The sequence below is a fragment of the Aythya fuligula genome, chromosome 3, assembly GCF_009819795.1.
Source record: "Aythya fuligula isolate bAytFul2 chromosome 3, bAytFul2.pri, whole genome shotgun sequence".
Classification (NCBI taxonomy): domain Eukaryota; kingdom Metazoa; phylum Chordata; class Aves; order Anseriformes; family Anatidae; genus Aythya; species Aythya fuligula.
The window spans coordinates 56,111,971-56,245,071 of NC_045561.1; the positions used below are offsets into that span (position 1 = coordinate 56,111,971).

Genomic DNA, 133,101 nt, shown 5'->3' on the forward strand with positions numbered 1-133,101 from the left:
TATGTGAACAAAACCTGGAGAATGACTGCTGCACTGAAAGGACATCCATGTTAGAAAACAGTGATACTGGGAGATTATTCAGGCTTAATCTGGGGAGAGAAAGAAAGAGGGCTGCATTCAGCCTGAGTGAGGCTGATGCTCCTCATCCTCCTTCCCAACAGTGTGGTTTAATAAATAAATCACAAGTGTGTGGCAAAAGAGCTAAAGCAGACTAGTCATTTTAGCTGATATAAAGAAAATTATTTCTGAAAGAGCTGCCCAAACTGGAGAAAAGAAATTGTGCAAGACAAACCAAACCTTTGTTTTCTGAACTCAGGCACTTAGTCATCAGTAATTATTTAGATTGGGTAAATGAGCCAAAACACTTCATAAAGCAATATTTTTTATTTTATTTTATTTTATTTTATTTTATTTTATTTTATTTTATTTTATTTTATTTTATTTTATTTTATTTTATTTTATTTTATTTTATTTTATTTTATTTTATTTTATTTTATTTTATTTTATTTTATTTTGTTCCTCAGCTATTGCATCTGCTGTTTTTCCACAACCACCTCAATATTAAAATGCTTCTGTTGGCGTTGTGCCAGCCATGGGAGAAACAAGCTGGCTGAACGTAGCCATATGCCAATCACAATCATAGGACTGCTCTACACACACCAAAATGTCTCCTTTACGGGAATAAGTCACCGCATCTCCTATCATCAGGCAGCCAAAACTTTGTGATTTGTATGCACCAAGACAATTTAAGGTTTGTGCACATGGAAACTCTGTTAGGCAGAGATTGAGATCTAAGGAGGAAGAACTGTCTGCCAAAGGCAGAACTTTTTTCCTGTGGTATGAAAAATAACAAAAACTGAGCCATTTAATTCAATGCCTAAATGTGGAACTGAGTTGATCTGTTTAATTGCAAATATCCTGGAAAACTATCTGTTAGTTTCAGCATCCTGGATGTCAGGACAATATTAGCTAGTGCTTTGCTTTTACACTGGATTGTCTGTGCAGTTTGAAAAAAAAAAAAGAAACACACGGCTTGATTTTCAGACCTGTCTGGGATTTGTGTATGTGTGTTGGGATATTCCTTATTCACATGTGGTACCAATACTCATTGTTACTAAAAATCCTTCCTATCCCACTGACTCCTACCTGCTGAAATGGCTGCTCAAACTGGGAGCACCACAGAAACCTCTGTGACTGCACTCCCAAGTCACCAGAGCTAATCCTAACCATCCCTGGCAAATGTCAACACTCTGAGTCAAACTTCTTCACATTAACTTTGTCCCTGAAGCTTCTTTCTCATCTTCTTTTTTCAGCCTCACTGAAAGAAAGCACTGAAATGTCTTTTGCAGCATCCTCAGTAATGGATGGATTTCCTTTAAGTGGGAGATAAAGGGCCTGTCACTTTTTGCTGGCAGATTCAGTAAAGGAGCAGGCCAGCATGCTCACAGTAGCAGCTCACACAACTGCATGAACTTAGAACAAAAGCTAAGGAGCAAAACAAATACATGAACCTCCAGCACAGTTTTGACCTAGTACTTAAAGGTGCCGGTCACAAGCCCTGGTGTCCAGCATACACAGCCCTGACGAGACTACTAGAGATGGTAACACTCTTAAAAGTGTGTTAATATGAGTAGAATAATAGTGAAAAATGAAAATGGAACCAGAAGTGTTCTCAGGAAGTCATTTAATTCTCTTCCCCACTTTTAGGCAAACTTAACAATATCAAAATCAGCCCTGCAATATGCATGTCTAACACAGATGCTTGCAGTCCACCAGGACTGAAAGGTGATGGTGGCAATGGCACCTGTGACTGACTCCTCCAGACCTAGGAGGGGCTTTATACCCCATCTCTGCATTAAATCAACAGCAGAGGCTTAGATAAGTTAAATGGGGGCTGTTGCCTCTGTGAGGGGGGGCTGGTGGCTGGGGTGATCAGTAGTGGCATGCAAGATGCTGAGTGTAGGGTTCTGGCTTGGGAGAGTGAAGCTATGCTGTGGATAAGGCAGTTGTGGACAAAGGGCTAGCAGCTGAGAGATTAGGAAGGAGAAGAAGATAAGCTGTGGAGATAGGGCACTGATATTAATTTGTTGTAGGAACACCTTCCTCCTCATGCTGTTTAGTGTGTTAGTAAAAATAGTTACATGAAATTAAAGAGGATCACAGAGCAGGAGACTGTGTTACCTGATACTGCTGTCTGAGCTGCTGATGGCATCCACATGAGTGGGTTTAGAAAGCCCATGTTCAGCCTGTTCTGAGACCCTTCCAGTGATGGAGGGTCCCCTCTGTCCTGGAAGTCCTCTGGTCCTTTACTAAGACCTTTTTGTTCTCTTGTCAATGCCCAGCCTGATCGTAATCAGAGGATCTCTTTGCTTGAATGTAGATAACATTATATACATTACTTGGTAGGATAAAATAGTCACAGGATTGCTTATTTGCTGAACCATAGTACATCAGTCTGAGTGAAAACAACAAGCTAAGTGAGAAAGACCCATAGGAGGCATTAAAAATAAAGAAGAATAAAAGAATGGGATGAGTTAAAGTTATCCGTTACCCAGCAACAGTATCCAACAGTCATACTCACAGGGACAGGTTCTTTTGCCTGTGTTAATCTTTTTTGAGTTGATCTTTTCTGCAAAGAAGTATGTGTTCAGATATTCTCTCCCTTCTGCTCAGCCACCTCAGAAGCACCACAACAAAGACTCATTTCACCATGCCTTTATCTGAGGCTGGTTGGTGCAAAAACCCTGAGGTACATGGTATGGGGCTTTCACAGACTCACCTTTTATTTGAAAATGCAGTGAAGTTCCTCCAGAAGGTAGTCCTTAGAGTCACCTACTAGGAACTGGCAGCCTTGACCCCAGCCCCTCTTTAGTGTAATGTAGCTAAAATTAGTGTAAGTTCCTCTTCTTCATCAAGAGCTGCCACCTAACCAGAGCAGGGTGCGGGGTCTGGTTTGGATCACTATTTTGAGGTCTAGCCTGCCTAAATCCTATTTTAGTTCTGGCTCCATACATCCCATCAGCTTGCAAGAGGTGTTGGCCTGACTGCTTCAATTCTTGCCTCACATTTACCACCATCTCTAGGTTGCACCAACAGTGAAGAAGCAATACATGGGTCAAAGTCCAGCTAGGCTGCTGGAGCTGCATCACCCCTGAGCTGCCCTCCCTGGAGAGCGCAACCTGTGTCCATCCTATACTAAGTTGCTGCAAATTTGCACAAAAGTCCCTTGAGAGCTCCTTTAGTTGGTGACTCTGAATGTGTGCAACACAGATAAAACATGTTTTGGAGCAGTGATGGTGTCATAACATCCATCATACTAGTCTTATGGCCCTTTCTTTACAAGTCTTGGTTGTTCCTGGATCTCCAATGCCACCATTCCTTCTTCCAGCAATCAAGGCTGCCATCCCTATGGTGTTTCTCTGAAAATTAGGAGAGGCTATAACTGGGCATGTACTTGTCCTGCTGTACCTCCCTGAGACCAGCCCCCTTCTCTTATCTGGGTGGCAGAGAAGAGCTGGTGCATGTGTGGGGAGAGGGATGTGCCAGACCAGAGAGTCTCCTGGGACAAGCATGGATGGGGTGATTCAAACTGTTTCATATTTTTTTCCCTTGAAGTTCTTGCCAGAATTGCTGATGAGACATTTTAATTTCAACATGGTGTCATTTGCCAGTGAAGCAGCTTTCTGGTCAATCCTGCCCTAGGAGAGAGCAGTTCTGGGGGCTCTCATATATAGCTGCACTCACTTGAGCTGAGCTGCTCACATGTGACACAGGGAAAAAGTACGTGGAGCAGAGGGACCAGCTGGGTGCAGCTCTGTCCTGATGTTGTTGAGGGGAAAATGTGGGAGGGAGGTATGGGTAGGTATGCCACCATCAACAGAGCTCTGCTGTTTTTTTTTCCTCCCTAGACAATTATACATACAGTGAATTTCTGAGTCACAGGATGCCAGCCCAGCAGATCAAATCACTTGCCCAGTGCTGGAACAAGCTAACGTGCAAGTCTGAAATGGAGAGCTGACTGTTTGCTCAGCTGACAGCAGTGCAATATTTGCTAATTCCATTACATCTTCTCAGAGCAAAAAAGGAGAAAATGTAGCAACCAGCAAGAGAAAATACAGAGACATTCTGTATGATTCTTTCCAGTAAATATGCCCAAATGCAGGCAGACAGCTTTCTCCCCTCACTTCCTCGAGTTGCAGAGTGTTTGCTCTATCCGCTGATGTAACAGATTACTAAATAATAGACAAACCTGATATGAACTCTCCTACTTATCTCTGTGCTGGTGCTTACATATGGAAGAATCTTGTTGCATTTTTCACTTGATTTTAACAGCTTTATGTCTACTAATATGCTACTGCCCTCTGCTGGAAAATCACAAGCAATTGTGCCAGGCAAGTGGAAAGGAAAACGACTGGAATTTTGAAAATGTTACAACATTGCCTAAATGTTATATTACATTGCAGCTGAAATACAGAGGACAAAAAGACACAACAAGGACAACAAGAGCCCTCTGCCCACAGTGCAGAGCATGATTCACTGCTCTGCCATTGCCCTCTTCTTCCCCTGTTTCTGTGGGCTCCTAAAAGGGAAAAGACCTGGCAGTGGAAGGAAATATCTGAACAGAGTTATCAGCACTCGCTCTTTTTCCTACACTTCACATACGGAACACAGTTGGGATTTTTCAGAACGATTTTCTGTCTAAAACTATGTTTTTTGAGAACTCTTACTAGCATAGACTGGGTGCAAAGTGCCCAGACTTATAGAGCAGCCTGAGTCCTTGGCTGGCTGCTCTGTGCTGAAGATTTGAGCTGGCATTTATTTTGTAGGGTAGGTCATCCATCTCTCCTTATGAAAACCATATCATTAAAAGTGCCATTAGGTGGTGCTGGTTATACACCCCATATGGACAGCACCACAAAGCGAATCTCTTGATTACCAAATCTGAGATTAATGGCAGCAGTGCATTTGAGCAAGCAGATGTATCTGAGGAAGAGCTACCTTTCCAGAAAAAAGCCTCAGAGAGATTTATTTAATTATTTCTGATATGGTGCTTGAAGCTTGTCAGGATGATTTCTCATCATGGGTGGCATAAGTATCTTCCTGAACTTCAGAGATATTATTGTTGGGTCACCCTCCAAACATGGAAATACTGGAGCTGCTACCTTGAAGAACCATGATAGATCTTCAGCTTAAATCTGGGGAGTAAAAAAAATATTAGTTTTCATTGATAGGTGCACATATAGCCATTGTAGTATGTTCTGCCTACTCCAGTGGCCTGCCTCCATCACTGGTCAGGCTGCATATCCTAGAGAATGGACAAGAAATCACATGGAAAGTGTAAGAAGATGTAGAGCAGGCCTTGACAACATCTCTTCCCTTTCCCTTTCCCTTTCCCTTTCCCTTTCCCTTTCCCTTTCCCTTTCCCTTTCCCTTTCCCTTTCCCTTTCCCTTTCCCTTTCCCTTTCCCTTTCCCTTTCCCTTTCCCTTTCCCTTTCCCTTTCCCTTTCCCTTTCCCTTTCCCAGCACTGCAGGAAATAATTGTCCTGAGGATGGGAGTGTGAAGATGAAGCCAGGAACACTCCAAATTACATAGATCAAGTAGCCAAAGACCAACTAAAAGGAGGACAAAGGGGAAAGTTTCCTTAGCATAGCAGTATCTGTAGCACTGGGAATGAAATGGCTGTTCCACAGACTGGTTTGCCTGACCTTAACTTCTAAGCCTTTTGCCTGATTTGCTGAGCCATATTGGTTAGATATCTCTATATATACTAAACATATAAAAAATCTTTGAAACCACTCCAAGAATGACAGACTGATGCCCTGTAACTTGGTAGATATCCTTGTAGTTACATAGATGTGTCTGATTATAGATCAGCCTTTCAAAAAGAACAAAACGAAGTGGCATTTTATGTAACTCAATGGGTTACATTAGGAAGCTGTTAATGGTAGAGGATTAAAATAAAATTTTTCTTGATATTTAAAAAGTGATGAAATGAGGAGAAAAAGAAATCCACCCCCAAATGCTGCAAATCACTCCTTACAGGTTTGGCATCTGCCAAGATCCCACTTGAAAAAGCCTGGGCTCAGAGGGTCCTCCTACACCGTTCAAGGTACAAAGCCCAAGAGCAGTGTTCACCGTCCACACACACGAGAACATATTGCCCACAGGCATGACCAGCATCCTCATTGACATTATGTGTTTTGTTTTCATTGCTTTCTATAAATATTACTGCCCAATCTTCATATACTATGCATTTTCTTAGATGAGCCTTAAGAACAGGGGAGCAGATCTGACACATTTCAGCAGGTTTCCATGTTCTTCAAGGGTAAACATTCAAAAGTAGGCCATTAGTGTGTTACATTTAATGTTTATATATTGGTGTGAATATTTAATTGATTGGCTGACTACAATATTATAACAGTGATCAGTCAAAGTATGATTACAAGTTAAATCAGTTATTGATAATGAAGGACTAAATTCAGCTGGAAAGAAACATATAAATAGAAATAACTCCTGAGTTTTCAATTATTCATTTGTATTACTTCTAAAATATTAACCCAGCATATTGTCTGTTGCCTTGATTTTCCTTTCTTGCTATGACATAACTTTCACCATAAATAAATTAACTTGCATAACTTTCTGATCATTCACTGGCTCTCGCATCAATTTAATCACAAAAAGGAAAAGTATATTCTGCAAAATGAATTCCTCTGATAAAATGAAGTTAGTCTTGCACATTTATTTCCAACATTTTGGCTAGGCATGTACCTGCCTCACATACTTAATAAACAGAAGATTATTTTCCAGAATTCCACAGAGTAATTTTTGCCATTAAACACTAAAAAAGAAAAAGAAAAAACAACGATTCACTATTAAAAGACTTTAATTGTTTGGAACACTAACATCAAGAAAGTTTACTTGAAAATGTTTCTTTCCATTTTAGTCCCTCTTCAAAACACTTACACTATATTCCACTGACTAGTATTACAAATTAAGTTGACATGTTTCCTCATACAGAACTACAGTAAATTGTTTCACAAGGTGTTTGGAAAAAGAAAAAAAAAGAATTCCCTCTTCTTTTATGATGAAACAGAAGCTTACCTTTAAAGTAACAAGAACAATCATTATAGAGCTAAATATATTTGACATATTTAACCTCATAAATAAATAAGTATATACAAGAGAGGTTACAGCATGTCAACTACAAAGTAGAAGCTTTACATGGTAGAACTGAGAGTATTCAAGAGCATTTAACTGACACAGACAGTTTAAGATTACTACATGGTAGTAAAAAAAAAAGAGAAAAATCTTAATTCAGCAACAATATAGGTAGCTGTACATTAAACTGACAGGTTACAGCTCTGCTTCAGTCAGGATACTGTGTTTTTATTTATTTACTTATTTATTTATATTTTACTAATCTATTATGTTTTATTATTCCTCATTTTTTCAGGAATGTTTGGTTTTCCTTTTCTTCACTTCTGAACACCTTAATCAGGTAGAAATCTCACAGTAAGCTGCTATGACAACACTATTATCTACAGTAGTTAAGCAAGTGGAATGATATATAAATCCAATAAATGCTTGTACATAATCTCTCCCTACATTATTTCCCTCTGTAAAGATATCAGACAACATTCATCACTATTAATAATTACATTTTAAGTGAAAAAGTTTGACTTTCATTCATACCACCATGTAAGTACTTGCAGTTAGGAGAGTGAGGTTTCATTAAGGTACATGTAAAAACAACAGTGTTTCTGGACAGAATACAGTTAGGAAATACTCCTCCTGTGAGGTGTTTGCAGCCAGGGAATATACTCCATTTGTGCGGTCACAGCATTAAATGATCTCTGCACACAAAAGTGTGTGCAAAGAGCAGAGAGAGGCACAAATCCACATCCCTAATCATTGAGCATCCACCTGCTTGGCAACTGAAAATCTCACAGCATAACTTTCTGATCACCTTCTGAATAAAGCTAATTAAATATTTGGCTAAAAGTACTTGGTAAAAAAAAAAAAAAAGAAGTATTTTTCTTTCAAAAAAAAAAAATTCCTTTAGGAGACATTCTCCTCTGAACACATTATTTGATAACACCATTGATGTTTTGGCCCATGCTTTCATAGACATGTGTAGTAAAAGTTTTTAGAAGAGCTGGCAAGGATCTTCACATACTTTTGGCAGACATGGTCACAAGCTAACATATCACAGATTTATAGAGCTTAAAACAAGTAAGCATTGTATGCTCTTGTCTGTTGTATGTACACACAGAACTCAGTGTAGGGATGCACACAGTATAGCTATGTGAAATTCCTTCATGTTGCCTGAACACTGTTTAAACTATGTGCCTCCAACAACCTCAGTCAAGTCAACCAATGGGGGGCAGAAGAAGGAAACTGATACTGATAATGTTATGTGCCCAGAAAGATGTTATTTATTTATTATTGGTAAATGTAGTTCGGGTTATGCTAACGTTGGAGGTGTCTATACATACACCATATCTGAAATACAGAAACTGATGAATGAATATGTGGGCTTACAAAATATTAATCTTGTATTTGAGTTTTAGCACCACTCATCGTTCTTAGATTGTCTGTAGTAGACAGTATTTCCTCTGTAATATTGATTGTGTGCATTATTATAAAAGTATGTGTGGAGAGAGATCTAGGTATATATCTATATATAGTTGAATGTCTTTTGTTTGTTTAGCAAAAAATAACATTAAACATGACTGCACACACTGGTGCGGACATTCTAAAACAAGTGTTGCAATGGGAGATGCCTCTTTTCATACATACTGTTCAATAAACTTTGAAACGTAACTTTGTGTAAACTTTGGATTTACCTATGTACTTGTTCTGCACCAGTGCAAATGATACCCAACACTGTATGTTTCCATACATATCAACAGGCTTAAAATTTGCAAAAGTTACTAGCAACCTGCAGGTTCTTCTAAGTCTAGGTAATAAAAATTTTTCTATGTACTTTGTTACAAAATAGCCTAAATTTACAGCACATACAGTTTTGGTAAGCAAGATTTGCACGATTAGGTCTATTCAGTCAAAAATGGTTTTAAAAAACCATTTAACACTGGTGTTAGGGCTTTATTCATTTACAAAAACAAACCACCACCACCACCACCAACAACAAAAACCAGGCAGCACTGGACAGTCAAGAAGCAAGAATCTAACAGGTATTATAGGGAAAATCCATATTCTTCAAAAGAAATAGAACACCAGTAGACTGTTTGGTAAGGCCTTGTCTGTGCTGCATGACGTTTGCTATTTTCTCCAGGAGTCAAGACTTGCTTCTGTCCAGACTATATAATTTAGAGTTATACTTGTGGCTCTTCTTCTGTCTTAAAAAAATATTTACACAGGATTACAATTAGCTGTCCAGGTATCATGTTGGCTGGCATATATTTTAAAACAGCTCTGTGTATTGGTGGAAAATTGTCTTTTTCTACAACAATAAAAAGGTAGAAAAATTGTTCCACAAATGGACGCTGTTAATGGGATAACATTATAAACTGAGAAAAAATACTAGGCAGGTCACATTGTAAAACATCCAGTATTCTCAATTCCAGACAGATTTTTGGCTTCATTTGGTTCAAAAAATTCAGAAGTCCAGCTAAAACTTTGTGCTATGACTAAATGTGTCAGACATGATGATATTTTTATAGAAGTTGTCAGAGTGAGGATTGCAGTATCCCTTGACCTTGTCGATAACTTGATGGACTGGGATGATGGATGTCTGTTCTCCATCCTCTTGGGCAAATTTTGAAGACGGTTTGTCAATAAAAATATTCTCTAGGAAGAGGAAAAAGCAACAAGATGAAGTTAGGGCTTCTTAAACAAACCCATAGTTTAAGAAGTGTGTCACTCCCACATAGGTATGCCTTCAATTGCCACTACTGCTGAATGAAATTACTGCCCTGAAAGTCAGCAAGCAACTTTTTTTGTTTTGTTTTGTTTCGTTTTGGTTTGGTTTGTTTGGCATTGCTTTGTCTAAATTCTTTTCCAATACCTGGTTTTGTGGGCAGGCCTCTCAGTTCTCTCTCAAAATTACCCCAATGTTGCTTTGCCTAAAGTGCTGCTGACTTCTGTTCTTTAATATATTAATTTAGTATTGATGCTTTGAATCTGACAAAAAACTGTAAAGGAGGTGACCTCCATAACATCTGGTAAATAGCATCACATAATAAAGTAGTGGAAAATGACAGTGAATGGATTTAATCATTTCAGAAGTTATAAGCACAGGAATAGTCATGGAATGTAACATATGACCTGCATTTTAAATCAGATAACCAGAACCCAAGTTGGCCTAAACTTTGCACTTGCATAGCATAATTTTGTCTTTACCATAAGAGAGGAGAGTACAGACTGAACAACTCTGATTGTTGGATAAAAAGATGCAGAAAAAAAAAAAAAAAAGCATTCTTTTATAATTCATGTGCTGTATGCCAAGGCTGGATTTAAGAGAAAGGAGTAAGGCAATTCCCAGTACATCTGGAAAAGTCTGCTTCAGAGGCTAACAGAATTGCTGTTCAGAGAACAGTCAGTAGGTAGAGCTCATGTAGTGAGCAATGAGAAACAGAGAGCCTATATCTTATTTTGTCAAGAACATTGTCTTAATGAGCTTTCTTATCTCTTCCACTGTAGTGAGTACAGCTGGAGTTAACTCTTGACCCAGGCAAGGCTTGGATCATCGCAAGCTGATAGTAAGATGGAGGATCCTGTGCAGCAATGTGTCATTTTTGATGGCTGTTTACTACAGCTTAGTAAAATCACCCTCAAAAATTCCTTTGTAAAGGATTGTTTAAAAATAACATATGATTTAAAATATGATCTCATACAAAACTTGTTTCTTGTAGAAATAAATTATTAATAAATAATAATCAGAAAAGTAACCCACCCTTGCAGAAGTCATGATATAAAGCCATAAAAGAGACTTACAATAAAATGTGTTGCATGAAGGAGAAATGGATTGCAGAGAAAGAAATCAAAACATTTTCACTTGTGAAAAAAGAATCAGGCATGTTCAGGCATATCAGAATGATTTTTTCAAAGCACGCAAGAATGTCCATGAATTGCAGCAAATAAATAACTCCATGTCCCACAGCAAAATTCTGGGTTCTGTATGCCTTTCAAATGCATGTATTTACTAGCCAATAGTATTACATTTTGAAGTGTTTCTACATATTGAATATCTTATTAAAAAGATGAAAAGTTATTTCTTAGTCTTTAGGGAAAGGTTAGGGAAAATTCCTTGCAAATAAGCACTTTTTTTTTTTTTTTTTTTTTTTTTTTCCCACAAGACATCACTACATTGTTAAGCACTTGCTACATCCTCATGAAATTTGCTTGCATGGGAATTATGTAAATACTTTGAAACCTTTTTTTTTTTTTTTATTCTGAATGGGCTTCAAATCAAAGTACAGGGTTAAAGTCCTGTCTCACTGAAGTACACAGGAGTTGTATCACCAAATTTTGTGCAGAACTAATCAAAACTTCTAATCCATTGAAATATTATATATGGTATTTAAGTACTATCTACAACAAGTTTGCATAAGTTACACAGACAGCAGTGCAACAAGATGCTGAAGTGGTTTCTTTTGTTCACCACAAGTGTTCTAACAGGTGCTTTCCAAATTCAAATATCTGTTTGCAGCACAGCTTTCAGACACCTATAGTTTGTCATTTACATTCGTTTTGGGTGACTGGGTATGAAAAAACAATGGCTTCTAGTCATTCTAAATTCTATAATGGCCATAGACCAGAAATATTTTAGTTTATAATTCCTCCAATAGCTTGTTTAATTATTCTTTTTATTATCTTTTTTTTTTTTTTTTTTCTAGGACTATACTATATTGTTTTTGTTTTTTAACATATGATTTACATACAATTCTTCAGTGCTTAACCACCTTTCCCTGACTACAGTACACAGGCATTAATGTTAGGACATGGTCTGTTTTCTAAAATGGCATTTTCCAAACACTTCATGCCCCATGCAGAGTGCAGACACCCAGAGTTTGAAGCACGCTTACCCTTTGATTCAGCATCAATGACGCAAGATGCAATAGTGAGAAACAAGCAGCATTTCTGATTAGCAAAGTCCTTTGTGCCAATTAGGACATCATGCAAATGGTATCCCTCCACCCTGTTTGAACCATGCATTTGACAAAAGCAATTCTCACTTTACCTGTAATGCTCCACCACTGATGAGGAAAGGGCCTTAGAAGACATTATCTAACAAACACATGAATGCCTGTGTCAATTCCAGGGAGCACATTGTAACCATATTAAAAAGAGCTGCCAAGACATGTAGCTATTATAATCTTTACCTGTAAATTAGCTAAGACATCAAACTCAGAGGTTTAGCTGTATTAAAAATGAGAACAGTGTACTTTTTTTTTTCTGTTACTGCAAAACTGTGAGAAGATATGTCAGTATTTAAAAGCCTACCTATAGTAAAAATTCTTTTGGAGTATCACAATAAAATGATTATTTTAAGAGTTCAGAGTAGAATGTAATAAAATTAAACAAATATTGAGAAAGTGAGAAAACTGGTATTCCCTTAATGTCCACTAAACGATCATATTACAAGCCATGATTACATTACCAACTATAATCCCCTTTAGGAAATAATTTTTGCATGAGATTAAGCTCACCACTTTTGAAGAAAGTAAATGAACATGTTCCTAACTGTAAGCTTCTTTTAACTTAATTCTTCTTAACTGGAACTGCTTCCTTGTTTTGCTTCAAAACTGCTTTGCAAAAACTCCAGCATGAAGTTGCTTCAGTCATCAGACTGATTAAAACATCTGAGTCCAATAAAAACATTTAAGCATATTTTTATCTTTAGCCATAATGCCAAAGGCCAGATTGACCTGCCATGAATACCAATGAGAAAGAACTCTGTTGGTAGAACTGTGAATGCTCTGCAGTGGCAAGAGCATGATGCTCACCTCCACTGTAATACCAGACAGATCTACAGGAATGGCCAAGGTAAGGAATGTGACCTGCTGCTACTAAATTAATAGTAGGGGATTCTAGAGAAAAAATGTTTTTTGCCTAACTGGAACAGGAAATGACCATCAATAAAAGTAGGAAGGTATTTCCTGGAAAGTATCCTACACAACAAGAAACAGGACTGCAACATGCGAAATGAGACTTTGGGGCCTTCCAGTAAATTCATAAAATTCATATTCCAAAGAGAGCTTCCAACAAGTATTTTAAAACAAGCAAAACCATCTCTTTGGGTTAAATATGTATATAGATTTTATTCCTGCTATAATTTAGAAGAAGATTCTGTGATAATGTTATGAGACTTTATACGATATGAAAACATGAGTTAACAAAAACTCGCTAACAAAAAAATCTGAACAATACTTCATAAGCTATTTAAGTGGCTTTCTGAAATATTAACCGATACATAAGCAAACAGTTTTGCAAAATGTTCCATCTCCTCTCTTTTCGAATTTGTTTAAACTGTTCTTAAAATAAGCACATTTTTACAGCATGAGTGGAATACTGATGATGTCTTTTATTACATACACCACTAACATCTAAATAGATACACAGTAAATGCAGAATACTATTTGTAGAAGGAAAAAAACAATACATACTCTGGGACCACAGTATCAATTTCCAAGCAATTCCTGTTTGTCTCTCTAGCCATAAATGTGTTAGAGTGAAATGGAAGCAGTTTTGCTGAGTCAATCAACTGTGAGGACTTAGATTTGGAAGACCAATTCCTGTGATTCCTATTTCCAACTCTGCTGCTAGCTTGCACGTTACCTTGGGCAACAAATATCATGGCTCTGTGCTTTGGTCACTATATGTTTACAAAGGGAAAATAAAACTTACCTTCCTTTATTTGAAAAGGTGAAAGTGCTATTGAAAAAACTTTCATCACACCTAGTTGTTTTGTATGGGAACATACCCACATCAGAACTATACATTGGATATTAGGTTAAGATTATTAAACGGTAACATGTATATTAAAAACCCTGTACCTATATTTTTTTTAAATTTTTAATTTTATTTTTTTCCCCACTTTAACCTTTGGGTAGAAGTGTATAGTGTACCTTAACACAAAAGTACATATTCACAGATGTACTGGGTTACAGTACAAGAACTCACCTGTATGGCTGCTTCGTTTGCAATAAGTGTTTGTTGTAGATTTTGATTTGGATGTTAAGTAGGTTGAATTGGAGCCAATGGAACTAGAGGATAGGGATTTCCCAAGATTATCAGAACTCTTCTTTATAATATTGGTTGCTGTCTTGCTCCAATCTAAAAAAGATTGAAAAAAAAAAAATCACATTAAAAATTACTATTGGCAATTGTACTAAGGAACTAATTTATTCAGTTATGAACATTTCAAGTATCAGATGTGTTGCTTGATGCTGCTTACCACAAATGGCCTATCCTTTTTCTGTCAACCTCTTTGGTTCTTAAGAAACAAACTAAATACAACTTGATTAACTTGGCTGTTTACTCCAGTTACTATCTATGATCAGTAGTTAAAATTGGCAGCCCTGCTTTTAACACTCCAACAATAATTTGTTGGATGGCAGAACTGTAAGACTCATATTTCCAGGAAGCATAAGAGAAGTGAAGATATGTAGCACCATAAGGATGCCAAAGGTTCATCACCTGAACAAAGAAATCCAAAGGGATTTCCAATAGGAAAAGTTAGGAACAGAAGCATTTACAAAATCTGTTCATTTGAGGATTTGATCTACTGATGTAGATAACACATACAGGCAGATTTTCACTTGTTGTTTAGCGTTTTGTTGCACTATTAATAACAATGAATGATAAAGGTTATTCAGTAGTTCATATTTGAATAATTTTGTCAGAATCATTAATACAATAGGCTTTTATATTGGAATAACTTCTAAAACTAAATTAAATAATTAAGACCAATAAACTTACTGAGGAAAACTGACATTGAAAATCTCATCACATGTTTACCAATACCAGTATCGTGCAGAACAAATCTATTTAACTATTGTATCATATACTTGTGGGTAGGCACAGTTAGTTTCACACAGTGGTCTTACTGCTGTTACCATTCAAATTCACTGTATTACAGTGAAAAACACAAAATGGATGAGACATCCCAACCAAAGATATGCTGCTTTAGCCTTGTCTTAAATCAAGACAAAGATTTTACCCTAAATCATTGATATAGGTTACTGTTGTTCTGATCTAGATATGACAGTGTTGCAAGGCTTTGGTTTGTTTCTTGCTTTGCTTGATCATAACATGCCCTAAAGTTCACTTCAATCAGATAAATATGCAATATTACATTTGGCTTATACTTCACTGTTCTGCCTGCAGACTGTGTCAGGTTCACAGAGTATAAAACCAGCCAGTGGTGAGTGGTTGGTTAACACTTGCTGTAATGACATCACATTATCACTGACATATTTGAATCCTTTAAGTTTTTGTTTCTATCATTCCCACAGGCTGACCAACAGCACCATAAAATATGGAAATAATTTGATTCATCTGTGTTTTCCAGTTCAGGAGTTAGAGCATGAGCCACATGGAAACTGAACATATGAAATAATTTGGATGCCCATTCAGGATGAATATGTTTTTCCTAATTTGTTTTAACTCTGAAATCATGAGTCAGATTTCCTTACTGTAAAGTGAAAGCATAAATATTTCATAGCTTACAATGAGAATAAATCTCCTAAACAAAACAGAACAAGACAAAGCAAAGTTCTTGATTGCAAAGCAGTTGCTTACAACCTTGAAGCAATCCTTGGATGCCAAGACAGAAAGCACAAAAAAGCATTTGGAGCACAGCTATAATCCAGGATAGGCTGTTTTACCTCAGTAAGCAACGAGCTTATGCCACTTTACATCATCTGTGGAGATGAACCCCAGCCATTGTGCAGGAATCATACAAACAAGAATTACATGATCCAGAACCAATATATATATAGCAAAGCACAATCAAGTTGCTTAAGCACAGGAGTCTAATGCCATCTGAGATGTCCAAAGTTAGAGGAGTTTATATACAGTGACCCACTTTGAGGTGTCCAAACCAATTGTAGAAGTACTCTACAGCCATACAGATAAAGATGAACATCACTTCTGGAACCTAATCAGGCTTCTGCTAAAGGAAGACTAAGGCAAAAGACCTCCTAATCAATCCTACATTAACCTAATAGTGAAGAATTTAGTCAACATAATTTAGTCAGCAGAAGAAAAAGCATAAGATTGGCTTTTGAATGACAGATTTTTTTTTTTTTTTTAATTAATTACTTTATTTATTTATTTTTAAGGCTCCAAGTGGCCTTCCAAAACCATGTGTGTCACCAAACCACTACAAAATTTACCAGCTGCCTTCAGGAGAAAACTGAGAGAAGATCTGAGTCTTTTTATGAAGTGATATCTGAAAATTCCCTTGGCAATTGCTATTGCTAAAGTGAAGTGATAGCCTATGATTAATCAATTTTTCCACATCTCTGGCTTATATTTTATTACATTAAAAATAGTGTAGCAGGCTGATCACCTGGACTTTCCAGCCTATTGCGGCAAATAAGGAGGGGAGCTGTGACTTGTTTTTACCTGAATTGTCTGCCAGTCGAAATCTGCCACAACAGAGATGTCTCCTCCATTGTTTCTGCACATTTTCTTTCATGGCACAATGGAATACAAATATAAATAAACCTATGACAAAAGCAAATAAAACATATATTTTAAATACAAAAGTCTAGTAACAAAAGACTATGAAGTACAAGCAACGAAAAATCATGTCTGAGTTTTCCTATTGTCATCTATCCATATGCCTCATTTAAAAGATAAGAAAATTAATTATAGTTTTCCCATCCTGTATCTGCTGTACATATGTCTGGGATATCAGAAGAGAGAGAAGAGAGCCCTTTTATTGACATTGCTGCTTCACCTCCAGCTCAGTGTGGTTATTCTACTTTTTTAGCTTAGATGGAAATCATTAAAAGGTTTTGATTTCGAACCAAATGGAAATTTTGCACCCAATAGGACATTGCAGCCAGACTGCAGGGTAAGCACAGACAATATTTTGTTAGCCGGAAGATATTTTATCTCCTGTCCTATACCCACAGATTTATAGGCTGTGTTCTTTCAAAACCTGAAGATTTTAAATTGACACTAAAGGGTGCCAAACAAACAAACAAACAAAAAACACTTGGATTTATGATCATCACATGCACGAACTTGAAATGATCACGGTATACTTGAAAATGGTAAAAATATGCCCATAAGTACTAATTAGGTGTCCAAATACTTCTTTTCTTCAAAGAAAATTGCCTGGTTTGTGCATGTAATTACAATAAAGCATTTAAGAATGTTTTTGTAGATTTCACTTTCTTTATGCAATTGTATAATCTCTATTTTCAGTACAGAAGATGGGCATCTAATATCTGATAACAAAGGCTTTGGTGGGGTGTACGGTACAATTTCATCATCCTACAGAGATACTTTGGAGCTAAATATAGCAGTTGGACATTTCATGTTTTCTTGGCACTTCCCAGGCAGGCACCAGCTGTGGAATCTTCCATTCTTCCCGGGCCTGGCCTATTCTTGTTCTACTCTTATTCCCTGGGAGACAGCCAACCCAGGGCTGAACACCTGATGGCAAATGTTACCACCAAATCCCTCATGATTATATCTTAAATGTGAATAAATATTACATAATGTGGGCAAATGTGGTTAAGTGACGTCCTCTAAGACTGTACAAGATGATCATGAATAGCTCCATACGCCAATGCCTACTGTGTTTCAACTGGTAGAATGCAATGGCAGGGTATAGCTTGGAAAAATTGATTTAGAGCATAAAATTATCCTCTCTTCTCCAAAGCACTGAGGTACAATTTTACATTATGCAAGTCAAGTCCCATGAATGGGACTTGTATTTGCTTATGGCCCTCAATCCAGGCTGAGACTACTGAGGTCAGAGAAACAAAACAGTTAACTTCATTAACTTTAGAAGGTTGTGTAAAGGTTATGTAATGAAACACTTTTTTTTTTTTTTTTTTTTTTTTTTTTTTTTTTTTTTTTTTTTTTTTCCCAACAGCTGATGGGAACAAAAAAAGAGAAAGAGAAGCACTATTTAAGGAAGGCAAACATACCTTAATGCATACCATATGCAAGCTCTGTTCAATCCTGGTTACTGTGTTTGCACTTAGTAAAATAGTTCAGTTTGTGCTTCACTTTTAACACAGAGTAATTCCAGTGCAATCACTAGTGGCTTTTACTTACTGAGAGGTATGCAATTGTTTGTGCTCTAAGTACCTCCTAGGACTTCTGTGCTTCTACAAACTTACTAAATTGATACTTAATTAAATTGAGGTGAATGTTTGGAACATTTTGAATGGTTAAAAAAGAAAATGTCTATGTCTAATGTATTACAAAATGAATGCATAGCGTTAAATACTTTGCCCTGTTTGGGCTTGGTTTCTGTGTTTGTTTTTTTTTTTTTTTTTTCCTCTGTATTTCATTATTCATTAAGTTCACAATGTGCTTTAGTAACACAACTTTGGTTTTGTTTACCATAGCCAAATCAGACCCTAGGCTTGGCTCTAGCTTGGCTCTGACTTGAAAGTATTTGGCTTGCCCAGGCGTATATATGAAATGAACAGCCAAAAAAGAAATGTTCCCAGATTTTTTACTCTGAGTGTCAAAGAGAAAAAATCATTTCCTTTGTAGATGTAATAGCAAAGTATAGTAATACCAGTAGTTGCTGCAATTTACTTTTTTCATTGCCAATGTGTAGAAAAATAGCTTTACAGAGGCTGCTGGTGTAGCTTAAAACAACAGTGCAGCTTTCACAAACTCAAGAGAGAAAACAGACAAGTTTATGGACAGGTCAGTAACTAAACTCATGGTAATACCAGTGCTAATACCTGCTGATAGAAAATACTACCTGAAGCAAACTCTTCTTTTTCCCTTGCACTATTTCATCTTGTTACTGCCAGGTCCGTGCTACACCAGATATAGGTGATTTAAAATGCCCTTTTCCTAGTTCCTTTAGCTTTGCCCAGCTCTTTCTGACACAGCAATATGCATTTTTCCAGGATTGTTATCTTCCTGTGCTTGATATGACCTGCCTGAACATATACTATCATGTCATCTTTGCTACCACAACCCATGAGAAGATCATCATTCATCTTCTTCCTGCATTTACTCCTCAGAGTTTTTGGTTTCATCTTCTGACTTAACTGCCTTCCAAATACTCATTTTCCATTGAACAGTTCTATCACCCCACAGAGAATTAAACAGTGGTGGTCAACCTTGTGTGCACTCTGCACATACAAGCTTAATTGATTGTGCTGGGAATTCTGCTTAAAGAAAACTTGGTGAATTTGATCCTTGGCATGCTTTTCAGAATGTGAATATTTTCATGTTCTTCCCATAATTTAATCTCTCTAGGCCCTTCTAAATTTCTAACACGGACACATTACAGCAAATACTTCATTTTGCTCCTAAGGGAGTAGCAGAGTCTGCTCATTGGAAAAAAAGCCGCTAGTAAGAACACCACATACAAACATTATTTTGCCATTTTGACTAACATTTCAGGTTGAAACTGAACCAAACCAAAAACCACAACATTATTCTCTTTCCACGAAAGCTCAATAAATCTTTTAGCTCAGTAAATATGTCTCAAATGTAACAGATAAAATCCACACAGTTTTATATTAAGTAATTTTTCCATTAAGGGCAGATATTTTGCTGACCCTAGGAATTTATTTATTATTTTATCTAAATATTTGTGTGGCAAAACACACACCCCCCCAATGACATCCTTGTGTTTAGTTCTGGTATGTTGTTTTTTGTTTGTTTCTGGGCATTATTATTATTTTAATCTCAGTATGTATGTGGTATAATACATACTCCTCCAATGACCTTCTCATTTTTTTCTTATTTTTACTTGTTCTTTATTGGTGATACACACGGGGTGGAGATCCTTATGTCATTTGGTACATATGCAAATCAGCTCCAAGCCAAAATTCTTTTAAACGACATCTATATAATTCTGTAATTTATAACAATTAGATTACAATTTATAGCATTTTTCAGAAGGACAAACTATGTAGAAAAAGTAAAATATTCAAACTTTCAGAAAAGAAAACAAAAAGAAGCTACCTACAATAGTTACTCTATTTTAATTAAAGAATCAAAGAATATCACTTATCTCTGAGCTCTCTTTCCACCTGGAAACAGGACTGGATTTTGTTTTATGAACATTCAATTTCTTAATAAAATAGTTATGAGCTTTACAAATTCCCTACAGGAATAAATTAAAGAAAAAGGCTTCCTATATTTGTTATAATCAGTAAAAGGAAATGTTGAAGGTCATACAGCATCTATCAGCAGGGATCACTGCAGACTGTTAGCTAGGAACAGCACTATTTATAATACAGTGCATTTTATTAAAAAGACCTTGAAATGTTAATTGATTTAACAAAGACCTTCAACCCATGTAAATTTATTCCACAGAATGCAAAACTGATGATGTTTTAGTATCAGGGAAAGATCCAGAGAACTTGGATCACAGTTCTCTAGTCAGACCTAAGATCTCCCAGAAGAGTAACAACTCAGATATTTTTTGTTCACAGAAAAGAAATTCAGCTTACCTTGCAATGAGTTGAAAATGGAGAAGAGGTACTGGAAGGGCAAAGTTAAGGGACCCCAAGCAAAAAAAGCAAAGCCCCATGTCATGCCCAAGAGGAAAGTCAGGCTGACCACGCTACGGAGGTTCCTCAGGATCTCTTCCTTTAGAGTCCTATTAGTTCTTTTCCCATTCCTCCCACATATTTGCACCATCACCACCACAAACATGGCAACATTTAAGAGAAACATGATTCCAAAGTATCCAGCACAAGTCACATAAAAGACAACTTCATTCTTGATCCAGCAGCTGATAAAAAAAAAAAAAAAAGGAAACTATGACCATTTAGGTAATGCAAAATATGCTCCAATTATTTATGTGACTGCAAGGAAAAGTAGCCTGTGGTAAAATTTCAAGTGAAGCCTTTGTCCATTTTCTGTTTTTAAATAGGATGACGTTCAGTGGCTTCTTAATACACTACAGTACATACTAGCATCTTGTCAGAAATCTGAGTGTTGCACTTCGTTTTAGGTAAAACTAATTAAAAAGAAAATCTGATCACAGATTCAAGCAATGGGAATTGCCATGCAACTCAGTGCAAGTAGCTTCACCACCTTTATCAGTGTGAAGCACAGGATGCTTTAATAACAGAATACTCAAGCTTGGATCTTCAGTGCCAAAAGTTTCTGCCACTTCAGCAAAAGGAGAACTCATGGCTCTAAAGAAGAAGCAGTATGGGTAGTCCTTTGAGATGGCCATTTGATAGTCAGTCTTTTTAGAGATCTAGCTTATACCTCTGTCATCAAATGGCTACAATGATTAACATTATACCTTAATAAAAACCCAGAATGATATTTTATTTATCATGACAAAGCTTTGCCAGTCAAGGAACAGAAAATGTGGTAACAGTCATATAAAAATGTTGGTATTTGGAGTTTATTTTGGGACATTGAGAAAAAAATGTAGGAAGCTAATGATCTACATTGACAAAGGGCTACTTTATTTACAAAGGAGACTATTTTTATTTTACTTCTTTCTTGCTCATGACTAGAATATGCAGCTTTCATTTTAAATAAACCAAAACAGGTATTTTTATTTTTGTGAAACAAAATTTATAATTACTCTTTTGTCAGAAGTGTGTTTGCACCTCACACTAGATAATGTAGATTTCTCTCCGATTTTTCTTATGTTCTTCTTTTCCTTCAGATTCAAATAATTTAGAAGACAATTTTGTCCACTTTCCTTGTTTTATCCACCTATGACTTTCCAAAGTAATCTGACCAATGCTTTTTTGTTGCTGTTGGTGGTGGTTGTTTTTTTTAGATTGTAAATGCTAAATTTTAAGAGATTAAAAGTACTCACAAGTTGTTTCCTAGTTGCCCGCTAGCATCTTTGCCATACAATTGTTTGCCATAAATCTGACTTGCATTAGTATTTGTGCTTGATAAAATAATTGCTATCACTAGAGCTGGCAAACCTGTAACATGAGATAATTGTAGTTAGCTTTCAAATCCCTTAAACTTTCAAAATCACCATGCAAAGCAGAATTATGGACGTTTCCATCACTATTGCTTTAGTATAGAGTACACTGAGGTAGTTCTAGGTCATAAAACTGCACAGAGAAATAGAGGAAAATAATCATTTTTTTCAAACTGTACCCATGATTAAAGCTTTCAAAGTACTTAATAACCATTAATGAATTAGCCTCATAATGTTCTTTAAGTTAGGAAATGTTATTTTAGTATGTGATAAGTATGTGATAATTCTCTCAAAGCACTTGAACAATAATAAAGTTCTCATAATAAAGTGAGAAAAAGACTAACAAACTACTAAAAATGAGATATAGTGAAGGGATGGAATTGGGGTTTGTTTTTGGAGGGATTTTTTTCCAGAGATGCTGATGTCATTTAATTAGACTGGGAAACCAAGAAAAATGATCTTCATTTCTCCTCTGCTTCTTTCAGCTGTAAATGTCTTCTCTTTTTCTAAAACAATATATATCCTTTACTTAAATGTGTCCAAAAAATGAAGTAAACTGTAAATTTTTTATTAATATAGTAAAGGGAATATTTGGTGAAACTAACAGACAACTATGTGGATGAGGACTATGTGCAGAGAGGTTCAGCTCACAACAAATGCACATTTCCTGACATGCCTTATTTTACATGCCTTATCCCTGCAATGACAAAACAGTTTCAAAGGGGAAGAGGTTAATTTGCTTTTCCTACCACTCAGTCCTTGTCTGCTTCTGAGGTTGCCAAAAAGGATGCTAGTTGCCAATGGAAAGACATCAATTATCAGCTGGACTGAGGTCAGTGCTCTAGGCATGAGGTTAATGGTTTTGTATTGTATTGTATTATTTCAAACACAATATGTGCATTCAGGAAGAAGGCACAGATTCCTGATATTAAAAAAAAAAAAAAGGAAGAATAAAAGCCGTGCTGCTTGAACCTCACAGTTGTTTTTCAGCATGACATTTTCCAATTCAGTCCTATATTGTACACTATACAGGGCAGGCAAGATCTCTCTGTGGTTTAAACACTGCTGAAGCATAGGAAATTTCTGTTTCCACCATAGGGTTTGTATTTTTCAGCAAGGAATTTCAGCATCAGATTAGAGCTTTTTGAAAGTCAATGCAAAGATCCCCATGGGCTTTGTAGTAACAGCAAGGGTTTCTCAATTCATTGTGTGCCATGGTTCTCCATCTCTTACATGTCTGCAACATGTTGGCCTCTGGAAAAAACAGCGTATCCAGTCTGCTGCTCCTTCTCAAGCAGAGATTGGTAGTTCTGGTGTGTTTGCATGGAGTTATCCACAGGAACTCTGGTCTTAGTGACACAGAGCACTGCCTCTATGCCAGCACCTTGGTGGGGAGGGAGAGGCAGGGGAAGAAACTATGCTGATTTTGATTCTGCTTTGCATCTGTGATAATGGTCTTTTATATACTGTCATTTCAAATAACACACTATGTAAAAACTGTGTGTACTGAACTCACCCCAGCCAATGATGCAAAACTTCAGTATATAACGCCGTATATAGGTGTTAAACACTTTAACTAGAGCAATGTACATATGAACCGCTTCTAGTCCCATCCATGTAAAGGTGGCAAGAAGAAAAAAGTGCAAAAGTACAGCAACAGCTATGCAGAGGCCATCTATGTCAAACGATGCAATCCAACCATCAAGCAAGAAGATCAAGTTGAGAAAGAGCAGAGCTGTGCTCAAATTCATCAGAATTTTGGAGGGATAATCTCTTCGCAGCTTCCTAGTGAGAGAAATACAGATGTTTATGATTAATTGGTTTCAACTACCCAAGTTGCTTACAGCAGTTAGGTTTATCAGTTTACAAAATAAATAAAAGTATAGTTATCTCCTCTTAGCCATAAGTTATTGTGGTAATAAGGCATAGAGACTTGTCCTTCTCTGTGATATTGCTGAAGCCTTCTGCTGTATGTTCTAGGGGAAAGCCATCGCTTGTTTGGCTTCTTAATGAACTACTTTACTGCCACAATATTTTAGCAATTGATTTATTATTTATTATTATTAAACTTTCAAATTAAATATAATACAATGCAGTTTGTACCTGAAACAAGAACTTAAGAGACTTAAAAAAGATCTTTCAAAATTTAACTGTCCAGAAGATCATGTTTGATCAATTTACATATTAATCTTTGGTTAGTTTTCGGAAGATATTGTTCAGTCCGTCTGTCCGTCTGTCCGTCCTTCATTCCTTCCTTCCTTCCTTCCTCCCTCTCTCTCTCTCTCTCTCTCTCTCTCAGGAAGACTGAAGATCAACTCAATTTTATTTTTTAATTGATACACATTGAAATCTATGAACTGAGGGGCAACTTCTGCCATCTTGGACCAAAATATTATACCATAGGTAATGCAACAGGAATGCAATAATTAGAGATACCTAGAACTATTTTTGAAGATCTCAGAAGCCTCCCTTTTCTCCCCCCCCTGTGAAAATATCCTTCTTTAGTAGCTACTCTGTTTTGTCCTGCTCCAGACAGAATTGTTCCTCTGTGTTGATGTGATTCTTTTCTCTGTTCACAGAACTGTATCATTTCAAAACTTTTTAATTCCTTTGAGTCCCTTGCTGAAATTGTTGTAAAACTTCACAAATTAGCTTCATTTTATTTCTCTTCTCCATTTCCTTCTGAAGGGCTTCAGAATGTAATTTTTCAAATCAGAAATTTTTCTTTTTTATTCAGACCTACTATGCTCACACAAGCAGGTTTGGTTTGGTTTTGTTCTTACAAAAAGCCCGGCTGTGGATTTTATAACACATATCTGATACGGTAGGATGTCATACACACCAAAGAGAAAATTTTGGGATATATTAGCCTTGTTGCCTGGTCTCAGCAGCACAACATATTAAAAACAGGAGGAGAGAGTCTAAATTTATATGTCCCTTGAAAAAAAAAGTTTCTACTTATACCATTGTGCCCAGGATTATGTAGTGTATTTTTTTTTAAAACATACATTTCCCTTCCAAGACAAATAAAACACACCAACCATTTTGTTCATCACAGAGAGGTACTTCCTTTGTGACTTTTTCTGACAGAACCAATACTTACTCAAATGCAATATATGTCAGAAGAGTTGCAGCTGAAAATATAGCAGATATCCCACAGCCTATGTAAGTGATGAAAGTGAGGATCTTGTTATTCCGTGGGTCTGTTTCTGTAGTGGTTCGCTGAAGGTCCTATGTGAGACAGGAGGAAGATGTAACAGTTACAGCAAACTTCTTTTTTTCATGAGCACAACATTTTTGGTTGGTTATTAGACAAATAAAACTCAAAAACACTGGCAATAACACTATAACCCTGACATTAGGGTTCACGTTTATCAAGTATATTTAGTTTATAGTTGTTACACCTCTTACTTCCTTCCCATAGCTCTTGAAAACATTGTGCTGTGAGTATTATAACTGCTGGGTTAAGCAGATAGACAGAGCCTGATGCTGATCCTTATAATTCAGTACTAGGAATTCAAATGAACTCCTGTGGAAAAAAAATTCCCTCTTCAAACTTTTTAGTTCAGTTGCTTATAGACACCTATTTTAAAGAAGATATTTATGTTGAATGTGTATTAAAAATGTAATTTAAAAATATTCATAATGAAATATACAGAATTCTGGGGAGTTTCTGACATCACTTCTTGCAATTAAAATTTCATTAGTTAATGCAGCTAATCATCTATGGGTGAAAGCAAGGACAAGATATTGCTCTTCAGTTTTATAGTCTGTTTTGACATGCAAACTACAGTTATAAATGTTGGTCAGAAAAGTAGTGACAAAGACAACATTTCAAAACAACAACAACAACAAAAAATAACAACAACAACAACAAAACTGGAAATGAAGCAGGAACATCTGGAGGATTTTTTTTCCAGTTTTCTGTCCAAATGTAATTGCCACATAGTATTGTCTGAGAATAAATGCCAGTGTTATTTCCTTCTTTAAGGAAAAGAAATAATGAGGATGTTTGGATCTATATCACCGTGGAGTAAATGTGAGCAAATACTAGCATATAATGGTGTCTATTCTACAGTCAGTGTAACTATTATCCCAAGCAAAATCATCTAGCAAAAAGATACCAACAAAAGACTACAAAACATGCCATTCTTCATAGAAAAATAAAGGAGCTGTATGCAGTTTTTTACACCCTGTCCCAATCTTATATATATAAAGAGAGTGTTATCTGAAAGCAATTTAATATCTAAATGAAAGTCAGAAAAGATTATTGAAATAGAAAAGCAATTAAAAAAGTCAAAAATGTGTACAAAATCTATTGGAACATAGCCCAAATTCAAAGAACTTCTGCCTTATTTCCTAAAGCCACAAAAGCATTTAGGGAGGAGAAGGGACTCATTGAGTATATCCTAAAGAAAGCCTTTTTTTTTTTTTTTTTTTTTTTTTTCCCCATGCAAGGATGAAAAGTGAAACAAAACTGCAATTTAGCTTGCAAAAGGACAAAAAGCTTATGACTATTTCACATTGACATCTGAACATGATGTGAAGAGAGCAATTCTGTTAGGAAAGCTCTGGAAGGCCAAAGCTGAAAAATCAATGTCTGTAGCTTCCTTGTGCAGTTAATTCCTATGTGCTACTGCAAAAAGGTAAATCAAAAAAATAATAAAAATGATTAGGGGTATAACTCTGATAAGAAGCTAACATCTTTCCTGTAGGCTTTATTTACAGGCCAAAGAATATTAATTTCTCACCAAAAGAAATTTCAACCTACTTTTGAAGTTTAAAAAATCACCAAATTTTAAGATCAGATTGCAATAATCCATCTTTTTCATGTTGAGATTTTTTTCTTTCAAAAACACATCACACAGGAAAATTGCTGGAGACACCTGAATACCTGAAGGAGTCATACTGCTGAGGCTGAAGGTACCTTTGTCCATCTTGATATACTAAGCTCTACCAGCCATTTAAAAGTGAACAGCAAATACGGTTTTACAGATTGCAAAAGAAGTTATTACTTTATATTTTTTGACATCAAAATGATATAAATCTTGTTGGATTTGCAAGCAAAATTTCCAAGGTGCAATTTAGCCCCTTGAATCTCAGTATGAAGGGGAATTACTGTGCTCTTGTCTTTTCATTGTCATTAACAATTTTGCTGACTGCAGGACATTTCCTGAAAATACAATGCTCTACTTTTTGTTCTGAAACAATGTCTAAACTTGTTCTCTAAAAAATTCTTTTCTCTTACTCCCCCTCTCCCCCGTAAATATTCTCTGACTTTTTGATTTCTCTAGTGAAGGGGTTAGTAATGGGCCTTGGTGTTACCATCCCTTATTCTGGCTTTGTTTTTCACCTATGTCCTGGTTTTGAAGTTGGATTTTATAATATATTATTTGCATTTTGGTATCACTCTGAAGTCTGATCCAACTCTTTTTATGGGCATTTTTTTTTTTTTTTTTTTTTTTTTTCATTTTATAATAATTGTCCACTTCTTTCATTTTCTTTATTGATTACCTTATCCTTGAATACTTATCATTAGGTACTTTGTTATAAAACAACAACAACAACAAAAACTATATGATAATAATGATCAATAACAGAGAAAATATTTTAAGGTTAAAATCATTTGCAAAAGGAATAACATATAAAACAAGAATCAAGAAAGTTGTCTTGGCCCATGAGAAATACTACATTGCGGTTCCTAGGAAAGATAACTTAGTGAACAATGAGAGTTTGCTTACCATTAAGACCCCAAAGTGTGTGAGGTGGTTACACAAGCAAACTGTCTCATTTTCATTGGATTCTGCTTGCACTTTGCAACCTGTAGGGTTCCAGCCACCATTGCCACCTATGGAAAGGAAACAAGAGAAACTATACTTTCCAACAAACTTGTATTGTTCTTTCATTGGATTCCTCGCTTCATCTTGTGCAAATGCAGAAATGCATATATAATAAATATATAATATCACTGAATATTAAGAAGTCAGTAAAGAAGAAACTGTTATATTTCATAGTTTTTTAGAGAATTCCACCAGACATGTGTCTCAATAATGGCCTACTGAGCAGAAGCAATAGTTGGAGATTTATAATAAAAGTAGGGAGATTTTTGGTTATTGATGGATGAATAAGACCTATGTGTATCATGCATTACGACACACCTTAGTTTTACCCAATAACACCATGGTTTTACTCCCTTTTACCACCATGATGTGATGTCTGCACATACTGCCCTCCTATTCACATATCCCCAGGCACAAGAAAGCAGAGGCCTAGGAACAGAGGGTTGTTGCTCTCTGCAATATGTAATGCAAGTCAGCATGGATAGAGAGAATCTTTATCTTTACCTCCATCTTTATAAAAATCTTTATATACAGTTTTTTTTAATTACATTTATTAATATATAAATAAATACTATATACAATACATAAATACATATAATATATATTATGTAGATATATATGTTAATATATAATATATTAAATAATAGTATTTATATCACATTTATAATGTATATATATATTTATATAATTGCATATATTAATTAATAAATACAGATTTAAAATATTAACCAAATTTACATTAAAATATTTTAGTAAGAATATTTAACATCTTTTGTTACTAGTGACCTTACTAAACAGAAGAAATTATACAGTTTAAAGATTTAACTAACTCTGCAAAGACTAATAGAGAAGCAAAAAGGGTCAAGACTGAGACTGATTATACAACTTTGACACCTTTTTTCCCAATGTAAAAGAAATGACAGTATATTTAAACTTACCATTTTTATTCATATCCCAGAAGACACAGGTAGGCTTAGGATCTTCCTAAGAACACATGCAAAAGTAAACCTTTTATACCTCTTCAGATATAAATCTCATCAACATGTATGCATTTTCAGCAGATGTTTTACTACATATCATTTCATTTGATGAGCAGTAGAAAAAATATTATTTTGGAGTGTTGAAATTTTGTCTAGTGTTAAACCAGACCTTATTCTCCTTAGGAAGACATTTACCCTAATTATAAATCACAGAGCACTGCTCATCTTCACTCTTCCTTTTCCACATCCTCAGAATGAGAAGTTTTATTGTCTCACTAAAGTTATCCATGAGTATGATGTCTTTACAGAGCTTAAATATTTTTAACTGTTTACTTCCTGATTTCTCAGTGAATCCTTAATGTAAATGGCCTCATAACTCTGCAAAAGCCTGCTGAACCTAAGTGGAGGTTGTTGTGCCTCACCTTAAAATAATCATTATAATGAAATGTAAGGTGAAGTTATGTGAAAATTATGAACCAGGTTCTCATTCCATGAACAACCTTCTTAGATATTGCATACCAACTTCTTCTTTCTTAATTTCTCTAGTGCTATTGTCTCTTTTGCAGTAGCTACTGACAACTGTTTGAAACATCACAAACCAAAAGGTTGTATTTTGACCTTATTTCTGTAAATTAATACTAGTCATCTTTTTAAAATGTGGTTCTGCCCATTCTTCATTTGCAGGAAACCATATGACAACAAAACCTTGGGGAACTATTAAAAAAACCAATTTCATTATGGTCAAAGAATTTAAGTCTTTTTAAAGTTCCAGTGTAAAATGTAGTGTCCCTGGTCATGAACATGGTCACAAACTGGTTGTGAACAATGGTTTTACTTGGAATTATTTGCATAAATTGCTTGTGAGTAGCAGAATCAATAGTCTTTCAGATAAATACTAAAACATGAATGGATTGGGAATGTGTGAGGATGGAGAAGTGATTTATTTTTACTTTTTTTCTTACTTATTTTTTTTTTTCAGAGATTTTATTTCCATTTGGGTTTACATTCAATATATATACTCAAAATCACCCAAAGCAATGAAGCTGTATGCACAGCCTTTACTATATATAATCTACGTTCCTGTTCCTCTGAATAATCAGTCTCTTCTTACTTGAGTTTTGGTATGTTTAATTGTAATCTTCACATAATCCTGAAGATCCCGAATAGTTATGTTTCCAATACTGCATGCCACAACAAAACTGGTCAAGTTGGCAGGAGTTTCTGCATCCTTTAAAAGATTCAGAAAAATATAAAAAATGCTTACAAGGCACATAACATAAAAGCCAGAGTACAGTTTTATTTTTGCAGCATGCCAGAATAAATAAACTGTCAGCATTTCTACAATTTCAATCATGTAATATAAGGACATTTTGTTTATAAAACTAAATTCTGGATTTGCCTCATGGAAGTTTCCTTATTTTCATTATAGTCATAACTATATTAGGACATTATTATAAAGAAAGGTTAAAAGGTATACTTTCCCCTTTTAATCTTTTTGTGTGATGACACTAACTCAAACAATGTGGCAGAAATGATTAACATACATGTATTTCTCTTAACACAATGAAATAGCTTTCTTATCTTATTGTTGCTATCCTTTTTACTAGGTGTAAAGCTTTAGGAGAATAACCTCTTTTCTGTATATAGTTGCTAAGTCATCCTCCATCTTAAAATGAAAGACCAAGAAGTAGTAAACAAATCCAAAGCAATGCTAGATAGACACTGTAAGGTCTTATTTTATCATCAGGAGACTGATGATATCAATACCATTTATAACCTGCAGTGAAAAAGTATCAAGTGGAGAATTTTCCAAAAGAGATCTTTTCATTGGAATCTGATGATTTATTAAAATGGAAGTGTTTTGCAAGTAGAATTTTCCTTTGAAGAATTTCCATTAAAGTCTGAATAGCTAGAAGCCTGTTTGACCTTATGGGAAACAAGGAAGTTAGGACTTCTAATACACTACCTGCTGCAGTTGCCTAAAAGTATGTGCTCACTTTAGAGGCTTTAAGGTATCCTCCCTCGTCTCCAGTAAGTCTGTTATAGGTTCATTGCCACATCTGTCAGGCAGTACTTGGGGTGATGCAAATGGCACTGTTCTCTTTTGTTTGGGGAACCAATGCCTACTCCTGCACTAGGATGAGCTGTGTCACACCTTGTCTGTGTCCATTCCTTTCCATTGACTGGCACTGAGGGCAGCTTATGGACAACAGTTTAGGTGTAAGTATCTCCTCTGAACACACCTACCATATGTGAAATGAGTCTCACCCTGAATAGCTTAACCATCAGATTTCAATGAATGACAGGATAAAGCTTGAGAGCACTTTATCAGTTGCAACTAAAAAAAAACAAACAAAACACACACACAAAAAACTCCAGTGCTGTAAAGTATGATGTTTCATTCTTACAGTGAATGTTTATAGAAAATACAGCTAATAACAGTGGAATGCTATTGAAATTGGAATAAATATATTCGTGGAATAATTTTATACTAATGCATAAAGTCATGGGGATTGAGACAGCGTGACAATATTTATTTTTTTTTGAGACTGTCATTAGTCTTTTTTTTTTTGACTTTATTTTTACACTTACTAGAATGTGATTTTCACACATTTTAATTAATCTTATTGAACATCACACATGAACAATTTAAAAACCACACAAAATACTGTAGGGAATTTTAGTTGTAATCTTCCTTCCTTCCTTCCTGGACACATTTTGACTTTGTATGATTTTATGCCATTATGACAATCATGTATCTATATTCTCCCAGTTTCTTTATTAAATATATTCATCCTGTTTTTCTTAAAAGTGGCCTTAAAAAGAATACTATTTTAAATAGTTAAAGATACTTTAGGGTGTATTTTAGAAGGCAACTGAGGGCCATGAGTATTTTCTTACCTAGATTATCTTAGGAATCTGGATACACTGCCAATAGAAATGATAATGTAGGGACAATACAATACTACAGAGTTCTCCGGATATACAAGAGCCAAAGGTCATTTAAAATACTAATGGGAAAACAAATTGAAGCCTTCTGAGGCTTAGCCTACAGTTCACTATGAAACAGTGTTTCCCTATAAATGAACTTTTTTTTTTTTTTTCAAGCTGTGAAACTCTTCCTCTTTTTTTTTTTTTTTTTTTTTTGACATTAACCATGCAGGAAGTATTTATAATTACCATGTGATGGGACCCAAAGGAGAAAAATAGCAAATCCACCTGTATCCCTTCTGTTTTCAGACACAAATATTGCTGTCCTTATTCTATAACCAGGATAACCAGGTTGTCTTTAAATACATCTGGGTAACACTAAAAAATGGTGTGCTTATGAGAACACGTGAAAAGAACAGTATGTATAGAAAAAAAATGTTCTCTGTACAGTGACCAGCAGCCCAGAGTTTCAAACTGGATATAAGTAGGCCATTGGACATGACTGTCAATAAACTCTTTCAATTAAAAGAGAAAGAAAGAATATTTAGCTGTATTACACACCAAATTCCCAGCTGATATAAAAGAACCCATCTCCACTGAACATCAAGCACCTATATCAATGCATTGCTATGGAAGATGTGCCCTTTAAAAGGTTTTGCTACTTTACACTGATTATAATCAGCTTGGATATAGCTTGCTGTTGATTACTTTTAAAAAAAGTTTATCTCACATGTGACTAGAATGTGCACTCAAATTGCTCACTCTAATTCAATGTCGATGCTATGGTTATTTTGTCACTATGATATCCCTAATGCCCTAATGCCTACATTTGCTATCACCAGCTCGTTCCTGTAACACATGAAATGCTGTGAAATTACATTACAGGAAACATTTGGCAGCTGCCTTTGACTCATCGTAGCTGAAACTACTTCAAACTCATTAAAGTTTACCTGAAAAAGGCCATTCTTATTGAAGAAAGTAAATTGAGCCCTCGATATAATTTCAAAGTCATCTTGACTTAAATTCTTCAATAAACTTGGTGGCAGAACAACAGAAGCAAAGGCATTTGTCTGGTCCTTGTCAAAGTCTATCTGTTAAATAAAAACAGCACAAGAAAAGAACATATTCAAACAAAAAGTAAGCCATCTACTGTGAACAGCTGGGTTCAAACCCTTCTTGACAATATCTAAACCATTGGACTAGAACTGTTAACATTAATTTTACCCATACCTATGCAAGAACTAATTCAATCAAAAAAAAAAAAAAAAAGGCTTAAGATTTTTTTATTTTCTACTCTCACAGTATGAGATTAATATTCTGCTGCACAAAATTTGTAAATAAAACAAACAAAAAAACCTCCTCCACTGCTATAAAGATGATTTGGAAATACTGATATGGCAATAATGGCAGACATAAATAATTTTCAGTAACTGTCAGAATACATTCCTTATACCAAACAATGTTGAGAAAAGGAAAATATGCTCTGAATCCTTCTTTCTCCTTCTTTCTTGAGTTGGTTTGTTTTTTTTTTTTTTTTTTTTTTTTTTTTTTGTTTGTTTTTTTTTTTTTGTTTTTTTTTTTTTTTTTTGCTTGATTTGAACATCTTAATTAATTTTCCTATTAACTTTTCTAGTTTCTCTGTTAAAAGAGGGAGACTTTCAAGTAATTAGTGTCACCTCTCTACATCTATGCAAACTCATATTTCATTAGCTTTCACAAAGCAATTCTCTGACTGCATACACTTACACCATGGCAAACTCAAGGTGTGCCACCCTATTCATCAAAGGTAGAAGAGTAAGCCACCTAATACTGGCTCTATTATAAAAGTGTTCAATAAATTTACTGCAAGATAGGAAATTCACACTCCTTACTTCTTCTGAGGCAACTGTTATTTATGCCTCTCACATTAGCAAAGAGGAAGTTACAAGTTATAGGCTAGTGATTTATTTAAATTCTAAATATAAATTTTTCACCGACTTACTGTGATGAACAGGCACCACTGGAAATTAAGTTCATAAGTATCTCCTAACAAAGCTAAAAGCACTTGAATAAAAGGTTTTCAAGGTATAATTCTGCCACATTAAACAGAAAGTGCGCATGTGATAAAGATGTCCCAATAGGTACTGTCTGCAAATGAAGTGGAAGAGGCTTCTATGAAGAAGTGTGGATGTATTACAGGAACGATTTAATAATATGAATCACTAAAAGCTAACTCAGCCAAAGTTTTGGCAAGAAACATAAAGACACAAGGGACTAAAATAGAATCTTTCCAAATTGCCATGGATACATTTGCTTGTTATCTATGAAAGAAAATCTGGAAACACTCTGACATACAGTTTGAAGAGCTTAATGATCTTAAAGAGCTTAATGTGATGAGCCTGGTCATCACATCACTGGTGAAAAGACTGGGCTTTCACAAGGGAATCTCCCTACAGCAAGGATAGCAAGTGTCTTTCCTGATATGCATGGAAAATATAATTTGTGACCAGAGCTGCTGCTGACTTTACTAGTAGAAAAGTCAGCTAAGATGCTAAGAGTTCTCAATCAGTTGCTGGAAATGTAAAAGTCTGAGAACAAACTCATATTCCAATAGGAACATTATAAATAATTTGATGGAGTTTGGATTTTATGATTATTTAGACAGTGTTGTAATAAATGATTCCAGGGCAAGAAAATTCCTGGATGTCCTCAAGACACAAATGGTAATTCTTATTATATGTGCAAACATCCCAAACCTCGTTTCAGAATTTTTCCTTCCCTCTTTCCATAAATACAGAATGAAATCTAGAGGAGAATTGTTCCTTTGATAACAATCAAAGAACAATCACTTATTGAGCTTCATTAATATGAGAACTAAACAAAAGTAGATTTAAAATCAGCAAGCAATTCAAATAAAATTGATTCAAAGAAAGTTTAGCCTAAACTTCTATGAATATAAATAAGAGAAAACTCATACATGTACATTAAATCCATTTGCATCTATTTAAACCAGCAATTGACTTTAATTCCAAAGTCTACATAGCAAATAAAAGGCTAGTAGTACTACTACTGTTAAACAATGTCTTTATTAATTAATTAATTAATTTATTTATTTTTATAGTAAAACGTACTTTATAAAATTATGATAGGATTGTTGTTTTGCCAATTTGCTACAGGAATAAATTTGGTCTATTAGATACTTATACTCTAGCGATTATTCTTTTACCAATATCATAAAGCTATGTTTTCTCTCAATTCAGATTTGGGCCCTCTGGCCCTAATTATAGGTGTTTTTGTTTGTTTGTTTGTTTTTTCGCCATTTAGTATTTTCTGTATTTTTCACAAAAAGGGAGTTTGTGATGACATTACCTCTATCATTGACTTATATAACTATGAAAAATACATTGGACTAAATTTTTTAAAGTACTTATGTTCTTTAGATGCAAACAGGCATGTCCTGAAATTGTTTTAAAAAGTCCAGGCAGCTCATTACTACAGATTTCCACAGAACCTTTAGAAAAATCCCAGCAGATGCTCATGTATATCTTGAATGTTATTTCATAGCTGTTAGATGTTTGTGCATTTTCATTTGTGAATAAAGATGAAAAAATATATTGAGGTCATGGCAAATATCTAACTTAATGTCTAGATAACGTAGCACTGAAGACCTGTCCTTTGATTTTTGGAGCTGATTGGTCAAGCTCCATGTGAGTGTCTTGAACACCCTTGGACTTCCCAAATGGCACAAGTCATGTGTGTCAACCTACATGTGGATGTCAAACCTACATGTGGATGAAGGATTGTCTTTAGGCCTTTGAAGTAGGTGTTTACACTATACTGTTGAACACGTGTTGTACCTGCAGAAAGCTACATGTAGATATCTACATTTATCTGTATTATTCTAAACATGAAAGTCATCAATGGTGTTTTCACTGTACAATGGGTAATACATTAGACTGTTAAAGATTATTTTCCCTTTTAATTGGAAAAGATAAAATCTATTCTGGATTTGTAAGCAAATTATTTTTCATCTCTATGGATTGTGTACATTCACCTGTGTTTCCTGCCACTCCAAGATATACTGCATTAATCTGCTTGGATGATTGTAGGAAAATGGAAATAGAAAGTAGGAGCAGAATAGGAGGTTGTAAATAGTTTTATATTAATCACAGTAAACATCCTTGGCACATTTCATATTCAAACTGCTCATACCATACCTGGAAATCAGATGCATTATTCTGTGAACTGACACTGAAAGTAGAACCTTTGAATGAAGTTGAGTTTATAGCAGACACTCCAAGTGCGAGGTTTCGTGTTGAAATACTCATGGATGGTCCGGTGAACTGAATTTTTAAAGCTAAGGCATCAATAGTTTTTAGAGCTCTAAAAACAGAAATAAAATTATTTTTAAAATTGAATAAAAAATGATAATAAAACAATGGTCACGTGTGCTCTTTATGTATGCTCTCCACCTTAAGGCTGTCCTCTGTGTATCTGTCACCCACCTTTATATTTGCAAGGAGACTGTTGAGCTGTAAATTTATGTCTGTTGAACACAAAAGGTTTTGATTGACAGAAAGTATCCAACTACATATCACTGGTCCTGAAATAATCTTCCAACAATACGTAAATCTGTGCTGTGTCATTCATCAGCAGACTTCTTTTCCATATTTTTGTTATGCACGTTAATTTTAGCACAAGAAGAAATATCTGTTTTTATCATTTGGATTTCTTTTTTTTTTTTTCATAGAAATAAAAAAAGTTTTCTTTACTGCAATTATTTCTATATATATGGAAAGAAGTTGCTCTTGAAAACTTCTCTGAAACACAGAAATACTTACTCTGATGATGATGCTGCCAATACACTGTCTGAACTATTTAGAATATTGGAAAAAATTGTCACCACAGTAGAACCCAGAGATTCATCAATTTCTTCATCATTCACAATTTTTTTGAGCTTCTGGACAACATCATTTACTTTGTCTGAGGTTAACTGCTGCCCTTCACCAGTGAGATTCAGAAGCTGATTGGCAATATCAGCTGCATTTTCTGTAAGTGTACACATAACATGAATCAAAATGAGAAAAAAAGGAAAGCAAGGAATATATTATTTTTTTTTTTCTCTCCTTATTCTCTATCCTCTTTTTTTTTTTTTTTTTAATGAGAAAAACTACTTTTGTTCCCCTATTGAAGAGGAACAAATGTATCCCAAAGTCACTATTACTTACAAAATATTCACTCTTTTAAACATAAGGGAGAAAGTCTGACCCCATTATGAATGTTACTGGTTCCTTCATATGTCTGAACTCTTAATCAGAGAGCTGGCAAGCACAATACACAAGCAAAGCAGAAGAACCTTCCTGATCAGGATAGTTTGAAATTGTGTCCTGTGGCAAATCATTAGTGTAAACCACTTTTTAAACTATGTTTGGTGACACTAGAAAAATAATGTAAGTAGTAATATTGTGCAACTTCAAAATATTTATGCGATAATCACAAATAAGATTTGGAAAGACCATCAGCCTTCTGTCTGCCTCTGTGTTTTTGTTGTTGTTGCTTTTAATGTTGTATTTTATAATGTGGCTTTAGCTACATTTACCGTAGAATGTTCATTCTACAATAAAAAATGTTTTCATATAGCCTGACTGTAAGTACTCATCACAATCAACTAAACTAGGTAGCCAGGCTTCCCACAAATCTCTACCAGTGGAGAAGGAAAAAGAGTCTTCTCCGAGAAAGCAATGCAGAACAGCAGCTTATTTGAGCTTTGAATTACCTTTGAGAGTATCTCTCTCCTCTCTAACTCTGGCACTAAAATAGGGGGCCATCGGTCAATAGGGTTCTCTGTTTATTTTATTATTCCTTTAAGTGCCAGAATGACATCAAAGGGTATTTTTCAAATGGAGAAAAAATTTGAAAATGTCTGATCATAAGTTCACAGAAAAGAATGAGTCTATGAAAAAGACGTCCCATTGGAATGTCGTTCCATATGGGCATTGGAATTTTTTAAAAGAATTTCTGAATCTAAATATCAAATCAGGGCAACCATCCGTTTTGCTTAAATTACCTGAAGAGTTTGATTTATTTCATTAATTGATATCCAGAGCTTTGCATTGATGGGCTGGAATCAATTTGGTGCACTTCCCTAGAGTTTAAACACTTTGCACTGATTTTTTAAAAAGATTTAGCATAAATGGGGAAGGTAGTCCTTCGTGTAACTTCCTTATGCTAGGTAGAAAACAAAGAACACAAAACTAGTATTTTATCCAAAGACTAATATGCGTACACTTACCTGTGCAATTTCTAAGATCTGGTTGGCCCCAGTATGATGTATAATTCTGCAGACCCAAATAGCTAAAGAAGAAAAATGACAATAGCAACATTATGTAAATGTTTTGTAATTGTTTTGTAGGTGTCATTGTGGTACAATACTCTCTATTCACAAATTTCCTAGCAACACAGCCCCAGCTGAAATGAAATATATATGCTAGACAGTGGAAATATGTGACTTGTTAAGTGACAGTGCTGAGAAGAAAAAAAAAACATACACATATAACAGTTCTTTTGGACAGATTCCCATCTGATTCCTATGCTGCCTATGCTGACTTGGTAAACTGACTGCATCATTCTGGTCTTCTATTTCAGAAAAGACCCAAACAAACTATTATGTCCCTATTGTGGCCTAATCAGATGTTGTGTCTATATTTTTTCTTTGATATAAATAGCTTTGATAAGGTCAACAACAAGTGGTAATAGCTCAGAAGAACATGAACAGGAGCTATGAGCAGATAGAAACTTATGTTACCTGTGAAAACCAGAGAAGGTCATTACCGGGTTCAGGTCCAAAGTGAGTGGCAGACATAAAGAGACAACATATTTTTTTTCAGAATGCTTTTTCTATAAAACTTTACCATAGAAAACTACCCAGATATGGCTCCAAAATTAAACATTTTCCCCTAGGTTTTCTTTTTGGACAATCACGCCACCTATGCCTATGGCAAAGGTAGGATGGAGAAAGGAAAAAAGTTATCCTTGATAACACATAAGAGAATAAAGATATTCCTTGGTTGATCACCTTTATTGTAATAGCATACTATCTACTCAGGGAAGCACAGGGCTAGAAGACACCATTGGTACAGCTTCCTTTTTTTTTTTTTTTTTTTTTCTCAGAAAAAAACACACCATACCTGTGCTCCATATTGGCAAAAGCTAGTGGAGGCAGAGGCATGGAAAGCATATCACAGCGCAGAGCACAGTAGTTTTCTTTTTAAAAAAGTGCTGCACACAGACTATCAATGGTATTGTTTATACCACAAATGAACAATAAAGATAAGCAACAGTGGGGCAGCAAAGGCCAGAAGCCTTAATTTTTAATGTTTCTGAGGCTCTGACATAAAAACAGTTTGACCCCTACACTACTTACTTTACAGCAAACTTCGGTCAATCAGACTCTAGCAGCTCTTGTGTAAGATTAAGAAACTGAGGAAGTGAGTTAGTTAAATGTAATTGCTAGTTGCTTTCCTGTTTGGCACAGAACCTCAAAGCCGATTCATATCCATGTTGCCATATTGTTTGCAAAAAGTAAAAAATCTAGTCTTCTCAGAACATGTTCCAGATGTAATGTGGGTGGATGAGACTACTGTGTTGCATTTAATTGTGATCATCCTAAATACTGAAGAGATTAATTAATATTGCATCATTGCCATGTTCAAGGCACTCAAAGGAAATCAAAGTTGTATTGTTTTAGTAATATATCAAAGGAAGTAATAATATTCCCATTTTACAAATGGGAAGTGGAGATACAGCATTTAAATCATTTGTAGATGCTCACAAAGAAAGCTTACATTAGGAGAAAATTATCCTAAACCTAAAACTAAAGATGTTTTATCCTAAGCCTAAACATGTACAAACCAATCGTTTGTAGATGTTCACAATGAAAGCTTACATTAGGAGAAAATTATCCTAAACTTTAAACCTTAAAAACACAAGTCCAAATCTTTAAGTGTTAGACTAACACCACCTTCAGTTATGACTAACTACTAATAAAATTCTTATGTCAAAGGATTTCTTTTTCTTTCTTGTATCTGGAAGAGAAGTTCTTGTTTAAACTAAATGCATGCCTCATCTACATAGAGTTTTGTTGAAAATTTCTTATACAAGTCAGACAGTAGTAGTGGAGTGGTAGCAGATGTTTGATTTTGGCAACATAAACATCATGTCTTGAAGAAGGCAGCTCTGTAAGAAATTACTACTTTTATAGTCACTTTGATCATATATTAATCATGACTCTCAATATACCCTACAGAAGTGGTAGATGAGCTTTATTTATTTATTTTTTTTTCACTAATGACGTACATGTCCTTACTGTACACACATGATACCTCACAACATGAAAATTCTTCTCCTGAAATATGATACCAGTTACTGGCATCCATTACAGAGGATGTAGTTTAACATAACCAGGAAGCTGCAGCTGAAGCTCTCAGTTTCTGTGGTGTTTGACCACCTACCAGGTTCTTGATGCAATCTGAACTGAGCTCCCATGGCAAAATGTAAAGTTAGTCACAGTTGGTCTAGTATCTGGCCAAAAATAGTTTGGAGGGTTTTCTTCAGCTAAACATTTTTCTGTAAAATAAAAATATATCTGGGTTAATTACAAATTTCCTCATATCACATCTTCCATTTCTTGTTCTCAGCTGTTCTGCAGCACACACATCTTCAAATGAAATGTTTTGATGTTATCTATAAAGTGGTGGTAAGGGAAGGGTTCACAACTGGGGACAAAATATACTGCTGCTGCTGAAGGAAAAGCCCAGAATGAGCATGCTGCATCCATTTTCATTCCACCAGCCTCACCCTCCTCCCTCCCAAAAGAAGGGCAATCTCTGACTGGAAAATTAATGGGAAAAGATGGGTGATACACAAGAGCTAGAAGGAAATTTATAAATTTTGATTAAGGACAGCAGTTGGCAGAAGCACAAACAAACAGGGTTGAGGAGTGGGCATGAGGGGCCTTGGAGGTCCAGAATATCTCTGGCTGTATATCACACTTCTTTATCACCAAACTACCAAAGCAACTGGCAGAAATTGTCCCAACCAGATGGCAAAACACTGACTGAAGCAATCTGGACAAATAGTAAATCTATACTTGTTTCAAAATGAGATATCTTGAGGATGGTTCTCTGAGATGAGTGGTTCAATGAGGCTTAAAGGGACAATTCCAAATCTGATATAGCCATACCATTTGGGAATACGTTATTATTTTGACACAGAATATACTTATTTTTGGACAAGCAAATGAAATCTGTTGTGTAACAAAGCTGACAACTACTTACCCACTGGATCAACTTCCACGGTCTGAAGTTTATATTCCCCTGGTATGGAATTATTATTACTTATGAGCTTCTGTCGGATCTCTTCTTCTTCTAAGTTAATGTTGTTGGTAGAATTATAAACCAGAAGAGCCAAAACCTCAAAACTGCAGGGAAAATTGTCCAAATGTTTGAGTCAGAACAGAAGAGCCCAAAGGTGGGGAAGTAAAAACATCTGACAGACTCTGGTTTTCTCAGTATGTAACAATGTCACCAAGACAATGTTGTTCATTATCTGTAAATCATTATTTTTGTATGTACAGGGACACAAATAGAATTTATGGCTGGGAAATGCAATCCTCCAGTTACCATTAAAGAAGCAGCTCATCAAAAGAGCTAAGAAATATTTTCAGAAGATTTAGATTACTGTAAAATTTATTAAAAGATGAAAGCAAAACATATTCTTAATTGTCAGTGTCCAATGCCCAGTTATAAATGGCTCCTTATTAAATTAAAAAAATTTAGGTTGCTTAGGAACTTAAAAGCTGATTCTTCCCAGTTCAGAAAACTTGTCAGGATGGGACAAGTCATCCTCTGGAGGGACTATCTCTCTAATGTCTACAGAAGAAGGCTAGAAGACTAACAAAGAACAGATGCTTAATATTTAGATGCCCAAATTTTGATAGCATGAAAAACACCCTAACACACTTCTGAAACTTTTAGTTCTAATTAGAAAAGTCTAGTTACTCAGATGACTAATTCGAGGTTGAGCAGTAATAGTTGTTTTGTACTGTAGCCCACTGCTACTTTCTTGGGCATAAGAAGTAGTTCAAAGTGCCCAAGTCTCTTTCCTGTGAGAGAAATAAAACAGTCTCCACCCTTGTCCAAAAACATAGTTTCTCTGGAAGGGAAATAATGAACAAGAAAAGCAGTTCTAACAGGACACAGGAAAGAAGCTGAGAGTGGAAGGCTGAAAAATTTCCTCTGGGGACACAGAAAACACATGTTGGAGAACAGCATATGTCGGTACCCAAGAGGATTGCTTGGCTCTGTCTAGTAGGAGGTGACGCCACTGAAGCATGGAACATTGGATCTCCACGGGAGCAAAAATGTGGAAAAAAGGAAAAAGTAAGCCTTCTTTAGGCTGTCTTCATCTTAGCCTGTGGATGCCCAGCAGCCTGAATGAAGACAGACCTTCCTGGTGTACGAGCAGTTCCTGGCAGCTTGGGAAGTGTCAGTACTGCCAGCACACATGCAGTGAGCAGGGCACACACCAAACAAAGCTGCTTTCAGTGGGGACCCCCCATTGCAAGGAAGCAGCAGTGAGCAAAAGGGTCTGGTGGCCTGCTTGAAGAAGGATAGGAAACAAAATCTTCAGGGGTGCTGTATGGACGTGGACTGGTAGGGATTTCAGGAGCCCCCTCCTATAGAGACTGGTGCTTCATTTCTGAAAATCTTCCAGAGAGCCACCCCCAAGATGACAGCCCAGATTTGCATTTTCTGGAGGTGCCTAGTGTGGTGCAGTATAAAACTACAGCTTTTCATACAGGTGTTGCTGTTAGATGATGGATTAAACCCTCTTGCTGTCAGACAGTGTTGAAAAGTACATACCTTCGACCAGTAATTCTGAAGCATTCTTACTAGTGAAACAGCATTAAAAGAACTGATATTAGAAAACAAGCTCCCAGTCTAGGGAAAAACAAAAGCAACAACAAAAAAACAAGCTTCATAAAGCCTTCATAAATCATGAATGTGAACTAAATACTCCACACATTTCACTGTTGCAGATGTGACCCATAAGTAAAGAAATGTACATGTCATTGTTTGGCAGTTTTGTTTTCTTTTGAGCATCAGTACCCTTTCCTTCTTTCTTGTCATAGCTGTTTGATTTTTAACTTGTTGCTGAAGGAGAAGATAAAAATGTGACTATAAGTTACCTGCTGTCTTGGCTTGGGTTTTTTCCCTAGGGATGTATTTTAGCAGGGAAATTCCAGCTATCCCTGGCCAGGTTGCTTCTGACCTGCTCTCAGATACATGAAGTTCCTTCTAACATTCCTTTAGTCTCAGTGGAGTGGTTAACACACAGCAATAACAACAGCAGGGTGGATGTGCATTAGCAGGCTCTTGCTGTATACCTCAGATATATTATGAGGCTCCAGTTTATTATAACATTTATTTTTAGCAGAAGTATGGAAATTGCCTAGAGATTTGCCAGCACTTTCAGCCCTCCAGTACTTTAGCCCCAGAGTCTCCTGGCACTTAATCATCTTTCCTAAAAGATTCTGGCTTCAAACGCCACCACTGAGTGCTGCAGTGCCGGACATGCTGGAACTTCAGTACGAACTTGAATCGAAGGCAGCCAAGTGGTACGCCACAATTGATATCGCTAATGCATTTTTCTCCATCCCTCTAGCAGCAGAGTGCAGGCCACAGTTTGCTTTCACTTGGAGGGGAGTCCAATATACTTGGAATCGACTGCCCCAGGGGTGGAAACACAGCCCTACCATTTGCCATGGGCTGATCCAGTCTGCACTGGAGCAGGGGGAAGCTCCTGAACACCTGCAGTACATCGATGACATTATTGTGTGGGGTGACACAGCAGAGGAAGTTTTCGAGAAAGGGAAGAAAATAGTCCAAATCCTTCTGAAAGCTGGTTTTGCCATAAAACAAAACAAAGTCAAAGGACCTGCACGAGAGATCCAGTTTTTAGGAATAAAATGGCAAGATGGACGTCGTCAAATCCCAATGGATGTGATCAACAAAATAACAGCTATGTCTCCACCAACTAACAAAAAAGAAACACAGACTTTCCTAGGTGTTGTGGGGTTTTGGAGAATGCACATCCCAAATTACAGTCTGATTGTAAACCCGCTCTACCAAGTAACCCGTAAGAAGAATGAGTTTGAATGGGGCCCTGAACAACGACAAGCCTTTGAACAAATTAAGCAGGAAATAGTCCATGCAGTAGCCCTTGGGCCAGTTCGAACAGGACCAGATGTAAAGAATGTGCTCTACACTGCAGCCGGGGAGAACGGCCCCACCTGGAGCCTCTGGCAGAAAGAACCTGGGGAAACTCGAGGTCGGCCCCTGGGGTTTTGGAGCCGGGGATACAGAGGGTCTGAGGCCCGCTACACTCCAACTGAAAAGGAGATACTGGCAGCATATGAAGGAGTTCGATCTGCTTCAGAGGTGGTCGGTACTGAAGCGCAGCTCCTCCTAGCACCCCGATTGCCGGTACTAGGCTGGATGTTCAAGGGAAGGGTCTCTTCTACGCATCATGCAACTGATGCTACATGGAGCAAGTGGATTGCACTAATTACTCAGCGGGCTCGAATAGGAAACCCCAGTCGCCCAGGAATATTGGAAGTGATTATGGACTGGCCAGAAGGTAAATACTTTGGGATATCATCAGAGGAGGAGGTGGGTCGTGCTGAAGAAGCCCCACTGTACAACCAGTTACCAGAAAATGAAAAGAAATATGCCCTGTTCACTGATGGGTCCTGTCGTATTGTGGGGAAGCATCGAAGATGGAAGGCTGCTGTATGGAGTCCTACGCGACGAGTTGCAGAAGCTGCTGAGGGAGAAGGTGAATCGAGTCAGTTTGCAGAAGTGAAGGCCATTCAGCTGGCTTTAGACATTGCTGAACGAGAAAAATGGCCAGTTCTCTATCTCTACACCGATTCATGGATGGTAGCAAATGCCCTGTGGGGATGGTTACAGCAATGGAAGCAAAACAACTGGCAGCGTAGGGGCAAACCCATCTGGGCTGCTGCATTGTGGCAAGATATTGCTGCTCGGGTAGAGAACCTGGCTGTGAAAGTGCGTCACGTAGATGCTCATGTGCCCAAGAATCGGGCTACTGAAGAACATCAGAACAACCAGCAGGTGGATCAGGCTGCTAAGATTGAAGTAGCTCAGGTGGATCTGGATTGGCAGCATAAAGGTGAATTATTTATAGCCCGATGGGCCCATGACACCTCAGGCCATCAAGGTAGAGATGCAACATACAGATGGGCTCGTGACCGAGGGGTGGACCTGACCATGGACGCTATAGCACAGGTTATTCATGACTGTGAAACATGTGCTGCAATCAAGCAAGCCAAACGGTCAAAGCCTCTTTGGTATGGAGGACGATGGCTGAAATATAAATATGGAGAGGCCTGGCAGATTGATTACATCACACTCCCTCAAACTCGCAATGGCAAGCGCCACGTACTTACAATGGTGGAGGCAACCACCGGATGGCTGGAAACATACCCTGTGCCTCATGCCACCGCCCGGAACACTATCCTGGGCCTTGAAAAGCAAGTCCTATGGCGACATGGTACCCCAGAAAGAATAGAGTCAGACAATGGAACTCATTTCCGAAACAACCTTATAGACACTTGGGCCAAAGAACATGGTATTGAGTGGGTGTATCACATCCCCTATCATGCACCAGCCTCCGGGAAAGTTGAACGATACAATGGACTGTTAAAGACTACATTGAAAGCAATGGGCGCTGGGACATTCAAAAACTGGGATACGCATTTGGCAAAGGCCACCTGGCTAGTCAATACTAGGGGATCTGCCAACCGAGCTGGACCTGCCCAATCAAACCTGTTACGTACTGTAGATGGGGATAAAGTTCCTGTAGTGCATGTAAAAAATATGCTGGGTAAAACAGTCTGGGCTACTCCTGCCTCAGGAAAAGGCAAACCCATTCGTGGAATTGTTTTCGCTCAGGGACCTGGATACACTTGGTGGGTGATGCAAAAGAACGGAGAGGTCCGGTGTGTACCTCAAGGAGATTTAATACTGGGTGAGAATAGCCCATGAACTGAATTGTACCATGTTAATTGCTATATAATACTGTATGTTATCACTACTATGACTACTATAGGTGACTAATTAGAATGTATGGAAAAGAGTGTAACCTGAGCATGACATAAATGGTATGGAATAAGGGGTGGATAGATGTCCTGGTTTCAGTTAGAACAGAATTAATTTTCTTCCTAGTAGCTGGTGGAATGCTGTGTTTTGGCTTAGAATGAGAAGAGTGCTGATAACACCCCGATGTTTTCATTGTTGCAGAGCAGTGCTTATACCAAGCCAAGGACACCTCAGACTTTTGCTCTGTCCTGCCAACAGGCAGGCTGGGGGTGCAGTAAGAGCTGGGAGGGGACAGACCCAGGACAGGTGACCCGAACTAGCCAAAGGGGTATTCCATACCATCTGACGTCATGCTAAACAATATATAGGGGTGGCTAGCCGGGGGGAGGGGGCCGGGCTGCTTGGGGTTAAGCTGGGCATCGGTCAGCGGGTGGTGAGCAATTGCATTGTGCATCACTTGTTTGTACATATTATTATTAGTAGTACTATTATCATCATTGTATTATTATTATTATTATTATTATTTTCCTGTCTTATTAAACTGTCTTTATCTCAACTCACGGGCTTCACTTTCCATTTCTCTCCCCCGTCCCAGAGAGGGAGGGGGGAGGGTGAGCGAACGGCTGCGTGGTGTTTGGCTGCCAGCCGGGTTAAACCACGACATCCCTTTACTTCAGAAGAGGAAAACTTAATATACTGATGCCACTCCCTACCTCAGCACTTTGGCTGCAAAGCAGAAGTCATAAGTGAGCAGTCACTGCTACTACGATGCTGCTTATTGCAGTACTCACAGCAAACTAAGATGATATTTAGTACCCGTAACTGCTCAGAGGGAGAAAGGCAACAAAACAGAAGGGATAATGATAGATGTGGTAGGACTGGTTACCTTTATCTTGAACAATTATAGGGATAATGATAGATGAGGTAGGACTGGTTACAGTTATCTTGAATGATTACGGGGAAAAACATTGATTATGAAGAACTCATAAACATAATCTGTTAAACCATTCTGTTATTTTTTGTTGTTGTTTGTTATTGTTTTTTTTTTTGTTGTTGTTGTTGTTTTTTGAGAAACTTGTAGAGCACAAGTCAAGTATACCATGTAATAAAAACCTGTTCCATCTTATGATGAAAACAATTTCTATAAACTTTTCAGAATGACTCACGCTAGCTTCCCAAAGTAAATAAATACCTTTTAACTTGACAGCTGATGCAATATGGAGCTGAGCACTTCCTTCCACTTTTGTCACACTCAGATCCCCAAAAGAAAACATTTTAATGGTGAAGAACAAAATTCTCAATTTGTGAAACAAGCCCACGCTTAAATAAATGGTAATATAGGCAATAGTGGCATGCTGTGCTTCTGCCATGGGATTTTATATAGCCAACCATACATCCCATATTATGTGCCATATGAAAGCAGATGGATTCTCACAGCAGCAATCAATTACAAATTACATCACCCACAGTAACTTGTACTGTCAGTATTGCTGCTGTCAATACAAAAAAAAAAAAAAAAAAAAAAGGACTGCTGTGTGGGTAAACAAAATGGGCTACTCATTTATGCCTCTCTTCTCTTTTAGTGAAATGGTGACAGCTGGAGCAAGGAAAGCCAGGAAGACCAGTGTCTGTCTTGCTTTGCCTTGGCCCACTGAGCTATGCTGGCTTGGAGAGAGAAGGCTGCTGTTGCTGCACCCAGACCGGGGGCACGGGGGATGGTGGGGATGCCTGCACTGCCGTGGCGCCTGCCACAAAGGCAGCTTTCTTCTCGGGCAGTGTGACTCAGAGCTATTCCAGGACAGTGTGCCTACACATGGGTTGTGCTCTTGCTGCTACACAGTGCAAGGAGCTTGGAGAAAGGATTAGCAATGAACCAGGCGAGCTGCACAGCACAGACTCATACCTGCAGATACCTGGCTGATAATTAGCAGTGCATGTTTCTGCTCTTATTTTGGTTCTGCTAGATGAGCTGAACTAATTGTGGTGGTCAAATTGTTCAAGCAAATCACTACTAATTTGTTTCATTGTTAATGTTATTCGATTTAAAGTACAAAAAATAATTTTTAAAGCACCTAAATTCTCAGGGACTCTGAATTAAAGTGGAAATTTGCCTAATGACACAGGCATATTTAAAAAAAAAAAAAGTCGTTATTATATTCTTTACAAATCTTGCTGTTATTTTGGCTTTGAAGATAAGAAGAGATCACAGAATCACAGAATTTCTAGGTTGGAAGAGACCTCAAGATCATTGAGTCCAACCTCTGACCTAACACTAATAGTCCTCCACTAAACCATATCCCTAAGCTCTACATCTAAACGTCTTTTAAAGACTTCCAGGGATGGGTGGATATAATTCAAGATCATCAGCACAGGTAGGCCTACACAGCTGGTTACTTGTAAACACTGCTGACTTCTGAACACTAACAGGACAGCCAGAAAAACAGCTGACTCTTGCATAAGTTACTCAGTGAGGATGTAAAACAAGCAGCAGAGATGTTAGATAATATGCAGAATGACACAGAAAGAAATATGAAAAGTCTGCTACTGAAATCCATAATGGAATCTGGAAAAGCATTCCTGTCAGGAATATTGGGCTCATTTCTGGCAACAAAATAACCTACAGCACAAATATAGAAAAGTTAAAAGCATTCTGCAAAAGCATCTATGTTGTGGATAATTTTTTGACATGATACCATTTTCAGAATAGAGAGTGAAAAAAAAAATACTGGGCATAAGAGACACTTTCAAAACAATGCCAAGGATGAAGATGTTTGTTTCTCAGAAGCTGATGCTATAGAAAAGATACACAATCTGAGACCTTAGGACAGAAAACAAAAAATTACAGCTATTTTGGGGACTATTAAGAATAAAAGTATCTTAAGTTTTCCTTTTAACAGCAGAACACCGCTGCAAGCAACATGATCACAGGAGTCTCTGCTTCTGTCCCTGTGACTCTGGGCCACGCTTCTCCTTGAAGAACTGGTACAGGAATACTAACTACAGCTTTTCAACAGAAGGCATTTAAAATATGTCAAGGTTTGGTATGAAGACTGTTCTTTATAAGGGAATGTAGCAAGAAGGCAAAGAGAAGGCTAGAATAGAACCCCTCATGGTTCTACAGCTGGTCATGGCAGAAGAAAGTTTTTGTTTATGTTCCAAAATAACAAAGGAAATCCCTTTCCCCCCCAGAAAAAGTCAATCCATTACTTTCTTAAAAATGGCATCTGACAATGTCAGTCCAATACTAAACCCAGTTAAAGTCAGTGGAAACTGAATCAAGATAAGTCGGCTTCAGCAGAATTCTAAGGAGAAATCATTCTTCAGTCACTCAGGTTGAATTCCAGAACTCTTCTGTCTATGACAAAGGCTTTCTTTACATGTCACTGATACAAGATGCCAGCAGGGAACTGTGGAGAAAGCTGCCCGTTCAGTTGGTAACACTGAAGTTAAAGCCAGGGGTAGAAGAGGTGGGCCAGTTCCAAGTTGTTCCTAAAACCTCACCAGTAGAAACCAAGAGGACTTTTAAAAATAGGAATAGGAATCACAGATGTTTTCATTTATAATAACAGTAGCATTATTCTGTCATAATGCAAAATATGAAGTGGTTACAAAAAATGCTAAAGCCTAACACTTTGTCCATTTAACTTTACTCAATAAAAAGACTTTAGACTAGAACAGCAAATGCTGCTCTGATGTTGCTAACTCTTGTCTAAAACTTTTACACAATCTAATTAGCTTAAGTTTTATCCAAGTGCATTGAACTTTCCATTAAGCAACATGGCAGCTGAGAACACAGCATGCAGGAGCCTGAGTCTGCCTTACTGACCCTTTTTCCAAAACTCCCACGGACTTCAAAAAGGAGGACTATGTGTACCTCAGATTTCCTGCTTTCCTCTTTATTTTCATTTCTAAGAGAATAGATTTCTTTTTAAGTTTAGTGAGTGGTCTTTAAACTGATTGCTAACACTGTGATTTTTAATTTGGATTAATTGTTTTACAGTAGTAACATTAGTGTTTTTCACATAAAGGAAACAGCTAAACATGGGAAATTATGGCCAAAAATATGACAATTGAATAGTGGAAGCTACGGAAAACATAAACTTATTTGTATATTAAGAGGAGTAAAGATTATAAATGAAATGGGACTTGAATTCTCAAAACTGTTTGCAAAATAAAAGAAGGAGAAGCAGGGGAGCTGAGCTGCTTAATAAAGACCAATTCTTCTACTGAGGCAGCCCAATTATTAGTCATCTGACAACACCCAGGATCAGTAGGACCCTTCTGAGAAAAGCAGCAGCAGTCACAGAAGGATATGACAGACAGCACTGCAGTGTCATAAAAGTGTCAATTAATGAAATAAACAAACACATTTATAATTTATCTACATAAAAATCACAAATTGGTGTCACTTTCAAAGGTTTGTGCTAAATCATGGGGGACAAACAAACAGGAATGCACATATCCTACTCAGACCTACTTTCTACTTTATATTGAAGAGGTGTTCTCTCATTAAGAGACAGAAACAGCATGACCAGAGGAAGAAAATAAACACAAACACAAATTAAAGTATAGCTGTGACAAAATTCTGTCTATTAATATAGTTAATGATCTATCAAAATATTAACTTGAGACACTGATGTCACCCAGAGATCTTATGGTGTTAAAGATGATGATAATAGTGTGCACATTTGGACTTGGCACTCTGTTTGTCTCTCATCACCAGATACATTAATGCATACTAAGCTCACTGTACTTTGGATTTCTGCAGTGCATAACTCAGCAATGAAAGAATAACAATCTGTTTCCATATTATTATTTTGTTTTGGTCTTCTCTAGAATGCAGTACAATTTAAAATTTCATTTGGAAAACACCTATTTTTACCATGAAAAAAAGAAAAAGCTTCCTACCTCCCACTTTCAGCTTCTATTTCTCCTCTGAATCATTCTCTCTAATGACTTCCTCTTTCACTAGGTGTGGTTACTGATAACAGAATTTCCTTGACAAGACAGCAGTGTAGCAAATAAGGGTTGAAGCTGATTAAAATTGAAAGAAAACTTGGGAAAAATTTTGTGGAGTTGTTTTCTTAAACTGTTGTATTGAATGCTAATCCAAAAGGTAAGGTAAAAAGATGAGATCTGAACAACAAGAATTTGAATTAATGTAAAGAGAGGGAAAATTTCTCTAAGAGCTATTTAAAGAATTGTGCTACTACCCTAGAAAGATGAAGACTATGATCTTGTGCAAAATTCAGAGATGATGAGAGAGAAGGTTTAGTGAGTTAATCTAATATGATTACTGCTGTAAAATATAAAAAATAAGTTAAGGCTATGATGCTTAGGGGTTATGTTTGAAGTTTTGACTGTGGAGTGAAATTCTGTTCAGATGAATATGATGAAAAATGGTCTAAGATATGAAGGGAAAAATGAATGGAAATAGTGGAGTGTCTAATACTGTGAGTTTTATTCTTGACTATCCATAACAGAGAAATAACAAAAACATTGCACAACTATTCATAGAAATAATTTATAGGAATATTTAATAAAAACTGTTTGAAATCGCACTGTAAGCAAGTTATATGAAAGAACTCAGCCATCGCATTTCAGTGGATCATCTGACTAGTAAGAAAGAAACATTATTTCCATTAGGTATTAAAAACTTCCAACTTGCAATCGGCTAACTTTTTATTCCCCAAAATGTTGCTTTGGCATGTTGTAGGATTTCCTTAGGATCTTACCCAGGACAAACCCAAGAAAGTGGAAAACTTAACAAAGCATCATGAAAGCAATGATCTGGTGGAAGTAGAAGAAAAGAGTTCACTTGAACTGAATTACTAGTTTGGGCAGAATCTTAACTTTTCTACTTTTCTTTCTCTTGCTCTCTCTCTCTCTCTCTCTCTCTCTCTCTCTCTCTCTCTCTCTCTCTCTCTTTTTTTAATTTTATTTTCCAATAAAATATGCACAGCACAATGACCATGATTATTTGTAGAACAGTACTATCTTGTGTGGCATGATTAGTATTTATACTAAATTATTCAGAATGATGACAGAGCACTATCTGGCCTTGACACAAATTGCACTAGAGCCCATGAAAAGACTAGTATTTGACTTTCTCATTAGCCCAGGCCTTCTCTGAAAAAAAAAAAAATTATGACCTATTAAGAACACGTAACTCCTTTGCCTCTGAAACTACATATGGTGAATGATATAGTAGAATGTGATTACTGTTATGTTACATATGTACAACAGACATGGTCAGATATGGAACTGACATACTTTGTGTGTTTTAATGTGCTACATATTTCTCTCTTCACCACCTTTTTTAATACACCAGGAAGAAGAAACAAAATGCACAAGATGGAGTGACAGAAGTGTGACATAAGAGGAGAGCACATGTGCAGTCTGGGGGAGATCAGATGCTGACAAGCTGGGCTGCTAGTCTTGTACAAGACTCAGAAATAAGAATGGGAAAAAATTTCCATTCCCCAGCAGCCTTGGATTGTTAGTAAGACCTAAAGCATGGTATGAACTTCAAAGGTTTTGCTGGCGTAACTGTATCATTTGGTAATATGAAAAAAAAAAATCACAGCCACATTACTACACCCTACTGTAAATGTAGCTCAAGCAGCAAAATAGCCCTTTTAGAGACTGGGTTTACATTATACCAGCTAAATGTTTTTTCGCCAATAAAAGCCGTCTTTCTGGTTTCAGTATGTGGGAAGGAGACAGTACCATTCACAAATCCTTTAATGTTTAGGTAAACTCTGTAGAAAACTGGGTTACTTCCTCATGGTAAACTGGGAATCCTAGTCTATCTATGAAATTAAAAAGCTCAACTGGCAAATCTCAAGAGTGAGCAGTTGAAGTCCTTGCCTGCAGGACTTTTGCCTACACTGCAAACAGATATGTCCTATACCCACTTGTTCCCCCTCCCTCACAAGACTAATTATGTTTTGGTTTCCTCTCTTTAATTTGGTGCTAAGAGTCACTCCCTGCCCATCTGTCCCTGAGTAGTCTGCTGCTTTCAAAGAAATCCCCTGAGGCTCAATTTTCAGGGGGTGTGACCCATCTTTCTCTGGCTGCCTTTGAGACTGTCCCAATGCTGGTGCCTCCAAGCCCAGCAGAAGTCAGGAAATGAGAGCATATGGTAAATAGTTTAACTCACACTAGTTTGGCTTTCAATTCTAGCATGATTTTTCAGTGTTTTGCATCTAGTAGGATGTCTATTAGCTCAAAAGGCTCTGGTTCAAGAGAATAAATGCAGTGCCAGTGTACCAGAACCTGCTGCTGAAGAAAGCTGAATGTGACTTAACACACATAAGTATATTCAGTTTTGTGGCAGATGAAACCTGAGCTCTGAAAAATGATCTGTTAAGGTTCAAAGAAGCTCAGTAGGTTTAAACCAAAACAAACATGATAACCAGTATGAGGCTTGTGAGCACACCCAGAGCACTCAACTTCCCAGCAGTCATATACTTAGACTAGCAACATATAATAATAGGCAATAAAACTATACCACTTGTAATACCAGCTGTTGACTCTATCAATAAAAATTCTTTGAAGATGTTACCTTTTGTTACCAATGCTTCTTTTTTCTCTTACTCCCTCTTTTACGGAGCCAGGTTGGATGCTATCAAGGACATAAACATTAATTAGGGTGGGTTAATTCACAGAAAGAAATGTGGTATAAACATCTTTCTCCTTCATTTACCTGATATTGACCACATACACAGTGTAATTCCAGTTCTGGAAAGTATGGTTTAGCTGAAAAACAGGAAAACATTGATCACAGGAGTGGTATGATGTTAATAGGGGCTCTTTGTTGTTTAAAACAGTTAGAATTTCACCTCTCTTTCCCTTGAGAAATTCCCTGCGATTTTTCAAAGCAAAGTGAACATGCTCCCATGACAGTGAGGTGATTGTTATATTGGATGTACAATTGGTAGTGAAAGATTTATTAGGTGTGTTGATTTATTAGTTTGTTGTTGTTGTTGTTGTTGTTTTTTGAGACAAGGATATCTCTAAATCTCTGCAAGGTCATTACAGTGAATAGGTGAGTGCACAGGATGTGGAACTTTTCCTTTTCTTCCTCTACATCTTAAATTGTCATTTAAAAAATGGATTAGAAAACAAATCCTGACAAGAATTCAGGGTCAATTTTCACCTAAAAGTCTACATCCTTTGATGACCTTTATTTCAGACTTTTCTTCTTATTTGGAGTTGGCAATGAGTGCTCAGATTTCCCCTCTGAAGAAACTGTGGCATGCCCTGCCAGGGCCAAATGACACCTTTTGAGAATCTTTGGCTCTGGCATCCACATACTTCACCTGGATACTGCTGCTAAGAGCTGTTGTAAATGACTGCTTTTCTGGTTCATAGGAAACTTATGGATGGCTTCTCTTCCTTAGCTGGAAGGCTGTAGGTTTATTATAGACAAATAATGAATAAATGCCATATGTTTTTGACATCACATTTTCATGTGAGTAGTTGGTAGAAAGACAACTTGCAGACTTGTGAGTGCCGTTATGTGAATTGTCAAAACAGAACAGAGAATATCTCTATTCATATGGAAGAAATTCTCAGAGGCAGGCACTTCAACAGTCCTCTAGAGGGCCAAGGAAGGAGCTTACATCTACTAAAATGGACTGAAAAACTATGGCTACTAGAAACTGCAACGACTGACCTATAGGAGAAGATTTCTAAAGCAGAAGATATTGAGCTAAATTAGAAAAGTGTATTGCCTCACGCAAATGAACATGGCCTGTTTATTGTTACATCTATAACTGTATAACTTCAAAACCACATTAGTATTTGGGGATAAAATTTTGCTCTGTGTAGTGATGTAGGAACTTAGGCATATATGTCATTCAGTGGACAATTCCAATTTCCCCCTACTTTCCAAAATCTCAGCTAATATCTACAATTCTTAAGATGCCTGGCTGGTATAGTAGAGACATTTCAAACCTCAAAATTTTCAAAAAATGCCCAAATTAGACCCTAATTAATTACTCCACAACCTAAGAAAGAAAACTTAACTTACCCATGTTGCAACCATATCATGCACTTTTGATTCCGAGTTGGAGTTCAAACAAAAGACAGTTATAGATATCCTGTAGAATAATCCACCTGTCCATTAAAAACAGCATAATCATTTTAGAAAGCTGAGAAAATTTGCATTTTTAATAATGTGAGACTTTAATTCCACAATGAATCTAAAGACTGGGCTGAACCCTAGATGCACAGACACCTCAAGTTCTTGATATTATGTGAGTCTGGAGTGAACAAGCCCTGCAGGCTTGGATCCATTCTCACTAGTCCTATTAATAAGAATTCCCTCCTTCTCCATATTTTTAGGGACACTTGAAATGTGACATGGAAATTCAGAAATAAGATATTTAAGTAGTATTCTGCATATACCTTTAGTGGAGTACGTAAAAGCAAGATCATGAAAGTGTCATGAATTTAAAACAATCAAAATTACTGAAGTCTGTAACACGGATAAATCACAGGCACAGTCATATTGATATAATCCAGAAACAACCATTGTAGATTTGACTTAAAACTTTGTGAGAGCAGATAAAGCTCATAAATTAAAAGTCACAAGATCACTGAGAACAGAATTATGAGGGAGAAGCCCTATCCAATTTATGTTTTCACAGCCTATCCCTTGCTCTCAGGTCTAGGATAGTAAAAAATAAATAAAAAATAAACTGTTAGCTTTATAAAACTGGCAGCTGAACAAGCCACCTTTCAATCTCAAAATGTGTAACACTTGGCATGGAGAAATTTTGTATTAAGTAAAATTGTTTTGAAATAGGACTAGGTAAATATAAATTCTCTTTAAGCTCATGAGCTGGTAGACAACATTTTTGTCACAAGATTTCACATCTAATAAATACCAAATCTCATAGTTATGCTCTCTGTTAACCACTTTCACCTTTCATAGGGTAAAATTTTTTCATTACATTACTAAAAATTCTGTCCACTTTTGATGGAGAAAATATCCCAAGATGCATGTGGGGGTGTAAGAACTTCTGCATCAATTCGGTCACATGTATGCACACATGTGGTATCATTTGTTTCAGTGCTGTTACCAAATGTAGTTGTGGATCTTGACCACAGAACACATGCATTTACATAAACCTTATGCAACTATTACAGAGACACTACATTGAACAGAACAAGACATTAAAACAATTATACAGAAATCTCTTTTTGTCTCTTGACTGGAAATAAAGTGTTCTTTCTAAGTTTAGATCAAAACAAAACAAAACAAAAATCCAAACCTTTTATTCTAGTTTTATACGTGTTGAGCAAATTTAATCGTTTTAGAACTTTGTAGATAAGCATTTTACAAGAGCTTAAAATAAAATTATCTGAGGAATCGTAGTATTTTCTGATTTAATTGAGCATATTGGTTACTATCCTATTCACAAGCTGGCTTGGGTATTTTTTCGCTTCATTATGGAACTAATCATAGTCTCACTGAGATAAGTATTAAAAATATTTTTCAATAAAGTAGTAAATAATCAGTTTCTTGCAGGAAGATGTTTTACCCGTTACCTTCTTCAGTAAGCTGTGATTAAATTTTAAATATGAGTAGTATGAATTTGATTTTTGATTGATCATCTTTTTCCCCTCCCTTAAAACAGCAAACACACATATTTGTTGTGCAGTTTAATATAAAAATGCCATTTGTTTTTTATTATTGCTATTATAGTTTCAATTTTTTTTTTTTATTTTTTTTTTTAAAGCAAAAAAATTAAGTCTTGACTTTTGAAGTAGAGAAATGGACTTTGGGCAAATTGAAAACACAATTAAGATGGAGATTTATATGTATATATTCCTTATATACATATATTCAATTTTATATGTATAATGTACTCTTATATGTGCTGCATAGATACACATATGTAGAAATTGTGCATTATATATATTCTCATAAATTCATATATGCTCATATATATAATTATAGTTTCATTTATATAATTATATATATGGAAAAAATCATTTTAGTGTAGAAATATGCAAAATACGTTTAAAATCAAACTTAGAATCTACAAAGAATAGTCAATAGCTTTAAGATCTCCACCAGATGGTGACCCAAAGCATGTTTTAATGAGGAAAAAAAAAGAACAAGAACAAAGAACTAATCTACATTTTGAAACACTCTCAGGAGACTGCAGTCACAGATAGTGAAAACTAAAAACTATTTCTCACTACAATTAAACAGTGGAAATCCCATCTCAAAATGCTGAATGAAAAATAAATATTTTTTATGGGCAGAAAATTGATTAAAAGTAGCCAAAGATAATTTGAGAAAAAGAGGAAAAAAGAGGCTGGAAGAACAATTCTCCCCACACCCAAATATAAAAATATAATGATCTATGAAATATCATGATTATTCTTTTAATTTCTGTTAGCCAAATTATACAAGAGTTTATTTTGTAAAATTTTTCATTTTGCAAAATAAATCCTCAGAAATATATGAATACCATAAGTGAAAAACATTCATAAAATCTCAAATAATGAAATGTCTTAAAAATGCATAAAATACATAGCAACTCAATCTACTATTGTCACAGTCTCATGAGAGTTTTAGAGGACAGGAGAAATTACATGTTAATGACGTGTTATCACTAAGATGTTACAAATTCCCTTCTACTGTAATTAAATTACTATTCTAAAACATCTTCATATTCTAAATGGATCTATATCTAAAGAATAAAATTTAGCTATTTCTGTTTAGTCTACCAGCAGAACAACTAATAGATAAGATGAGCTATTTTTTTTTTCTTTTTTTTTTTTTTTTTCTACATCTAACTTAACATACTGTAGTTGACCTCAGGTCGACATAGGCAGCCCAGTTCAGTGGAGTTTAAACAAGATAATAAGACTGTGGGATTGCCAGTAAGTTGATTCGGTGGTGGGTAAGGGGTGGTATTTTGGCTTCTCCAGGTAGAAAAATTGGCCAAGGAATAAATATGTGCCAAACCTGATGATTGATGGTACATTACAGGAGAAACTGGCATTTGAGAATGCATGTAAGAATGACGGTTTACTGCTCCAGGTGTCATTAGAATATGCTTCAGGATGGTCTCTTTTTGCTGAATAATAATTCCACTATATGAAGAGGACAAAAGCATTGTATCATTCATCACTGCAGTTCTTGATAGTGCCAGAAGAGAAGAGAAATTTGCAAAGTGTCCATAATCAACATTTTCAAAATCCAAGACATGAGTACTACCAATATTCAGAGAAGACATTCTTCCTCTGTACATGCCGAAGGATCCATATACTTCCCTTTCTAAATCCTGATCTGAAAGCCTTGATTTGTTAGTTGATGTCTGAACAGCAGAATTCCTTTTTTCTTTATTATCACCAGTGATTTCTTGTTCTACTGCCCACAGAGAGTATCCAATACCATCCCCTTGATTTTCAAGGAAGTTTTGTCCTAAGAAAGTTATTTGACTTGGTGTTACTGGTGTTGTTGGTAAGCTTAACTCTGCTACATCCCGTCCAGGGATCAGGCTTGGAGAAATTGTATCAAGGTGGTTCTGAAAACTTTGTGGGAGCGGAGGTGTGGAGTAGCTGTTAAGAGGTACACTGAGTTTGAATTTTGGTTCTGAATGAAAAGTGTGCCTCAATTCCAAAGACAGTGTTGTTGTAAGGAAGTCAGAACTTGCTGAATCATTGCTTTTTAAAAAAATATCTGCATCCATTTGAACTTCACTTCTTGCATTATCAATAGTATTTGATACTTCATCACTCTTCAAAATGTTTTGAGACTGCAATGATCCATGTGTTCTTGTACTGTTTATGAAACTATTAACTGGTGTATTTACCAAGAAAGCAGTCTGGTTATCCCTTGAACATGAAGGCTGGGTTCCTGGATGTGTTGGAAGGACAGAAACAAGTTGCTGTCTATTATTTAGGAAGGTCACGTTAGTTCTATCACTTACTATGTCAGTGCCAACTTGCATGTTTAAACTATCAAAGACCACTATTTTTTTTGTAGAGTTTGCAAGTGCCTTGTCAAAGGGACTTATCTGTACTGAGTATTGACTCAAAGGTGATTTGAGGGAAGAAAAAGGAAAAGCAAAGTCATCATTGGAAGATATGGTTAGGTTTGCAAAGTTTGTTTTTGACTGCATCTGTGATATTGTCTTCTCATTACTTTCTGAAATTCTCTTTGAAAGGCCCAGAACAAATAAACTAAAAATCTGTCTTTCCAAAGTTGATGTATGGCTAGAGAAGTTAATTTCTTCGGCTCCATGATCTAATAATCTAATTGTAAAAGTTTCCTCAGAGATACTGTCAGGCTTAGTAGGTGAACTAATGGATGGCAATTTCTCTGTTGGGGAAGAAAGCAGTTTATTAAATGAGAGCCACTGATTTTCTGATGGCTCCCCAGGAAATGCTTGAGACACTTCTTTCAAGTGATAGGAAACAGTCCAGAAACTGGCTGTTAAAGAAGGGGATATGTCTACATATTTTGTCAGAAAATCCAAGTAACCTGGTTCCCAGGAGTTGCCAACTCTGTTGATATTGTCTGTCTCTAATATGGAAAAATCTGAATCTTCATTTTGATTATTATTGTGAAATGCATCTAAATTGCTCTCCAGTGCTGCATTTCTGAGGGTCTCACTTATCATTTTCTTTTGAAAATATACTGAATATTTTAAATAATGAGACCAGTAATCACTATTAGACAGAAATACGCTGTCACTGTCTGAATACATACCGGATTGTTGATAAAGAGGCAGTGTTGTTTCAACATGATTAAATGCTGAGTTTGTCCTGCTTATTCCTACCAGAAGTGCTGACACTAGTGGTTTTCTACTGGATCCTGTGATTGAATTTGTCAGTTGTATGTTGGGCATAATTGCTGTATATGTTTTTTTCATGTTGTGAAAAAATGCTGTTGGGTTTGCATGTGGAACCTCCACAGAGTTTAAATTTGTAATACCTCCTGAGTAAGGTTCCTTAGTGTACATAGATTTTCTAAACAGAAATTCACTGCTTGCTGCTAACACGGAAACAGGTTTCCTATTAGTGTTACCTTCTATCATTTCTGGGTAAATATTGCGAGGTGAAAAATCTAGCAAGTCTAGTCTACTTTTTTGCAATGACAGTTTCTCCCTTAAAGGTGATATAGATAAGCTAGCAAGAGAATTAAATCTCTCTTCTTGAAAGTCAGAGGTGATATGATGGTGAAATACAGTCTCACTCCACCAACTCTCAGGCTCCAAGACATCATTTAGATGTATGAAATTGGACTTGCTATTGCTGGAAGATGGAATCCACGGGGCTTCTTTTCTGTGTTCATAAGCAGTGCTTCTGCTAACAGCAGAGTGGAATGGTGACTCTGAGTCAGCATAACCTAGCCCATTTGCCAGAGTCCATGTTGCCTCTGCAGTAAGACTTCTGTTTGGAAGAAAAGGAACTGCTGCATTCACAGAAGGATCTGTAACAGCACCTGCTGTATCATAAGTGCCATGAAATGAAGTTCTAGAATCATTCAGAATATTTTCATGTTGTAACTGATGCATCACAGTGTTATCTAGCTTGATTTTTTCTGAAAAAACAGCCAAGGTACCATTGCTGGTCTCCTCATAAGCAGCTGATGTTGACAGAGTTGGATGAAATACGCTGTACATGTTTTTTCTCTCTGGATTCTCATCTGCTGAGTTTTTACTGAAATGGAGAGGTCTTTGTTTTACTGGCCAAATAATAGGGGTAGAGATAATTCCTATGGTTTTGATCCCTTCTATCTTAGACTCTTGCTGCCTTTGTGGTCGTGAATGGGAGGAATCGGGTGAATTTCTCTTCATTCTGAAGATAACTGTAGCAGGAAGTCTGAATTCCTGCAGGTCTGTGTGTAGTAAGCCATATAGTTAACAGATTAAGGAAAATACATGCAACATAACTGTCTGTTCTTGGCTGTCTTCTCTGGGTCTAAAAAATGACTTACCATCAGTGGAAGATTATGCCACTTAGCTGGAAGTTTTTCTTGCTTCTACTATAAATGAATTTGGCCTACTTTTCTTAGTCTTCCTACTTTCTCTTGGCAATTTCAAAGTAAAGAAAGAACTTAGTTGTCCATTTTTCATTTGCACTAACATTAACAGGATGTTCAGTCCTACTGTATCTCCAAAAATCAAAGTTAACTGTTCATAGTGAACATGGAGTGAACGGCTCCACAAAAAGAAAAAGCACAATTTGGAAATAAGTTTCAAGATTTTCTTCTTTCTTCTGCTTAGATCCAAATAGGATGAATTCAGATAAATTCTTTCACATTGTCTGCTATACTGCCTGACTGCCAAATATACAAGAGGTGATTTGCCAAGAGAAAAAAGCACTCCAAGAATGTAAAATCCTACAGTAACAACCGATGCACTTGGAAAACAAAACCAAAACACCAACACCATCCCAAAAGAACAACCAACCAACCAACCCAACAACTACTAATTTCCTTCTTGGGAGAACACAAAATCTTTGGTAAAAAGATCTTTTAGCCTCATATGAAAATTGCAGAAAACTATTTCTGTAACATTATTAATGTTTAAAAACTATCTTTAAAAAAAATAATAAACATTTCAGTAGTTCCTCACAAAGTGATACTCAGTCTCCAGGAGACAGTGATATCAGATTTGAGACAACCTTAAAAGAAATCAAGGAAATCCCCTCCCCCTCCCCCCCCGCCTTTTTTTTCCTGTGCTAATAATAGGCTCATTTACTACCTTATTTTTTCCCTTAATCTTTCTAAAGAAAAGTAAATGATATCTGATACTGTCAACATTTTCCCTAGTAGAGTCTGATCCAGCTCTTCTTGAAGTCAGTGGAAAGATTCCTGTTGACTCAGTGGAAGTGGCTTTGCTCCATAGGAATGATTCCACTTGGCTTCCCTGTGTTACCAGTGAGGAACAGACAATCCCAGCATACCAGCACCCTTGCAGCAGGAGCAGTAGCTACACAACACCTGATAATCTGCAGTGTTAAAACATTTCAGAAGCATGCTTCTTTTCAGTCCCTTTTTAAAAACACCTCTGCCTTCCCTTGTTCTTTACATGGGTAAGTACAATGGGTGACACAAAGTTAGTGCCTTTCATATGGGAACCAGGTAAACATGATACAAATGAACACTGAGTTTGGTTCTGTTCTTATTTACACCATTCTTGCAAGGGCAAGTCCAGTGAAGTTACTCGTGATTGATTTCATTGTAAATGAGATCAGAACTGAGGCATGACCCTTTACATTATACTATGAAAAACACATCTTAAAAAACAATAAATTTGCTCTAGAGACAGTACAAGGAATAATGTAACACAGGATTTCTTACCATTGTTTGGCTTATCGGTTCTATTAGTATCAGGCATGTTAGTGGTGACAGTGGGTGGTGTAGGAGTAGTAGCATTTACAGTAGCTGGTAATAAAGATGAGAAAGAGGTGAATTTGAATGAAATATGAATGTTAATGAGGTAAGACAAAATGGGAACAACTCATGACAACGTAAAATGAAACCATCTACACACAGTGACATACATGTTAAACATTGTTTTCTGCTCAAAGTGACAAATGGACATGAACTGAAGTTCCAGTCCTGCAATCTTTACTTTCACTGACTTCAGTGGGAGGTTTGCCAGTGGAAGGATTGCAAGATCAGTCCTGTACCGATTTCATGAATTCAAAATCCTCTTATGAGAACTTCAGATCCAAACAGCTGTGTAAAGACCAGAAAACAGATCTTACAAGTTCGAAGATGCGTGCACTTAGAAAGAATAATTGTCCCTACTCAGGGAATGAGGATGACAAAGAAACGTGAAACTGAAACACCCATTTAAGGTTCTCATTACCTCAACTGAACTCTATATAATGAAAAGAATTGAAATCAGACTTGGAATAACTGGAGTGGAATACATATTTTGAAAGCTTCATGTAGGATCTTAGTTATACTCTTCCCAGTGACACTAACAGGAGTCATCCTACACAACACTGGAAAATGTTTCCCAGGAGAACTAGCTAGAATGTTTCTCATATTCAGAGTGAGAAGCCAAAACTTCAAATTCCCCTCACTGAAGACAGGGAGGGTACACACTCTAGAGGAACAAAGCACTTCAAGATCAAACCACTGAATTTTCAAATAGTTTGGAAAATAATTTATCTAGAAAGTCCCAGGAATGTAAATCCTGTCACTGACAGCTTTCTTCTTTTCCTGAAAACTCTCTTTAAATGTGAAGATTTGTGAAATATAACCTCACAGTGTAATACATCTTTTGTAGATTTTGACCAAGAATCAACCTGGAAAGGTTAAGCAATTGTATTTTAACTAAGAAATTGAACTATTGATTTTTTGTTAGGTTATTGCATTTAACATTTTGAGTCTAAAATTCATAAACTCAGGCCTCAGCTTAGGGAATGGGTTTATGTTCAAGTTTCAGTGAAATAAGAAAATTGAGAAAAGAGAAGACTTGGTACACAGGGGTTCTAACTGGGAAAGGGAGAACAGAAAGTCACACGCTTTATAAAAAAGGTGTTCTTACAAGTAACTTCAGGGCTATATTTTCTGAGAAACAAGTTTTAAGGCTTCTTGCTGATTGTGTGTTCCAGCCAACACTGTTAAAGAAGGTATCTTCCAATGAATGAAAATATTTGCTAGACACAATGAAGAAAACAGCTCTGACATAATGATGGCAAGCACAAACATTGTTACTGGTGCTGTTGCACAACATACAACAAAAAAACAAACTAAAAAGGAATCCACAGTGGACTCTCAGCTTAAAATAAGTCTGCAGTGCTGAAATCAATACAGACATCTTTTTTATGATTTACATTATGGTGATGATGATGATGAAGATGAAGATGATTATGAACAACATAAATCTGATGCACCACTTTCAAAGTAACTAACACAAAGCCAGGGACACTTGACGAAACACTCTTTGGAGAAGGAGACAGTTACCCTGTTGAAAAGTACTCAAAAGGTTTGTTGAAAATGTGATGATCTGAGAATTTAAGGAAGGCAGGCTTGATAGAGAACATCTTTTATTAGAAACAATATGTTCTTCAAAATTTGTTTGTCTGAAAGTGTGTCTATTTCTACAACCCTATTAGGTGATTTAACATTAGATATTCTCTCTCCTTTCACACCATGCCATTTTGATATATGAAATCTCTCTGAGTTCTTCCAAGAGAATAGACAAATATCTGTATACAATGGCTGTATTACCTCTTCCCATAGAAAAAGAGTAATACTGAATAATTTTTTGGTAAGGTATTTGGGTATCAATATTTAGAACATATTGTGAGTTTGCATAACTCACAGTTTGTGAGACTGATCGCTGAATATTGCTGTTTGAAATCTAATTGTAAACAGAACTGGCATTTCACTTTCTCTATGGAGACCTCCAAGACCCTAAACCAAATCATGGGAACAACTGGGAGAAGTAGACTGGAGACTATCACAGATCTCTTACTGGCTTCTCAAGCAGAATGCATTTCTCTTTTTATCTTTAAACTAAATCTGACTTACTTGCAAATGTTGGGTTAGAAGGAGTTCCAAGACTTCCTCTCCCTTTTATATTTTATTCTCTGCTGCCTCTATCTTCCATCACACAGCTTGAAATGGGTTACAGAGCATGACATATTTTTGATGCAGCTGCTGCTGTGATTAAAGTTTAACATGTCACCTCACGAGCAGGTCTGTGCTCATGAGTGTATTGTGGAAATGGGCTGATGTTGTTCTTGTTCATTTTTATAGAACTTCAGCCACTAAGCAGAGTGGAAAGAATTAACTATCCTTGTATGTGCAATGATTCACAAGGCATGGAAATCTTTAGGGTTCAGCTCCTCCTTGCATTCCACAGAGCTGACCTTTTGAAAGACCTAATGAATGTGGTGGTTTTGACACTATTTAACCATCACTAGTTGCTGCAACAAAGTCTTTTATTAACTATTAGCTGCTGGATTTTGCAGTCCAATGTTAACTTGTCTCCTGCTAATCTCAAAGTATCTAGCCTCAAAATAGCCTAAAAGTTGCTTTATTTACATATGTTTATTTTTTGTTTACAGATGTACCTATTTCTTATCCTGGTTAATATTTTACTGTAAAAATGTGCAGGATGAAAAGATGTGAAGAAAGAACTAAAATTAATGCAGTCTATTAATGCAGTTTTGATATAACAGAGATTATTTGGAAAATATATTATCAAGGAAATGATCACATTTTTTCTACATATTGTATATACATGACACCCACACTTTTGATGAGTCTAAGGTGTTTCTTTCCTTACTATTTCTTATTGCAATTCAGACTTTCATTAAAAAAATAAAAATATAAAATGAAGAAAATAGGAAATAAGAAAGAAGTGGAATAAAATAAAATAAAATAAAATAAAATACCAAGAAAAATAAAGATTTAACAAAGATGAGACTGTGAAAATGACCTGAGCTTCTTACCTTGACAAAGGCTTCCTAGGTTTGCACAACTTGTTGGTTCAATTGTAGAAGAAGGAATTAGGTATGAGCCTTTAGAAAAAAGAAAGTCAATTAATTAGACAGGTTTGTCTACCGGGCATAAAACCAACATGTCTCAAAATATATCTTGCAGTGACACAGTCTTCCTATTTTCTCTCAATGATAAAACTAATAATACCATTTGCCTTCTTATGTGTTTTCATTTTCTGTTGCTGCTGAGGGATCCACAAAAACAAACCCTGCCTTACAAGTTACAGTCACTTACATATCCTGCCCTGGTTTTCTTATACTCTCCCCAGCTGTAGCTAAATAACAGCCCATTAAATGAATGCAGCTTGTGTGTACTCCGAAATGGCTCTGTGAGGAGGGGTTGGTATGGCTGTAGAATTTATGGCATCTTCACGAGCAACAACATGCACCTTGGAGAAGCAACCACAATGTGCTGTTGCAGCACAGGTTACCCACCATACAGTTCTGAGTAATCTGCCTGTGGCAGACACCAGGCAGATAAAAGGTGATTAAACTTGCTCCTGTGCCCAGGGCATGGGTGTGATTAATATTCTGGTATGCATGATTTATAAGCAGATAATGTTGTAAATCTGTATCTCTGCTGAATTATTCACAACTACATGCACATACTTTGATCATCTAGAGACAAAAATGGGGAATGTAAGAATGAGTACAGAAAATGAACTGGTTAAACTACATTAATTACACTTTGTGTATCCCAGCAGATCAGCTGCAGCTGCAGCTGCTTTTGCATGTTATGTTGAAAATAATAGGGCCACACAGCAGGGCATAATCTGAACCTACAGGGAGTGTTGTCTGTTTGACTTTCATTTTACCACTTCAGAATCATATTGACTCAGTGAGGTTCTCTCATGAAACACCATATCCTTCCATAAAATTACAGAGCCATCACCCACCAGCTTGTAAAGATAACTATGAAAATATTTCCCATGATGGAATAACAGATGAAGCATGGGGCTTCAATACAGAAGTGGATGTCTTACATGTATTGCCAACAAAATACAAGACAGAAGTTAAAATGTGATTCTCTACAAATATGAAAGTTCAGTAATTTTGTGGGGGTTTTGTTTGTTTTGTTTAGCTTTTTTTTGCTTGTTTGTTTAAAATGGATTAAGAGATACAGGCAAATTGACTTCCTTTGTAGACTTCCTATCAACTTCAGGAAGCATGCTCTAAGTTCCCTACCTTCTGTGTGAGACTTTTTTCCAAAATATATTTACTTCTATTAAACAGCCAACATACATCTAAACCTTCTGTGAATAACCTCCTCCTGATGCTATATCGTGGAAAGATCACCTGAAAGATGACAGAAAATCTGCAGACTTTAGAAGACATTTAAGGCAGAATACTGTATCGTTTAACGAGGCATATTTTCAGTGAATATGTTAAATGACCTTTTTAATTTTTAAATCAGGTTGAATTCTAGCCAGACTAGATGTTCTCTCAGTGAAGTACAATGATCCGGCTATGAACAGATACTTGGCATAAGCTCCCTTATTAAGCTCAATGGCATGGTCAGTAATAGGAACAGCAGACACGGCCCTGCATTATGGACACTTTGTGTGATGTTTCTCACCCACTTTAAATGTCTAAAACTCAGACATCCATATCTCCTTATCATGTTGGATTTTCCTTATAGTCAGTGGAGAGAAACAGGCACTCCTACAGCATAAAACTTCTGACTTAACCAAGACATCTACTCTAATGTGAAATGAACTGACAACCTGAACAGCCATTTTCACTCCATTATTCATAAACAGCACTGAGTGCAATTAGCTCAGTCTTAAACAACTATCTTTCAGCTGCCTAAGCAGACAGATCCTACCCCAAGTTAAATTTGACTGCAAAATTAAAAATTTTGATTTGGGAAGGAAGGACCCAAATGAAGTACATTATACAGTAATTGCAGGCACAAGCACACATTCAGCAAAGATAGCCTTAAACTGAGTGGGTTATATTCTGCTATATGTGCAACCATTGCAGGCTCCAAAATCAGTACAGTATTTGTATTTGACTAAATACTCCTTGGTTTGTCTGCACTAAGCTCTGCACTGATTCTATTACACTGTTCTCACTACTTAAACTATTTTTAAAGTTAGTCTGGATTAGGCTGTGTATATATACCTTTAAATGCAAGCCCTGCGAAGGTACAGCAATGAAAAAAGAATTCCGTCAAGTCTTCCAGAAACACCCCAGTATGATTGCACAGCTGTGAAAACATTAGTCTAAGGAATAAACTAGGAGAAGGTAAAATCATGAAAAGATTATCTGGAACAATTTGTTGGTGTTTTTATCCTCAATAAACCTACTTGTCTGAAAAATCATGAAAATAATATCCTTTGAAAAATTTAACAATGTTCAGGCACAAATACTTTGAGAGGTGTTTTTTGTTTGTTTGTTTGTTTGTTTTTGTTTTTGTTTTGTTTTGTTTTGTTTTGTTACAAGTGGCTTCCTGGGAAAGCATTATTGGAGCTGAGTGAAAACCTCTTTTTTTGCATGAATCCTTCCACTGCAGCTAAATGAAGTCTAATCAGTTAATCTCACTACTGTCAGTGGTTTATTCATGGTTGATAGTCTGACTCATCAACTCTCATGTTAAAGGCTGGTTTTACAATGAAGGCTTTTATTCAAGAAGATGAAGGAAAAAAAAATCTAACAACACCATCTCTGGGATTAGCAACAATTTCTGAATCTGCATTGCACCCCACATGGTTTCTTTTAGGACATATGCTGGTCTAGGGAAGCCTGTATCATATTGGGTAATTTAACATATTTGAAAAAAAAGAAAGTGGTTAGTTGGTTTTCTCACATGCTTAGTTACAGGAAGTAACAATGCTTATATAGAGATACACTTGAAGCAGCATGTATAGAAACCTGGGCCTATGTTCTTGCTAATGTTAGAATGCTGACAAGTGTTTTCTAAAATAATCTGCCGTAAGGAAACCACTGAAAAAAATGACATCCCAAAGGATAAAGTTGTGATGTGGAATACAAATAACTGTATTACTTCTGTGAGTACAGCTACGATGTTACACTAATATCACAGGATTGTACAGTGTTTAATAGAAAGACGAACAAGATCCATATTCCAGGCAAAATCAGGTAAGACTGCAATGTTTACAGGCATCTTGGTAGGTAGTAATTGTTGTGGTCATCGTCTTGGTATAGTGGTTTAAGAAGAGTAAGATTTTCTGGGAAATTGCTTTCTCTCAGATTTTTCTATTTGTATGGATGGAAAAACAACTTTTGCATTTGGAACTTTATCAGTCATGATCATTGTTTATGTTAGTGTCTTTGTTGTGTTGGTAGGCACCTAGAATTATGCTGAGAGCTGTCCCACTAAGTCTACCTCACATTTTGGTTTCAGTAAACTAAGTAAGATGTGATGTTAGCCACCTTTATCCCTCATGAGCTACTAGATAGAGAAACCAGAATGTCTTAATGATGCCAGGTTCTGTTTTAAACTACCAATTGAAAGAAAGGTTGACAAGATGTTATCAGGATGATAAGAAACAATGATTTTGATATAAATATCTTCCTTTCCATCTGTCTCCTTTAATTTATCTTTTCTTGTACTTTTCTATCTTGTATGCATTACCAGTTTGCCTCTGCTTTTACTGGTTATCTGCACATGCAGAAAAATGCTAACAGGTGCTCCTTCTAGCTAATGAAAGCACCAAAGGGCAGGTACAAAAAAAATTTACTAAGTGGTTAGTTAACGCATATTTTTTTCTCTCTGGAAACCATGGTAGTCTAACTTGAGGGTAGCAGGTACTTTCCTGCAATTGTCATTTCATGTTAGTAGAATTTCAGGAAACAAACCACTGGGAAAGAACTCTGATCTGTAGATTATTTCAAGCAGCAACTCAAAATACTTAGGGGATTTTTTCTTTTCCCTTATAGAATCAGTTTATGCCCTTTCAAAGACTCTGTGTATGGCAAGAATTGAGCTAAACTCAAAGAAAGGCAAGATCTACCTGTTTTTCTTTCACAATAACTTTTTCTTTTTTCTTTTTTTTTTTTTTTTTTTTTTTTTCTTGCTGGGGTAAGATATTTTCAGCATAATACAGAAGTGTGGGGGGAAAATAAGCAAAAAGGAATTGGCAAGGCATACTCACCACAACTCAAATTGTTTTCTGCTTTCAGTGCTGAAGTTGGAATACTCCAGAATTCATTTTCCCAGTCTACAATGTTTCCTTTCACATCGCAGCTGAGGTTGGCCAGTGTTTGAGCATTCATGGTGAAATTCCAGAGGCGGAAGTTGTAAATGTCTCCATTTAGAGAGCTCACTTCATTGCTGTTAGAGCCCAGCACCAGCCTACCGTTTCCAGGGATAACTTTTCCAAACATAGCCGGACAGTATACATTATGATAGGTACTCTTGGCATATACACCTATTGCACCCGAGAAGCTATCCCCTACTACACAGAGCTGTTCAAAGGTTCCTGTGAAAAACTCTGCATTTCGAGGCAATGCATTATCAAGAAAGCACTGGGTCCCTGAGATAGACAGAAAATGGCCTTTTGTGGTCTTTCCGAAGCCGAAGAACTCTTTCGATGACAAATCAGTGTAGGAGAAGATCTTCCAGTCGTCATTGTCATCACTGCTGCTCTTGGTTGCTTCAAAGCACAGTGTAAACTGGCTAAGCTCTGGAACCAAGACTGTCTCTGCCATGGACACGGCATCAACATCGGGATCCTGGGGAATGATGACCTTCTGATTCCTCAGAGACACGGCGACTAGAACATAGAGCAGATAAATAAATTAACTGGAAAATATTCTCATATAAAAATAAAGGCAGACTGGCAGCAGTTTAACAGTGTTTTTTAATCAGTGTAATATATCAAAAGCACACACTGAGGGGAATTTGGCTTGGGAGTGCACTCAACCAAAAACATTCCTTTTCAGCAGGATGGAGAATGCTGTTCTACCCACAGCTAACTACTCCAGAAGTTGCATTAAGAGCAATATTAGGAAATATTACCTACTAGCTTCCACTCACTTTATAAAAATTACTACACATTCATCTAGGAAGGTTGCATTATGCAATAGAGTAAAGCAGCTATTTTAAAAACACAGTATAATTTTTAAAGATGCATTATTTTAATTACTTGTCTGCATGACTATTGGTGCATTACACCAATAAAGTTCAGGCCTCACTTTTAAATATTAGTATCGCAGTAGAATAAAACCTCCATTACATTCCTTGACAAAATGAAGACTTTTGTTTCTGAATTTTGGTAACATGTTTCTGCAATGAACTAGGCATCTTCCCGTTTTGTCCCCGGCAGCCTTCTGGTTGAACATTGCAATCATGTGTTTGTGAATATTTTTATCCAAGCTGTTCACTCTTTGCAAATATTTGTGTCAGCAGTTTAAGATTAGGGACAAGTATCTAGAAATGCCTAGTCCTCTTGCAAAAAATGCACTGCAGTAGGAGTATTTAGGCATGGGCAGAATTACTTTGTCTCTGATTTTTATTAAGTATTCTCATTTGCACTGGCAAAATGGCAGTCACCAAATGTGAAAAACAGTATCTAATGACATATACTTTTTCTCCATGAGTGTATTAATGACAATGCTGCTGAGTCTACTTTGGAGAAAACTATTTTTCAAAATAAAGTGTCAGTATTCTCAATTTTATTGGTACATTTATGGCAGAAAATTTCTTCTAGTAAATTTCTCCACATAAAGAAGTTTCAGGTAATCAGTAATGAAAAAGTATCAAAGTCATTAAGACTTGTTGCAGCCGTTCTTGGCTTTACTTCTGGCCCCACAGTTCTGTGGCAGATCACATTGCCAACAAATTTCTTCCAGCTCTCTGACAGGCTTTGACAGTGCATATGCTGGAACTGAAACCGGGTTTTGCTAGACTAGAAGAATAATTGTCACATTAAAAGCACGGTCTCCTTTGGGATTTTTAAATGATGGTATGTCACGTGCTAATTATTATGCTTGCTCCCTTTTCAGAGTGAAATAAAACTTTTTGTTATGAGGGGGTGAGATATATGAGGGAACGGTGACTGTCATGCCTCATTCAGGAAGAGACAGACATATGGACTATAAAGATCCTGTATATTCTATGGTATTACACTTTCTATCAGCAGCTTGCAGACTGAGCTCCAGCTACCATATTTGGATATATGAAAGGACATAATTTGACCTATGCATACTATAGTAAAATAACCTAAAACATTATACATTATCTGCCAACCCACCAACTGGAGAATGGGACGGAAGAGAGAAATTTCGGGCTTTTATAGATACTGGATTTACTTCATAGATTTTTTTGTTTGTTTGTTTCCCAAGCACAGAAGTATGTTGGAACAATTTTATAGATAGAAAATGTGTTCAACTTTCCATTGAAAACAAGGGCATTTTTTTATGAGTTAATTATACAGTACAGTTCTTTATGTAACATGGAAAGTGTTCCAGAAGAAGTATAAAGATTCAAGACTTGAAAAAGAAGAAAGCTCACTCATGTGAGCACCACCCAGCCTGTGTTAGGGTGGTCAGGAGAGCTACAGACAACCTGGTCACATTTAAACAGTGTGAGAAGAGAAATAAACAGGGAGAACCCCACTGCTCTGGTATTGAACAAAATTACTGTAATGAAATTACTGTACTTTTCTGACAGATTTTACCATTGGCACCTTCTCCCTGAGTGAAAGGACAAAACTGACAAGTATCTTATACATGTGGAGAAAACACAATCCTGCCATCAACATTAAGAGCTCTCTCCCAGTTGCTGTTGCACAGCCAGTCATTGTACTGATGAATTTCAGATGTTAGTACTGGAGAAGCTGATTAGTCTCTGAGGGAGAATATACATATATTCTTGGTCTGTTCATGCAAGTGTTTAGACTACATGCAGGGTGATGTTAAACTGTTTCTATTAGGAAGATAACTGGATTATAATGAACAGCGTTTACTTTGGACGCATTGCTATTTACTTATGAAACATGTACAAAAGTCTTGGCAGCTGGGATGCGGCAGAAGCAATCAGCAACAGGCAGCTCACTGTTCTAAAATCCACATCTGCTTTTATGGGACTGCTGCAATGACAAGAAGTCTGCCTCTGCTTCTTTTTAGAGTCCCTTCCTTACTTGTCTTTGTTTCAGCTATCTTACATCTCTTACACCCCTTTACACACAAGCAACCAAGGAGTCTCTTGACTATTTTACAATCACTTGTGGGGAAAACTGCTTTCCTGCCAGTTGATGGGCTTTTCAGCGTGGTTTGGTGCCTTGTGTAGTGGTTTCCGCTGTTCCTAGCTTCACTGCTTTCAGCTGTCTCTCCACTGATGCTGGAAGAAATGCACCAGTGTCAACACACTACATACCTATTTGATAAGTTTTGCTGCAGTGAATGCTGCACTGACTCATCCTTTAATCTGGGCTACAGCAGTACTACTCAACTTTGTGCTAATTTATGTTACATTGTCTCAAGCATTTCTGCGTTATCAGAGGTCTTCCTCCTCTCCTTTGGGTATCTGAGTGAGTTCAACTCATCAATGGAGCTATTACTTACACAGTTAAGTATTACTAGAAAATTATTTAACATGCCAGCTCTTCAGCCGCTGTAAGCTGACATAATTCCCCTAGGAGTAGCAAAGCTATATTCATTTACTGCAGCTGAGGATATGGCCTATCTTCTGCTTTTGCTGTGCTGCAGGAGGCCAGCGTTTCTGTGGGCAGCCAGCTTGTTATATATAACAGGATGTGCTCTGTGAAACTCGGTTTGAAACCACTATTACACAAAACTGAGCAGTCACACAAATGCTGTTCTATTCTCAGCCAGTTCCCTACCCAAATTCATTTGCTCTTATTTGTTTTTCCTCACACATATTTTGCCTTGTGTACATTTTGTATTAAGATTTTCTATTAGTACCTTTACAAGTGCAATTTCTAGATAGCAAACTGCTGTATGTCTTTGAATGGCCCTTTGCATTGCACATACATGTTTCTTTGTCAAAGTCAAAATAGAACAAACCACTTAATTTTATTATTTACATATGATCATTGCTGAGAAATGACAGAAAACATGAGTAGAGTACTATAACACCGTACCCCTCTCTCTGGGAGAAATTCATGATATAGCCTGGGTATCATGTTTATGATGGTAAGAATGGTGCCAGTTTGAAAATGGAGCTTTGAAGTTCCACAATGACCTGAAATGAGTGTGTGTAGCACTGCCTTTAGGAATTCTCTGCAAGAACAGGAAAGGACTATGTTACCACCCTTTAACCAAACTCTTTTTCTGTATCAATTGCCTGGTTAAAGGTTGCCATGCAGAATGTGGCCTATAAGTTATAAGTTGCCCTGGGTGCACACAGCCACCTGTCCTCTATAACATCCACAGTCAAAACCAAGAATTTAACTGAGAGTTATAGATTTAGAGTAAAGACACAAAAATTCAGGAACCTTAGATGAGATAGCTTAAGAGCAGGCCTTAACACAGAGTGCCTGAACTAACATGTAAGATTGAAATATGTTGCTAGTGAAGATCACTGACACCTTTACCCACAGTGGTGAGTAGCCTTCTTATTCAAAATAAAAGGGTGTCTTCTAAGACTTTTTACTGCAAGGGTGCTATTTGTGAAGGTAAGGTACTGTTCAATTTGGCACAGAGGTAATATTTTTGAAATACATTACCTTATTATACATTAATATGTATAATACAGACGATTTTCTAACTATACATGTTGCCCTTTCTTTTTCTCTTAATTGAATACATCTGAGGATAATATTGCATCTTTCAATTCCTGCTGAAAGTTATCTTATATGTTATTCTTAAACATTAAAATAGCAAAGAGGAATAACGCAATAAATCATATTACATAATCCGATTGCATACCATTTTATATGACCTACTTGATTTAACAACTTGCTGTACAGGAAGAGCCACTGCTTTCAAACAGAAACCTTTCAGAAAATTTGCTTCCACTTACAGAAGAGAACAGGTGCTCCTCGAGTTATTACTATACTCTCTCTGTCAGCATGAAAGGATAAGAAATATTTATTTCCTCTGATATGACTTTACCTTTTTTCTTTTCAGAACTGCAAACTAATTTTCCTGGCATAATCAGGATTATTTTTGTCTTATAATTATGGAGGTTGTTATGTTTCTTATTTTAATATATTGTATGTGTAATAGGTATCTTGATTTTTATTCTTTTTCCCCCATGAAAAAGGTATATTTGTGACTGAGTACTGAAAATCTCCTTACTCTGTGTTTCTACACAACCAGCCAATACAACTTAAGTGTAATGGGCTACATTTCAGCCGTCCCCAGTGTCAGGACAGACCAGGTAATGAATTGATCAGGAGCAGGCCTGCAGTGAAGGAGTAAGGGATACCAGTGAATGTAAAGCTTGGCATGAGCTGGCATTGTGCGCCTGCAGCCCACAAAGCCATTTGTATCCTGGGCTGCATTTTGATTCAGAAGTGTGGTCAGCAGGTTAAGGGAGGTGATTCCCTCCTCTACTCTGCTCCCATGAGCAGAATAGAGGACCTGGAGTCCTTCTGGAGTTCTGGGGTCCTGAATAGAAGAGAGGCAAGGCAATCCTAATGCCTTCATTTATGTTGCAGCCCTTTACCAAGAACAACTTCTAGTAATGCCTTAAAAAACAAAACAAATATCAATCACATATTATTTGTCCTCTTATCTTCTCCTAGGGTGAAAAGCATGGGTGTCTCTCCCCCGCCCATCCCCCCCCCCCCAATTGTTAGGCTTTTTAAAATCTAAGCATTGCTACATATTTACAAAGAGAAAGAAAGGTTGAGGAACTGGAATGAAAGGCAGCAGTTTTGCAGTGACAGTTCATCCCTCGGAGTTTATGCTAGAGACTGGAAAAAAACTGTAAGAAAGTTCTGCTTTTGCACTAGTAGGGTGCAAACTATAGGGTGTTTTACTGGGCCAAAGGTTTCGTCTGGCCTTGCAGCTGTTGGCTAAGCTCATGCTGGCCTTTACGTTACTATGTTCTGCAGTTACACTGAAATGAAGGATGTGTCCCACTTCTAAATCTCCCCACATAAATCTTCAGAAAGAAACAAACTAGGGCCTAAAATTTTTGCATGCAAAAAGTTTTCTAACGCACTTAAGGATGTCATGTCCTGGAAAAAAAAATATGTATATTTATCAAAAGAAAAATAAATTAATTAAAAAACATACCAGAAAATTCTATAGTTTCACCCTGCAGCCTCCATCTCCATTCACCCCTTTCCTTCTCATGGAGCACTTGGCTCTGTCAGAGAATGTCATTCTAATAAGCTATAAGAAATTTCCTTCTAGCAGGACATTTTAGCTATTAGAGGTATGAAATGCTTTGGGCTTACTTACTTCGTACATAGCTGGCATTAAAACCTTTTTTTTGGATACTAAAGTCACTTTTAAAGGACACAATCATTTCATTTCCAGTAGAATTATACGATAATCCCTTGGCGGTGATTCCACACAGGTTCATTGGGATCTCTCCATTGTCCAATGTCAGTGAATCATAAATGCAGCCTGGAGCTTCTTCAATGTCAAAATCAATAAATGTTAGCTGTATGATGAATCCATGAGGTGCTCGGATGATCCATTTGCATGCTTGGCTGTTGGGATAATCACTGGGGAAGCATGGAGAAGTGAAAACTCCAGACGGGTCAGTCAATACAGTCCTACAGTTGTAGCATCCATGAGCTGGCAATGTAAACAGAGAAAGGTCAGGAAGAGTGATAATTTAACAGCAAATCAATCATCAACACTGTCTAAATATATTTCTGTACAGAAAACCAAATGAAGATGGGAGGAAGACAGGCAGAAAAAGGCTTTGTTTCTAGCAAGCAAAATGCTAGAGGAATAATGTGGCAAAATAATATTTTACATAAGAAATCTTTCAAATACAAATTATACTGTTAAATATTTGTTTGTGCATCAAGTATATATCTGCCATGCATTTTGACCCACGGTGCAAACAATGGTGAAGTGAAAGCAACATTTTTGAATTATCAAAGCCAAATGAATTGTTAAACTGAAACTTCTAAGAAGATGACTGGTATCATTTATATCTTTTGGCTGCTGGACTGATGCTGACTGCTGTTATTCCAGCAGCTCCATGCCCTGCCCTTGTTCCCAGTGGAATGTCCCTGGAATGCAACAGCACAAGAGATGGGCTGAGGAGCCACAGCAGCAGCATTCCACAGAGTCCAAGGTTAGTCATCAGCACTTCCGGCAAGTGCTCTCCACATCACCCAGAAGGGTAGCAGTGAGCTACTACTGGCTTTTGAATCAACAGCAAATTACTGTACTCTTCCCATGCTGAGTCAGCTCCATTGATGTTTGTGGCAGCCAAGCTTTAAAAAATTCTTATCTTTTCCTGATGCACCTTCGCTCACCTGCTGTTCTTATCCATGACAATTTCAGACCCTGTTAGTCCACTGCGATGCATTTCTTATTCTTTTTAAATTTGTTCTTCTGTCATATATTTACTTACTGTGTTGTTTGTTTGTATTACTGTGAATTGCCCACTGTTAAAATCTGCAACCATTTGCCAAAGCAGTACTGAACAAGCTAGGTGGGAGCAGAATATTACCAACAGATAACCAACGACACTAACCAGCACATCTATGCTGACCAAATATTTCATTAGGACAAACGTGCACCAAGTAATATAAGCTTGAAAAAAATAGGAGAATATGAATATGCATTATTAGTCGCCTATGCCAAAAGCAGCAAAGCAAGTTGTTGTTCAAGTATTTAGGGAACAATCCTAAGAGAGAAATAAATACGACACACTTCTCCAAAGCACCCTTTATGTTTTTTTCCACTGCTTTGTTACTGATACTCTTTAGTCACATTCATAGTGTTCAGCCTCAGCAAATAGAACCTGACTCTGGGAACTGACATGGCAAAAAAAAAAAAAAAAAAAAAAAGCAGCTTACATATGTAAAGAGAATTCTTATGCAGAACTCTTGCAGAGTTCTTATATTTTTATTTGCAAATCATGTATTCACATGGCCCATAAGAGGCAGAGATTAGTAATTAACTGGTCTACCAGAGCCAAATGCAGACTGGTTACATAAGAACTATGGAATGTTTATTGGGAAAAATAATTTTGTCTTAATGATTTACAAGTACCTTTGGGAAGATGTGGTACTTGTGACACTGGAAAACATGATCTGTGTAGTACAAGCTGGAACCTGTGTAATTTAATTTCTCTGCAAATCTGAACAGCCAAAGGATTATGTTCACTTGCCCTGAAATCTTACTCTTCCGTTTCTTAACCAGAGAGAGAATATGTACTTATTAGTATGGTGAGTATAAATCCTGACTCCTAGTCCAGGGCAAGTGAGCCCCTACAAGACAGGGGACAGATCAGGCTGTGGCGGCCTCCAGCTGGAAGGCTTGGTGATTCATACTTCCGCCTTCATTATTTCTAGGATGAGGGCTACAGGGGCTGAGGATCTGGCAGCAATGCTGCACCCACCCTCCTACCAATTCCTGATAGAGAACTAAGTGACACAGAGCTATCTGGGCAGTTGAGAGTTTTCCCTGTGAATCAGCTGCACCCAGAGGGACCTGGATCCAAAGGTTCAATACCAGGAGGTTATGCAAATGCATGTTGCACACTCATTCAGCATTGGACCCCTAAAGGTTATCTTAATGGCATTATAAAACAATGCTGGCCAGAAGAAATATGCTGCTTGTCCATAAAAGCAATGTCAAGTGTGCACCTCAAACTGGTAGGATATTACATTCAGCCTGACACTGGAAAAGTAAAATTTGTCCATCAGAAAGAACACAGACATTCCTAGAAGCCTGCATTTACTAATTTTCTTGATCACCATCAGCCTAAACAGAACTCAGCTGTTCTATTTTTCTTTCTCCTGATTATCTAAGTTGTGTTAAAAAATGTTAGTACATTTAACAAAAATACTTTTATCTCTGCTTTCGTTATAAATACTGAAACATAAAAGTTATTTATTTTACTGTTGTTTTTTTTTTTGTTTGTTTGTTTGTTTGTTTTTTTTTTTTCCCTTTCATCTTCTAACACATTTGCTAACATATTCTTGTTATTATTATTATTATATCTGTATTGTTTTGTTGGTTTTACAGAACTAATAAAAAAAAAGGCAAAAAAAAAAAAAAAGGCCCTAAATTTAGTCAGGAAAATAAATACTGTAAACTTTACAGTATTTACATACATCTCCTATTTACATACATCAGAGAAACAGATTTGGTGAGCAAAATAGTTTGCTTCTTTGAAGTGGGTTGGCTGTGTTTTGGCATAGTGGCTATTCTATCCATGACTGCAATTTGAAGGAGAAATATCCTGTTTTCATGCAAATGTCCGCAATAGTAAGTGAAAAGGAAAGAAAACAAACAACAAAACTATATATAAACAGAATGGTTTTGAGTGGAACTTTTTGCACAGCTTCTCATGAGACAGTTATTTTTCTATAAACACCACCTATTTTACTCATTAAAGAGAAAAATTGCTGTGGCAACCCTAGGCTGTCAGCCAAAGCTGACAGATATTTTGCAATCCCATTGGCCCAGAGCAATTCTTAACTGTGGATACTGAATACCTACTGCAATACATACAACAAGCATTTCTGTAGCAATATGATATATTTTATTGATAATGGGAACAAATTTAGGTATAATATCAACTTTTCTTCCTCTCTGAATATGCTAAAAAAAAAACAAAAACAAAAAAACACCATCCCAATAAAGTGAAATCAAGCACTTGATTCCCACATTTTCTACGTTGAATATTTCACATGGCAACCCATTTGTTTCCTTCATGAGAACACTGTGGAGGAATACAGTTTTCATTTCATTATCACATTATTTTTTTTCTACAGGACTCATGCTTCATTTAATAGTTAAGAATTTAGTATGATGCTCCAACAGTATACTAAAAAGGAAAATTAATAAATTCCTCCAGAGTGTTTTAGAGCTTTCACAAATGTTAATTGATTTCAGAAGCTGTTGGAGAATCAGCTTTTTCCATCCTATCACGCCCATTTTATAAGGATACAATTAGACACAGAGATAATGTGCAAAAATGGCAAAAGTTTCCATGGGTTTTGGGTTCCCAATCTACGAAACAAGAGTACTGATTTTCCTTAACTACTTAGTATTTGTACAGCAATTTATATGTCCAAAGCACACTACCACTGACTATAAACTGCAGCTGGGAGAGCAGACTGCCAATCTGGCCCACTGTAGAAAATCTAAAAATGAGTAGTTAAGGACCAATGGAAAACTTTGGTCATGACAATTTGGCCATCTTTAATAGGAACTTATCAGTAAAGGCAGGGAGAGAATTCTGTTCATACGGTGGCCAATTTTCATAACGATAAGACCACTTCCTGTCTTCTGTGAGTTTCCTGCCTATTTCACATATATACCTTTTAATTTCTTCAAAGAAAAGGATATACTATACATTTCCTATACCATGCTGAATCATTTGTACTAATACTAAAGGGCTAAGGGAAACAGTATGTGACCAACTGAAGAGACTAGTGTGACTAACACAGATGAGCACACACAAAATCCATACCCCATGGAACAAAACTAATAATCTATTTTGTTCCATCAGCAAGAGACCCCTTGTCTCTTAAGAACTCCAGCACAGACTTCCACCTGAACTAATGAGGACACCTGTGTGCTCTGAGATAAACAATCTGAAAGTGACTTTCACAAACCAGTTGTGGACAGCTGAAGCCACAGTCAGACTACAGCTACAGCGTTGACCCCCAGATTAGGGAAGGAAACATTTTATATAACCGTTTCCCATACATTCACATTGCTCTTTTTCCACTTCTTCTTTCATGTCCAACATATTCAGCAATTCCAAAACCTGTGTTAATAGTCATATTTTCCTTAGCAGTTAATATTTCTCTGTTTCTCTCTGTTGCCATCATTTTCCCCTTAAACCTCATCTTTTGACCCATTATACTCTGCACTTATCCCTCAGACAAGGGTTCCAATTTCTTCTCGATCTGTTCTCCCTTCTACTCCTATCCAACCACAGAGAATTGCTAGGCAGCAAATTTTGTTTGGCCTATAATTTTTTTTAAAAAAAGAAAAACAATACAGTTTGGGACACTGCCCAATTCAGCCCTAAAGGCTGAAAAATTTGTGAAGGTTAGGATCAAAAGAAAATATTGTCTATAGGGAAAAATATCTGCTCTTATAACTCATGTGTTATACAGTTTATTTTCCAACTAAGTTACACCTTGCAATGGGATTTTTCTTTTTCTGTCCATTGGCTGTAGCACGGAACTGGCCTGTACAGCATTTTCCACCTGACAGAAGCGTAAATGGCTACATAGAGCGTAGGCAGTGGCACAGGATACCAATGATAGACTGTGTGGGTTGAATTAACACTTTTTCTTTTTTTTTTTTTTTTTTTTTTTTTTTTTTAATCCATTGAAAGACTCCCTCGTAAAAGTAATTTATTTATTTTATTTTATTTATTTATTTTTTAACACTGGGTTCTATTTTGACATGAAGTTTAACTCTACTTCTCCCTGTAGAAAAATGTCTTTCATATGAAAATATCCTGAAATAAATCAATGTAACTACAGGATTAAATTTTCAGAAAACAAAACAAAACAAAACAAAACAGTTTATGTTAACTTCTGTCTTATTCAAGTGAATGATAAAATCTCCCCTGCTGACAGAATTAGACTAACCCTAAACCACAGAAAATCTTAGCTATGGTACCTAGCACTTTATGTATAGAAAGCAGTACAGAGGTAATTATGATTTGCTTTTATGCAAGCATCTGAGAACCTTTAAGCACTTTGCTTATATTTGAAAAGTTAGCACTTACAAGTACTGTCACTTTCGACAAAGTAAGAGAAAAGCTCAGGAAGGTGCCATGATGCAGTCACTTACACAGCAAGTGTGTGGTAAAGCCCAAAATAGAAGTGAAACCTTACAATCATTCACAGTGACAGCATTGTTTTGTTGAGCATTAGGCAATAAAAAGTCTTGCTCTATAATAAGCAATTATTTCCCACCTCCTATTTCAAGGGTACCATAATAGAGCAGATCTAGAGAGATGAGATATGGCCAAACATTAGGTTAAACATATTTATGACTCCAAATAGATGGGCGAATGAGGTCAGTAGTGGACACACCTGCAGACAAGTAAGAGGAAGGGCCAAACCACCAAGATGTGGGTGGGCTGGAATGGCTACAGAAAAAACAAACCCATGTTATTTCAATATGAGACACAAACACTAAACCCAGAGCAGCAATCACATAGCAAAAGCTTCAACAGTAGTCCACCTATCTTCCCTTTAAAAAATTATTTCACATGTAAAGGGAATCTGTAGACACACATAAATACATGTATCTATATGAAAAATTTGGATACATTTATTGCAAATAGGTGTCTAGTCATTCACTTTGGATATAAAGGAAATAATTCTCTTCATACTCACTGTCATCTATAGCATTAGATCTATACAAAATTTTGTGCAAAACAGCGAGCACTCTTCTGTACTTTTCTGAAGCCTACATGTATACGCCAAACCATGACGTCTGCTCTGTGCTTAACCCACAATTTGAGTTCTTTCTGAGGAAGTAAAAATGAGAAGATGTGAGAGGATTACTTCTGTTTCTTTATTTACTTTCCAAAGTGTAGAAACTGTTTGATCTCCCACAAAACATCCTTGTCTTGCACGGGCCCTGATAAAAAATTACTAAACGCAACAGATAATTTAATGTCAGCATGCCAATTTAATGTCAGCATTTAATGTCAGAATCTTCAAATATAATAATAATCCTAACTATTAAGCCAAATTCATTTTAGTCACTTTTTTTTTTTTTTTTTTGGGGGGGGGGGGGGGCTTATTAAATGGACAAAAACAGTATAGAAGGATTATCTGTGCAATAAACTGAAGGAAAATAAGATTATCCTGACATGTATAAAAGTTTGTGCCTGCACATACCATGTGATAGGGCTGAGGTCTACTGATGGAGCATATGATTGTGCTTCTGTGGGAATGTATCTGTAATGTATTCTGTGGGAATGATTTGTAATAATACTAAACTATTTCTACATCAGCATTTCTACAGTGTGCACAGCCTTAAATTCATAAAAATCTTGAGCTAATCTTAAAATCTCACTCGTATCATTTGGATTTAAGCATGGACTTAAAATTCAGCAAATATTTAAAGTCCATTCCTAAACAATTATGCCTTTGAATCCTGTATTTGAGGCTTTATAGTTATGCCTTCAGCCTTGTACCCCCCTCAAAGACATCTGAATGGGGAGATCATGACTCAGTAACTGCTGTCATATGAAAACAACAAGGGAGGCATTGCACAGACACAAGCAGTGAAGAAGACTGTCCTATTCATTCTTGTTCTGACCCTTTTCTTTTCCTTCTAAGGAAAGGAGTAATTACTGAACTAGCATACATGTATGCCAATGCCCATTCAGGGAGAGATCCAATCTCAGACACATGTTGCATATGAAAATCTGGTAACCACGTGGTTAAATAATCAACCTGAACCATTTTTACACCTGCCCTAATGTCCATACAGCTATCCATACTCCTTGTTCCTGTCCTTCCACAGGCCATATTCTACATTCCCAACTTACTGACTGAATTAATTTGGGGTAAAAGGTATTTTTTTTTTCCCAAACTGTCACAAAATAGATCCTTCCAATCTCTGATTATTTATTTATTTATTTATTTATTTATTTATTTTTCCCAGAACTACTTTCTTCCTAAAGATCAGGAAAGACAAAGTTTGATTATAATGAAGAACTTTCTAAGAATGCCATCAAGCCAAAGTCCCTTATCCCCTGTCATTCCCACATAAAAATAAATGCATTATTTCTCTGGATAGCATTCAACCCCACCCCATCACTCTTTACTAGTATAATATTACATTAACTTCCAGCTTTACAAAGGCATCAGTAGCAGGCTTTAACACTGGACAGTTTCTGTATGGAGATATCAATTTATTTTTATTTTATTTATTTATTTTTAATTTCTTCTGTCATTGAACAATTAAAATGCTGGTTACCAAAGCACCTGGCAATGTAGTATAAATGTGTAGTGTAAATTATAAAAAATGAAAACTAGTGTAATTTAAATCATTCTCTAAAACATTTCTGATGTACTTATATTAATAGGTGTAAAATATCTAGAATCCCCAACAGGATTAACATTACCAGTTTTTGTGTGGAGCCACCTGCATAGACTCACTAACTATATATCCAGAAAAATTAAAAAAATAAAAATTTTATGAATTTTACAAGTACAACTTTACATTATCCTACTTCAGCTGCCACACATATAATAAAATGCACCTTGCACAGCGTGAATATAACAGACACATGATTAAGAAGAATTTTTCATCTCTATATTACCCTTAGTTTGCAAGTGTGATTCTTCTGTGGATTTGTAGGAAATGCTACTTTCAGCACTCTTAAAACCACAGCCCAGACTCTAATTTTGCACCATTCCCATTGCATCATCTGCACAGTACTCCTTGTACCCAGCAAGAATTCTAAGCCTCCATATTCCTGACTGGAAATAGCACATAACCCTGGCAGAGCCTTTTATAATTCAATGAAAGACAAGATTGTGTTCTCACAAAATAATTCAACAATTGGGTTTTGGCTACGGAAGCCAGGAGACAAAGAAAGTACTATGTCCTGACCAGTGATATCAACTTGCTTTGCATCTTCTTTTGCTGATGCAGTATGTCTTGCAGCATGCTCTAAATGGTTGAACCGGTTGGTGCACCTAAGAATAATAAAATGCTAGAACAAAATATCCTCACAGGGTAATTTATAGGCATATATGAACATGTAAATGTTGTCTATGAAATCACTTATTATTATTCCTGCTTCCTATTGCTCTAACCCCTCCTTCTTACCAGATTATTAAGAAATTACATTTTTACCCACATGAAATCAGAACAGCTTTTTTGTTTGTTTTGGTTTGTTTTGTAAGAAAAGAACAGGGCACTTCATGAAATTACACGTGGCAAATGGAAAACTGATAAAAGACAGTATTTTCTCATACATTATAGTGTTAGCCTGTGGGACTCTGACCTGAAAAGTATTAAAGCTCAGAATATAAAATTCAGAAAGCTAACAGACATTTCTATAAGTATCTAGAATACATCAGAATCCCTGCAGCCATATGATAAATATGAGTAATTTAAATATAAATAAGAAATGTAACTATAGGAATTGTAAACCTCATGGCCTATACTTGAAACTAATCTCAAATAGCTGATCAGGGAAAGTATCAATAACTTCATCTCGATAACTATAGTGAGGAGCCATGGAGCACTGGGATGTGAGTGCCAGTACAACCAAAGTGCTGGCCTAACTCCCAGCACTGCTTGGCCAGGACAGACAGCTCATGTCCAAACTGTTCCTGGGCATGGCTCACCAGCCAGCGCAGGCCAGGTATTGTTCCCAACCTACAACCCAAATACAGCCACCCCAGTTTTTGTAATAGTATGAATCTGGGACACTGAATGAGTTGGTCTGAGTGGCAGAGAACAGTTGTGGGCACTGATGATTTTCTAGAACAGAAGTGGCCAATGCGTGTGTGGGAAAGTAACTATAAGAGGCAGAGTACTAGGCCCTATCTTTTATGTCTTATGTAGGAGCCAATCCAGCAGTTCTTGCTAGCTTTGGTGGTTTGAACACAGCACATAAGTCAAAAAAGAACAGGTTTACTATTTCCAACACAATAATCAAAATTATCTTTCAGGATACACTTAAGGTTAGTAACTATGGTAATGTACCAAAAAAAATCAGAAAGAGCAAAGCTTAATTTTGAAATCTGAGGTTACGTTTGGGAAAGCAGAAGTGAGAATAGTAAATTATTCACTCACGAAGCATTAACCACAAAACACAGGCAGAAACCAGCTACGACTAAAATCAGCAGCATACTTTTCACTAAACTAAGACAGCACAACTTGATCTACTCAGAAAAAACTGTGTAACATGACCCTACATTTAGAGAGTTTTTATTATTTGTTTTAATAAATAAATAGATAAATAATAGTGTGATTTTCAACAGGACAGAGGTGGAGTTGAACATGACACTGATTTAGGGTCTAGAAAGCCAGTTCTTTCACAGGCTGTTGAATCACTGCAGGGAACTGATCTCTTGGTTTCCCCAGACTAGCATCACAAATGGCTCTTAAGTGGAGTCATCCAGGTATTGACATTATCAGCATTTGTTACATGACAGTTCTCCAAAATGTTATCATAGCCCTGGGGAGTTCAGAGCTGGTGTTCTTCATTCTCTGAGTGGGATATTAGCACAGTACAGAGACCATTAGAAATTCATTGTGTTTCCATATTGCCGTTATGCCTCATTTTGCTCTGGAATTCCATAGGTATTTATTTATCTTGGGTTATCATTGCCACTGAAAGCTCTGACCTCTTTTGATCACTCTAGCACATGATATCCTACCTCCTGACAGCAACTGACTTTATCACAGCAGTAACTCCAGCAGATTTTGATTGATCTGGGAAATTGAGGGAACCAGCTACAATAGAAGAAAATATATTCAGAGCCAGGGTGGGGGCCCTGCACTGCCTGTTTCCCCTTAGTTGTTTGGTTTTGTGCCAATGAAAATGGAAGTGGAAACAAACACACTGACTGGGTAAATCTGCCCTGACCCATATGAGTGGAGTTCACATTGTAGACAAAGTTATGGATTTCCCCCAGAGGGAGGGGGTAATGTGAAAATCCTGTGTTACACCCATTGTAACTTAAGAATATTTTCATTGGCATTCCTGTGATAATCTTATAAAAATAACAGAATTGACTCGCTAGTCTTGGCCTGAGTTGGACTTTTTTCCACAGAAGTTTTGGACAAAGAGTAGCATTAAAAATATTTGACAGTCTGTTTTCGATATAGTGGTTTGAAAAGTATTAACTTTGATGTATATGAGCTATATATATATATATAGATGTAATATATATAGTATATTATAAATTAATATATATTAAATGTATTATATATATAAACCATATAATTTATAATATATGGGCTAGTAAAATTAATATACAGGCTAACATACACATAAATAAAGAGAAAATTAGTTTAGGGAAGGGATTGGGTGGGAAAGGTGATTTTTTTTTTATTTTTATTTTTTTGACATTGCTGCGTGTAACATAATGGTTTCAAACCACATATCACACGGCATTACAAATCAGGCTGAAATTCACAGGAATGGTCATCAGGAATGTTGGTTTTTTATCTAACCCAACAAGAAGGTCTGGCTACTGGCTCTTAGGTCTCCAGTTGTTGCATTGTTACTAAAAGGGTCATAACCACAAGTGAAGTAAATACATGAGCTCAGGTAGGTTCAACACAACTATACCAGCCCGTACAAGCTAAGGAGGTGTGTGACTAAATACATTCTTGGGTATCATTTAAGTGCCAGGCAAACTGTTGAAAAATGAGTGGAAAAACAGCTGACAATCTTTTAATAAAGGGTGGTTTGTAGGAATTTGAGATCCCACCAAATTGCACTGACATGGGGTACAATAAAGCTATACCTGGACACAGGTCATGTTCTTGGTAAAACTCAGTCATACACATGCATACAAGAAATAAACTTCTATATGTATATATTGGACACAGACTAAGGATATTGTTATAATAAAATTTCCAGATAACGAAATATTTTGTTCAGTGCAAGTAGACAATACTGCCTCTTCATTGCATTATAAAACAAATCCAACACATATCCAATGTGTTGAATAATATCCATATTCTATTTGACCTCGGATACATTCAGTGTCTTTTACTGCTTGTAAGACTACAGTTCAGTTGCAGAGTTTTCTTCCCAAGACTGCAAAGTTGGAAAGCCATTTCTGGCTGCTACTCTCAGTCCTCTGAGAGTATAGAGTATGTATACTCTTCTCAGAGTATATAGTTAAGGCTATTCCTTAAGTTTTATATGATTGTGGGTCCAATATTTGGTCTATATTTTTTTAAGACTTTCTTTAAATCTATCCTAGAAAATCTGCTACTAGAAGAAGACTTGGATCTTCTACAGTAGAGGTTGAAACTACTTAGATTTCATTAGCTGGTGTTTAATAAGTTACAGATATTATGCACAATTACTTTGCACTGGAATTCACTATTACAGCATTCTAGACGTACTGGAAAATACTGATTCAAAAGCCATTTCCAAGAGTGTCTTTGATTCTTTTTTTAGGGTTTTATGATCTGTCATTTCTAATAGTCTTCAAAGTATCTATTTCAATATGATTTGAGCCACAGTACATTAGCATTTTCTGGGTTCTTTCAGGAAGCTATAAAAACCAGATGCCGTCAGTACTTTATCTGCCTCATCTAATCTGCAAGAAGGAGCAATCTAAGTCAAAATATTAGTGATGTTTTGATTTATGAAACACCACAGAATAATAAAAGAGTTTTTCTGTTACACACACACAAGGAAATATTCTCTTCTCCACTACCACACAAAAATCAGTCATGTTTTCACTTTCCAAAGATGATAATATATTCAGCATTTAATCAGTTATGCCCAGAGCAGATAGTGTTTCTATCAGAGGTAAAGATAGAAGGGAATGGTTTATCTTCCTCAAAACACTAATTCTTTCACCGTTGTATTACTTATTTCCACCCCTGTTTTGTCAGTGTACTTCTTCTTTTCATAAGAGCAGAAAGGAGAAGATTACGAATGCAGACAGCAAAGTTTTATATTAAACCATCTAGTGTTTCCTTACTTATTCCATTAAAGTTACAATGACTGATTTTTGTGTGGCTATATCTGAACCTTTTATTTTTGCCAGTCTGGTCTATGTGATTTATTTTTCTAACCTCTACCCAGTTCTCCAGCAGCTCTAACCACTGAACTCCCACTGCAATCAATCAAGAAGTCTCCCTACACATTCCAGTGCTTTTTCCAACTCTATCAGCTTTTTCTACCCTTTCCCCAGAGAAGAATATTCCATGGATGAATGGATTTTAAAGTTAGAAACTTGATTCTGATCAAATTATATGCTTTTAACTCCTTGAGGATGTACAGTGTGTGTCCCACTTCTCTTTTTGTGTCTTGCTTCTTTACTGAAAGCAAGAAAACAAATTTTAAATTTCCAAATCAGAAATAAATAACTTGTCTGATTTGTGTCTTTCTCACCAACTATGACTGCTCACCACATAAAAACCAGAAAATATTATCTTTAGCAAAGAATCTATGATAGGCTTGACTAAGTTTCACTTGAAACTTTAACTCTGTTAAATTGCTTTATGTTAAAATGCTTTATGTCTTTATTGTTGTTATTATTATTTGTCTATGTCTTAATGAGCAGGTCTCCAGTTATTGATGTGATATTTTTAACACTTCTGCTACAAAACTAAACAGGTCTCTGTGTTCAAAATATCTATCACATTTAATTATGCAATACTGGACAGCTTCAACAGTCAAATACCAAGAGAATTCAACTCTCCATTGAAAGAGAAATTCTGAAAATAGACTTACAACTTCTTGCTTCCCCAAAACAAAATCAGCAAGTTTTTCAGCTTGAAAATATTATACAAACAAGACTTTCTTAGTCATAAGCAGAACTTGCTTCTTAGAAGGAACTTACTTTATTTTCTGCACTGGTTCTGCAGTCATCAGCATTATTTGGAAACAACATCTGAAACACTTGCCACTTAATGGAAACTGTGGAGTTTTACAATTGACTGGCTCTGTAATTTCTGAAACCAAACCAAGCCAATCAACCAGAGGAAACCTCTTTCATGAATCTGTTATTTACATGTAAAGCAGACAGGAAAAAGGTATTTTGTTAGCTCTGGAGACACAATTTAAGAAGGTTTTAAAAGATTAGGAAGTATAATGACAGGTGCACAGTGTTCCTTGAAATGAGACAGGAAGAGAGTATGAGACAGAACTTTATGGCATCATCCTCCTATAAAACTAAACGGACAAACTGTTCTCTCTCAATAATGACTATATGCTAACATTTACAACCAAGTGCTGTACCTTTACTTGACCTCTAATGCATTGTACTGCACTAATTGTTGTAATTATTCAAATAATGACAGCCAAGACCTAGTGTGCTTCCATATTCCTTTTGCCTGAGATTATTTTATTTTTATTTTTATTTTTTTTCCAGAAATATTAAACTCAGAAGTGGTTTCATATTCAACAAAGCTTTGAAGTTCAAGAAAGCCAGCAAGTGTCATCATGTCAAAACTTAACATTCTCACTTTTTAACTTTTCAGCTAATGGTTCTAGTAAAACCCACCCTCAGAAGATGCCAGTGACAGCAGTGCTCTCCTCAACAGTTACAAGCACAGTTTGTTATTACAGTTTCACCATTCCCAAGGAAAGCTTATTTCAAGGCCACAGTTAAAAATGTATCTTATTGGTTAGAGTTGGAGTCCATTTACAGGTTTTCTCTGCCTTTGCATCTGAAATACAAACTAGTAATAATATAAAAGTATATGTTTAAGATCTGCTGTCAGCACTTAATCTCTACATAGAATATCTGGACCCCTCTGAGAATGAAACCATAGTTTGCGCACAGTTTTACTATCATTTAATCTTTCAAAACCTCAGAGACTGAAGGCTTCAGGAGAGTATGTCCTGTGTCTTCCAGTGTTGGAGTCATAGTGACATCTAAACTAAAACAGGCTTAAAAGAGAGCAAACACAGAAGAAACCTTAATCAAATTCTAGTACTGAACACCTGACTCTGAAGTGCCATGAGTGCTTACAGTTCCCACTGCTTTCACATTACTTACTTTTGATTATAGTTTTTAATCACAATTACTCTGCTCCTGCAAATACTCAAAATCTTAAAGTTGGTGATACAGTAATTTTTGAGTTAGCATTTCAACAAGCAATGGTGCAAGTTCAAAGATGCAAATATACCAGTGTGGAGAGTATAAGCATGCTTCTCAAAAAGAGGGAGGAGTATTGTTCCTCTTGAACATAGATTTACTTTGCAGTAACAGTCAATAACAAAAGTTAGAAGTAAATAGTTAAACACCAGTATGCTTTCACCTATAAATACAGGGCTGTTATTATGCAGAGTTAACTGCAGAGTTTGGAGGAAGAAGACAACAGGACTATCTCAGTGTTCTTGCATAGAATAACATCAAAGTAATTTGCCATGGGTAACAATTAATAAAAAGCTGTGGAATATAAAATGCCTGTCAACTACTATGGCACAGACTACTGCTTTTACTTTACATTACATAATACTGCATTACCTTCATGACATTTCACTATGTGCTAAGTAGGGCAGCAAGGTATTTAAACTCGCTTCATACAGTAAATAGCATGCTACTAAGCAGCATAGAATCGCAGCATAGAATCACTGAATGGCTTGGGTTGGAAGGGATCTTAAACACCACCTAGTCCCAATCCCCCTTCCACCCAGTGGTCAGGGATGCCATCCACTAGATCAGGTTACACAGGGCCTTGTCCAACCTGGTCTTGAACAACTCCAGGGATGGGGAATCCACAACTATCCACACCTTCTCTGGGCAATCTGTTTCAGTGCCTCACCACCCTCATTCTTGTGGCTTTCTTTTCTCTTTCTAATTTCTTCACCTATGCTGTATAGTCTAAACTGTTAAGCTGAAAACCATAAACCTGGGTTCGCAAATGAACCCATTAATGACTTTTATCTCAGCTCTTTTATGACTTATCTCAATTATCATTTCCCTGCATTGAAAATTCACTTCAGGGACTAATGAACCATATCAGTAAAGTGTTCAAAAGCAGTCTGAGGAGGCTGGTGTGAATAGTGTCTGTCTCCCACACCCGCGTCCTATCATCCTGTCAAGCACAAAGCTAGGGTGAACCCTGTTCATTGTTGTCTACCCAGATGCTCTAGATATTTTATCAGAAGTCCTGATAAACTTTTAAAAACAGGAATTCAGAGTAATAAATTTCAACTTTTAAAAAAGAAAATGTTTAAACATATATATGTATACAGTTTAGATATTATACTATAAATATAACGTATTATGTAAAATATATCTTATTCTCTCTATTTGAGTTTGATATTCTATGTTGACTAGAAGCTTTTCTTCTTTCATGGTCCTTGGCCAGACCATTTAGTTTTAAGCTTCATCCAAAACTCTTAACTTGAAGCAATGTTCTCACTGTTCGCAGTGGGATTTAGATTAAACCCTACAGACTCAATCATGAAAAAGTGTAGCTGACTGTAAAGGAAGCTCACTGGGTGACTTGACATGGCCATATACAGTTTCTGAAGTAGAAATGAATTGCCTACTTTAGAATCCTAACACAAAGAAATAAAACTATAACAATTTTTGATATGGAGAGCATACTACCTATGTATGTTTATATCTGAACAGGAAATATTAGGCAAATGAGTGCAGGAAGTTCTTGATATTACTTCATTAATCTTTTGGTGTTAGTTTTGAGTCATTGTTTGAAGCATACAGAATGAAAAAAATATCTGCGCAAACAAAAGGTATAAGGAATCTGACAAATAATTCTGAGAATGTTACATTACGTCCCTCTATCTGAACACAGAAAGTAATAAAAACTAGTATAAGGAAATAGATCCCAGAACATTTCCAAAGGTAAAGAAAAACATAAATGGAAGGCCCAATCTAGGCAATATATTAGCTTAAAAGAGGCTGGATCAGGAAAGGCAAAAAAATGGCCTAAAACCACAGAACTACTGTTTTGTGAGTCCTAGCTGTAACAAAAGTCATGATAGGAAAGCTACACAGAATCACAGAATCACAGCACACCATGACACCAATTTGTTTGCTAAATAAACATAGCATTGTACTCACACAAGGGTGAAACTGAAGAACACAGACAAAGCTTGTCAAAAAACATTGAGGCCTAGATTTGACTCTCCCTTTCTCCTAACAGTATCTCCTCACTATGACATTCAGCATCCTGAAAGCAAGGATTTACAGAACATTCACAGGCCCTTACTGACAGAAATTAGGAAAAAGCATATTAATGCTGCAGTATATAGACTGGACCCTGTCATGAAGATCTGCTAAACCATAGCTTAGAGTACTTAGCAAGCTGGTAAATATACCTGGCCATGCCATGGTGAGATTCTTTTTTAGTGGGTCTATTTCACTTACACAAGCAAGAGACGAATGAGTCGTGAACAATTACATAACAGCTCTGCACAACTTAGTCCAACATCATGTCTGTGGGAGAACTAAGCTGGACAGGCTGCTAGAGCACTGAGGAACAAGGAGAAAGAGTCCAAAACCATCATTAAGAAACACAGTACAAAGAGGATAGAGTCTAAGTAAACAGGAAATAAAGGAAGTCTTGCATTTCACCCTGACCACAGTGTCCAATTGTCATGGATAAGAAAAATTAAACAATTCCTTTTAAACTACTTATGTGCACAACCAAGAAGCCATTGTATTCTGTATTCTGCTGTGTCTACCTAAATCCACCTTGCTACAGTCCTGTGACAGCATTATTTCTTCAACAGTAGTCAGTGAGTAAGCTTTGAACTATGGTAGACTCCTATGGCAGGAATGGCAGAATTTTAAGGCAGATCATCTGAATTTTATTTTGATTTTTGACAGACATATTTTGTTATGATTAGGTCTTTGGTCAAGAGTTCAGTCAATAAAACTTAGCAACTTTATTTTTTCTTTCTTCTGGATTTTTCTATCAATGACTGTACCTCAGCTAAGACACAGTTAATATAATAAGCTCCTTAGTTTTTTTTTTGCAGTTCCCTGCAAACCAACAGGGAAGTCTTTGGTATAATTCAGGATAACACAGGATAGCTCGCACTCAGTATGCACAGAAAAGTGCAGAAACCTTTTAATATCTGTAGGTATTAAACCTAACGTGAACCTATTATCTGCTCAACTGATCCAGCCATGTTAACGTGGTGTAGCAAAGAAAATAACTGAAAGATAAAAAAGTGACAACTGCTAATCGGATCTCCTGGTAAGTAACATAAGAAAAACTAGACAGGAAAAAGTCACCTCAAAGTCACCTCAAGTGAATTAACACATGACTTTAAAACATTAAGTTTTTTTTTTTTTTTTTTTTTTTTTCCCAAATATTGAAGTCAATTCAAAGCGAAGACTGAAAATTTTGCTTTGAATTTTCAAGGCAGTATTTTTCTCCATTATCAAAACACTGAGGACTTTCTTTCCTTGGAGATCTTCAAAAGCTGTCTGGACATGGTCCTGGACAACCTGCTCCAACCTACTCTAGGCGTCTCTGCTTGAACAGTGGGTTGGACAAGATGATCTCCAGAGATGCCTTCCAGCCTCAAGTATTCTGTTATTCTGTGATTTTGTGATTGAAGCTAGATTTTTTATCCTGTTGCATTTCTTCATAATTAATATACATTTCAGTTTCAACAACAACAAAAATACATAAAAAAAAAAAGTCTGTTTTAATAAAAGCTGCATTTCCCATCCAAACAGCTTTCCAGGAATTGTGATATATATATATATATATTTTTAAGTGTTATTGTGCAGTAAACTCTGTAGAGAAACCTGTAGCCTGAACAGCATTCAGGTGCTCTAGACAGCTGTGACTCTCATTGCTGCAGAGGTTTCTCCGTCCAGGCAGTTCTCATCCCTTCCTGTATTCAGTCTCAAGACTACTTAGCCAGAACAGTCAAAACAGGTTTTGACAATATACAGTACTAACAGCAATTATAGCATTTTATAGCATGTGATAATTGAGTCATCATGTTCAGGCTGAACAACTACAAGAAGGAAAATCCTTATAATGGCTTACATGTTAAATGCTTACATATTTTCTTCAGTAGGGTCTGGATTGGTTATGAAAATGGCAGAACACTGGCTGATGGGTCAAACGCTTTTCTTCCAGATAAAGGAAGCCTACAATGCTGAACAGACCTATTCATGTACCCACTCATATCCATGCTACATGGATAAGCAAAAAGTTGATGTAGTCTTGGTCTAAATGGTCCTTTGACCACGCTGCACTGCATGGCAGTAATAGTGCCATGCTAAATATTCTTTTGGCTCATCTGGTAAATCTGTTGCAGCCTGTACTTAAATAAAATCAATTGCTATCAGCAATTTTAAGCAGATTTTATTTATGGAAATAACAGAGGAATACTTGTAAGTAATCTGACAACCAAAGGGTTCATCACTAGATACAAATTGCAAGCTTTTGGCAGAAGTGTAAACATTTATTTATGACTAGAAAGACAGTTACATTTATTTTTTTTTCTCCAAACTTCTTGGTTGTTCATGAGTTTTATCTCTAGGCCTGAGTCTATGGACAAAACATACACAAAATGATAACACAGACAAAATGTGAATATTGTATCTTAAAACAATTGATCATACTAACTATCCAAATGGGACAAATCAAAAAAAACAAACAAAGAAAAAACAACAGCAACAACAAAATACAAACAAACAAAACAAACAAACAAACAAACAAAAAACAGGAAAACAAAAACAAATCATATCATATTTATGTTCAAATATTCTAAGTAGAATAAAAATAATTTTATTTTGTGTGTCTGCGAAGGGATTGTTTTCTTTGCTCCATCAAAGAAAAAGGGTTAAACGATGCAGGTGTGGTGGAAAGGTGCCTGGAGAGACCAAACCTTACAACAGCTCACTCATATTGATAAAACTGCTGCTGCTTGACATTGTTAGAGAGTGTAATAATTATGATGAATTGGTGTTGTTATAATGTGGTGAAGGGATGAGGGGTGGACTGTGTGTAAATTGTCCACCTTTGTTAGTGTGATGATGTTATTACGTTGATTTTGGTGTGGGGAATTTTTTTGGTTGTGAGTGAAGTTTGTGAAGACTATGTGATAAATGTTGATTGATGCATATTTCAATATATTTAAATATACATATTAATATATTTAAAAGGAGGTCCCACCTCCTCCTCCAGCAAGAGCCACACATTCACATCCCTTTCGTAATGGCTGTGAGGTCAGCTTGGGCCATATGTAGCAGGGCTATGGCTGCCCAGTTGCCTAAAGCAGACCTCTGCTCAAAGCAACTTGTCTGCTCTGCCTGAAGTTGGTCCTTCTCCTGGGACTGTATTGTCAAGATTAATGAAAAGCTCAGTTTCAAAATCCAGAGCAGGAACTGTTACAGGAAATCACCTTGTTCTGGTTCTACTCTATGGCTCTCAGCACAGATGCAATATAGAATATGTATTATTTCATAGCAAATGACAATGACAATAAGAAAATAGTTGTTCCAGTGTAGAAATTTTTTAACCTTGAGAAGTCAAGGTGATGATAAGCATTGTCGAGAAACCAAAAACTATTGGAAACAGGTATATTAGAAATGTATTACAACAATCAGAAGTACCTGATCTTCCTCCTTATTGGCACTTAAATTAATAAAATATAATAATTTTAGAATAGAAATGAGACAAAAGAATCATAGAAATGATATTTATGAAGTATAAAGATGTGTACTTCTACTAACTTCTTGCCCAGGAGACTACCTTTGCACACCCATAATGTCATTAATTTAAAAAGAACTCTATGAAGAAGAATTCTAGCTGTGAATCACGCCCACTATCTTTATATATATCTGTTATTTTGCAATCTGGCATGGATGAAAAGCTACTGCTCTACTTGTAATACTGATAGCTCAAAAGAATTTAAAAGCCTAATAGCTTAAATATATTAAACAATTTGTGTATTCTTGTTCACACTATATTGTTTAATACCGAAATAGTCTTTAAAACAGTTTTGTTATTCCCTGCAAATGCAATCCTTGCTATTTCATCTAAAAGTTACAAGCCTTCCTGTTCTGAGAAAACAATCACTTTCCAGGAAGTAATAGTATCAGAAGTTTCTTGGCATTTGGGTTTACTACAAAAACAAAACTAGCATAACAGTGTTATCTGTCACTTAGAACTGACTTCTGCGTGCTCATTCAAATATAAAGTATAAAAACCTCTTGAACTAGCCGATCCCTGAACTGTCCATCAATAAGAAATAACTTTTCCTATTTATCTGACCATATCCATGTGCACATGAGGTTATTCAGAAATGCTACATCCATTTGGAGAGAGGTAGGAATGTTAGTCCCATGATCACCAGATCTGCACTGTACAGAAGTAACAGACTTTTCTCCACATTTGCGTGAGACTGTGTATAACAATGTGGTGAATTGCAGACTATTTTGATTCCTTCTGCATTTCTGTTCATTCCTGTCTCTTCTGCATTTCAGAAGAAAGCAGAAACCCATGCATTCTTTTTGTAATGATGGTTGTGATCTTTTCTCCCCATCACAGTCTGAGGGAGTTTCATATAAAAAAAAAAAAAAAAAAAAAAAAAAAACACACCACATTTGATTCCTTCCTCGAGATAAACAGTGTGGTCTAGTCAGTCACTGTAACTGACAAGGTTCTTCTGCTAATGTTCGCAGGTGTGAGTTGCAAGTGTCTCTAGGACAAAATTATAATGAGGAACTACCAGTCAAGCGAGCTGCTCACACCTTTCATTACAGTTTAATAAAGTACTAGTAATAAAGTACCGCTCAGTCCTTTCCACTGGATGTCAATATGAATAAACACATCCCATTATTTTCAATACCACTTCTACCAGATGCAAAGCACTGGAACGGCAACATCATTACCAGTTATTCTTCCTGAAAATCTCCTAATGTTAACACCTGTAAATATTGCCAGTAATTTGCAGTCAAGTAGAGCTGGTTTACTCCAATATTATTTTTCTCATTGAGCAGACTAGCACCTCAACCACCACAAGGGATCTGTGGTATAAGAAATGCTACAATTAGTGGACATGTGGATAAATAAAATCTATTTGGGAGAGTCAATATGACTTCTGTAATGTGACATTTTGTCTTACAAACCTCTTGGAGTTCTCTGCAGAGTTCAGTCATGCTACATGGGTAAATGTAACCCAGATGACACAGTTCACTTGGATATCTAGAAAGCTTTTGGCAAAAACTTTTGCCAAAGGCTTTAAAGGATCATAAGTAGCCATTACATAATTTGGAAGGTTCTGGCATGGATTTTGCTGGTTACAAGCAAACTGGTTACAAGGTAGAGCTTAGGAACAAACATGAATCTGTAAGAAGGTGAGAAAGTCACAGGCAGAGTTCTACAGGGGTCTTTGCTGTGAGCCACATTAGTTAACATGTCCAGAAGGTACACAGGAAAGCAGTAAAGCAGTACAGTTTGTTGGAGATATAAAGCTACTCAAGATAGTAGATACCTTGACAGCAAACTGTAAAGAACTGCAAAGTTGAGTCACTTATAAGACAGAGTGACTAGGCAATAAAATAATAAATAAAATTGAATGTAGGTATGTGTAGACAGAGTCCTGTGTTCACTAAAAGTCCTTAACTGGCTTTCAGTTGCTGGATATTTTAATGTAGATGTATCTCTCTCTGGTCCTGTCTCTGGACCTATTTTCAGACTGATGACTCCCTGGGTCATTGCTTCATCCTGTCTTTTCACCCTACTTAGACAGTCCCCTGCAGGACTGTACCTGGTCAGTGAGGGCCCTGCCTATTCTGGGTCACCCCAACTTCAAGATCCTCTCCATCTCATATCCCACCTTGCTCCTACTGCTCCAACTATCTGCCCAGGGCATGTGTGGATACTCCAGCCTGACATAAATCAAGCCCTCAAGCCACAGACAAAAGTTGTCTGGGTGGGGGGGTCACAGGTGGACAGAAAGGGGAAGTGAGGGAATAGTCAAGTACTTTTCAAACTTGGAAAGAGATGGTGGCGATCTGGCAGAAGTCTACAAAAATCTGTGGGTTACAGAGAATAGGGAGAGGGATGATTGTCTTCTATAATAAGAGGCCACCCAGTGAAGCCAGGTTCAAAATAAGCAGAAGTCAGTTCTTTGTGCAGCAGGAAATGATCACATGGCACTCCCTGCCTCAAGACAGATGTGGATATGAGGGTTCAAAGGGAGACTGGGCTACTAGTTGTCAGTAATCCATTTCAGGCTAATAAACAAGAAAGCCACAGGAGTTTCATTGAGATTTTCATTCCTGAAATGGAAACAGTTAAAGGTGAGGAGAGTTTTGGGGAGGAATCATCATGTACATAAGCCTTATTTAAAGTCTTATAGTCCAGGTACTCTTTAAGGACCAACTTTGACCCCTGAGCTAAACCAGTAGCAGGTCTACCTCTGTTCAAAGGGCAAATGGGGGTCAGGATGTTGTCCACAGAACAATTAAAATATTTGATGACTTGTAATCCAAAGACTGCAACAGTTATTAAACATTTCTTCATTTCTGGAAGCCTCATTTGTCCTACCACCAGCTACATCTGGAGGAGAAAAAAAAAGAAAAAGAAAAACAAACTTAGCTCTAAAGGAAATCCTTTTTTGAATCTGCAAATCTGATGCTTTATGGGTTTTATAATCCTTGTTCTTTTTGAGGATGTTGTCACCAAACACACTAAGGAAGCAGGGGGACACTTGGCACTCCATGCCAGTTGCAGTCTTTCATCTAGCAGAATATCTTCACATCAAAGTTATCCTACCCTTTGTAGGGTAAATAAAAAAATATTTTTTATTATTATTATTTTTTTAAGCTAAAGAAGGAGGCATCTTTCTACGAAGTTCTTAGCACCCTGTCATTACTTCAAATACATAGAAAGTTTTTTATGCATTTACATTTATGCCGTACATCCTAGCAAAATGCCACTGTTACTCAAACCTCATTCCACACAGGACCTACTCATCCAGACTCCAACACTCCCCAAGTGCTTGTGCTAGCATCCTCTGATACTAGGTATCCAATTTCTCTACTAGCACTGGAGAAATAGAAGCCTTAACATTTCACCTCTAGGTTGATATTTTCTTGTCTCCCTTTTGCTAAGTGCAGCATTGAATCTTCTGCTCCAAATGCTGAGGCGTTTGTGAGAGTATTTTTTGTCGCTGTTGTTGTCTGTTGTTTTTTTTGTTATTTTTTTCCCCCTTTCCACAATATTTCCCTGGAAAGAATACTGGGGAAGACAGGGAAAGGGTGTATGTCAAATTTGTAACAAGAAATCACCTTGAAGATATGGATGTGGAATAAAAAATGAAAAAAAAAAATGTATGGGATACTTACTTGTCAAAAGTATTGCAACAAATACCTCTCTCTCTCTCTTTCTTTTCCTTTTTCTGTTATTAAAATAATATGTTCTGGTACAACATAGGTCACACAGAACCAAGCTGCTATTGTTCTAACTGCTGGGTCATTCAAAGGCTGCAACAAATAATGAAATTGAATGAAAAGTTTTCCTACTGCTAAGCAAATTGATTCACAGTGAAGTGGCTTAATTACTCCAATCACTATCAATCTCAACTTCCTCAAAGTGTCTCAAAAATATGGTGGAAAACTTTCTAATTAAGTAATAAAAATCAATGAAATAAGAAAAATATTTAGTAAATATTTAGTTAACCAGACTTTCAGCTCTGCATTTGAGTTACATTAAAATTCTAAATAAGCATCTCTAACAATAGTTGTATTTATATCTGCATGTATATATACACACATACCAACATTAAAAACCACTCCCAGGAACATGCAGACACAATTAGGATTGCAAAATCAAGGACTCTGAAGTTAGGAAATGCCAGAGTTAACCTTTGTTTGGCCTTTGTGCACAGATAATTGAAAAAAAATCTTCAATTACATAATCACACACTACTGTTTTTGCAGAACCTCATTCAGTGCACAGGAAGGACAAATTCCATGCAATAAGCAACTTTCCAGAATCTTGATTTACCTCCATTCTTCAACGTATGACCCCCAGCTTTGCAGCAATTCAAATCCTCTCTTGAACCAAAATCACTGATTTCCTCACAAGCTCTTCTTTGGTGTTCTTTACTATTACATTTGAATGTTTCTCAGAGTCCTTAATTAAAAGCTTACATTCTGACTGTGAGAGAAGAAGTATTCTTAACTTGTTTTTATAGAAACAGAGTTGGGGAATATCAAGATCAGAAGTATTCTCTGATGTTAGGTGTCTAATTTCAGACACACAAGATTTAATTTAGTCATGATTTGTGGCATTATGTAGATGTTAATATAATCAACACAGTTCCTATTCACTTCAACTGCAATTATGAATGAAAATCACTCTTTACATAGTTTCAGATTAGGCACAAAAAATGAGACACATGAAAGAAAGTCGTTGAAATAATTTGCTCAGCTACCCCTAGCAGGCAAGACTCAGAGACAGCATTTAGTTTCTATGACATCATTCAACAATACCAGCTATGAGATCTTGCAATCCAATGCCTCATTTAGTGTACATATTCCAGTTCTGGGCACACATTAAGCTAAGGACGGCCAATGACAAAAAGCAGGTGACTGTAATTAAAATCTGCACCATCATGGCAGACATGAAAATGGAAAATTGCATAGGCAAATAAAATTCTTCAATTCTGTTATTTGTAGATTATTGAGTTGCTGTTTTTCCAACCTTAGTGTTTTCTTAAGACTATTTCTTTAAGACTATTTGACTTTCTTCTCTTATTTAAAATAAGTAAAACTTTGAAAAAATCCATTGTGTGACAGTCAAAACTACATCACTGCTTTATACTTTTATTTCCACCACACAGATATCTGACATTTCAACAGATGTAGTAACAAGTGCTGATTTTAGATTATTATTCTTTGTTTTGTTTCACTGACTGAATCCCAATCTTTTCCTCAACTCCACATAAAACAGGAAATGATTATAAAGCTAAAAAAATGTCTTACTCTGTCAGAATTGGTAGGAATGAAGCATTGTATTACTCTAAAGCAGCAACGGACAAGTAGAATAATAATATAATAATAGCATGTGAAATTTCAGAAACAAAGCTACCGAGTATGTTATAATTAAAAAAGGTAAATTACAAAGAAATAGCAATATCAAGGAAAATGAGCAACTGAAATGGTCTAAATTTCCATATGGAATTGGGAACCTGGTTATTCTGTCAAACCTCTCATATCGTTGCTGATAAAAAGGTGTTCATAATAAAAAATATTATTCATTTGTGTTTCATACAGATATATTTTTTCCATCACAAAAGCAGCCCATACTCAAGAACATAATTTACTTCAAGTGTGGACAAAGGCTCTGTGCTTTTGGGATAGACTTATAAACATGTCAGCACTCACAGACAGTATAGGAGATCCACCTGCACAATCCAAATATACACGTTAATGTGTTTCCATATGGATATTTGTCCTTAAGCTGTTCCACATGCTTAGCTCAAAAGTTTACTGTATTAAAGTCTAGGAGGAATGATAAATATATGATATTTTACAGGCATTTTTAATCAGTCCTGGTTATGGAAATGTTTTCATTACCCACACATAATTAATATTTATTGTATGTCTAAGTAGTGCCATGCACAAGTCAAGCATTATTATTTATGGCAGAACACAAGAAGCAAAAGGTAATGTCCAATTCTACATCCAAACAATGTATCTTGAGGAGCCTCTGATGATGCTGACTTCAACTAATTTATTTATGGAAGATCACACTGCATGAGGAAAATATTAAAATACCATTAGTATTACCATTTAACATTTATATTATAACTTCAAGGGGACAAACTTAATGGAGTTTCATTATAACTTCAGAAACATAGAAATAAAATTATTAATCATATTGAAGCCTCTGTGTGTAACCCCAAGAAAACTCCATATGGAAGCATATGTACTAGATCAACATTTAGACTGGACATATTGGACTTCAGTGTGTTTAATAATTGTTGACAAATTGCTAAGTATAGTCCAACAATGGTATCTAATGGTGTAGAATAGCAACTGGTTCTTGAATGTATAGAATGTATAGAATCACCTTTGTGATGTAAAGTCTATTTGCATGGCGTATGATTTTCATTATATTTGTTACTGTCAATATTTGTATACATACTTGTAAGTTTAAGTTCCAATGACGTAGATTTATGAGCAATGATATAAAAGGTCTAATAAGGACTATTTATGAGAACTATAATGAGGACCAGACAAACAACTGAACTACAAACATGAAGACAACTAAATTACAACAAACTATGAAGAACAATTTGCAAGTACAACTGACAAACATGTTAGAAAGAAAAAAACAATGTTTCCTTTAATTTTCACCAATTGCTAATAAGTAATTTATGTTTGTGACTCACAAAGTTCCTGTTTTGACTATCGGATTCTAGTTTAAGACTTTTCTTGCCTTTAAAATACTCAAGTTTATTTTCTTTTATGCTGTCTTTTTGTATTATTCCTTACAATGAAAGCTAATACAAATCTAATGTGAAATAGCATGAATTGCTAAAAGACCAGATATTAATTTTTTATGGTAGCTTGGCTTGATCCCTACTAACAGATGTTTCATCAGATTTTCACATATCTCAAGTGAATAAACACAGTAGCTGATTAAGATAATACAAAATCACAAACCCCACCCTAAAGATTAAAACTCTGGTCAGGTTGGACTGTTTTCTCACTGGAAGCACACACACAATATAATAAAAATATTATGCAACCTTAAAATATCTTTCATGCCACTATGATCAAAAGTAATCCATTTGAGGAGGAAAAAGAATGCTTTCTTCTATGTGTTAGGATTAAACATCAGACAGATTATGGATAGATCGATAGAAACAAGAATGGATGTCTGTGTTCTTATGATTTTTTAACTGGTTCTGCCAGTTACTTATCACAAATATGATGCAGTAAACCTAGCTAAAGAGAGGGTGATAAAGCAAAGGGGGGGTGCTCTTAAGTACCAAGTCAGGATTCATATGACATGGGGATTACACAGACAAAAAGCACAATACAAGACTCTCTTCCCTTTCAAGCATTACTGGGTGAGATCACAGTAATGTGCAGACAAAAACCACAAGTTACAACATATAATTGCTGCCAAGTGTACACAGCAACTCTTCTTTCATTCTTCAAGCCTTTTTCTTTTTCTACACTGAATAGCAATACTGCAGCACTAGACAAGTTAAATCTTCTAAAGGCATGGTGCAGAACTTTGGCTTCCTGTGACTTAACAGCACAGTTTTGCCAAGACATCAACTTCCAAAAAAATTCTATTTGGAAATTTAGCGAGGGATATTCAAAAGAGCTCAACAGCAAGGTATCTTGACTCATACTGAAGGGGGCCATAAACTTGCACTGACTTCAGTGGAATGAAATAAAACCCAGTGCTATGCAGTCCAGTTCCAGAGGAACCTTTAGACCATATACAGATGAACAGTTATTGAAGATTTTCCTTATTTTTTATTACAAAATAAGTGCAAAATTACTTCAAGGTTAAAGCATGTCTGCCTCAATTTCAGCATTCCCAGGCATATGAAAAAGCAAATTACATGCTTACTATGAATTTATTTTATGATTTTTTTTTTTTCAATCATGTTATTAGTAAGAAAAATATTTTTCATTACCTTCTTGAAAATGCTTTTGTCTAAGAAATATATATACATATTAAAAAATAAAAAAATAAATTGAAAAAACACAAGGAGATTTTAAAGTTAAAAATGTCAGTTTCTTCCTTTAAATTCAGACTATTTATTACACCAGAAAACTTATTAAGATGATAAGGAAAGATAAAGGTTTTTAAATCAATAACTTTAAAAACTGGAAATTTCTCAGTTCCATTTCTAACATCTGATACATTTCATTGGTATGGTGTACTATTTAGAAAAGATTTGTGAAGCCAATCACAAGGAAATATGATTTCTGTTTTCCCCTAGGACTTTCAGGTCCTCCCCTAGGATGGTGGCAGTCAAAGGAGTCAGTAACTATAGGAGTTGGCTAAAAGAGAATACTTGGTATCATGTACATCAAAAACACTGCCAACAACAGGGTGGGGTGGGGAGGTGGAAAGAAACTTCTGAAGACTAAAGACAACTGACTAAGCCAGGCATATATTATTTGTAAGTAACTTTTAAGTTACTAATGTGTGGCAAGAGATTTAGAAGCCACTCATTTGGTATTACCCATGTGAAAAATATGCACACCGTTTCTATTAGAGGGAGCATATATATAAACAGATGTTTGCATTTTTAATCCTCAGCACTATCTTCTGATTTTGATGTGCCACTGGAGATGGAAATTTATTATTGTATTAATGCTACTTCTACCATTTTGACTTTCACTGAAATTAAGAACAGAAAAGGGTTAAATGCAATTTGTAGCTTAGTGAAATGATCAGCTTAACATAATAGTAATTCTTCACATAAAGAGACAGACAAATAGAAGACCTGGCTAGTGGTGTTGTTGCTATACAATGCCTTTGTCAGTTCAAGTGACCAGATTTTAGCAGAAACATATCCAATCCAAAATAAAGTCAAAATACTGAACAGCATGGAAAGACTAAATGGCTCAAATCTGACAGCTCAGAGAAAAAAGCCTACATTTCATAAACTAGTTACACAATAAACTGTAACTAGAGTAGTTGGTGGACACAGCAAATCTGATATACCAGGCTTATATATGGAAGAGGTGAAATTTCATTGATTTTATAGTTATACTGCTTCTAAACATTATTAAACTATTATTTTAAACCCACAAATTCTTAACTTATACAAATGATGCCTTTGTTCAACACCAGCATTACTTCTTTTTGGTTTTGTCCGTATATTACAGATAAAATGCAATTCTCTAAACCAATGTTAAAATCCAAGACAAATTGAATACAATTTGGGGGATTTGTTGTTCAAGACATTGGATAAATATACACACCCTGCACAAAACCTCTATGTTATTTTAGCTTTCAGTACAAAAGACACGTTATTGGTGTTCCTCTGCATATGTTTAATGACTCAGCTAGGAAGACGATTTCAGGATTCCTTGCATGCTTCCTGTTTCTGTAAAGAGCAATATCATACATCACTAACACTGGAACTGGTGAACATTTAGACAGAATTAGAAGGAGAAATAGTAAAATATTTAAAATTTAAACCTGCTTCTAAGCATTTCCTGTAAATTCAAGATGAACAGAAACAAACATACTTTCCCTTACTCCTCACACCACAAAAAAAAATAAAATAAAATCACTAAGAACTGCATCACTTGTACAAATGCCTCTGTGACAACTTCAACCATGAAGTCCTTTTTTCCCACGTAAAAAGCAAATTCTGATAAAAAATGACATCAGCTTCATAGTATGGATTTGTCACTGCACAGTTCTTAATTGGAAGAACTGCGAGAAGCCAGAGCATGCATCTGAACAAAACAAACTCTGTTCACAACAGGGAGTTGCACTTTTCTGTCTGACACCCATTAAGAAGCACATTTATAAGAGACAAAGCTGGAACTGGAAAAACTCTGATTGCATTGTATCCTTTCAAAAATTAGGTTAGCTGGTTGACAGTCTTCATGTTTCTACACTAAGTTCTGCTAGAGCTAACTCCTGAAGATTTTTAGCATTAAAAAGCTATCATTTTACCATGTACTGGAAGACAGCTGGACTACTTCGGGAATATTAAGAAGGAAAGTGTTTTTAAGAATGATAACTATCTGTCACACTTTAATTGACCAACATATTTTCCAATAAACACTTTTTTTCAGTCTACCAGAACTTGCAACAAATATGTTCTTTAAAAATAAATCATGCTGACACTTCTGTAGAATATTAAGTAAATTACATCTTAATTGATATAGCTGTAGTTTTGTGGTATTAAGCAATCTGAGTCAGCACAGTGGTAGCCTCTCTTGTCAAAAGTGGTTATTTGCTACACTGGAATTTGGACAAACCACTAAATACTTAAATGATGTTCAGAAGTTACTGAAGGAGAAATTCACAAGATGGGAATTGGTAAGTATGTTGGGGGGGGGGGGGGGGGGGGGGGGGAGTTGGGGAGGAGTGAAGTCTTGAGTACAATTAACAAAATTGTTTCCAAATAACAAATTAAAAACAGCCAGCATACTGTTCAGGTTGATGTTGTCCCATTATGACAGACAGTAGGGTGAAAACTAAAAAATGAAAGATGAGAAAAAAGGCACAAGAATAAAAAGTTTACAGTGGTGTCAAAATGTATGACTACAGTTATTTTTAGACTGGAAAGTGGTTTGATTCTTCAACAGAAGACCAATAAAATTAGTCAATGTAAATGACTACTAGGGGTCTGACTACACAAGCGGAACTAAAACTATGAATTATACACTTAATCTTCCTGTACTGCTGCAAGGTTTAGAGCTTAGCCTGCCATTTACAGAAACTACATAGACCAATGAGAACTGAATCCAGACAAAACAAGAGGAGTTTTTGGAAGCCATACTTTCCCTTGAATCAGGTGTTTCTATTACAATATTTAGGGCAGGAAAAGTACTTTTGCTTAAATGTATCACAATATTTTGTATACATAGCATCATTAGTTCAATTTGTAGAAAACATTTATAGCTTATACTTGAAGTACTTTTTTATTTTTTTATTTATTTTTCTCATGAGAGAGATTTTTATCTTCCATGGAGAGTAGAAAAGGTTCAGAAACAGTATGTGTGAATTATTTTATCAGACATTTCTATGTGCAACCTCAACAGGGAATATATTTTCTAGGTGGATTTTTCTTATTAATTCACCAAGTTGTAGCTAAAATTCTATCTTTTATTTTATTTTTTTTCTTCAAATTCTTGTAAAATAAAAGTCATGTGTTTTCCTTCATTTTAATATTGCCTGTATAGATTTACTTGCCCCAATATATCTCAGACATCTCTGTGCCAGGGTTGTAAGCAAAAGGCAGATGTTAAAATTTCAGTTATCAGACAGTGACATGTAAAGCCTTGATCTAGTGAACATTTACATGTTACACATTACGCAAATCACTTAAGCAAGCCCATTAAGTAAGCAAATCCAAGATTCTAGCAAAACAATCACAGACACAAAAATACGCATGCAAATCCTTCAAGATCAGCACTCCTTATTAATTGACAAATGTTGACTTTACCATGGTAATCCTTCATGTCTGAAAGGTCTGCTGATATAGAAAAGCAACCCTGTATTAACAGTAATACATACCAAAATACATGTCATGTGATTGCTAGATTTATATGTAAGAAACTTTTATTTGGAAAACTCTTCTATTCTTAACTAAGACTTACTGACAAGAGAAAAAAAGTGACATTCTCAAAGAAAAAAAAAAGTCTATGTTTTTAACTTTTAACAGTGAAAAAAAAAAGAGGCAAAGACATATAACAAACTGGTTATAAAATCTATGGGTCATAAATATGTGAAAGATATAGTTTCACCTTCAGTGAAAGATATAGTTTTTTCTTTAAAGCTGTGTTCTTCAGTGAAAGAATATAGGCTAATGAATGTACCTAATAAATGAATGCAAGGACTCCATAAGGTGAGGTCCTAGTCATCTTTGAATTTTTGTGATATTCCATTTGTTTTTGCCTTACAAGTGCATAACAGAATTGAGGAAAATCACCATGCTTTTAAGGTTGGTTAATTCATGGAGAACCAAACACTTTAGGGAAAAGAATTACCAGCACCATCAAAAAAAAAAAAAAAAAAAAAAAATCAGATCCAAAAAAGTAAACAGAAGTAATGAGAGGCAGCTTCCTGTTAAATTCATTCCAACAGTGATTTACTTTTGCATTAACAACCTGTCAACTGAGGGCTGAGGGAAATAAAGGAAAGCCAACTAGTCATTTTTCTCTGCAAGATTTATATGAACAGAAATTCTAAGCACATGCCTCAAGCCAGCAGAAATGTAAATATTAAGCAGGACATAAAGGATTGCTTTTGATTTGTTTTGCTTAAGCTAGATTAAAATACAAAAGAAGACTGACAGGTAAAGGGGACAGAATATAAATACTTTGCAGTTCTTCGTTAAATACCCAGATTCCTCCAGACTAACTTCTCAGTTACATGTGAGGTATAGATGCCTATGCAAGGAAAGAAATTGCTAGACTGAATAGTTCTTTAAAAAAATTCAGGTTTTCTGAGTTTTCCTTAATATTCAGAAATGCAAATTTCCACTCCTGAGTCATTGACAACATTCTTTGTCTCATTTGCCCTCTACAGCAATATATACACACCCGTTCCCACCCCAGAAGTGCCACGAGAGAAATAAGTATCAGTGATAACATTATCAGACCATTCCCTGCCTCCTCACCATATGCCAGGACTATGTTGGCTGACGGGGCTAAAGTCTTGGTAAGACAAAGAGAGATAAGCGAATATGCTGACAATTATTTCATCATTTGTTCAGTGATAGAATCTTTGGCCCTTGTCTGGGGGAGGCAGTTTCAGCTCCTTGGTGAAAAAACTCACTTCCTGACCTGGGCAGTTCCAGATAAAATTTAATCCATTTTCACAGATGGTGATGTGACTGACTCCTGCTGCTAGCATTGGTGGCATTAACAATGCTTCCCAACATACTCCCTCCCCATCTCTCACTTGGCTCCTGAGCCCACAGGTTCATTCAGAAACCCTCCCATGAACAAGGGAGAACTTTAATCTCATCTTTCTCTATACAGTTCCAGTTAAGGAGGGTTGATCCCTTACTGGAGACCATTATCAGCCACGTGGGTGAAGGACTTGATTTCAGTTATTCTCTATTCTCTCATCCCTCTTTTATTGACGAACTAAAAATAATACTTTTTTTTTTTTTTTTTTTTTTTTCTTCAAACCATTAATAAAGATGACATGAATATTTCAGTGACTATGGTAGAATTAAAACTTACCCTTCAGTTAGCTCCTGGGTATTGATTAAAACCACCCTAAGGACATGGAATCGTGACTACTGACACCAATGTCACTACTCTGATGGATGAACAACAGGACAGGTTCTCACTCTGACATAAGCTGTGGTCATAGTATTTCTGTGATAACAACAGCAACGGGCATTACACAGAAAGAGTGTAATAAAAATTGTAGGTGTATTTATGGCTTGATAAAAGAAATATTTTCCACATCCTGAATAAAAATAAACATTTGCATAGCAGTCAATTTAAAATGACTGCTGACTTATAAGTACTTACGAATCTACTGATTATATTAAGAAGGTAAAAAGTTTTAGGAGGTTGTTGCTATCTCCTCAAAAAGCACATGTATTCAAAAACCTAGAAGTCCAGTACAGACAAGACACTTTAAAATTGGACTAGTCTGGAAAGCAACTATGTAAACTGGAATCTGCTTTTAAGATCACCTAAAAAACTCCAGTTCTGCTCTTAGGTTACAATACAGAACATAGTCAAAACTATACTGCAACATCAGACATTTTGTTATGAGAAAAAAAATAAATAAATAAAAAAGAAGCAAGCACTGACTAAACTGAACACTTGTGAAGTTACACATACTTGAGCCAACTGTTTTACTTTCTGTAGTGAGCTGGTACTTCCTTATTTTGGATAAAAATGAGGTTATGGCACAAGGGAAAACACCAATACAATACTGAAGACACAGCAAAACCACTGTCATATTCTGAGATGTGGAATCTCCACTGAATCTCCTTGTTTCCCAAATTTTGAACCAAAGTATAATTCTATAGAGCAATGACTCAGGAAGCATTACAGAAATTAAGGAAGTTCAGAAATCATCTGATCTGTTTCTCAACCCACAAAGCAAGAAACATTTAGACTAAACCATGTCTGGCAGACTTTAGAATACATTTTTGAGGACTGAGATTTCACAGTCTACCTTTGCAATCAGTTCCACTGCTGTCTACATTTTGATAAATTTCCTCACCTCATTTATCTTGCTGTAATTTAAACCTGTTCTTTTTGTCCTGTCAGCTGCCCAGAAAGATCAGCCTATTTCTTCCCATTGCAGTCACCTCTTTTAAACACTTTAAATTATGCATTCCCCTTTCTACCTACTCTAAACCAAAACCTCTTAGTTCCTTCTGTCTGTCCTCAGAAGATACATTTTGTAGAACTCTATTTTTTTCTCTCTGAGTTCTCTGAAACCATCAAAATATACATGTGAACAAAAAGGTCAGGAATGTCTGAATCTCATATAAAAGGGGATTTAATTAGTTCTGTTTAAAACACCATCATTCTAACATCTCAGCTTCCATACAGTGTTTTCATTGGAAGACAAGCAAAGTTTTTACAAGAGAAGGATGACGCGTACTTATTCTTAAGTACATGTCTTACTTATACTTAATCTTATAGGCAGGGAAACAGGCAGAGCTAAATGACTCGCTCACAGCCATCAGGCATATCTACCACAGACAGGAATAAGAACCTGTTAAGTTGCCTGCTGAGCTGATCTGTACCTTCACCCCACATCACAACACATGACCTGAAGCCAGTATGCCACAATTAAAATTTCAGCATCCTTAACTTTTAAAGACATTTATTATATTTTTATCATTTACTTTTCATTTTTATTTCTTTCTGTTTTAAGTGTCTGAGACTATCCACCAATTCTTCTGAGGTATCAGACCTATATTTTGGGATTATACTTTATTGCAACACCTGCTTGTCCATACCTTTCCGATCAGTTTGTGGCTGAATATTTCTTCCATAGACCATGTTCCACCAATTGACACCATTCCACCTAATTCCACCATTCCTCACCTGGGTTTTGCTTCTGAAAGCAAGTTAAGTCCTGCAGTTCTTAAAAAGTCAAATTATACAATTATTACTTTTGCATTTTTTCACAGGATGACTGATATTTTTTTCCCTATAATAGCCCCATAAATACTCCATAAATCCCATATCTGATCATCTTAATCCCCAACTTGTATACAACCCCCTCTAGGCAAAGCTTAATAAACCCCAATAGCTTTCTAAGCTTAAAACTCACTAGCTAAGCTGGATGAATATCAGGTTTTCCAATATTTCCTCTGTAACTTCAGTAAAGCTTAAGATGCCAGGGAGATTAGGGATACCTTATGAATCCACAGCCAAATTGACCGGTACCTGTTAAGGACACAAAATAAAATGTACAGGAGCAGTATAGTTTCCCACTTTGTCTGTCTTACTGTACTAAAAAGAACAGATAAAAAGGCTACATTTTGTGGCTCTGGTTTTTAACCTATGCTTTCACATACACACACCCACAAAAAGAGAGAGGGAGAGAAACATGAAACCTAAGGGTCTGCAAGCAAGTACTGCCAAATGGCAGGTTACCGGAGAGGTGAATGTCTCGTTTTCATTTCAGTCAAGAATTAACAGCAAGCTATCTATGATCTCTTTCACTTATTGAACAGCAAACACATTTTGTCTGTTGAACATGGTTGTTTCTAATGTTTCCAGCATACTTGCTAGGGCTTTCTTGCCCACAGAATTAACTCTTACTATACCACCTGCACTTTTTATAACTATATTCTTATCAAGAAGAATTAGCAAAGACTAAAGGTCTTTCTTTGGGCCTTAATGTTCCAGTCACCTGGCATCAGCTCACAGCAGCTGTAGATTACAGCAGTTTTTGCTGACTTATTGTATGCTGAGGATGGCAGCTGCAGGATCACAGGGACGTAAAGGCCATCAGCCAGCTAATGAGTCAGGTCCTAAGTGTACATTCCTGGCTACACAAGGAAGATGGAAAACACATATTGGAGGGACATGAAGCTAGAAACTGCTACTGCACAGCCACTGCATTCAAATGTCAGAGAAACCCTGTACTTTTTATTTAGAGGGGAAAAAAAAAATCTATCAAAGAAGCTACAAACTCTATATATAACATCCTTTTTCCAATAGCAAGTTTGTAATAGCAAAACTACCCATCTGATATGGAATTAGCTGAGTAGTACAGGCTGCTCCAAAACTTTCTTCTGCCCCAGAATAAACTCTAGAGGTTTTTTTTCCAGTAAAGCAGCTGGAGCTCCTAAAATATTTTGCACTCTAGTGGTTAGGAAAAGACATTTAGTAAATGAAATATCTTGTTCATATGTTTAAAGAAAACAGTCACAATGTGTTGCATTACTCTCTGCCCAAGTGTCACTACAGACCAAGATGATGTTAACTTTAAACTGACTGCCCTGTACAGTGTGTGTTTATCTTGTGTACATATAACTTGCTGAGGAAAATTCCTATCATGTGAATCATGGAATCATAGAATGGCCTGGGTTGGAAGCGACCTTAAAGAGCATCTAATTCCCACACCCCTATCATGGGTAGGGACACCACCCACTAGACCAGGTTGCTCAAAACCCCATCCAACATGGTCTTGGACACTTCCAGGGATGAGGCATCCACAGCTTCTCTGTGCAACCTGTTCCAGTGCCTCACTACCCCTCGAGTAAAGAATTTCTTCCAAATATCTAATCTAAACCTACCCTTTTAGTTTGAAACCATTACTCTGTCCTATCACTACACTCCCTGAAAAAGAGTCCTCCCAGTTTTCCTGTAGGCCCCCTTTAGGTACTGGAAGGCCACTATAAGGTCTCCTGGAGCCTTCTTTTCTCCAGGCTGAAACAAACCCAACTTCCTCATGCTATCTTCACATGAGAGGAGCTCCATCCTTTTGATCATTCTCAAAGCCCTCCTCTGGACTCATTCTAATACATCCATGTACTTCTTGTGCTGTAGCCCTAGAGCGGAACACAGCACTCCAGGTGGGGTCTCACAAGAGCAAAGTAGACAGGGAGAATCACCTCCTTCAGCCTACTAGCCACGCTTCTTTTGATGCAGCCCAGGATACAGCTGGCTTCCTGGCTACAAGAGAATACTGTTGGCTCACGTTGAGTTTCTCATCCACCATCACCCCCAGACTCTTCTCCTCAGGGCTGCTTTCTATCCATTCTCTGCCTAGCCTGCATTTGTGGGATTGCCCTGACCCAGGTGCAGGACCTTGGACTTGGCATTGTTGAACCTCATGAGGTTCACACTGACCCACCTCTCAACCCTGTCCAGGTCCCTCTGGATGGCATCCCTTCTCTCCAGAATGTCAACTACCACGCAGCTTGGTTTCATCAGCAAACTTGCTGAGGGCGCACTCGATCCCTCTGTCCGTGTCACTGACAAAGATGTTAAATATCCCTGATTCCAGTACCGACCCCTGAGGAACACCACTCATTACTTATCTCCACTTGGGCATTGACCATGACTCTTGGAGTTCAAACAGACAGCCTATTCATTACTTACCCAGTGTTCCATCCATGAAATCCATGTCTCTCCAACTTAGAGACAAGGATATCATGGGGGACAATGTCAAATGCCTTGCACAAGTCCAGGCAGATGATGTCAGTTGCTCTTTCCCTATCCACCAATGCTGCAACCCCATCATAGAATGTCACCAAATTTGTTAGGCATGATCTGCCTTTAGTGCAGCCATATTGGGTGTCACCAGTCACCTCTTTATTTTCCATGTGTCATAGTATAGTTTCCAGGAGAATCTGCTCTATGGTCTTGCAAGGCTGAGATGAGACTGACTGGCATGCAATTCCCCAGGTCTTCCTTTTTAGCTTTTTTAAAATGGGGGTTATGTTTCCCCTCTTCCAGTCAGTGGAACTTCACTGGACTGCTATGACTTCTCGGATATGATGGACAGTGGCTTAGCAATCTCATCCACCAGTTCCCTCAGGACCCCTGAGGAGTTTATGCATTTATCTCATCAGGTCCAATTGACTTTTACACCTTAGCTGGTCCTGAAACTGATCTTCTCCTACAGTGGGCAGTTCATCATTCTCCCAAGCCCTGCCTTTCCCCTCTGGGGTGCAGGCTAATTCTTTTTAAAAGAGTTTTAAAATAATAAGCACATTACAGTTATTTTACAGTTTTCAACAGTAACTGGAGTGAAGGATTACTGAATACATAATCTACAGGCACAGACTTTACTGTGGAAAATGAATTACACAATTACTTGCAATATTTCAGCAACCATGAGAAATTCAAGAGAGATGTGGGTATTGACAAGATAAAAGCAGAAGAAAAGAAAGATGAATGAATTAAGAGTACAAAGTCAAAGAAAAAATAACAAAGAATAACAACCAAATGATAAAGAAGCAAGAAAATTGAACAGCAGCAATAAAGATGGCACAACCAATCAAAACAACAAATATATAATACAAAAAATATAATACATAATTTTAATCAAAATGTTACACTGTACATATTTCAGTCATATATTAGCATAATCTTTAGTCAGCAGACAGGCACCTAGACCATTTATGTAAGCAGGAAGATAATTTGCTAACTTACCTGCTTGCTGCATGCATATAATATACACGGTAAAAAAGTAGACACAGTGCTGCAGCTTCCATTTCCAGTGATAACACCACATCTCACTTATATGAGACATCCTGTGGGAAAAAAATAATTAAAAAAAAAAATCAAGCAATAATTCAGGAAGCTTTACAAGAAACCAAGAAAATGTGAAAATACTGTTATTAGTTAAACTAGTAACTAGCAGCAAATACAGTAGCACCTGAACATTTTGGATGGCCCTAGTATTGCTTGACCACATGTGGAAGTTTCCACACTTGCTACAAAGGGTCAGAAATGTTGTCTGGTCCTTAACAGACAACAAGGTGGAAGACTGATTATCACCAGGCTTCTAAGCAGACAGATGTGGTGATATTTCAGTAAAAGAATCAAAGAAGGTGAGGTTGTGGTTTTTTTTTTGTTTTTTTTTTTTTGTTTTTTTTTGAGATTGTAAATTATGTAAATTGGATAAACAGTAAAATAAAACTTTTGCAAATGTATATAATTTGCATAATTTACATATACAAATATGTTTATGCTGTTTAAATATATATACAATACACGCGTATTTGTTATTATTTGTTATTAACTATACAAAGATACTGTGTGAGATTTTGCCTCTGCTCTTGACCAGTCTTTCAATATTTTTCACTGATAGTATTTTGATAGCTAGAATATTTTATGTCGACAGCTTTAATGAAAATCCTGAAACTTTGCCTAAATCTAGGGGCTCATCTGTGTTGCCAGTGAAGTCAAGGACAAGTTTATTATTTAGCAAAACTAATGCAGTTATATAAAAATCATTATTATTTATAACTTGAAGTTAAAGTTTTCTTTGACTTGTAGTGTATACGACCTTAAATTGCTAAACGAAAATGATTCCTTCATAGTGTGCAGAAGGGGAAACAAGAAAGGAGACTTGTAATGAATCTGGTCAGATCCAAAATGAATAGTGCTTTATTACACTCCTGTCTCATTTTATTCAACAAGCAAGGAACGAATTGTGAAACAACACAAATTATTTTGACCAACTCCTTCCAACTCCTATTTGGCAATGACAACCAGTAACTGACTTTAGTACAGTGAGATATTACCTAGTAATACTGGAGGAAAATCTTTAGCAGAATCCCCCAAATATTTCATAAGTCTGTGGCCAGCAACAGTACATGATGAAGAACCACAAATAAGTAGTCATGAAGAAACATTGATTAACACAAATATCTTCCAGGATAGTGCGTATTAAATATAGAAAGGAGAAAGTTGTTTGCAAGTGCCACTGGTATTATCTATCAGGCTGGAAACATGAAAGAGGTAAGTAAAAGAAAGTACAGAGGAGTTCACACTCAGTGGCAAGAAAACTTATTTTTCCTAAACTTGGGAAAACAGTCTTCTGCTCCACAGAGGCTGCTGTGAACCTGCTAGTGAAACCTGAGGGCAAATGTAAATCTTTTCCCAGTATCGGCTACTGTTGCTTCCCAAAGTGAAGTTCTGTAAAGTAGACAAGCCAAACTTAATGCAGAAAGATAAACCATTGTAAAGGAACAACTTATGTTTCAGTTTTAAAAGTGGTAGTTCATTAAACAGCTCCTATGGGCTAGATGCCAATGGGCCCAGGTAAATGACACTTCAACTGACTGCAGCAGTCAGTCAGCTTTCACTTCAGTGCAGTGTTACATGGCAAAAGCATCTGATTACAAAAGAAGTCCAGTTCTTTACGGGTACTTGTATCAAATTTGGAATTTGAAGCTGATTTATTTCTCTAAGATATTGTAAAGTCAAACTTAACAAGTGTTGAAGACAAGCACTGAACACACTGGGCTCTGAAATACAAGAATCTCTTTGATGAAGCCAGACACAAAAAATAACCAGATTATCCAACAATGGAAGTATTGTTCTTCAACTTAATGACCTATAAATCTCTGTTAAAATCTCAGACAACAGAATGCTGAGCTTTGGGAACAGTTACTGTTCAATGTATATAATTCATAAATCCACAATGCCCTTAATATTAATTTAGAAAACTTACTTTGAACAGAAGTCCTTTTAAGTCACAAACAGTTATATACACATCGGAACATACACAGCATGCATACATATGCTCCCAGATGCATTTGTTTCTCATTTAATAGCTGGAGAATCCAATGCACAACTTTTGATGTACACAAGAAAAAAAGTAATCCAGTGAGTTTCTACTGCCTAGGTTTCGAGTGCATCTACCCAGTCACATTGCCTTTAGTGCCCTTCTTAAAGAATCTGAGATTCTGTGTTAGTCTGACCGAACTATTATTTAAATTGGCCAATTTGTGTTTGCTAATGTTTACTTGCATTGTGGTAACACTCATAAGCCAGTACTCCACGTTAGTTTACAATATGTTTCCTCATCCTCACTTTTGTAAAAAGCACAAGTCAAGAAAGATTTCAAGAACATGGATAATCAACAACAGAACAGAGCATAAATAAGTGGAGAAAAGTAGAAAGGAATGACTATAAAGATTTTTCCCCAGAGGAAAAGGCTTAAAAAGGCTTAAAAAAGATATTTACACAATCACTATAAAAATATACATTTCTCCACCAAAATGAACAAATAAATATGAAAAAGTAGCAAAGCCATCTCCTCCACTTACATTCAGTATTGTTAAAGGACAAAACAATTTTATTTATGACATTATTTCAGATGGCTAAAATAAAAGGTTATCAAACTCAAACAAGAAAGACCACAGAATAAACTTGCTACCAAAGCAGTTGACTAATGCAGGCACTATGGGTCAGATCTGTTTCTTTTGGAGAAGACTTTTGGTTATCCATGGTACAAAGCATAACCTGTAGCAGAGTGCTATATGTGAGCAAGAAGGTCACTTATGTGCACATTTTTGAGACCTTGCATAGACAAAAATACAAAATTGAGAAACCTGGCTGCTCACAGTCTTACACTGTGATGTGCAGTCTTACACTGTGATGAAACTTTTGTTCATACAAAAATTTGTCATGGATGGAAGTCAGGTAACACTCTGTCAAGAAAAAGGCTTTTTCCATACCCAAATCCTTCTCTGATAGTTATGTAACTATGAAAAGAAGTCAAAGCAACTAGTAAATACTTGCCAGGAATTTTAAAAGAAAAAAGAAAATGCAAATGTTATTCACTTGTTTATACCCACTATGCTTATGTTTGTTATAAACCTCATTTTCTTGATTATTAGTGTTAATGTCTAGAGTGGAACCCAAACACCATACGAATAATTTAACATAAAAATTAGCAAACAGTTGTGGACTAGCTTATAGCTTATCAAGGGATGATTTGATAACATTTGACTAGTGCAACAGCACTGACTTGATGACACAAGAGACCCTTTCAGTTTTGTGTTCTTCTCTTAAACAGTATTAAAATGAAGTATTCTGTCTTTTAATATGAGAGAAAGACAGAGACAGGACATGAGAACTGCAACATACTAAAACACACCAAAAAGTTAAGTAAGCAAAGGAATCCATAATAAAGATGATGACCCAGTTTCAGAACACTTGCAGATTTTTTCCATCTTTAACCCTGGATACATTAAAATTGATTAACATAGTCCACAATGTTTTTGGTTGTTTGTTTGTTTCCCCCCTATTTTATTTCAATGTAACTGAAAAAGCCCTGTTCTGTCCCCCACTGGTAACAAGCTAGCAGCTCTGAACATATCATATGTTGTCAAAAAAAGAAGCAGAACAACATATTACTGAGTATATTTGGGGACTATTAAAACACCTATGGTAGAGGTATATCCATTATAGTTTGATGTAGCTTCATGACAGCAATCTATTTAATACCGCCCCCCCCCCCCAAAAAAAAAAAAAAAATAATAATTAGAAAGTGTCCTTCCATGGAGTCTTACAGAAGAACTACCAAGTTTTCTATGAACTGGCATTATTGCCTTGCTGACACTGTGACAAGGCCAGCTATGCGCTCTAGCTACCAATCCAATAGTCCAGTCCACAGCTACTTTCATTTCCTATAACATAGGGAGACAATGGACTTATTCACAATTCATTCCAGAAGAGCAAAATAGACATGTAATTTATCTAAACCATATATGGATGATAACAACTCAGTTAAAGATTAAATTAGTGGGAGCATTGCTTCATCTAACTACAAAATTCTATGTGCCACTTGTCAGCTAGTGCAACTTCATCACCTTTTAGGGAGTACACAGCTCTGCAAGAAAATATACACAAAATGTGAATAATCCTGGAGCATATCATTTGTATACTGCATGGTCTCAAATCATGGAACAGATATTTGAATACACCATCTTCCTTGTTCAAAGCTTCGCAAAGTTCCCCACAGTGGGATGTGAATACTGCCGCAGGCAGAGTGACATGACTTTCTTTGGTCTTTGACATGTCTAAAGCTGGTAAGAAAAAATGTTGCTGACAGTTTAAAATTAAAAAGACAGATAACATCAATTTCACAATTTTTATATAGGTTGTAAACAAAAAGATCTTAAGCTTAATCACTCTTACGTAGAACTACAAGTGAAGGCGATTACAACTCACATTTCAGTTCCTGCAGATTAGCCCAGGAGTTGATTTTAATTTTGAAACCCTCACTTTAAAAGATTTTTGAAAGATTAATTACACAATGCCATTTGAAACTTTCATTCTGTTAAGCCTGACATGTTTCTAATTGTTCTTACAGTCAACCTAGAAAACACCCTCACGCTCATCGACTGAAATGAAGAAAATGACATTGCCGTGTAATTTAAACAATGCCAGCTGTACTAAGCCCCATCTCAGCACCTTGGCTTGCCTTCCAAAAGGAACTTTTCCGAGTTGCAGGCAACCCATTTGCTGAGTATATGTAGCCGGGCAGCACCGCAGCGCCAGCTCTTCAGGAACCACTTCTCAGTTATGCCTCAATTTCCCCGCACACCGCCCAAAGCCCTGCCCCTGCCCCCTTGCCCCGCTCCCCTTCACGTCCAGCCACAGGTCCTCTCCCACCTGGCCGTGAGCGCACCGCCGACACGCCTAACCCCAGAGCTGCCAGTACCTTCGGCGGGAGCGTGTCAGCAAAGGCAAAACATTTTGGGGAAGGCACCCAGAGGCCACTGCAAGGCCTGCCCAGGGCCAGGCGGCCGGCCGGCCGGACAGACAGACGGACGGTAGAGCAGCGGAGCCCCTCGCTGCCTCCGCAGCCCGCCGAGCGCTGCAGGGAGGAGCGGCGGGGCTGGGAAGGTTTTGTGGAGCCTGCCCGGCCCGCCCTCGCCCTCGCCCTCGCCCTCTTTCCTTGCTCGTGTTGTCGGCGCACCTGGGGGGCTGGCACCGGCGCCTGCCGTGCCCGGGGCTCCTCGACGTGAGCGGCCGCGGGGCTGCGGCCGGGCTGGTGCTTCGGGCACCGGCGGGCACGGCAGGCAGCGGGGCCGAGGGTTTCGCTACTTGCCTCCAAGCAGGGAGCGACTGACGGGAGACGTCTTGGGAGCCGGATTACGGGGCTCGAGGAGAGGCAGCAGCCGCCCGGGACCCCGCGGGGCACACCGGCAGCAGCCGCAGCCCGCCCGGGGCAGAGCCGGGGCTGTCCTGCCCTCTCCGCCGCCGAGGTGAAACTCTCGTTTCCCCATTCCTTCAGCCCTACCTATCCGCGCGGCTCAGACCTGACATTACTCATCACCTACTGCGCGGAGGGGAGCGGGGAGCCCAGCGGATACGGCCCGGGTTTTCTCGCCCGACGACGAAGGAGCCCGCGGGGTTTTCCGCGCTCCCCGAGCGCCGCGGGCGGCAGCCCCCGCCCGGGTCCGAAGAAGGGACTTACATGGTGACATTACGGGGCGGTTCTCCTCCGGTTCGCAGCCACCATCCTCCCCCGCTGCCGCTCGCTCTGCCTCTGGCCCCGCTCCCTCACGGGCTCCTCACAAAGGTCATCGCTGTTTGCCCACCTCTCTTCCACACCCGCCCCCGCACACGCCGCCCGCGGCGGCCGGGACCGCGCCGATCCGCTCCTCCTCCTCCTCCTCCGCGTCCTCCTCCTCCTCCGCCGTGATCCCCCCCTCCAGGGAGCTGCCTCTCTCGGCACAACTCGGGGAAACTTCGGGGCCGCGCGGAGCTTCCCCGCTGGGACAGGGACAGAGACAGGGACAGGGGCAGGGGCGGGAGCAGGGGCTGCCCCCGCCTCGCCGATTTTTGGGGTGCGCAGACCTCAAGCAAGCTCACCTCGCAGGGGGTGTGCGCAGCCCCGGTGGCACCCCCAGGGGGCTCAGGGCAGCGCTGGGGAGGTGCCGTGCTAGGGACAGCAGCCGCGGTGCTCGCAGCCTCCTCGCAGCATCTCTGGGGTCAAACGCACAGTGCACATCTGTAGGTGGATGGGGTAAGCACAGGCAGGCCTGCCTGCGTGACTGTGGGAAACAAACCTCCGTGCTGTGTCCCAGGGTTGCCAGTGCAGAACCCAAGACAGTTAAAGTGTGCCGTTTTTCTCTGCTCTTGGGATAGAAGATAGGTGGGTAAAGTCCATGCGTCTCTGATCCATCTTCTTTCTGAAGCATGCAAACATACATTTCTGTATGCTGCTCACACAGGCTGTGCTGGCCCACACCTCAGTCCTGGGCACCGCTTTGGGAAGATGGTAGTTTGCACTATTTGCTGGTGATCTGCAGTTGCATTGTTCCACTGAAATCTGAAGAACATGGTACTGCACCGGAGCTGAGTATCAAAGCATTGAAATGATAGCAAGGGAAACAGCAAAGCACAAGGTCACAAAAGAAATCCCAGATTTTCACAATACTCCTCGGATCTGTACTGGCAGGGTTAGGAAGGATGGAGAAAGAGAAGACTTGACATAGTGAATCTTTTAATGCAGTTAGCATGCAATAGTACTTAAAAACAAGTTCCTATTAAAAAAAAATCCCAATTTTTCATGAACTTTGTACTGAACATTAATATTCACTCATTCTGGTCAATTTTTATCATCTGTCCTTATAAACAAACAGCTGTAGCCTTCCTTTCACTGTAACTTCCAGGCACTGACCATGGGCACAGGATCTGCTGGGTCTGGGTTAGCCACATCACCATGGCCAGCTGCAGCTCACAGGTGTGCAGTACGAACAGTATTGTGCACGCTAGGCCTTTCCTCTACATCCAGGACTCTGTGCTCTGAGCAGGTATTGCTCTGCTTTCCACCCTGCCTCTGGGTCTGGTGCACAGGATGGATCCCCCCAGGGCACTTGGCGGCAGCGGGAGAGGTACGTGCCAGCTCTCCTCCCAGACTTGCAGTCAGGTGCCCTGCTGTTTTCTGTAGCAATCACCTGCTCTATTTCAGGATGTCTAAAGGTTGTGTAGAACAACTTTATGTTGCATTTGCAATGAGTCCAATGTATTGATGCATGTAAGACTTACTCTATTATGTACAGTCAGTTTGTGCTTGGGCAATAAACCTGAAAGTTTTTGTCACCTGGATTTATTGTACTCATGCATTTACATCACAGGCGCAATGAAGTTTGTGCATCTAAAATGCATTGGACTTGCTGTGCAGGTGCAGATCAATTGACAATTACGCTCAATATCTCCTGGGCATATTGGACTCACTGTGTACGTGATGTACACAGTAAGGCAATAGCATCTGGAAGATGTCAGTCTGCTGTTTGTGTGCAGTGTGTATCTTCCGGCTATGTTGGAAACTTAATCTTTCTTCCCTACTTGGAAGGTAACAGCAGTGCCTGCGATTCCAGAACCTGGGAGTGGAGCAAAAAAAAAAAAAAAAAAAGGATTTTTGTCTTGTCATGCTTTCATTGAGCTGTTGCTTTTTGTTAATTCTCTGTTCTCAGTTTGCTCTTGATATCCAAACCAGCAGAAGCTGTTTTGTATTAGGAAAACTAGTCATATATGTATTTATGTAAGCACATATATAACAACTCATATATATATATATATATATATATGTACACACATTTCTGGGGAAATATATGATGGTACCCCACCAAGTGGCTTAAATTTTGTCAGACAAAACCAATGCAACTGGGGAGATTTTATACCAAGGCAGAGCTCCCCCCTGCTGCAAGAGAGAACAAGAACTGTAGAAAGTGTTTCCTGAAGGAACTTTCCCTTTCACAGCAATATCCTTGCTACTTCAGGATCCCAAAACCAAACACTACCTGGTTAGAAATGACAGTGTTGTGCTGTGGGGATAACAAGCAGTTAAGACTTTCTGGATGACAAAGTAGGACTTTTCTTCTGGAGACTGTCTCAGAGTTGCAGAGCAGCAAACTGCAGGCCAACTGCTCTTGAGAAAATGGGCATCTTTATCTGGTAGCAGCTCACTGTGCCACATCTGCCTTTAATCAATAGCAAAACTACTTGGTGTAGGGTGGGTACTTGGAGAGAGATTACTTCTCTGAAGACAATGCTTTTAAATCAATTATGAAGCCTAATATCACTGTTGAAACAAATTCTTTGTAAGTATAACAGACATCTTTTTAACAGCTGCAGATATTTCCTGCTAACTTCCACAGTGTGGCTAATCATCATGTTGCTAAACTGTATTAACACAAGATGTCACAAAAAGGTTCAAGACACTGGAAATTCACCATTTGCATGTAGTGAAAAAATGAAAAGAACGAATATTTACTTTCAAGACCAATATGGAAAAGAATGATGTTAATGTTCTCTTTGTAATTTTGAGGTAATTAATCTACTGCTGCCATAGCTGCGGAAGCCTGATATCTGATGTGTGTCATGCTGCTGCTTAGCAATAGAATTTGTGTGCATGGATTAAAGTGATTTTAAGGTCTCTGTCTCAGAGTGAGTGACTGCAGGCTACCTTGCAAGACCTGTCTCAAGTTAACATGGCATGCTCTGTTCTGCACAATATGCGTAAGAGGAAAAAAATCATCAAAGTCTGGGAAACAATGCTGTGATCAACCAGTGAAAAATTCTTTATATGGATATATGCTGGGGGATACCAACAGAAAGGCAAGAAGATCTTTTCATTCTTTTCTTACTGTGTCTGTAGTGGCAATGACGCTTTATTTTTATTAAACTACAAACTGTGGTTGCTGAATACTGTTAGGTACAGGGATAGCATATCTATGAATATTCCAGACTGTGGCATGAAATATTAATAGTGAAAAATATTTGTATGAATTTTACAAGCCCTGATTTTATGACTTTGTTCTATCTCTCTCTCTCTCATTTTTTATTTATTTTTATTTATTTTTTATTTGTAACTTACAGTTAGGATTATGTCCTTACATTTTGTACAACATTGCATGGGCCTCTCTGAAAATATTTTATAAAAATATTAAAGAATGTTCCATGAAATAATAGTATGAAATGCCACATTTTATATATGGATACTTCACTTTAAGGTCTTAGAAACAGTAATTTTCTTGGAACTTTTCTTTTGAAACTTTCCTCCTTACTGTATCAATCACTTTTAGGAAAAGCTGTGTTTATTTTCTAAAGAAGTGTGAATACTGAAACTGTGGTGCCTGTAACAGTGCAAAAGAGAAAACACTTGAACACACAACAATAAAAAGGAAGCTTAAAATAAATAGTGCAATGCTATAAACTTATCACAAAAATTCAAGATCATATGCATTCTCAAAAAGTCTAAGGGAAAAAAAAAATTGGCTTTATACCCTACAACCATTCCTGGCTTTCTGCCTGGCCATTCTCCTGTCTTGGAGAAAACATGGTAGATACTTCCAGCTGAGTTTATAAGTTCAAAGGTGAGCTCCCAGAAGCTGGTTTTGAGGATCAAAGTCTGGACTTTAATCTAAAAGGTGAAGGTACAGGGCTGATTTGAACTGCTGCTCCCAATACTTATAATTCAAGAATTATTTCAGAGTGTTGAGATACAGCAGACTAGGACTCTGACAGCAGACTAGGACTCTGTTTCATTATGCTTTGAAATAAAGTAATCTTTACAGTCCTGCAGCTCTTCCTTCTTGAGGGTTTCTATCTCACCCAGACTTCCCAGCCCAGGTCAACCTTCTTTGCCCTAGCTGGGTCACAGTGGAAGCCACCTTTCACAGTCTAGAGAATCTGCCTTAACTTCCTGGCTTTTCTACCGAGTCTGCCAGAAGGTCTCTAAACATAGCCTCTTTCCTTCTTTTCCTGCATTTGAGAGACCACAAAGAGCCTTCCCTTTCTGCTTCAGGAGTAGATGAGGTAATCAAAGGAAGAGACAGGTTTCTGTCTTCAGTTCTTGTTTCTGGAGAGCTCTTTTCCCCTCAGCCTAAAGATGCTGTCCAGGTAGGGCCAGTTCCCACTGCTAAGGGACTGAAGAGGTGGCAAGTCAGTTTTCACTATGGTCCTTAATGAGATGGTTTTGTCTGTGTGCAGTGCAGGGGTGCCTTAATGCTGAGTGAGTGAATGTTTCTTGTGGACTGCTGATCCAGAAGGCAGGGTGAAATGGCATTCAGCTACTATGTGTGACCCAGTACCATGTAAGTATGGGCTTCCAGGGACCTGGCGGGTAGGGAACTAGAAGGACCATATTCGCTAAAGTTCATAATTGGTGGTACTGCCTATAAATGGTTGCACTGAATTTAATTTCTTTTGTCTCCTGAAGACAATCATAAAGTGAACAGTGACCCTACTGTAATTTTACAATGCATGTGCAGAAGCTCAGGAGCTAACATACACTCATATGTTTGCCTTAGTGGTACTTCCTCTGCGTGCTTTTTATATGCGTATGAAACTTAGATTATAAAATACTTCCTGTACTGAGGTTACCAATGGCTAAAATGCTGTGCTTTGTGCCAGATGAAATGTCTCTGATGAAGTGCTGAGAGCATGGCATATACAGTGTCTGAACACATTGCACTCCAAAAAAATCTGCAAAGCCTGTGACCTCAAGCAAAGCAAGAGACAGTCTGGGCAGAGATAATTTGGGGAGTTTTCACAAAACATTTCAGGTTTTTAATCAGAGTCATTCTTTTCAGCCCATTTCATTTCCTTACCCATGATCAAGCATTCCAGAGGCCCTAAATGCGTGGAGCACGCTGCCAGTGCTGTCCTTACACACATTTCTGATTGGGGAGGATGCTGGATCTCCAGGTTCACCCCACTTATAAAGGCTTACTGGACTTCCATTTTTTCTCAAGGGTAAGAGGAGACTCTGAACTTTTCCCAGCTTCAGATCAATGAACATAGGAGAAATGCTGACATTACAAGGTGAGGCACTTTATTGTTATGAAGAACCTGTAGGATGATGATGTTGGCATCAGCAATGAACATTTATTAGGGGCCTGATCTGAACTGGTCTCTGGTATCTCAACAGGAAGATAAATATGGTTAGCAAGACCTTATAGAATCAGAGGATATGCAGGCAAAGCTAGTCATTTGTGGTGTGATACAAAGCACAAGGAGAAGCAACACAGGAAACACAAGATCATGAAAGAATTGAAAATCAGGGCTTCATCGAAGAGCTCATTCATTTCTACTAAGTATACTTTGAAATTATTAGTTATCAGACAAGAGAGTAGATCACAATAAGCTACCAATTATTTTATCTAAAAAGTGTCTGTGTACCTGTAAGTCATTTCAATGCCATCAGTTAAATTAAACACCAGATGAACTCCTTAACCTTCTACGCAGACTAACCCAGAAGTCAGAGCTATTTAAAGAAGGTAACACCGGTTACTGGTGTCTCCCCAGAATATTAATATGAGGAGGGGAAACAAGTATTTTTTGTACAAAACTGAGATAACACAGTTCTGTGTTCTACCCTAGCAGGTATAACCAAATATTTGGCTGGAATGAGAATGAACACCCATCCCTGAAAACTTCTGAAATGTCAAAAAAAAAGAATTTTGTTTTGAATATGTAACTTATTAAATGACCAGATTTCAAGGAGCAAGGGGTTTTAGCTGATTAGACGTTTCTGGTACCAATTAACCTGATTCATCTCTAATTCTGTATTCTCAATTTTTTCAGTCATGGATGAACCAGTTTGGAAGAGTTAATAAAACAAGTCATTCTTCACCTATTTTTAGAACCCAACTTTTCCTATAAAACAAATTCTGGGCAAGATTTCTCACTTCCGGTTTCTGTCCAGATGTTTAAAAATTTGGAACAACTGGAAGAAAAGCTGACCTCATGGTATTTCCATCAGGTTCCATCAGTGGAATAACTGGAAACCTCATGAGGAAAGCCCCTTCACTGTCTAAGTGTTTCAGACTAGTTTTACCGACTCAAGAGCTTAGGAAACTTTGGATAAGCTTGAATAAGCATCAAAATATTTGGATGTTTATCAGAAGTGAAACTAAAGTGAACATTATGAAGTTCATTCATCATTCTTTTTAAAAGCCACACAAGTGGTAACTAAATAGCAGGATCACATAGAAACAGAAACAGCACATTAATCATAATCAATTAGCTTTTTCCCATGTCAAAAAATGATACTTCTTTTATGCAAAATAGGAATTATCTGCTAAACAAGAGTGCAACATTATATCCAAAATTTTTCAAAGAGCTGAAAGTTGCAGTTGTAGTGCTGTCATGGTTCCACTCGAGTGGCAGCTGAGCTCCACCACAGCCGCTCTCTCACTCCCCCTCCTCAAAGAGGAATGGGGAGAAAATATGTGAAAAGGGCTCAAGGATTGAGATAAGGACGAGAAAATCACGCAATAATTATTGTAACGGGCAAAACAGACTCGGCATAAGGAGATAGTAAGATTTATTGCCTATTACTAACAAGCGAGAGAAGTGAGAAAACAAAGGAAAAAGCAAACCAAAAGCACCTTCCCCGCCATCCACCCTCTTCCACCTCCTCCCCCCGAGCGGTGCAGGGGAAAGGGGGAATGGGGGTTATGGTCAGTCTACAGCACTTCTTCTCTGCTGCTCCTTCTTGGTCACTCTCGTCCCCTGTGCTGTGGGGTCCCACCCACGGGATGCAGTCCTTGATGAACTGATCCGGCGTGGGCTTCCCACAGGCAGCAGCTCTTTCAGAACTGCTCCAGATATGGGTCCGTACCACGGGGTCCATCCTTCAGGAGAAAACTGCTCCAACCTGGCTCCCCTACGGGCAGCAGCTCCTGCCGGGTCACCTGCTCCTGCATGGGCTCCTCTCCACGGGCTACAGGTCCGGCCCGGAATCTGCTCCGGCAGGGGTCTTCCACAGGCGGCAGCCTCCGTCGGTGCAGGGCCACCTGCTCCACTGGAGTCTCCTCCACGGGCTGCAGCGTGGAACCCTGCTCCACCGTGGTACTCCATGGGCTGCAGGGGGACATCCTGCTTCACCATGGTCCTCACCACAGGCCGCAGGGGACTTCTGCTCCGGCGCCTGGAGCACCTCTCCCCCTCCCTCTACACTGACCTTGGCACCTGCAGGCTGTTTCTCACTCCCTTGACTCTCCCGGCTGCTGTCTGGCGCAGTGTTTTTTCCCTGTCTTAAATATGCTCTCACAGAGGCGCAAAACAACATCGCTTATTGGCTCGGATCTGGAAAACAATGGGGCCCTTCCCAAACATGGGGCAGCTTCTAGATCTTTCTCACAGAAACCACCCCTATGGCTCCCTGCTACCAAAACCTTGCCACGTAAACCCACTACAAGTGCAAAAACAATGCATTTGTACAGATGTATAAACCCTTCACGACTTTTAAGAGAATAAAGGAAAAAAAAATGAGACAGTTCAGAGTTTGAGATTAAGTAGCTATCAACTCTTCTTCTAGAATTTTTCACTGTGTTCAAGCTCAAACTGCAGTAGTTACATAGCAGTATTTTAAGCCACTACTGTATAGTATGCTTTTATATGTATGAATAAAACATTCTTGCAATCCTACTTTTCAATAAGTTATACCAAAAAGAGAACAGTATTCATTCAAAACTAGGTGAAAAACTGACCTCCCTTTATAACTCAAATTCAATTTCTTGTGCATATGCTTTATTATAAATTACATGAGCATATTGTATCTGTTCCACGGAACAAGAAAGAAATACGTCTGTTACTTGAGCCTGAAGTACTTAATGGAGTTATATAGGTAACATCTGGTCTGGCAGCTTTCAGCTCCCCAAATTGAATGATTAAGCATGCTTTAAAAGCTGAACTAGATAGGACAGACTTTGGTGTGAGTTCAGAGCAATGATTCATACTTCAGACTGCCAGGGCACAGCCAGTACAAGAACTGTTGCTTAAAATTAAAAAAGTATTTGCCATTAAGAATATGATCTCAGAGAAAAAAATCCAAAAACTGCACTTAATTTCAAAGCACATTTTAAATTGCCCCCACCATAATATCTGAATACACAGCACCCTTGAGAGGAGATACGGCCTTATCCTTATTTTCCGAATAGGGTACTGCCACACAGAGGTATTAAGGCAAAAATTACAGAAAACAGCTCACTTGTTAAATGTCCAGCCTGAAATACTTAGGATATAATTTTCCATTGTGATTTTCATGCTCTATTTAAAACACTTCTATATTTTGAATGTATATTCCCCACATGTAGCTGTAAGTAATCAGCTGCCCTCATAGTAAAAGCTAACAGGGAAGAGGAAATACAGCAGTTAATCATGTTTTTTTTAAATAAAGTTGGGACCTTGAGGAGGGTGCAGCAAGTAATGAAAGGTTGTATCTAAATATATGTCATTATGTGGTTACTTTCTACCATGTCCATCTCACTGAGCTTCTCTCCAGGAATAAGTCCTATACTCACCTCTCTTTGAAACAGGATCATCTGACTCCAGAATTTCCACTTAAGCTGCCATATTTTACTCCAACTTCAACTGAAACTGTTACAATATCCTTGTTAGGACCTACAACTAAAAAAAGAAAAATCTGTGAGAGAAAAAAAGCTCATCTGAAAGAGGTTATTATTTATTTATTTGAAGGAATGCTGCTAAATGAGCAGAATGCAGAATCCAGAATTACCAGATTATGTATATCTGCCTTACACAAATTTGGAGGTTTCCAGAAGATGATTTAGGAATCTACACTTCTGCAGAACTGCTTACTACTTCTTTGTATCTTCTTTTCCTTTCACAGTCAGAACATATGCAAAAAATCAGAAAACATGCAAAGAAAAAGAAAATAGAAGAAAAATCAAAGCTATATCCATGTTATGCGAATGATTACTAGAATAGGAATATCTTTTTGTGAGTGTGGAGTATGAGGAGAAATACCAGTGGCGACTTTGCACAGAACAGTGATAGAACAAGGAAAGAAATTCAGTAATGGAGAAAAACACACCAAAACTTTTAGACTGCTTTAATCCAGAGTTGTAATGGAAGACCCAGTCCTCCGTATGAATATGCTTAATTTGTTGTGAAAGGTGAGCTAGATGCATATGTTTTCAATTTATTTATTTTTAGTTTTAAACACTGCTGTGACTCTCATCATTGAAGCAAGAATGCATCTACACATATTGCAACACGAATGTGCAATGAATGTCCCATGAATTTACCATTTAGTGAAGACTAAATTATAAATAATTAATAATATAGATGTGCTTTCTGTATAAATTTATAATTACAAAGAGTATGTTTGTAGAATGTGCTTATAACTTGTGATAGCCAAAGTGAATTAGATTCACTTAATTTATTTTACTGTTACTTCTCTGCTCATGTCTTGGTTGGTTATACTTATGCCTTTGTCTTTAATTTAAGAGAGAGAGTGTACGAAAAACAGTTGGGGTTATATTTCTTTATGATGAATAAATACAACATGGAAAAATCTGGTGGGAAGGGGAACGTCTGCTTCCCTACTGTGAAATCAAAGCTTGACAAAAAATATGCAAGGAGGAAAGAAAATATTTGTCATTTAATCCTGTGTGAAACTTTCATGTTTTATTCTTACTGTTATAATTTCTTTCCTTCCTGCCCTGCTTTCCCCTCCCTTCCTTGTCCCTTCACCCCACACCTTCTTCCCTGACAAGCATATGATGGTACAATTTTTTAAATTAGACATTCTAAATTCAATGTTATTCAGCTTAACTCTACATGAAGACCTACTTAAGTGAAAAATTCTGACATGATTGTAAAGTATTCAAAAATCGATATATTCAGAGTATTTTGAAAAGGGTAGGTTATTTTTTATTTATTAAAAAAAAAAAAGAAAACCAAGCCTTTATTACCTAGATAATTCAGTCATTTCCCTGAATTGTATTAAATTTTTGAAAGCATAACAAAAAGAACAAACTGTACTACAAAGTCTGTCAAAAACCTCTTCCCTTAATGAAAGAAAGAAAGAGGAGAAAGAAAGAAAGAGAGAGAGAGAGAGAGAGAGAGAAAGAAAGAAAGAAAGAAAGAAAGAAAAGAAAGAAAGAAGAAAGAAAAAGAAATAGAGACCCACTTCTAACTTGTCATAATTTTTTATTATGCACTTTTTTTTTATTTTTTATTATGCATTTTTTATTATGCATATTTTAAATGCACTGTTTGCATTTTTGCTTGTGAAATACAGACCAGTCCTACCCTCCATAGAGCTATCTCCCATACTGTTTTGTTGGAACTTTGTTTAACTTCCTTAAACATTACTTCATACGTCAATAAATTATATATATTCATACGAAGTCATCCTGTCAGAACTAGGAGTGTTTTGGGGAAGGTAAGTGCAGAAGCAGCCAGTAGCATAATCCCCCACATACCACAGCTGTCTCCCCAGGGCTGTGGTTAAAAGAGAGACGAAACTACTCACAGCGACAGCAAGAGCCTGTCACTTACCGATGGCAGATTCCAGTTGATGGGACTAAAACCACTCATTTCTTTCTGAAATGAGGAGCAAACCTTTCCCGTGGACCAAGACGTGCAAGGGAATGACAGATTCCACAGCACAGGAATTGCAGCTGTTTCTGTGCTCCTGCAGCTCACTTCACATCTCAGCCTTATGGTGTAAGAGGTAATCATGAAGAGCAGCTGATACTTATATGCTCTAAATTTTTATAGTATACCATACATTAGGATTATTGTTCTTCTAAGGAAAAGGAAAAAAAACCTCTGCTCTTAGTATTAATAATATGAATTACTTTTACGTAGAAACACTCTTAGTCTCTGAAATCTATTACAAGAATGGTGACAATCCACTGCAAATAATGTAAATAGATATGAGCTCAAATATTCAAGATTTCCAAAGATTAAAGATGTTTGAATATAATTTCTTATTTCATATTTTCTTATTTTTCTGTTTTAAATTATTTTCATTAGAAATGAGCAGTCATGAGAATATAGAAGGTTAAGGAATAAACCTAAAGTAAGTGTCATGCAAGAAAACATCTGAATTTAGTTGAATGGTCTTTCTGATAATCCACAATAGATTAATTTTAAAAAAAAATTACAGTAATTCTTCTGAAGTTCCACCATTTTCATTATGATGTTAAAACATCTCCTGCAGCTAACCTTTGTCTAATCTATGCTGAACATATTTATTTTTTTCAAATAGAAGAGGAAATTCAGACAGTTGAATGTTAGTACTGCCTATTAATTTAACAACATTAATATTGTCAGTAATTTATCAAACTGGAGGTATTTGGCGGACCAGTTAGAGGGTATGACTCAGCAGCTCAAATTGTCCCTAAAGCAATGATCTAATAAACAGGTTCTTTTATGTCCTGTTATTAAGAATCCAGTTCGCAGTGACTTGCTTTTACCATCACCATCATGACCCTAAACATCTGCCTTAGGACCTTTAAATAAAGTCTCAGTGGCAAGTTGAATGTACCTATGTTTGAAGACTGACTTCTCCTTTATCCTAAGCATATATCTTTCAAGTTACAGAAAGACATATTAGCTGAATGGCTTGGGAAGGCAACAACATCTGTCTTGAAATCCTGTGAAAAGGAAATCTGCAGCGCTAGGACCCCACTTACAAATAGCAGCCTTAGAGCACCTAAATAGTATGTTAGAAATATTAAAATGCTCGTAGTGTTATTTTGTTCTATCTTTAAATATTATTACACAAGGCTTGCATTTAGATATTCAGAGTGGGTGTTCCTAAGGGTGCTGTTCTTCCTCTCTTCTTGCGAAAGTCTTTCCCCTCCCATGTCTGCCACTATTGCCTAATGCTTTTTTGAAAGTACGATGAAAAGGGAAACAGCAGTGTCCACAGACCACAACAATGGCTCCCTAGTCATCTTTCTGTCCCCCAGGCATGCAGCACTCCCCCTCCACCTTCTCCGTGCTCAACAATAGGCAACTGGATCCACCCATCACTGGAATTTCACACATCATCTTAGCAAATAAGAAGCAAGTAGACAAAGGGTGGTAAAGCCTAAAGGTTATAAAGGAGAAGGGTGAATAAGTATAAGGTGGCAGAATAAAGATGTCTGTGGGGGTGATTAAGAAAATACAAGAAATCTGAAGTGAGAAGTTCAGAAGAAGATACTGAGAAAACGTTAGAAGTTTTGAAGGTGGATTGGTGGAAGAAGGCTGGATGGATAAACCAAAGTAATGCCAAAGAGAAAAGACAGGACCCATGTAATGAAAAGAAAAATGTGAGACTGCTACAGAGTGAAAAATGGCAAGAAAAGTCATAGTAGTAAGAAAGAGAAAGAACAGAAAAAGACAGGAGGTACAGAAGGAAAACAACTAATTGAAGTGAAAAATTTGAAAAATATGAAAGAAACATT

The 133,101-nt window shown here is 37.0% G+C and overlaps 1 protein-coding gene across 4 annotated transcripts; it reads right to left on the minus strand.

Moving 5' to 3' along the window:
* Positions 1-7,430: 7,430 nt before the first annotated feature.
* On the minus strand, positions 7,431-120,469 carry ADGRG6 (adhesion G protein-coupled receptor G6). Of its 4 annotated transcripts, none has more exons than XM_032185832.1 (25): positions 120,354-120,469; positions 114,566-114,666; positions 75,852-76,193; positions 69,629-70,249; positions 65,463-65,531; positions 62,347-62,430; positions 55,045-55,130; positions 53,716-53,768; positions 53,575-53,634; positions 41,160-41,302; positions 40,335-40,449; positions 38,117-38,178; positions 36,666-36,873; positions 36,042-36,207; positions 32,796-32,936; positions 30,026-30,142; positions 28,873-28,918; positions 27,836-27,942; positions 25,198-25,325; positions 23,611-23,879; positions 21,978-22,092; positions 20,641-20,924; positions 16,595-16,696; positions 14,147-14,299; positions 7,431-9,811 (listed from the first exon to the last, which is right to left on the minus strand). In XM_032185832.1, coding segments are annotated over exons 1-25 (3,753 nt in total). In that variant the 5' UTR covers positions 120,356-120,469; the 3' UTR covers positions 7,431-9,632. The 4 variants fall into 4 exon arrangements, with proteins under 4 accessions (XP_032041723.1, XP_032041720.1, XP_032041721.1 ...); XM_032185831.1 differs by lacking the exon at positions 62,347-62,430 and adding an exon at positions 12,204-12,250 and having other exon boundaries at positions 9,756-9,811; XM_032185829.1 differs by lacking the exon at positions 62,347-62,430.
* Between the last annotated feature and the right edge of the window lie 12,632 nt (positions 120,470-133,101).

Bases quoted from the DNA above. Each gene is read 5' to 3' on its own strand.
- ADGRG6 (XM_032185832.1), bottom strand. The intron at 38,179-40,334 runs GTAGGTGGTCAA...TTTCTTCTTTAG, and splicing joins CAGATTGCATCAAGAACCTG to CTATTTGGGTCTGCAGAATT. The intron at 14,300-16,594 runs GTAAAAACAAGT...AATCTTTTTTAG, and splicing joins TCGACTGGCAGACAATTCAG to ATTGGAGCAAGACAGCAACC.